The 144,179-nt window shown below is 41.1% G+C and overlaps 1 protein-coding gene across 4 annotated transcripts; it reads left to right on the top strand.

The window, feature by feature from the left end:
• The first annotated feature begins 71,485 nt into the window (after positions 1-71,485).
• LOC129701843 (protocadherin-10-like) lies at positions 71,486-142,991 on the top strand. 4 transcript variants are annotated; one of them, XM_055643323.1, is made up of 6 exons: positions 71,491-74,559; positions 75,411-75,469; positions 75,581-75,687; positions 94,869-95,168; positions 98,632-99,609; positions 141,314-142,991. In XM_055643323.1, the coding sequence occupies exons 1-5, from the start codon at positions 72,079-72,081 to the stop codon at positions 98,706-98,708; spliced, it is 3,024 nt and encodes a 1,007-aa protein (XP_055499298.1). In that variant the 5' UTR covers positions 71,491-72,078; the 3' UTR covers positions 98,709-99,609; positions 141,314-142,991. The 4 variants fall into 4 exon arrangements, with proteins under 4 accessions (XP_055499314.1, XP_055499322.1, XP_055499298.1 ...); XM_055643339.1 differs by lacking the exons at positions 98,632-99,609; positions 141,314-142,991 and adding an exon at positions 86,884-87,008 and having other exon boundaries at positions 71,486-74,559; positions 94,869-95,001; XM_055643331.1 differs by lacking the exon at positions 98,632-99,609 and having other exon boundaries at positions 71,493-74,559.
• The last annotated feature ends 1,188 nt before the right edge of the window (positions 142,992-144,179 follow it).

Here is a 144,179-nt window from a genome sequence, read left to right as displayed (position 1 = left end):
AGAGCGCGGGGCCGGTTTTGATCATGTTGAAACAATCGAAGCAACCTAGAAGAAGCCTCGACCACGCAGAAACCACTTTCGATCATTAGGGAGAGTGAGCAAAACTTCCGGCGACCTCATGGAAACCTTGGGTCGCGGGCAAGGTCACAAGAGGTTCCCGTTCAGGTTCCTAAGTGGGACAGGAACTTTCAGACCTCCTGGCGACCCACCTACGGCTTGAGAATTCTCCATGACGGCTTCATTCTAGTCGCCGCTAATTTTTCAACATGTTGAAAAATTCATGGCGACCATAATGAGGCCGCGACTAGTTCCCAGAATGCGGGAACTCCTCACAACCATGAAGGGGACTCCCCCGGCAACCACCCGCAAACTTGTGGTGACCATGTGGCGACTGCATAGTCTCCTGCAATCGCCTAAATGGGACAGGCCCAGAAGTATTACAGATAAATGGCATTTGCTATACACAGTGAAAGAGGATATTGGGGATCAGGATTCAGGTGCAGTTCATACTGGAAAGTGGTGCATTTTTTTAAATATATAAAAGCAAAGCTCTACTTAAAAGAAATAAATGTTTTGAATTGGTATTAAAAATAAACATTGTTTTTCCAATATATAAAACTATTCTCGAAACTAACAATGTAATATATTAATGTACATACCATGTAAAGCAGGAGTTATTATTCGGGACGTCAGATGGACAGTATCAATTTGATGAATGAGTTTTTATTTTACAATGATTGCAAGTAACACTAAAGCAGTACTTAGCACTACTTAAAGGCACCTTTTAAATCTTTTTGAAGTCCTGAAATTGACTAGTTTAATAGATGTTCTCCTTTATTGCTTTGTTATGAAGTTCTAAAATGAAACAGTAGCCGTTTGGAGTACAACACAATATTCAACTTAATACAGATAGGATTTGTAATGGTCAAATTTCTATTTCTAATTTGCCTTAAATTGTACTTGCTATATTCACTGATTTTAACCAAAAATTGCTATAGATCTGGAGAAGTGCGGCATGGTGGCGCAGTGGTAGAGTTGCTGCCTTACAGCTCTTACAGCATCGGAGACTCCGGTTCGATCCTGACTATGGGTGCTGTCTGTATCGAGTTTGTACGTTCTCCCCGTGACCGCATGGATTTTCTCCGAGATCTTCGGTTTCCTCCCACATTCCAAAGATGTACAGGTATGTAGGTTAATTGGATTGATATAATTATAAATTGTCCCTAGTGTGTATGTGCGGGGATCGCTGATTAGTGTGGACTTGGTGGGTAGAAGGGTCTGTTTCCTCGCTGTATTTCTAAAACTAAAACTAAAGGCAGGTGGCTGTGCATCAGACCTCTCCCTCTGCCATTAGACTTGGCATTTGAATGAGGTTGCCTGTGTGGACGGCATGTAGAAGTATATCTCTCTTTTTCTCTTTAATTTAATATTAAAGTTTTTTAATTTGCCTCAGTTAAATCTGTTTTTAAATTTTAATAATTCAATTGAATCTTTCAGTTATTTGGATATCTCTACTTCAGAAACAATTAAATTTATCTCTGACTTCAAGTAACCCTTGCATCCCCTCTCTCTCAGTCCCTCCCCCATCCTAGTCATACCATTTTCATTGTCATCCTGTTGAGTTTCATTGTCTGTATGACTCGTTATCAACTAGCACACAGCCAACAGTGGACCATTGTGGGCTCCATCTTTCCTTGATCATCGCTACGTTTTTTGCATATCTTTCATTCATTTGATCTACATCTCTCTATATCACTTTCTATATCTCTTGTTTCCCTTTCCCCTGACTCTCAATCTGAAGAAGGGTCTCAATTCGAAATGGTATCTATTTCTTTTTTCCAGAGATGCTGCCTGACCCGCTGAGTTACTCCAGCTTTTAGTGTCTATCTTCAGTTTAAACTAGATCTGCAGCTCCTTCCTAAAACAATATTTTGTCAGCTTATGCTCTCAAGGTCATCACAACAATCCAGGGCAGGCATCATTTTCAGTTTCCTGGGATCCAGTACCATTTTGTGGTCCACTCCACTCCACTCCACTTCACTGGACAGGTGTGCAACAAATCCTCAAAATGGATTATGTGTGGGAAGGAACTGCAGACGCTGGTTTAAACCAAATTAGGCACAAAAAGCTGGAGTAACTCAGCAGGTCAGACAGTATCTCTGGAGAAAAGGAATAGGTGACGTTTCGAGTCAAGACCCTACAGTCCTGCATAGCATTACTGTTGCTGCAGTAGGAGAATGATGTGTGGGCAGCCCAGTATTTGGAGCATTGTGAAAAATTATGGTCTTCATACACGAGAAGAGATATATGTGACTTGGAGTAAGTGCAGTTATAGATTTTCTTCATAAATCCCAGCGATGATGATGCCTTAGAAACATAGAAAATAGATGCAGGAGGCCATTCGGCCCTTCGAGCTAGCACCGCCATTCATTGTGATCATGGTTGATCGTACCTTATCAATAACCCGTGCCTGCCTTCTCCCCATATCCCTTGACTCCACTAGCCCCTAGAGCTCTATCTAACTTTCTCTTAAATCCATCCAGTTACTTGGCCTCCACTGCCCTCTGTGGCAGGGAATTCCATAAATTTACAACTCTCCAGGAAAAAAAGTGTTTTCGCACCTCAGTCTTAAATGACTCCCCTTTATTCTAAGACTGTGGCCCCTGGTTCTGGACTCGCCCAACATAGGGAACATTTTTCCTGTATCTAGCTTGTCCAGGGCATTTATAATTTTATATGTTTCTATAAGATCCCCCTCATCCTTCTAAACTCTAGTGAACGCAAGCCTAGTCTTTTCAATCTTTCCTCATATGAGTCCCGCCATCCCAGGGATCAATCTCTTGAACCTACGTTGCACTGCCTCAATCACAAGGATGTCCTTCCTCAAATTAGGAGACCAAATTTATACACAATACTCCAGATGTGGTCTCACCAGCTGCCTATACAACTGCAGAAGAACCTCTCCACTCCTATAATAATCTTGTTCTGTACCTATGTCATTGGTACATATAGGTACCAAAGACATAGGTAAAAAACGGGAAGAGGTCCTGAAGGGAGGATTTAGGGAGTTGGGAGGAGAGTTAAGGAAAAGGACCAAAAAGGTAACAATCTCAGGATTACTGCCTGTGCCACGCGACAATGAGGGTAGGAATGGAGCGAGGTGGAGGATAAATGCATGGCTGAAAGGCTGGTGCAGAGGGCAGGGATTCAAGTTTCTAGGTCATTGGGACTTCTTTTGGGGAAGGTGGGACCTGTACAGAATGGATGGGTTGCACTTGAACCCGAGGGGGACCAATATCCTGGCGGGGAAATTTGCAAAGTCTACTGGGGAGACTTTAAACTAGAATGGTTGGGACGAGGGACTCAAATAGAGAAAGCTAGTAGACAGAATGGGAGGCAGGAAGCAGAAAAGGGAAGCACTCGGACACAAGGGGAGAAAGAAGAAAAAGGAAATAAACAGAGAATAAGAGTGGGGGGGGTTCTTAAATGTACATATTTTAATGCTAGGAGCATTGTAAGAAAGGTGGATGAGCTTAGAGTCTGGATAGACATCTGGAAGTATGATGTTGTGGCGATCAGTGAAACATGGTTGCAGGCGGGCTGCGATTGGAACTAAATATTCCAGGATTTCGTTGCTTCAGGTGTGATAGAATTGGAGGGGCAAGAGGTGGAGGTGTTGCATTGCTTGTCAGGGAAGATATTACAGCAGTGCTTTGGCAGGATAGATTGGAGGGCTCATCTAGGGAGGCTATTTGGGTGAAACTGAGAAGTGGGAAAGGTGTAGCAACACTTATAGGGGTTTATTATAGACCGCCAAATGGGGATCGAGAATTGGAAGTGTAAATATGTAAGGAGATAGCAGATATTAGTAGTAAGCACAAGGTAGTGATTGTGGGAGATTTCAACTTTCCACACATAGACTGGGAAACACATTCTGTAAATGGGCTGGATGGTTTTGAGTTTGTAAAATGTGTGCAGGATAGTTTTTTGCAGCAATACATAGAGGTACCTACTAGAGGAGGGGCAGTGCTGGACCTCCTGTTAGGAAATGAGACGGGACAGGTGGCGGAGGTATGCGTTGGGTAGCAGTTCGGGTCCAGTGATCACAATACCATTAGTTTCAATATAATTATAGAGCGGGTCAGAACTGGACCTAGGGTTGAGATTTTTGATTGGAGAAAGGCTAACTTTGATGAGATGCGAAATGATTTAAAAGGAGTGAACTGGGACATGTTGTTTTATGGGAAGGATGTAGAAGAGAAATGGAGGATATTTAAAGGGGAAATTTTAAGAGTACAGAATCTTTATGTTCCTGTTCGGTTGAAAGGAAACAGTAAAACTTGGAAAGAGCCCTGGTTTTCAATTGAAATTGGACATCTTGTTTGGAAAAAGAGGGAGATCTACGATAATTATAGGCAGCATGAAGTAAATGAGGTGCTTGAGGAGTATAAGGAATGTAAAAAGAATTTAAAGAAATAAATTTGAAAAGCTAAAAGAAGATATGAGGTTGCTTTGGCAAGTAAGGTGAAAGTAAATCCAAAGGGTTTCTACAGCTATATTAATAGCAAAAGGATAACGAGGGATAAAATTGGTCCATTGGAGATACAGAGTGGACAGCTATCTGCAGAGCCAAAAGAGATAAGGGAGATATTGAACAAGTTCTTTTCTTCAGTATTCACCAAGGAGAAGGATATTGAATTATGTGAGGTAAGGGAAACTAGTAGAGTAGCTATGCATACTATGAGTTTCAAAGTAAAAGAAGTACTGACACTTTTGAAAAATATAAAAGTGGATAAGTCTCCAGGTCCTGACAGGATCTTCCCGAGGACATTGAGGGAAGTTAGTGTAGAAATAGCAGGGGCTATGACAGAAATATTTCAAATGTCATTAGAAACGGGAATAGTCCCTGAGGTTTGGTGTACTGCGCATGTTGTTCCATTGTTTAAAAAAGGTTCTAAGAGTAAACCTAGCAATTATAGGCCTGTTAGTTTGACTTCAGTGGTGGGCAAATTAATGGAAAAGATACTTAGAGATAATATATATAAATCTGGATAAATGGGTGAATCTGAAATAAAAACATAAAATGCTGGAAACGGGCATTTCCATCGGATCGGGCAGAATCTGTGGAAAGAGAAGCAGAGTTCTCTTTGATTAAGAACAGTCAACATGGATTTGTGCCTGGAAGGTCATGTTTGACCAATCTTCATGAATTTTTTGAAGATGTTACTAGGGAAATTGACGAGTGTAAAGCAGTGGATGTTGGCTATATGGACTTTAGTAAGGCCTTTGACAAGGTTCCTCATGGAAGGTTGGTTAAGAAGGTTCAACTGTTGGGTATAAATGCAGGAGTAGCAAGAAGGATTCAACAGTGGCTGAATGGGAGATGCCAGAGGGTAATGGTGGATGGCTGTTTGTCGGGTTGGAGGCAGGTGACTAGTGGGGTGCCTCAGGGATCTGTGTTGGGTCCTTTGTTGTTTGTCATGTACATCAATGATCTGGATGAAGGTGTGGTAAATTGGATTAGTAAGTATGCAGATGAATGGGCTGAAAGATGACAGATGGAGTTTAATGCTGATAAATGTGAGGTGTTACACCTTGGCAGGACAAATCAAAATAGGACGTACATGGTAAATGGTAGGGAATTGAAGAATACAGTTGAACAGAGGGATCTGGGAATAACCGTGCATAATTCCTTGAAGGTGGAATCTCATATAGATAGGGTGGTAAAGAAAGCTTTTGGTATGCTAGCCTTTATAAATCAGAGCATTGAGTATAGAAGCTGGGATGTAATGTTAAAATTGTACAAGGCATTGGTGAGACTGGAGTATGGTGTACGGTGTATGGAGTATGGTGTACAATTTTGGTCGCCCTATTATGGGAAGGATGTCAACAAAATAGAGAGAGTACAGAGGAGATTTACTAGAATGTTGCCTGGGTTTCAACAACTAAGTTACAGAGAAAGGCTGAATAAGTTAGGTCTTTATTCTCTGGAGCGCAAAAGGTTAAGAGGGGACTTGATAGAGGTCTTTAAAATGATGAAAGGGATAGACAGAGTTGATGTGTACAAGCTTTTCCCTTTGAGAATAGGGAAGATTCAAACAAGAGGACATATAACCATATAATATAACCATATAACAATTACAGCACGGAAACAGGCCATCTCGACCCTTCTAGTCCGTGCCGAACACATAATCTCCCCTAGTCCCATATACCTGCGCTCAGACCATAACCCTCCATTCCCTTCCCGTCCATATATCTATCCAATTTATTTTTAAATGATAAAAACGAACCTTCCTCCACCACCTTCACTGGAAGCTCATTCCACACAGCTACCACTCTCTGAGTAAATGACTTCAGTAAACATGACTTCAGAATTAAGGGACAGAAGTTTAGGAGTAACATGAGGGGGGACTTCTTTTCTCAGTGGTAGTGGTGTGGAATGAGCTTCCAGTGGAAGTGGTGGAGGCAGGTTTGATGGTATCATTTAAAAATAAATTGGACAGTCATATGGATGAGAAGGGAATGGAGGGTTATGGTATGAGTGCAGGCAGGTGGGACTAAGGGAAAATAATTGCACGGACTTGTAGGGCCGAGATGGCATGTTTCCGTGCTGTAATTGTTATATGGTTACATGGTTATATGGTTATGAAGGCCAACATTCCACTAGCTTTCTTCACTGCCAACTGTACCTGCACGCCAACTTTCAGTGACCGGTGTACAAGGACACCCAGGTCTCGCTGTACCTCCCCCTTACCTAACCTTACACCGTTGAGATAATAATCTGCCCCCTTGTTTTTGTCGACAATGTGGATAACCTCACATTTATCTATATTATACTGCATCTGCCAGGCATCTGCCCACTCATTCAACCTGTCCAGGTCACCCTGAAACCACTTAACATCTTCTTCACAGTTCACCCTGTCACCCAGCTTTGTGTCATCCATAAACTTGCTATTGTTGCTCCTAATTCCCTCTTCCAAATCATTAATATATATGGTAAACATTTGCGGCCCCAACACCGAGCTTTGCGGCACTCCACTCGCCACTGCCTGTCATTCTGAAATGGAACCGTTCACTCCTACTCTTTGCTTCCGGCCTGCCAACCAATTTTCTATCCATGTCAACACCCTACCTCCAATACCATGTGCTCTAATTTTGGTCACCCGTGCGGGACCTTATCAAAGGCTTTCTGAAAGTCTAGATACACTACATCCACTGGCACCCCCTCATCCATTTTACTTGTCACATCCTCAAAAAGTTCCAGAAGATTAGTCAAGCATGATTTCCCTTTCATAAATCCATGTTGACTTGGACTAATCCTTTTACTGTTATCCAAATGCCTCATTATTACTGCTTTAATAATTGACTACAGCAGGGGGAGGGGCGGAGCAACAAGCTGGAGTAGTCGCACTTTTTCTACGCTCCCAATCTGTTAACCTTCAACTGTTATTACAGCTCAACCTAAGTTTTAAAACTACCATAAATATTTAACACCATCGACAGCACTCCTCCACATCGCAAGGATGGCAGGCAGAAGAAAGAAAGAGGAGCAAAATTTTGAAGACTCGACGACCAGCACCATCATGGCTACGCTATCAGCTTTGTTAACAGAGCACAAGGCATCGCTACTGGCAGAATTCAACGCAGCGTTCACCAAACTGGAAACAAAGCTGGACAATATCCAGACCACTATTCCAGATCAACAACAGCGTCTTTCATCATTAGAGACATTTGCCGATACCACCAGCCAAGACATGCGAGCTATGGAGACAATGCTAACCACGGTCATCGAAGAGAACGCCAAGCTAAAGTCTAAGCTTATCGACCTGGAAGGCAGGAGTCGCCGAAATAACGTAAGGATAGTCGGCCTCCCCGAGAACATCGAAGGCCCCCAAACAACAGCTTTTTTCTCTCAACTCCTGCTAGAGACACTTGGTGAATGCACACTGGAATCAGCCCCGGAGCTAGACCGAACCTACCGCACGCTAGCAGCCAAGCCAAGCCCTGGTGAGAAACCCAGAGCAGTTGTGATTTGTTTCCATAGATTCCAGACCCGCGAGTTGGTAGTGTGTGAGGCTCGGAGGCAGAGGGGTAAGCTGAAGTATAAAGATATCCCGATCCACATTTTTGAAGATTTCTGTCCCGAGATAGTTGAACAACGCTCTGCATATCGAGACGTTATGAAGGAGCTGTACAACCTGGGTCTCAAACCCTCCCTCCATTATCCGGCCAAGCTGTTCATCATGGCTGGGGAAGGAAAGAGGCGACGGTTAACATCTCCCGAGGACGCTCAGGATTTCATTTCATCTTACCATCGACGCAGACCGGGACCCACAGATGACTGACTCTGCTCGGTACGTTTACATCCGAATGGCACAGGGATCCAGTTAATCTACGGTTACATTATGGGCTAACTTTAGCTTGACTGCCCTTAGCAATTAGCCACTGCTAGCGCTCGGCCTTGCTGTTATACTAGACCCCTGTCTTGAAACGTATGAGGCTGGTAAGAAATCACCATGTTCATGACTATGTCTTACCAACTTTTCCTTTTAATGTTTATGTATAATCATACTTGAAAGGCTCTTCCCCTGCACATGCTATAAAATAGGGCTCAAGGGACACACATTGTGGTTCGTGATTTGATCTCTGCCTTCTTGCTTTTAGCAGCTGGCCAGCATTTGTATGGTTTGTTTACACTAGTCTTCATAGCGGACTGTCTGGGGTTGATAAGAACTCATTATAGTCAAGGCTGCGTTAGACCAATTAGCTCTTACAGCGTTTTTGTTTAACAATACTTAATTGATGTTCTTCTGCCCTGCGCCTTAATCCAAGAATCCAGTTTGAAATTTGCTAATCTCTCTAATGCTAACTCTTTCTTTATACCTTACCAACTTTAAGTTATACTATGTTATACCAAAGGAAGCTATTCCTGTTTCATTTATACGTTGGCTTACTTATTTAGTATCACCATTTTGTTAATTTGTCTTGTTGTATTATTATTATCATCACTACTATTATTACCATTAGTGTTAGCAATGTCATTGGTAGTACAACTACCAAGGCTATTATTTTACTTTGTATCTATTCATTTAGGTTCCCTTCACTTTATTTCTATTTTCTATTTTCTATTTCTCATATTATTATTATCATTGTTATCATTACTATATTTATTTCATTTTATGTTACTTTACTGATATTGAGCGACTTTGCTGCTTTGGGATGTGGAAATATTGGGAGTTAAGATCGGACTACTCCATGCGGATGCGAGGACAACGTACCTTGGTGCAATGGGCACACAAGGTTCGGTTGGGACATTGGAGATCTCGGGTCCAGGGACTCAGGTTTGAAAGATGGTTAAGTGATATGTGTCACGACTGTTTGTTGTGTGTATACGTATATATGTATCTTTTTTTTTTTTAATTATTATTTTTATTTATTTATTTATTTATTTTTGCCTTTTGCCACCCACACCCCCACTCTCAGCAGTTGGCTTCAATGCGCTCTTCCATCTCAATTTGCATTACTACAGCGCTCTGCCCACTCGTTTGGATATAGCTAAATATGGCCAACACAAACGACACTCTTAGACTTGTCTCGTGGAACGTGAGGGGAGTTGGGGGGTCCTACTAAGACTGATAAGATCTTGGCCCACTTGCAATACCTTAAGGGCGATATATTTTTTATTCAAGAGACACACCTTCGCAACAGAAAGGTAACACGTCTTAAGAGAGGCTGGATTAGCTACTTATTTCATTCAAAATGTAATTATAGGGCTAGGGGTACCGCTATCCTGATTCGTAAAAACGTTATGCTCGAACCACAGAAAACTGTGGAGGCCCTGCTGGCCGCTTTGTCATGGTTTCTGGCAAACTGCAAGACACACCTGTCATATTGGCCAGTATTTACAGTCCCAACTGGGATGACAGCTCATTTGTAACCACATTTTTTACATCTCTCCCAAACATTGAAAATTACCACATCATTGTGGGTGGAGATTTTAATCTGGTCCAAGACCCTATACTGGACAGATCTTCAAACAAAGCCTCCACTTTAACTAAATCAGGTAGGACTTTGCATGCTTTTATCAAACAACTTGGGCTTACTGACCCATGGAGACATACACTTCCCACGACTAAATTATTTTCATTTTTTTCCCACGTGCACCGTACCTATACCCGTATAGACGTCTTCCTCTTAGATAACAGACTGCTCTCCAAAATCAAATCCAGCGAGTATCATAGTATCGTGATATCAGATCACGCTGCGACTTCCCTCGATCTTCACTTTCGTAAACGAACTAACCCCTTTAAACAGTGGAGGTTCAACTCCGCATTACTAGCAGAGGTTCACTACAAGCAATTCCTGCACCCTCAAATAATTTTATATCTTGAGCTGAATGACTTGCCAGACATAGGAAGAGGTATACTCTGGGAAGCTTCAAAAGCTTATATTAGGGGCCAACATTTCTTTTGTCTCCAACCTGAAAAGAGCCGAGACGTCCCAAACGGCAGACCTGTTACGAAAAATAAAGGACATTGATGAAAAATACGCATCTGACCCAGACCCTAATTTTTATAAAGGACGCCTTAGGTTACAAACAGACTTTGACCACATGTCTACTAATAAAGCCAAGCTATGACTGCTTAAATCTAGGCAACACTTTTTTGAATCTGGGGATAAAGCTGGGAAGCTTTTGGCCCATCAGGCCAGAACCGAGGCGACTTCACAGCTAATTCCAGCCATTAGATCCAGCTTAGGGGAGATTCATACCGATCATCTTAGAATTAATGAAGCATTTGCTAAATTTTACGCTGAGCTGTACGCTTCTGATTGTCCTCGCACTGCAGATGACATGTTTCGTGGTATGACGTTTCCCCGAATTGACGATGAAGCCACGAGAGTCTTGGGTGGTCCCATAACTGTCACTGAGGTCCAAGCAGCCATCACATCGCTGCAAAGCGGAAAGTCGCCCGGTCCTGGCGGCTTCACTGTAGAATATTACAAAGCTTTCTCTGCTCTCCTCGCACCATTCCTGAGAGATATGTATAATGAGGCGTTTTTACATCGTCGCCGACCGCCCACCTTGTCGTGGGCTACTATCTCCCTAATTCTGAAAAAGGAGAAAGATCCCCTGCTTTGTAGTAGCTATAGACCAATTTCACTCTTGAATGTGGACCTCATAATCCTTTCTAAAGTTCTTGCGCTCCGCCTTCAACAAGTGATGCCCTTTATTATCTCGTTAGATCAAACGGGGTTTATGCCAGGCCGACAGTCCTCCCACAATACTAGGCATCTCCTTAACATCATCCATTCACCAAGTAGTGAGACCCCGGAGATAGTGGTCTCCCTCGACGCCGAAAAAGCTTTCGACAGGGTCGAGTGAAAGTACTTATACGAGGCGATGGACAGGTTTGGCCTCGGCAATAGTTTCATTCATTGGGTCAGTGGCCTCGGCATAGTTTCATTCATTGGGTCAGTGTATTATACTCGTCCCCGGTGGCCTCAGTACAAACAAACGACACACTGTCGCCCCATTTCCCCCTTCGGAGAGGTACCAAGCAGGGTTGCCCGTTATCACCACTTCTGTTTGCTGTTGCGATAGAGCCCTTGGCGGTTTGGTTACGCTCCGAGAAGGGCATTAAAGGTATCACGGTTGGACACAATTCATAAAGTTTCATTGTATGCGGATGACCTGCTCCTGTACATCTCGAATCCAGTCAGCTCTCTCCCTGTGATTACGAATATTTTAGAACGATTCAGTGCGTACTCTGGTTATAAACTTAACTACCAAAAAAGTGAACTGTTACTGATTAACTCATCGGCTAAGCAGCTCCCTCGCTCTTTAACCTAATTTAAATGGGCGGAGGACGGATTTCGCTACTTCGGCGTTTTTATCACAATACCTATATCTGATTTGTTCCGCACAAACTTCCTGCCTCTGGTTGAGATAGCTGAAAGAGACTTTGACCGCTGGTCAGTTTTACCGTTATCCCTCGCGGCCCGGATAAATCTGGTCAAGATGGTCGTCCTACCCAACTTCCTGTATCTTTTCCAGCATGTTCCTATATTTATCACTAAATCTTTTTTTGATAAATTAGAAAGGAGAATATCTAAATTTTTATGGGGTAGCAAACTGGCCAGAATTCGAAAGACAGTACTACAGTCTCCTAAGAGTGACAGCGGTTTGGCACTTCCTGACTTTAGGCGATACTACTGGGCTGCTAACTTGCAAAAAATCCTGTACTGGAAGAATGATGATTGCGACCACCTACCGATCTGGTACACATGGAAAAAGCGAGTTCACATCTCCCGTTGCGGTCTGTCCTATGCCCTCAACTCCCCCTTTCTATAACATCTGCGGGGGCAGGCCCAATTGCGTCCCTCTCGCTCAAGATATGGAGTCAACTTTGGAAAAACTTTGGTTTACAAGGCCCTTCCATCTTGACCCCACTGCTTAAAAATCACATTTTTAAAACCTTCAAGTACAGACTCCGCATTCAAAACCTGGCATAGTAATGGCATCAGTAGTATCAAAAACCTGTACAAGGATGGCATTTTTTCGTCTTTTGCAGAGCTTTCATTCAACTATAGCCTCCCAAACTCCCACCTTTTTCGTTTTTTCCAGATTAGGGATTTTGTGAAGAAGATATTCCCCCATTTCCCAAATCGTCCCCCTGAAACCCTGACCGATTCCATCCTAGCTCTAGATCCCAACCGGAAGAAATGCATCTCTTTTTTGTACAACTTGTTAGGGTTGGTTATATTGAAACCTCATACCTCATTAAAAGCTGTATGGGAGGGCGAGCTGAATACGAAACTAACAGACAAGCAATGGGACTCTGCCTTGGATTTGATCCATTCTTCCTCCATATGTGCCCGTCATGGCCTAATCCAATGCAAAGTCCTTCACAAAGTCCACTACACAAATGCAAGATTATCTAGAATATACCCCGCTGTTAAAGGCACCTGCAACAGATGCAATCAATCCCCTGCCAACCATAGTCATATGTTTTGGTCTTGCCCTAAGCTAGCAACCTTTTGGAGGAGTGCTTTCGACGTGCTAAGCAGAGCCTATGGCCAGGCTATTCCTCCAAACCCACTGTCAGCTATTTTTGGTATTCCTCCCAACACTAACCTCCCTGTCCCCCGACACCAACCCGTTGGATCAAGGAGGTGCTCTACAATTTAAAGCTTGAAAAACTTAGGTTCTCTCTCAAAGGCTCTACCAAGACATTCCTAGATACATGGAACTCTTTCCTGGAACTTGTTAACTCTCTTAACTTGTTTCCGGATTCGGAAGAGGACTGAGTGCCCTCTATCACTGCTCTGTCTTATTGCAGCTGCTATCCCCTCAACCACCCCTCCCCCCCTCCCCCCCCCCTCCCTCCCCCACACCCCTTTTTAAATGTTTTTAATATAATTTTCATTTGGTTTATCTTATCGTATCTGTGTGGATGTGCACGTATGTGAGTGTTGTTTGTCCCCGGGTGGCGAGGGTGGGTAAGGGTAAGGGTAAGGATTTTGAGGGTCGTTTACATACTGTTGTACAATTATGTCCTGACTATGTCTGTTATCATTGTATGTATGCAAATTGCTGTCAAATTCAAAATTCAAATAAAAAGATTTAAATTAATAATTGACTACAGCATGTTTCCCACCACCAAAGTCAGGCTAACTGGTCTGTAATTCCCCGTTTTCGCTCTCGCTCATTTCTTGAAAGTGGAATAACATTAGCTATCCTCCAATCCACAGGGACTGATCCTGAATCTAATGAACATTGGAAAATAATCACCAATGCATCCACTATTTCTAGGGGCACCTCCCTGAGGACCATGGGATGTAGACCCATCTGTCCCAGGGGATTTATCATCCTTCAGTCCCATTAGCCTACCCAATACTATTTCTCGCCTAATGAAAATTTATTTCTGTTCCTCTACCCCCTTAGATCCTCTGTCCTCCAGTACTTCTGGGAGATTGTTTGTGTCTTCCTTAGTGAAGACAGATCCGAAGTACCTATTCAACTCTTCTGCCATTTCCTTGTTGCCCAAAATAATTTCACCCGTGTCTGCCTTCAAGGGACCCACATTTGACTTTGCTACTCTTTTTCCCTTAACATATCTAAAGAAGCTTTTACTGTCCTTCTTTATATTCCTGGCCAACTTCCCCTCGTACTTCATCTTTTCAGCCCGTATTGCCTGTTTTGTTTCCTTCTGTTGTCCTATGAAATTTTCCAAATCTTCCGGCTACTCTTTGCTGTGTTATACATCTTTTTTTTTTAGTATTATTCTATCCCTAACTTCTCTTGTCAGCCACGGTTGCCTCCCATATTCCTTTTAGGAATGAAATGATCCTGCGTCTTCCGGATTATGCCCAGAAATACCTGCCATTGCTGTTCCACCGTCATTCCTGCTGGGATCCTTTTTCAGTCTACCTTGGCCAGCTCCCCTCTCATGCCTACATAGTCCCCTTTGTTCAACTGCATCACTGCCACTTCCGATTTAACATTCTCCTTCTCATATAGCAGATAAAAACTAATCATATTATGATCACTACCTCCAAGTGGTTCCTTTACCTCGTGAGCCTTGTGAGGATAGCTCGATTAAAATTGACTCGTTATTAAAATAAAAATTGCTGGAGGAATTTAGAGGGTCAGCCAGCATCTGTGCAGGGAAACGGGTCTGACAAAGCTTCAGCCTGGGACCCTTCCCCAGATTCTGCTGCCTGACACGGTGTGTTCCTCCAGCAGATTTTTTTTTTTTTTTAACTCGATTCCCACATCTATATTTTCTTGTCTTCATTATTTTTGCTGAAGTTTGGAAGAAAGTGAGGTTATCTCATTGAAATATATAAATGCTGACAGGGATTGACTAGATCAGCACTGAAATTCTTTCCTCTCACTAAATAATCTAGAACAGGGAACATAGCCAATGAAGAAGTCATAATCAAAATAGAATTTTGATGAGGAGAAATATCATTCTCTATGGTTTTCAAACCTTTGTAGTTGTCCATCATGAATGTTATGGATGTTCATTTAATGTGAATATTCAAGGTTTGGATTGATAAATATTTATACAGTAAGGGAACCAATGGATGTGAAGGTCAAGAATGAAGGTGGACTATTGGCATAGGGTTGTAATGTGCAGCATCCCTGCTTCTGTTTCTAGGTTCTTAAGAATGTGATTTGCTGCCATTTTGCATGCAAACAGGGCCTGGCAATATCTGTTGGCATTGCTGGCAAAACACATATCCTCAGAATCATTTTAGTTTAACAGCATGTGTTGGAAATTTGGATTTAGAGGTCAGTTGGACTTAATTCATACAGTTTTTACAATTGACATCTAACATTTTACAATTGATACAAATATAATTTAGATAAGCTAATTATTTGTTGCATATTTTAGATGTAAAAGTGAATCTCTATAAAATGTTCAGTCAAACAAAAATTATGCATATGGATTTGTCATTTTCTATCATCGGGTTCAGATATGAAAATGTTAAGCAAAACCGGCCAATTTATTAAATATGAAACGTTCCAATATACTTTATGTTTGATATTTATGTTCTCTTTTTTTCTTCAAACAATAACAACAAATTGTGATTGTGTAGCTTGTAATCACAAAATGCTGCCCAAAGGCATAGTTGAGGAATCTTGGATGCTAATCCAATTTATATATATATTTTTTTTTAATTGATCAGAAGCTTGGTCAAAGCAGTGAGTTGAAAAGGTGACGATAAAAGAGAAGGGGCTAGAGATTTAACAACGGAATTTGACAGCATAGGTCATGGGCAGCTACAGATGGGTGAGCAAAGGTGACTAGACAAGAGGCAATGGTTGATGGAACAAAGGAACCAAGATTAACATTCATTATTGGTGGAAAGTTGGCAATAGCAGATTTCTATTCATTAAACACAACCCAACATTGCTTTGAAATCTGAATCTTACTGGCAGTAGCAGATGGCTCTGGGAGCTGCCAATATTCAGCCATTCAGAAGGAAGTAAATCAGTCCAGGAGACAAAAGGACCCACAAGTCTTTGACTAGCTGAGTGACAAATGTTTCTACATTCGTCACTACGCTCCGTTGCTGATCTCCACATGGCGTTCGGTGATGGAACTCAATTTTACTGAGGTTTACCCCTCTGTTCCTCTGCCAGAAAACATCATCCATTTCAGTGGAGATCCCTGATCTGTGAAATGGGGAAGATGAGTAGTTTTTAAAATTGTTTTACTTAATTTAATGTTTTCCAGGTATATCAAATTTTAAATACACATTTATTTTGTTAAAACAAACACCAAAGACTAAAACATCAATAACGATAAGACTTGAAGATTTAAAGATTGCAATATATTAACATGCTGTTTGACAAATAAAAAGCATTGCACCCAAAAACCTGAACTGGCAACGTGGCAGTTATACACTTAACCTGCATATTGAGCATTAAAATATGAGATAGTAGAAAATCCCTTATTTAATATCTAAGAATTTCTTAATGTGCATTTGCATTGACAATTTTACAAATTGTCATATCTTGAAGTAAATGTAAAGCAAAATCAATTTTCAACAGTTTTTTTATTGTCAAGTGCACACTCTTGCTAAAAATGGCACTATGTTTATGTCATTAATATTTTTAAAGTGTAAAAAGAGAAGACTTTCAGAAAATGTGCAAGAGAAACAGAACATTTGCATGGCAATAGACAATAGGTGCAGGAGTAGGCCGTTTGACCCTTCGAGTCAGCACCGCCATTCAATGTGATCATGGCTGATCATCCACAATCAGTATCCCATTCCTGCCTTCAACTCATATCCCTTGACTCCGCTATCTTTAAGAGCTCTATCTAACTCTCTCTTGAAATAAATTCTTAGATATTGGATAGCAGTACCAGGATCGGTCTGAATCAGCATGGATTTAGGAAGGGGAAATCATGCTTGACTAATCTTCTGAAAATTTTTGACGATGTAACTAGGAAAATGGACAAGGGAGAGACAGTGGATGTAGTGTACCTGGACTTTCAGAAAGCATTTGATAAGATCCCGCATAGGAGATTAGTGGGCAAAATTAGGGCACATGGTATTGGGGGTGGAGTGCTGACATGGATAGAAAATTGGTTGGCAGACAGGAAACAGAGAGTGGGGATTAACAGGTCCCTTTCAGAATGGCAGGAAGTGACTAGTGGGGTGCCGCAAGGCTCGGTGCTGGGACCGCAGCTATTTACAATATATATCAATGATTTGGATGAAGGGATTCAAAGTAACATTAGCAAATTTGCAGATGACACAAAGCTGGGTGGCAGTGTGAACTGTGAGGAGGTTGTTATGAAAATGCAGGGTGACTTGGAGTTGGGGGAGTGGGCAGATGCAGGGCAGATGATGTTTAATGTGGAGAAATGTGAGGTTATCCACTTTGGTAGCAAAAACAGGAAGGCAGATTACTATCTAAATGGCATAAAGTTGGGGAAAAGGGGAAGTACAGCGGGATCTGGGGGTCCATGAACATCAGTCTATGAAAGTAAGCATGCAGGTACAGCAGGCAGTGGAGAAAGCAAATGGCATGTTGGCCTTTATAACAAGAGGAGTCGAGTATCGGAGCAAAGAGGTCCTTCTGCAGTTGTACAGAGCCCTAGTGAGACCACACCTGGAGTATTGTGTGCAGTTTTGGTCCCCTAATTTGAGGAAGGACATTCTTGCTATTGAGGGAGTGCAGCGTAGGTTTACAAGGTTAATTCCTGGGATGGCGGGACTGTCATATGCTGAGAGAATGAAGCAGCTGGGCTTGTACACTCTGGAATTTAGAAGGATGAGAGGCGATCTTATTAAAACATATAAGATTGTTATGGGTTTGGACACGCTGGAGGCAGGAAACATGTTCCCGATGTTGGGGGAGTCCAGAACCAAGGGCCACAGTTTAAGAATAATGGGTAAGCCATTTAGAACGGAGACGAGGAAACACTTTTTTCTCACAGAGAGTTGTGAGTGTGTGGAATTCTCTGCCTCAGAGGGCAGTGGAGGCAGGTTCTCTGGATGCTTTCAAGAGAGAGCTGGATAGGACTCTTAAAGATAGCAGAGTCAAGGGATATGGGGAAAAGACAGGAACGGGGTACCGATTGGGGATGATCAGCCATGATCACATTGAATGGCAGTGCTGACTGGAAGGGTTGAATGTCCTACTCCTGCACCTATTGTCTATTGTCTATTGTCCATTGAAAGCATTACACTTAAAAGGACACAAAGTGTTGGTGTAATTAGCGGATCAGGCAGCATCCTGGAGAACATGGATAGGTGTTGTTTCACCTATAGGAGAAATATCAGCTATCTATGATTAAATGAAAAGATAGGTGATGAAATGAATATGAAGGTTGATTTGCAAAACAAGCTGTATTTTGAGGATTAGTGTGATGCAATGGATACTAGGCTGGTGGACATTTCGGAAGGAATTTGGAATGAGGTCGAAAAATAAATTAAAAATTAAAGAGAAATGTTGATTTAAATATATAGAAACATGCTGAGCCGATAAAGGTTAACAAACACAGATGTTGGCTAAACAAGGCCAGTTGCAGGATTAAATTGTCTGAGCTACATTTGAGACAGGTATAATAAACTAATTCCTCTTAATTTTAAACAAATGTGTCACCTTTTTATGTTCACGGATTCAAAATATTGGCTAGCAAACTACAATCCTATTGAGTGATTTCTTCATAATACAATAATCAAAAGAGATAAGAAATTGACACTGAGTTAGAAAATGAACAATGACATTAAAGAATGGGGAAGCAAGCTTAAAGGGGACAAATGGCCTGCTCATGATTCTATTTGTTATGTTTTGAGTATGTGTTCTGTGGAGAACATCATCTATTTGTACCTTAAGAAAAAATCTTTTGTTTCTGATTCTTTATGGCAAGACCCATCTCATAAAGTCATGCAGCATGGAAACAGGCCCTTCGGCCCAATGGCCACGCCAACCAACATGTCCTACCTACACTAGTCCCACCTGCCTGCATTTGACCCATATCCCTCTAAACCTGTCCTATCCATGCACCTATCTAACTGTTTATTATACATTGCATTAGTCCCTGTCTCAACTACCTCCTCTGGCAGCTCATTACATGCACCCACCACCCTCAGATTTTTATTACATCTTCCCCCCCCCCCCTCATCTTAAACCTTTGACCTCTGGTTCTCAATTCCCCTGCTCTGGGCAAGAGAAACTGTGCATCTACCTGATCTATTCCTTTCAAGATTTTATACAACTCTATAGTTTAGTTTAGAGGTACAGCGTGGAAACAGGCTCTTCGGCCTACCGAGTCCGCTCCAACCAGTGATCCCCCACACTTACATTATTCTACACACACTGGGGACAATTTTACAATTATACCAAGCCTATTAGCCTACAAACCTGTAAGTCTTCGGAATGTGGGAGGAAACCGGAAATCCCATAGAAAACATACAACTCCGTACAGACAAATGCCCATAGTCAGAATCAAACCCGGGTCTCTGGCTCTGTAAGACAGCAATTCTATCATTGTGTCACTGTTCTGCCCACTATACGATCACCCCTTATCCTCCTGTGCGAGGATTAGAGTCCCTGCTTCTGCTTTGCATGACATGCTATTTTAATGTCTCATTCACTGTATGCACAGATCACTTGGCTTCTCTGAAACTGCAGAATATGTATCACAAAGATGATTGTGAGTTCTGAGTTATATTAAAGTGTTTCTCGTGGCAACTCATGACCCCGTATACTTAACTAAATCCACTGAATCACTTCCACGTTTGGAGAAATTATTTGGCAGATTATGCCTTTGTTCGCTTAGTGCTTTCAAATCTATTTATTTATTTTTTATTTTATTTTTTTATTTCTAATTTTTTTAATTTAATTTTTTTTTTTTTAAATTAGAAGTACAGTAAATTACAGTAATACATATCACATATATCTTATTACATTTGTTGTACCACTTCATTTTTTGAGCTTTAAAAAGGTAGAAATAAAAGAAGTAAGGAAAGTGTGCAAGAGTCGTGAAGGTGCAGGAAAGTGTTGGGAAAAGAAAGCCCCTTAGAGAAGAAGTTAGAGAAGGAAGTAAAGAAAGGAAATAGACCCTGGAAAGAAAAGAAAAAAAAGGAGAAACAATTGCTCTATTATAACACAAAACTCTGCAAAAAAGGATATACCAACCGTGTTTTTTTTTACCCCCCGTTACCAGATCCTGGTACCATTTATTTTTTAAATTACTATTGCACCGTATGCTCGTAATAGTTCCATAAATGCAGACCACGTCTTTTGGAAGTGGTCTGCTTTGCCTGCTAGGAGGAGTCTCATCTCTTCCAGGTGTAATGTTTCGAACATGTTTGAAATCCACATTTTTATTGTTGGTATTGGAGCGTTTTTCCAGAATTTGAGTATAAGCTTTTTTCCCATTATTAGCCCGTAATTAAGTAAGTTCTTTTGAAACACGTTTAGTTCGGGGTTACCTTCCGATATTCCAAAAATGATCCATTCTGCTTTTGGTACAAGTTTTATTTTAATTAATTTTGTGAAGATTTCAAATATTTCGTTCCAGAATTTTTGGATTTTTATACAAAAAACAAAAGAGTGCGCTATGGTAGCTTCTTGAGACTGACATTTATCACAAATGGGTGAGACATTGGGGAAAAGTTTATTTATTTTGGTTTTTGAATAATATAGTCTATGTAATGTTTTGAATTGAATTAGAGTATGTCGTACGTTGATCGAGCATTTATGCACATATAGTAAGTGTTTATCCCAGCTCTCTTTTGAAATTTTTATAGCTAGTTCTTGTTCCCAGTCTCTTCTAATACCATCAGTTGTAGGTATTTCTATATTTATCTATAATAATAATAATATAATCTATATTAGATTTGCAGATTCAGCCTTTGTCTTCATTGCTTCATCCAGTAAGTCTGGAGGCATGTTATGATAGTCTTTTGTGTATTTTTTCAGATAGTCACGGATTTGAAGATATTTAAAATATTGATTATTTTTCAAATTATATTTCAGTTGTAATTGTTGAAATGATAATAATTTTCCCAATTCATACAAGTCTCCGAGCGTTTTGATTCCCATTCTTTCCCATTGTGTAAATGATTTATCTATAATTGAAGGTTTAAACGACGGATTATTGACTATTGGCATTAAAAGAGATAGATTTCTTAATTTTAGATTCTGTTTTATTTGTTTCCAAGTTCTAATTGTGCTATGTATCATTGGATTTTTATTGTAATTTTTGTTATTCAGATTCATTGGTGAGAGGAGAGTCGCTCCTGTATTACACGGAGAGCAGTCCTCTCTCTCCATTACAATCCAGTCCACCTGCTGGGCAGAGTTGTCCAGCAGGTGAATAATATTTTTAATATTTACTGCTCAATTATAGTACATAAAGTTAGGGAGCGCTAGACCACCCTTCTCTTTTGGTTTACTAAGGTGTGCTCTTTGTATTCTGTGGGATTTATAATCCCATATAAAATTTGTGTTGTCCGAGTCCAATTTTTTATAAAACTTTTTTGGAAGATATATAGGTATTGATTGAAATAAATTTAAGATTTTTGTAAAAAAGATCATTTTTATAGCATTTATTCCACCTATTAAAGACATCGGGAGTGTTTTCCAGAATTTGATTAGATTATTTCGTTTCTTAAGTAAGGGGCTATAATTGGCATTAAACATAGCGTGATAGTTTCTAGTAATTTCAATTCCCAAATATTTGAATTTTTCTGTGGCTATTTTAAAGGGGAATTTCCGGAGGTGTGTTGAGTCTTTCGGTTTTATCGACATAATTTCACTTTTGTTCCAGTTTATTCTGTATCCTGAGAAAGATCCAAAGTCCTCAATTAGATTTAATATGTTTGGTATACTGATTTGGGGTTTTGTGATATACAGTAGTACATCATCTGCATGTAAAGATATTATGTTATTTGAATATTTTGTATTATAACCGTAAATATCCGGGTGTGTTCTGATTTTTTCAGCTAAAGGTTCAATTACCAGAGCAAATAACAGCGGTGATAATTAACATCCTTGTCTATTGTCCCTTGATAATTGGAATTTCATAGATAGTATATTAGTACTTAATATTCTAGTCGTGGGTTTGATATATAATAATTTTATCCATGCAATGAAGTTCTCTCCCATTTGAAATTGTTGCAATACTTTAATCATATAATCCCATTCTACTTGATCAAACACTTTTTCTGCGTCCAATGAAATGATAGATAACTCTTGTTCTTGAGGTTTGTGAGAATTCATTATGTTAAGCAGACGTCTCAGGTTATTAAATTAATGTCTCTTAGGTATAAATCCCGTTTGATCCTCATTTATTAATTTACTAACATATTTACTTGGTCTTCTAGCTAGTGTTTTCCCTAATATTTTTTGATCTGTATTTAACAAAGCAATAGCTCTATATGAGCCTGGTTCTTCTCTATCTTTATCTTTTTTTAAGTATTAATGTGATCGTTGATTCTGCTAGTGTTTCAGGTAAGATTTGTTCTTTAAAAGTGTATGTATACATTTTCTGTAGACGTGGTGTAACTATGTCATAAAAACATTTATAAAATTCATTACTGAATCCGTCTGGTCCTGGTGTTTTTCCATTCTTAAGTGTGTTTATTGTGTCTTCTATTTCCTTAGATGTAATTTGTGCTCCCAGTTTGTCTTGTTCCTTCAGTTCTAGTTTTGGAAGGTTACAATTGTCCAGAAATTCTGAAACTTTATTATTGTCTATTAGCATTTTCGATGTGTATAGATTCTTATAAAATTGAGCAAATATTTTATTGATATAATTAGGTAGTGTTAATAATTTCCCTCTATCTGATTTAATCTTTAAAATTGCATGAACTTGTTCCCGTTTTTTCAGTTGGCGTGCCAAAGGTTTATGGGGTTTATCCCCAAATTCGAAATGTTCTTGTTTTGTAATTTGGAATAGTCTTATAACTTTTTCTGACAATAATTTATTTAGCTTAAATTTCAGTATTAAAATTTTATTATGTTTATCCATAGTTGGATCTTTAGCATTATCTACATCTAGTTGTCTGATTTGTTCTTCTAATTGTCTTTGTTCATTCTTATTCTTTTTGTTTTGAAAAGCTTGATACGAGATAATGACTCCTCTAATAAATGCTTTGAAGGATTCCCATAGTAAAGTGGGCGATATATCTGGTGTATCGTTTGTCTCAAAAAATTGGTCCATCTGTTTTTTTTAGATATATACTCCCTTGTAGTTCTTTCAGAATTTGTGAGTTAAACCTCCAGAATGATTTGTTCGTAGACATTCCTTCTAATTTTAAAACGAAAGTTAGCGGGGAGTGATCTGAAATCGTATTGGTGTGATATTTAGGGTTCATAGTATAAGGGATTAGTTTTGTATCCACTAGGAAATAATCTATACGTGAGTATGTTTTGTGTACCATTGAATAAAACGAGTATTCCCTTCCAGTCGGATTCGCGATCCTCCAAACGTCTGCTATATTTGTATTTTTTATATATGTATTTAAGAGTTCACTAGTTTTAGATTTCATATTACCTCTTTGTTTTTGCATCGATTTATCTAAGTACGGATCTAAAACACTGTTGAAGTCTCCTCCAATTATAACATTTTGGTAGTTAAATTCTGTGATTGTATTCATGATTTTATTGAAAAATTGAGGATTATCAAAATTGGGCGCATATATATTTACCAAAGTGATTGGCGTAGCATGGATCTCTCCTGTAACTATAAGATATCTCCATTCCTTATCTGATATAATGTTCTTTGATTTAAATGGTATTCCTTTGTGGATCATAATTGCGGTGCCTCTGGATTTCGAAGTATGTGAGGAGTGAAATGTTTGGCCTATCCAATTCACCCTCAACCTCATCTGATCTTGATGTTTAAGATGCGTTTCTTGTAGAAAAGTAATGTCTGTGTTGTATTATTTCAACTGAGCTAGTATCTTGCCCCTTTTAATTGGTTCATTAATAACCCTTATATTCCAGCTACACAGTGTGATTCCTCCCATTTTCTTTTGTTTATCATTTTGCATTTTCGCTGATTTTAATACCCTTATTTATTACGGTGCATCCATACCTCAGGACTGGATATTTGGGGGGCGTTTATATTACTGACTTCCTTGGTAGATCCCTTTTGCGATTTTCCTTGAAAAAAAACCACATAGTTGTGACATATTGTGATTTAAAAAAAAATTGAACAAGTAAAATTACTGTCTGGAGTATTCGACACTGTAGTGAGTGTCCCACTCGTCTGTGGGATTCGAAATCTATTCGACTTCCGAAGTTGATGTTGTACAATTAGCTCCGCTCCCTTTATTACTCTAAACCTAGGAGGGCAGTACCATTTCAAAATCAGTTATATTTCACCCAATTACACTATATATTATATATATATATATTCAGACTTATCAGATCTTGTGTTCAGCTACTGTGAAATTTATATATCTAACACTTTTATTTACTAATTATTTATAATTAGTTATACCTTTGATAATAGTAAGCTGTTGGCTGAAACCAGAATCAGGCTCCTGGAATTATGCCAGGTGCCTGAGTCTCCTCCCTTCCCCACACAAACTACATAGCACTTAAACTTTCAGTATTATCTACGTTAGTTCTAAAATTTGTTATTTATTATTTCTTTATCCCTGCTTAACTGTCTCGCTCTATATACAAGCTAGTCAGTCTTTTTAACACATTATTACATTTTGCCCATTATATAGTTCAAGTTAGTTTCCATTTCTATTTCTATATTAGTATTGCTAATTATTGTTAATTCTCTATTTTGTAAAGCTATTTTAAGATCTTAAACCGCCAATTGTCCTTGTGATGTTTTCCACATTCGGCTCTGCTGTTCGTCTCTGCGTTGTTTATCAGTCTTTCCTTCATTTTGAACAAAGAATGTCCTTGAGTTGAATTCCAAAGTGTCCAAAGGAGATAAGGTGTCTAGACCAGCGCATGTGGAAATGCTCTTCCATTTTAAACTTTTAGAAAATGGTGTTTCTTCCCTTATCTTCAGGTGTTCTCTGTGAAGTAATAAAAGGAAAGAATTTGGCCATATCGTCCCGCTGCCTTGATTAATCTTCTGTTTCTGCCACAATCTCTTGGGCATATTTATAAGATGCGTCCGAATTACTGAAAGTTTTCGCTTTTCCCTTGAAAGTAATGCGTATCCTGGCCGGATAAAAAAAACGCCACATCTGACATCTTTAACTCCATGGAGAATCTGTCTTGTCTGTGAGAAGTTTCTTCTCTTTTGCACGATCTCATAGGGATAATCCCGGAGGAGTTTGATAGAGTCGTTTCCAAACATCATCTTCACTCCGTATTTGATTTTTTTTCATCTGCTCTTCAAGTGCTGAAATGTCCCGAAGTTTGACTATGATCTGTCGTGGGTGGGCTGGATCTGCTTGTGATCTTGGCTTAAATCTGGGTATTCGATGTGCCACTTCAATTTCCGGTTCCACAGGTAAATTGAGTACATGTTTGATTAAGTTAGCGGTGAACTCGCGGGCGTTGTTTCCCTCTGCCCCTTCTGTTACTCCCAGTATTCGTAAATGTTGGCGTTTTGAGCGAGCTTCGAGATCAAGACATTTATCTGAGACTTTCGCCAGTTGACTCTTGAGGCTGTCTAGTTCTAGCTTCATTCCCTGCATATCTTCAGCCATTTGTTGAACAACTGTTTCCATGTCTTTCATTGCAGTTACTTGTGAAGAAACAATTACATGCACAGCCTCAAACTTCCTCGTAGACTCTTCTTCCCCTTTATTAATTCTCCCCGTTAGCTCTTCTTGCACATCCTCAATTCGTTTTTGTATAATGCCAATGCACTCAATGACTTTTTGATTACCAGCATTGATGTTCGACATATTTTCCATCAATTTAACATTAATATTTTCCATCATTTTTGAGTTTCCAGCCTTAATATCCTTTCTCAGTTCTCTTACCGAGTTCTTTATCTCCTCCATTTCATTTTTCTCCTTAGTAGCCATCTCAGTCTTGGATCTTGTAGCCATTCAAAAATCCACTTCAGAGGTCTGTTCTTCAGGTTTTTGGGTTTTCAGCAGTTGTTTTGAGATTGTTCTCTGAGGGCTCTGAGCTCGAGACGTTTTTTTCATTTAAAAGCCTTTATCCTCCGTTTAAATCACAGCGCTTACTGATGACGTCATCAGCGCGACGTCCCGGGGCTCCGGTAAGTTTTTTGAATCGGTCCCGACCTCCAGACCCGATTTTAACGCAAAAAATCGCGAATTTACAGCAGCGGAGCTAAAAGTTGCGACTGCTAGTCCAGCATGGCGCCACCGGAAGTCAGTGCTTTCAAATCTGATCTAAGTTATTTTGTTGCCTATGCATAGAAACATAGAAAATAGGTGCAGGAGGAGGTCATTCAGCCCTTCGAGCCAGCACCACCATTCATTGTGATCATGGCTGATCGTCCCCGATCAAAAACCCGTGCCTGCCTTCTCCCCATATCCCTTGACTCCACTAGCCCCTAGAGCTCTATCTAACTCTCTCTTAAATCCATCCAATGATTTGGCCTCCACTGCACTCTGTGGCATGGAATTCCATAAATTCACAACTCTCTGGGCGAAAAAGTGTTTTCTCACCTCAGTCTTAAATGACCTCCCTTTTATTCTAAGACTGTGGCCCCTGGTTCTGGACTCGCCCGACATTGGGAACATTTTTCCTGCATCTAGCTTGTCCAGTCCTTTTATAAGTTAATATGTTTCTATAAGATCCCCCTCATCCTTCTAAACTCCAGTGAATACAATCCTAGTCTTTTCAATCTTTCCTCATATGACAGTCCCACCATCCCAGGGATCAATCTCTTGAACCTACGCTGCACTGCCTCAATCACAAGGATGTCCTTCCTCAAATGAGGAGACCAAAACTGTACACAATACTCCAGATGTGTTCTCAACAGAACCCTATACAACTGCAGAAGAACCTCTTTACTCCTATACTGAAATCCTCTTGTTATGAAGGCCAACATTCCATTAGCTTTCTTCACTGCCTGCAGTACCTGTAAGCCAACTTTCAGTGACCGATGTACAAGGACGCCCAGGTCTCGCTGCACCTCCCCCTTACCTAACCTAACCCCCTTTGAGATAATAAACTGCCCCCTTGTTTTTGCCACCAAAGTGGATAACCTCACATTTGTCTGTATTATACTGCAGCTGCCACGCATCTGCCCACTCACTCAACCTGTCCTGGTCACCCTGCAACCTCCTAACATCCTCTTCACAGTTCACACTACCACCCAGACTTGTGTCATCCGCAAACTTGCTAGTGTTGCTCCCAAGTCCCTCTTCCAAATCATTACAATATATTTTAAACAGTTGCGGCCCCAACACCGAGCCTTGCGGCACTCCACTCGCCACTGCCTGCCATTCTGAAAAGGACCCGTTCACTCCTACTCTTCGCTTCCGTTCTGCCAACCAATTTTCTATCCATGTCAACACCCTATCCCCAATACCATGTGCTCTAATTTTAGTCACCAGTCTCTCGTGCGGGACCTTATCAAAGGCTTTCTGAAAGTCTAGATATGCTACATCCACTGGCACTCCTTCATCCATTTTACTTGTCACATCCTCAAAAAATTCCACAAGATTAATCAAGCATGATTTCCCTTTCACAAATCCATGTTGACTTGGACTAATCCTTTTACTGCTATCCAAATGCCCCATTATTACCTCTTTAATAATTGACTACAGCATATTTCCCACCACTGAAGTCAGGCTATCTGGTCTGGACAGTAATTCCCTGTTTTCTCTCTCGCTCCTTTCTTGAAAAATGGGATAACATTAGCTATCCTCCAATCCACAGGAACTGATCCTAAATCTATTGAACATTGGAAAATGATCACCAATGCGTCTGCTATTTCTAGAGCCACCTCCCTGAGGATCCTGGGATGCAGACCATTAGGCCCAGGGGATTTATCATCCTTCAGTCCCATTAGCCTACCCAATACTATATCTTGCCTAATGCCAATTTCTTTTAGTTCCTCTATCCCCTTTGCCCTCCAGTACATCTGGGAGATTGGTTGTGTCTTCCTTAGTGAAGACAGATCCAAAGTACCTATTCAACTCTTTTGCCATTTCCTTGTTGCCCATAATAATTTCACCCGTGTCTGCCTTCAAGGGACCCACATTTGACTTTGCTACTCTTTTTCCCTTAACATATCTAAAGAAGCTTTTACTGTCCTTCTTTATATTCCTGGCCAGCTTCCCTTCGTACTTCATCTTTTCAGCCCGTATTGCCCGTTTTGTTTCCTTCTGTTGTCCTATGAAGGTTTCCCAATCCTCTGTCTTCTGGCTACTCTTTGCTGTGTTATACATCTTTTATTTTAGTTTTATTCTATCCCTAACTTCTCTTGTCAGCCACGGTTGCCTCCTACTCCCCTTAGAATCTCTCTTCCTTTTTGTCATAGATAGAATCATAGTCTTACAGCTTGGAAGCAGGCCCTTCAGCCGAACTTGCCCACGCGGACAAACACGCCCCATTTACCTACCTGCTTTTGGCCCATATTTCCCTCTTAGCCTGCCCTATCCATGTACCTGTCCAATGTTTCTTAAACGTTGAGATAGTACATGCCTCAACTACCTTCTCCTGCAGCTCTTTCCATACATCCACCACCCTTTCTGTGAAAATGTTATCCCTCGGGTTCCTATTCAGTCTTTCCCCTCTCACCTTAAAGCATGTCCTCTGGTTCTCGATTTCCCTATAGGCAAGAGACACTACGTCTACCTGATCTATTCCAATCTTTGATCTTTAAACCATTTGCTCCGATCTTTGAGTATCATAACTGTGGCCCGTTTGCTGCTATCCTAATTTGAAGACAATTTGTAATGATGTCGGTGATGGCAAGGCTTTATATTTTTATCCAAATGTCTGAAACAGTCCAGCCAATCACTGTATATGATGTACTAGTTTTAATATTCGATCTGTCCGTGCATATTTTGTTTCCACAACTGTTACAGGAAAATAATCTCTGCTGCATGTAAAATATATTCTGTTTGCACCAACATCCCCTTAGGATAATCTTGATGATGCATTCACTGACATTCTGTTTGGTTGAACAAGTTAGGGATTTATTCTTTGGAGCGCAGAAGGTTAAGGAGGGACTTGATAGAGGTCTTTAAAATGATGAGAGGGATAGACAGAGTTGACGTGGATAAGCTTTTCCCACTGAGAGGAGGGAAGATGCAAACAAGGGGACATGACTTGAGAATTAAGGGACAGAAGTTTAGGGGTAACATGAGGGGGAACTTCTTTACTCAGAGAGTGGTGGCTGTGTGGAATGAGCTTCCAGTGAAGGTGGTAGAGGCAGGTTCGTTTTTATCATTTAAAAATAAATTGGATAGCTATATGGACGAGAAAGGAATGGAGGGTTATGGTCTGAGCGCAGGTATATGGGACTAGGGGAGAATACGTGTTCGGCACGGACTAGAAGGGTCGAGATGGCCTGTTTCCGTGCTGTAAATTGTTATATATGGTTATTATATATATGGTTATTATATATATGGTTATATTATATATGGATACCCAATAAACAATGTCATAATCATACTTTTGAGGCTGTTGATGAAGGAATCGCAGGTATGTACCCAAGAATGGTCAAACATGGTTTTGCAGGTGGTGACCTAAATGAATGATCTGCCTAACAAGACTTGGTGTAACTTTGTGATCCAAAATATGATTCCCAATGCCTTCTTTTCTGTTCTCCCACTCTTTGTCAGTGTGTGCCATGTAAAAATAATTGGCTTTTCCTGGACATTGTCCAAAATATGGTAAATGTGCCTTAATTCCATAACTGCAGGTAGCACAAGTGAGCTTTGGCATGTTATTGGTATTATCTTTTTCCACAAGGGACGTAAAATTAATATTGCACCTTCTGTTGTTCCATTACCCATTGCTTTGTTTGATGATTCTTTGGCAGTTGACTCTGTGCTGTTTAAAACTGTTGTGAAATCTGACAAAAGGCTGGCATAATATTGGACCATGCCTAGAAAAAAAATCAAAATTCTGTGACATTCTCAGATTTTCTGCACTAAGCTATGGCCTTATATGGCCAGAGTCCTCAGCAACCACTGATCACCCTGGTGATACATTGGTATCCCTCATTCTCATCCCCTCCCCTCCAACAAACCTGCACATCTTTAGAAAGTGGCAGGAAACCTGGGCACCTGGAGAAAACACACACAGTCACAGGGAAAACATGAAAACTCCACATAGACAGCACCCGAGGCCAGGATTGAACCCGGGTCTCTGGTGCTGTGAGAGAGCAGCTCTAACTGCTGGACAACTATGCTGCCTTACTTTTACTGTTTGTCTATTGTGAGAAACTCCACATCTCCAACCCAGGACTTGAGATTCATTTGAAATGATCTTTGTCAAACATCTTGCATAGAATAGTCTTAGCATAGTCTTCAGCTCAGAATGTCCATGCTGAACATGATGCCAAGACCAACCCTGCACATAATCCATATCCCTCCAGTCCCAGCATATCTATGTGCTTATCCAAATGTCTCTTCAAAGCTGCTATCCTATCTGCCTCCACCACCACCCCAGCAGTGCATTCCAACCACTCGCCACATCTTGTGTAAAACAGAACACAAATAAAAAATTGCCCTGCACACCTCCTTTAAACTTTGTCATTCTCACCTTAATGCCCTCCAGTATTTGACATTTCCATCCTGGGAAATGGGTTCTGAATGTCTACCCTACCTATGCCTCTCATCATTTTATATACTTCTATCAGGTCTGCCTGCAACCTTTGGCATTCCAGTGAAAAAATTCCTATCTGTCCAACCCCTCCATGCAACTAATACCTTGTAATCCAGGCATTATTTCTGGTAAACCTCTGAACCCTTTCCAATGCCGCCACATCCTTCCCATAACGGCACAACCAGAACTGCATGCAATACTCCAAAGTGCATGGAATGCTCCAAATCATGTCTGGCTGCGTGCATCTCTGCTCATAATCAACCAGTCATCTGCTGTATCGATGTTTTTATTGATATCAATTCATATTCTTATTGATTATTAAATTTTAATTTTAAATCTATGCTTTCCATTATTGCTGCTAGCACCATATACACCGTTTAAGCTTCACTCTTCAGTTTTGGCATTAGTTTTAGCACTGCACAAGCTTTTGCTTTGAGGCTTTTTGTCATATCTGTTACCCGTGTATTGATAAAGCACTTTGCTGACATTATTCTGGCTTACAATCCTGGCTCTAGCCTTTCATACTGAGGCTCTATCACTTTTCTTTTTGCAGTTGAAGTGTTTCATTTCATCTGAAACTTGATGTCCATTACATCAGTGACAATTCTTAACACTCGTCTCTTTTGTGCCAAGCTCACTCAAATAACTGAGGCATTGTCATGGAGTTACAGTCATCTGGTACTGAGACCCTTCAGCCAACTGTCCATGCTGTCCATTGTCTGGACCTACACTTATCTCATGTACCCACATTAGGTCCTTGGACTTCAATGCCTTCAGATTTCAAGTATTTGTCTAGATGCTACTTAAATGTTGTGAGAGTATTTGCCTCCACTGTTCACACTTCATGTATAGAGCATTCCACACTCTAATCTCCCTGTGTGGAATAAACTCCCCCTCGGATCCTTTTAAAACATTTGTATCTCTCACCTTAAACCTACACCCCTGTATCGGGGTAAAAATAATTTTACTATCTATCCATTCTGCCCTCCTCATAATTTTACCAGATTACCCTCCACTTCCTCTGCTCCAGGGAAGACAGAGACACAAGGAACAGCAGATGCTTGTTTACAAAAAAAACTCAAATTGCTGGAATAACACAATGGGTCAAGTGGCATCTCTGGAAGACAAAAATAGATGATGTTTCAGGTCTGGACCCTTCTTTCACGCCTATCCATTGTCCTTCAGAGATGCTGCCTGGCCTGCTGATTTACTCCAGCACTTTGTGTCTTTTTTTTTCCCCTAAGGATAGCAACCAAGCTTATCCAGTCTTTCCTTATAACCATAATGTTCCAATCCAGGAAGTATCCAGGTGAATTTCCTTTGCACCCTCTCCAACACAATTGCATCCTTCTTATATATTGCAGTGACCTGAACTACACATGATATCCCAGTGTTACAACATCCACTTTACTTCATTAGTGGCCACAGATGCCAGCTCCATCAATCTGGCAATATTACTTGTCCACTCAGACATTACATCATGCGCATTTAATAGTTTGGACTGATTTTGCCTGCTTTTTGAACTGCAAATGAACTTATCCAGCAGCACAATCTACAAAGGTGCCAATAATAATATTCAAAATCTTAAACACAACTATATGATCAGTAATAATTTCATTCGACCTTTGGTTTCTGGTTTTGAATTTTAACTTAAACAATCTTTAAAGGTGCGTGATTAAAGTAATTCTTCATTCTCTTTCATCACTTTATTGCATTACACACATATTCCAGCCATTTTCTAGGAGAAAGATAGCTTCATTTCCCTCTCAAATTACGTTATTTTCAGCAGGACGACTTTTAATGTCAATGATATTGCTTCCCTGAAGAACATATCTCCATCTGTTCTACATAAAAACTAAAGAGCTATGCATCTTATTGTAAATGCCAATATCATCAGATTGGGCATCTTGCACTACTACCACTTTAACAGTTATATGGCTTATGCTCAACAATCACCATGCACTAATCCTTTAAGTCCCTTTGCTCTCCCGTTGAAGTTAATCATGCAGTTTCAGACTCATTAGACCATGAATGTGTGGTTATTTTGTGGCTTGGTTATTTTTGCCCAGAAAATGCAGAGCAATATGGGCAGCGCCATCAGTTAGCTGATTGCTGCCCATCAACACTGTTGGGAGATAGGACATCACCCGTGGTGCCAGAGAGGAGGAAGCGACCAACTGTTCACTCTGCACCGAGACTGGGACAAGAATACAAAATCATTGCACTGCGATGACCACTGTGTATATGGTGTAGGAACGGACTACAGATGGTGGTTTAAACCGAAGATAGACACAAAAAGCTGGAGTAACTCAGCGGGACAGGTTGTACCTCTGGAGAGAAGGAATGGATGACGTTTCGGGTCAAGACCCTTCTTCAGACCCGAATGGGTGACGTTTCTGGTCGGGTCTGAAGAAGGGTCTCGACCCGAAACGTCATCCATTCCTTCTCCCCAGAGATGCTGCTTGACCCGCTGAGTTACTCTAGCATGCTGTGTCTATCTACTGTGCATATGGTGACGGTTTGCAGTATTGCGATTACTTCAAATGTCTTCAAAGTAGCTATTTTTTTTTTATCGAGAAATGGTTAAAAACCCATAAGGACCGAAAATGCTGCTGATACTCGGCAGGTCAGGCAAAATGCGTGGAAGGAAAAATGGAACACACGCAAAAAACAGTTCGACGATCTTCGATCGGAGCTTATCGTGATTCTAACTGACCGCATGAGGCTTGTTTAAAATTTAACACACATGTTTGCGTGAATTGCGTGCTAAGATTTAGGGTAAGAGTGAAGCCAACAGTAATGGCAATCCTCTCGGATGAAAGCTGAAACATCGACTCTGTTTCTGTCCCGCACTTGCAACCTGACTTACCGAGCGTTTTCTGGGCAAGTTAAGAGGCCCAGTTTTAAATGACTATACACTAATTACTGAGTGCGGACAGGGGCTCAACTGGAGACTATTTTAATTGCTGCTGCGCCCCCCCACGTATGCGGCCACCTTTCAGTGCTGGCCGCACACTAACCTTCCCTGGGTGGCTGCATTGCTCGCCGGATCAGCCCGCCGGAGCTGTTCCAATTATTAGGAGCGCCCGGCTGCTCTCTGGATAATGCAAACGCAGAGATTTCTTATCGATCAATTGCACGTGTTTGTCTTTATTTATTTCACCGCAGCCAACTGGAGCTTTCAGACACAGCAGCTCGCTTCCTCACCAAGACTGGAGCCATTCAATCCAGCCAAGAGACTCGGCACCTTAAAGCGGTGCACAGGGAGAGTCTGCGTCGCTGAGACCTGTGCAGCGTTGACACGTGACTTTATTTTAATTAACATTTTCGCCTTGGGGAAGGGGTAGGGTTGCTGGCGATAAAACATTTCTCCTATTGGATCGTACCAGCGAGCACCAGACGCAGCTGAACGCTAGCAGTTTTTATTAAGACCGCTGAGTGGCGCAATTGATCCATTTCTGACAAATCGGCTCCGCCGATGCAACCTGTCAATATGTTTTTGGAAAGACCTGTGCAACACCTGTGTGTGAAGGTCTTGGTGCCTATTTTAATCTCATGTGCCTATGTTTCTTCGATTTACATTTCGCTCACAGTCCCTATTGCGCGATATGCAACATCTTTGCAGAATATGTCATTTCCAATCATAAGATTTCACAACTGCTTGAAAAATAATCGAAACCTATTTTGGAGGCAAGGCTTAAAAGACCACCGCTGCCCTCAAAACAAATCGGTGTATCGTTCAAAGATTGATTTATCAGTCTGTGCAGGACGCCGTTGCGCTTTTTAATTACAGGCGTCGTGCCTCTCAAATAAAGTCTCAGTACTGGAGGTAGTGTCAATGTAGAGTTCAATAGCAACAGGCGCAAAACTCACACTCACTGGGTCACGGCGGTGTGTACCCGGTGAAACCTAGCAATTGTGGAAAACATTGAGACTGTTGATTTGAATGTTTTATTTTTACCTTTAATCTTTAAGATTGCCTTTCGAAGCTGAGAGATGGCTAGCCAGCACGGCCACAAGGCTACAGGTTGTTAAACAGTGTTATATTAACCTGTATTATTTATCTTCCTTTCGCCGTGACATCTCGCATTCTGACCGCTGTCATTAACGCGTAAGACGATTGACTAATGGGAGAGATGGTTCGGGTTGCTGTTTGAGTTACTCCAGTTATTTTGTGCCTATCTGCTGTTTATTATAGTCTGGCTACAGCTCTTAAGGGAAGGGTTACAAAATGGGTCTCGTAGAGCCTTCCATTGATGGTGCAGGTTTTGTATTAACGGCGTGTGCTGCCAGGATGCAGTCGGCTCTCGACCTGACTAGAATCAAGAACAACTTCGGTTTGCAAAAGAAAACATCGTCCCCATGGTTTACTTCATATTGACCGCTGATATCTAGGGAAATTCATGCAAACATATGTCAAATGGCGTCTTGGAATCATTCGCACTCCCATCTGATCATTTGAATGCGCCCGATAAATATAAGTTACTAAACCAAGTGCAGACCCGTTGGGTCTGTTCCCCCAACGTGCGGTTGTGGGTGTGGGGGGGGGGGGGGGGAGGAGGCGGCATGCAGCGTCACACACACTAACTATCTATCCCCCCCCCCCCCCCCCCCCCCCCTCACGCTAATTAACCCCCTTGACATTATATTAATAGTATTAATTCGCTCCTTTTACTTCATAACCACCCTATCTACTGACGCATAACCCCCAACTTGCAGTCACATCTAGAGGGGGGGGGGGGGGGGGGGGGGTAGAGAGTTCGGGCAGATAGAGAAGGTGCAGAGACAGAGAGAGAGAGACAGAAACACAGAGAGAGGGGGGAGAGGGAGGTGGAGAGGAGAAGAAGAGGACGGGTGGGTGAGGGAGGGGAGGAGGAGAGAGGGTGAAAGTGAGGGGGGAGAGAGAGGGGGGTGGGGCAGGCAGGGAGGAGGAGGGAGGGTGGAGGGAAGAGGGTAGGGGGTTTTTTTAGGGGAGGGGGATGGTGGGGAGGAGGAGAGAGAGAGACAGGGAGAGAGAGAGAGAGGGGGGAGAGGGGGGGGGGGGAGAGGGGAGAGAGAGAGAAAGGGTGGGGGGGGAGAGAGAGGGGAGGGGTGGATGGAAGAGGGGTAGGGTGTGGAGGGGATTTAGGGAGGGAGGGAGGGGAGGGGAGGAGGGAGGAGAGAGAGGGGGGGGGGAGGGGAGGGGGGAGGAGGGGAGGGGGGGGAGGGGGGGGGGAGGAGAGGGTGGGGGGGGAGAGGGGAGAGGGTGGGTGTGCTGAGAGGAGGTGAGGGGAGTGGGGAGAGCAGAGAGGGGGAGGGAGGGTGGAGGGATGGTGGGGAGGGAGGGAGGAGGGGGGGGAAGGGGGGAGAAAAGAGGGGGGAGGGGGAGAGAGGGGGAGGGGGAGGGAGGGGGAGGGAGGAGGGAGGGGGGGGGGAGGGAGGGAGGAGGGAGGGGGGGGGAGGGGGAGAGGGGGGAGGGGCAGAAAGAGAGGGGGGGGGGGAGGGCAGGGGGGGAGGGGGTGCAGGGAGAGAGGGGGGGTGAGGGTGTGCTGAGGGGGGTGAGGTGAGGGGAGGGGGAGAGAGGTGGGGAGCAGGAAGGGTGGAGGGAAGGGGGGGTAGGGGTGTGTGGAGGGGAGGGCGGTTTCAGGGGAGGGACGGTGGGGAGGGGGGAGGAGGGGGGGAAAAAGAGGGGAGAGAGAGGGGGGGGAGGAGAGGGGGAGGAGAGGAGAGGAGGGGGAGGAGAGGAGAGGAGTGGGGGGATGCGAAGAGAGGAGGGGAGAGAGAGAGAGAAAGGGAAAGAGACGGGGAGAGAGAGAGAGAGAAAGAGAGAGGGATAGGGAGAGAGAGGTGGGGAGAGGGAGGAACCCAAACCACCATTTGCAGGCAGTGCTTTTTTTTATTTCAAACTAACCATATTTTATTTTCAAACCACATTAAGGGTACTTACTCACAGGTGTGAAGAAATGTGTTCAGTGTCATTCAGAGCTCAGAGTGCCCTCCATGTTACAGAGTGATTGAGGCACACCACTTGCAGAGACTGATTGAGGCACACCACTTGCAGAGACTGATTGAGGCACACCACGTCCTGGTTTTATAGTCTCTCCATCTCCCTCCAGCAGGGGCAGCAGAGAGAATGGGGAATGTTGTAAAAACATTAATATCTCTGTCAATTTTCATCGACAGGAAAAATCCTAGGCACACACGCGGCGGAGGGGGGCTCTGAGCGAGGTGGCCAAAAATGACGGCCGTAGGTGGCGGCGTACTCTCGGACACCACAGCACAGAAAGCCGAAACCGGTCAAGAACAGAGTTTTAGTAATATAGATTTCCTAGTATTTACGCTTGTACATTGCGGAACAGACTCGCCGATTCCGCGCCGACAGCCAAGCTCTCATTTTGTGCTACCCGTACACGATACCGTTTTAGATTCTCGCTAGTCGCATAACTTCCCGTGATTTTGTTGTTCACACAAACATTAGGTTCAATATATTATTAGAATATACTGTGCAATATACAGCGGTAAGTTGCACAACCCATGTATCTTTATGATGTGTGTGTGGGCAGGGGGGAGACATGGTCACAGGGTGGTCGTGTAAACGCCCCACAACCCAGACCTTGTGGTCGGTATTAAACCCTGCTCGCTGGTACGGTGATGTTGTAAGCAAAGATTATAGAGGAGCTCCTCTATAATCTTTGGTCGTAAGTATTAGTCTTCTATGACTTGAAGTGTCTAATGTGAACAGTACAATGACATTCTTTGAGAATCGCATCCATTTATTTCCTGTTTGCAAAATCTGATGGAGACGCGAGAAAGTGGATTTGCTGGAAACTTGAACAACACACAAAGTGCTAGAGAAACTCAAAGGAACTCAGTCTGAAGTGGGCTCCTACCCGAAACGTCGCCTGTCAATTCCCTCCACAGATGCTGCCTGACCTGCTGAGTTTGTGTTTTGCTATATCTGATGGTTTACCTCTGTTACTTTTCATTCCACAGAATGTATATGTCATGTTAACTTCAAAGAAGTTAGAATTAAAAAAAAATGAGATCCCCTAACCATGTGGTTCTCTTAATTTGCTTTACAGAGAAAATCAAAGGATTTGTCATCCCCTTTAGGTTATTATTCCTGTCAGTAATCTGGACGTTGAATAACAGTGAAATAAATAATTTCAAAAAAATCAGAAACAGCTGGAAATATTCTGCAAGTCCTGCAACATCTGTGGAGAAGAAATGTTAATCTTTTAGGTTCATGAAAGATTAGCTCCTCTCCACCTGACCTGCTGGGTATTTCCAGCATTGCTTTACTACAAACATCTTACATTTGCTTTTTTTTGCTTCTGTAATCAATAATAATTATAGAAAAAATGACACAAAAGCAACATTAACTCGTATTCTCTCTCCACAAATGGTACCAGTCCTGCTGAACATTTCTAACATGTTCTGCTTTTATTGAAACATTCCAAAACAAAGATCATGTGTAAAACAAAACATTTGAACTGTTGAATGAATGAATCTCTTTATTGTGATTGCACATGGTACAACAAAATTTAAAAGTCAATCCCACAGTGCGATTCACAAGAGCAATTTTAAATATATGAGAAAAGGTAAAAATATATAAATATTAAAAAAAAATTACAGATACATAACAATAGCAGCTGAGGTAGAACCATTCAGTTGAATGTGAGTGTTATTTCTTATTTTGCATTGTTAAGTTCACGTATGGCTATGGGGTAGAAGCTATCTCTGAGTCTGTTTGTGCGAGTTTTGAAAGACCTGTACCGTCTGCCAGAGGGCAGCAGGTGGAACAGGTTGTGTCCAGGGTGGGAAGGGTCCTTTAGGATGTTGGCTGCCCTGCCAAGGCAGCGAGAGCTGAAGATGTCCTTCAGGGAAGGCAGTGGGCAGCCCGTGATTTTTTGTGCGGTGTTGATGACCCTTTGAAGGGCTCTCCTGTCCGCTGCAGAGCAGCTGGCATACCATGTGGTTATACAGTACGCCAGCACACTCTCGATGGAGCAGCGGTAGAAGGACACCAGCAGCTTCTCCAGGTTGTTTTTCCTGAGGATCCTCAGAAAGTAGAGTCGCTGCTGGGCCTTCTTGACTGCTGTGGTGGTGTTTGTAGTCCAGGAGAGATCCTCCGTAATTTGTGTGCCCAGGAATCTGAAGTCTGAGACCCTTTCCACACAGTCCCCATTGATGAATAGGGGTTTGGGGGCTGCACTGTTCTTACGGAAGTCTATGATAATTTCCTTTGTTTTTGTGGTGTTTAGGATGAGGTTGTTGTCTGAACACCACGCTGCCAGTCTTTGGACTTCCTCCCTGTAGGCTGTCTCATCTCCTCCTGAGATACGTCCAACCACAGTCGTGTCGACCGCAAACTTGACAATGGTGTTGGTGCAGTGGGCGGGGGCACAATCGTGGGTGTAGAGGGCGTAGAGGAGGGGGCTCAACACACAGCCCTGTGGGAAGCCGGTGCTGAGTGTGATGGGGGTGGAGAGGTGATGGCCCAGTCTGACGGTCTGGGGGCGGTTAGACAGAAAGTCCTTGATCCAAAGGCAGATGGGTTGGGAGAGTTCTAAATCCATGAGTTTGGTGACCAGTCTGCTGGGGATGATGGTATTAAAGGCAGAGCTAAAGTCAATGAAAAGCATCCTCACATAGCTCCCCTGGTGTTCGAGGTGGGTCAGTGCAGTGTGAAGAGCAGTGGCGATGGCATCCTCAGTGGACCTATTTGCTCTGTAGGCAAACTGGTGTGGTTCAGTTTGCAAAGCACTTGAGATGAGGGCACAAATGTGCGTTTTTGCTTTGATGATTTACATTTTCACACACATACAATTCTACAAATCACTTAGGGATAGCCAGTACTCCAGTGAATGGTCCAACTAATGTTACAGTGTAGCGACACTTGGTGGTGGCTTTGGTTAGTCAAACCCTCGGATTGGCTGCACCAATTATGTGGGTGCGGGGGGCTAGTTTCGCGTGCTTTTTACCGAGTTGTATCAGTCTAGCGCCACACTTGTGGAAGTAGCATCGCGTTTCTGGCTGTCTTACCGGCCAGAGTTAATTCGTTGTTTTACCGTTGCAAAATAAACAATTTAAATTCACTCACTGTCTTGACTCACCAAAATAGCCCAATATTGCAAGTTGCTGTTCAGAATTCTGGTGGAATTGACAGAATCAGGTCAGCATCTCTTTCCAATGTTGTACACCAATCCTCACAAAACTCCAACAATTATTTCCCTCCGGCAATCCAAATATCCCAAGGTTTATTGCATGGTTAAAAAAAAGGTTTATTGCATAAGAGGTAGAAAGAATTGAGAAGCAAGTAAATGGTCATACAAGGAACTACAGATGCTGGAATCTTGAATCAAACACAAATGTCAGTGCGCCTGCTCCAATTTATTTTCAAGGAGGTTTTGAGAAGGTGTTTGAACCTTGTCCGCTGCCCTCCTGGTATTCAGTTCCAATGACAAGACTTGGAAGAAAGCATTCATTTTGAAGGCTGGTATTGGGTTTACTGTTGATAAGGCTGGCCCAACAATGTCAACTGTGTACTATTAAGCACTCAATGCTTAATGGTTCCCTGGAAGAGGCTGCTGACTTTGGTTTACTCATATGCATTGTGCATAATTGACGATGCTATCAAGCTTGAAACTGCTTTGGTCAGACTACACCTTGACTGTTGTATTGAGCCCTGGTTACCTAGAAACAAAAGTACCTTCAGGCAGATCCCTCATGTCGATACTCTTAAGTTGTGATGAAAGACTGCAGACTGACATCTGTAATATAACTGGAGTCAATGTAATCCAGTTGCACAATCCACAATTGCAGAAAGGAGGCATCAGAGAGTAAATTTATGAAGTTGCATAATTTGGAAAGTTACAAGAGAATTTATTTGGAATATTACTTTAATTTAAACTATAAGAACAGTACAAGGAGACATAAATTCTGATTCATAAAAGGCAATATTTGATGCATGTTGTGAAATTATTTTTTTACAATACGAGTGAATACTTTTTCCAATAGAGTGATGGAGATAAAATTCATGGAATCACTTAAAGAGTTGAATAGTACAGTTGGGATGGTTGTGGACATTAACACTTTTAGACGGAGAAATTAAGATGGAGTGAATTGCATTCATGTTGTTTCATTAACTAAAAATCAATGATTTTGATGCAAGAGTTGCAGTTTAAGTTTAAAGTCAGATTTGTTGTATGTACACATGGATTTTAATAGTTTACTAGACTAAGTGGGACCCGTTCCACCTCTCCACCAATTCCAATATTGATGGCCAGTGGGGGTGGGGGGGATTTTCTGGAGCGCTACTATGGACATTGTGGGCCAAATGGATTCTTGGGGTGGCAGCTCAGTCACTCAAGCCTAATGTGCTGGCAGCTCACACGGCTGGTGGGCTAGCAGTTGACTCACGGCTATTCCTTGAAATTCCATTCCAAGGCAACCAAATTCAAATGCAGTTTCCTACCATTTCAAGCAGGGTGCAAGGCCACAAAATTCAAATGCAGTTTCATGCCCCCAAGCAGGGTGCAAGGCCACCAAATTCAAGTGCAGTTTCATACCACTTCAAGCAGGGTGCAGGGCCACCAAACTCAAGTGCAGTTTCATGCCATTTCAAGCAGGGTGCAAGGCCACCAAATTCAAGTGTGGGTTCATGCCAAGGCCACCAAATTCAAGTGCACTTTCATGCCATTTCAAGCAGGGTGCAAGGCCACCAAATTCAAGTGCAGTTTCATACCACTTCAAGCAGGGTGCAAAGACAACCAAATTGAAGTGCAGTTTCATACCATTTCAAGTAGGGTACAAAGCCACCAAAATCAAATGCAGTCTCATACCATTTCATGCAGGGTGCCAGGCCACCACATTCAAATGCAGTTTCATACCATTTCATGCAAGGTGAAACCACCATAAAACCACACAAAACACCACATAAACGCCACACTCACAGTTCAGTAGAATTTCAGTGTGTTCAGTTGATTCACAGCTCAGACAGTTGTGACCTCTCCCTCCCCCATCTTGCAGAGACTGAGCCACACCCACACTTCTGGGTTTTATAATCCCTCCCCCATCCAACCAGAAGGGGTGTGGCTTTCATGGCATGATTGACAGGAGATAGATTCTCAACACTAAAACACTTTTATTTTTAATTGATGGGAAGAATCCTCTGCACCTGATGGGGACTGAGTAAGATGGCCAAAAATCACAGTCGTAAGTGGTAGCATTTTATCTAAAATCAATATACAGTGCAAACAGGAAGTTGTCAAGTTACCACCACCAACAACAACCATTTTTGTAGTGCAGCATTTCAAAGCAGTTACCACCACCAACAACAACCCTTTTTGCAGTGCAGCATTTCAAAGCAGTTACCACCACCAACACCCATTTGCAGTGCAGCATTTCATTGCAGTTTCCACCACCAACAACAACCATTTTTGCAGTGCAGCATTTCAAAGCAGTTACCACCACCAACAACAATCATTTGCAGTGCAGCATTTCAAAGCAACCACATTTTCATTTTCAAACCACATTAAGGGCAGTCACAGTTGAGTAGACATGTGTTCAGTGTTATTCACAGCTCAGAAAGACGTGACACTCTCGCTTCCTCCATCTTGCAGAGACTGAGGCACAACACTTCCGGGGTTTATAGTCCCTCCCCCTCCCAACAGCAGGGGCAGCAGAATGAATGTCAACATGTTTTAAACATTAATAACTCTTTGATTTTTCATCAATGGCAAAAATCCTCTTGACCTGCGCAGCAGAGGAGGATTCTGAGTAAGATGGATAAAATTCATAGCCGTAAGTGGCAGCGTTTTTTCAAAAATCAAGAAACAGAATATAGTAAGTGGTCAAGATTTTACTTTAAGTAATGCTAGACTAAGTGGGACCCGTTGGGTCCCATGTTCACACGGGAGGGGTGGTCCCCCGACGCAATATTCCACCTCTCCACCAATTCCATATTGGTGGCCACTGGGGGGGGGGGGGGGGGGGGGGGGGGGGGGGGGGGGGGGCATTTTTTGACTTCAACCCAAACAACCATTTGCAGTGCATTTTTACTTCAACCCAAACAACCATTTGCGGTGCATTTTTACTTCAACCCAAACAACCATTTGCAGTGCATTTTTACTTCAACCCAAACAACCATTAGCATTGCATTTTTACTTCAACCCAAACAACCATTTGCAGTGCAATTTTTATTTCAACCCAAACATCCATTTCCATTTTTACTTCAAACCAACCATATTTTCATTTGACCCTCTGGCTTCCTCCATCTTGCAGAGGCTGAGTGAGGCACACCACTTCCTGGTTTTATAGTCCATCCACCTCCCTCCAGCGAGGCAGCAGAGAGAATGGCAATTTAAAAAAAAACATTAATATATTTCTGATTTTTCATCGATGAGAAAATTCCTCTGGTCCGGGAAGGTGGAGGGGGGCTCTGAGCGAGGTGGCCAAAAATGACGGCCGTAGGTGGCAGCGTTCTCTCAGAAATCACAGCACAGTGGGCCAAAAGCGGTCAAGATCAGACTTTTAGTAATATAGATAGATATGCTAAGACCAACACGTAATATTCCTGGAAAGCAAAAAATGTTGGAGTAACTCAGTGGGTTAGGCAGCAACCCTGGTGAACACAGATAGGGACGTTGCAGGTTGGGACCATTCTTCATTCTTGCAAACCTGCCTTTTTGAGCTACTCCTTTTGATGAGGTTGCTATTGGGCAGGATTTTGGCTCAGTAAGAGTCAAAGAACTGTGGTATATTACCAAGACAAATGGCATTTAACCTGGTGGGGAACCTACAGATGAAACCATTTCCACCCACCCACTATTAATGTCCAGTTGGAGGCCACATGTTTGACAAAGCAGCCATGGCAAGTTTCTGCAGTGTGTTTTGAAGATGATATACTCTATGGCCACAGTGCTAAAGTGATGGAAGGAATGAATACTCAACCTGGAGGATTAAATCCGAACTAAGAATTATGGAGTCGAGGTTCTGCAATGTTTTTGAATCTGCTCTCTTCCAGGCAAGTCAACAATATTCCATCAGTAAAGTAATGCCTGAGCACTGAGAAGGATTATGCTACTGATTTCAACTTCTGTTTATTGTTAATTCCAGGTCCATAGTTCTCTGAAAGAGGCAACACAAGCATGTCAAATAAGGCATATGGTGTGCTCACCTTCATTGACAGGTGCAGATTATAAGGGTCAGGAACTCATGATGCAACTCTACAGATTTTGGTTAGACCGCATTTGGAATACTGTGCGCCGTTCAGATAGCTGCATTACAAGCAAGATATGGAGAGGGTGCTGAAGATGTTTACCAGAGAGCTGACTGGATTAGGGAGTGTTAGTTACAAGAAGTAGTTGAACAAACTTGGATTGTTTTCTCTAGAATGCCGGAGGTTGAGAAAGACAGTCAGAACCTTTATCCCAGGTTGGAAATGTCAACAACTAGCAGGCATTGCTTAAAGGTTAAGGACAAAGACAAAGGATAAAATACATTTATTGACACATACACCAATTGGTGCAGTGAAATTTGAGTTACCATGCAGAACACAAATAAGATAATCACAACACTGTAGAATTTAACATTAAACATAAAAAAAACATCCCTCCCACAGCGGAATCAACGTTTCCCACTGTGAGGGAAGGCAACAAAGTTCAGTCCACTTACTCTATGTTCACCCGTAGTCGGGGCTTATTGAGGCCTCCGCAGTTGCCGCAAACAGCAGCCCAATCTTTCAGGGCCTCTCACCGGAATGATGGAACTCCGGCGTCAGAAGAACACTCTCAGCGGCTTGGAGTTCTGAATCGGCCGCTTCCGATTAGAGGGGAAAATCTAAAGGAGACCTGCAGAGAAGGTGGTGGAGGCCTGCAATGTGTTTCCAGGAGTAGAGGTAGAGTCAATATGATAGCGATGATTAAGAGGCTTTTAAGAGGCTTTTAGATAGGCACATTGGTATGAGGGTATGGAGGGATATGGATCATGTGCAGGCAGATGAGATTAGTTTATCTTTACATCATGTTTGGCATGGACATTGTGGGCTGAATGATCTGTTCCTCTGCTGAACTATTTAATGTTTACATTCTATGAAAATGAAAATGCATTAATTAATATAATTTTGTAATGTCAGAAAAGGTGTGAAATGCCAGACCTACCCTTATAATTTTATCCATGAAAGTAAGTTCAGCATGTACACATATGAAGAATTCCTTTGTCAACATGGTAGCTCTTCAGGGAGGTCTTCAACAATCGACTATAATATAAATTGCAGTGATTTAAAATAAAACTGGCTAAAGAAAATATATTGCCATGAATACCATCGATACTCTTAAAATAATAATTGTTCTCAAAGGCACTCTTGAGTTTATGGAAGATGTAGCTTTATTAACAATGAGGACTGCCATGTATCCAGAGTTTGATTCTAATTATAGTAGTGCAATGACTGTAGTGTTCTCGTTAAAAAAAATGAAAAGTGGTAGTAACACATGATATTTCATGTGCTAAGTAAAAATCTAAGTACAGAAACGAGCATAAATATACTTTCCGATATTACAAGAAGAAAATAAAGAGAATGTACCAGAATACGAGCTCGAAGCTATGGTATTTGATATTTATTATTTTAAACTAGTACTGGTCCGGACATCCCGTAACATGTCAGTTTAAGTTGTGGCACTCACAATAAACAGAATAGGAGGACTAAATATCTGCAGCTAATGCAATAATGTACTTAATCTGTTTTTTTTTTCATGAGCAAACTCTATTAATGAAAACATGGGTTTAAAGAGTTTCATCATTATATTCTTTTTTCTGATGCAGTTATTCTGCACATCCATTTAAAATTAGTATGATATGGAAATTACTATGAATTGGAAGGCTGGAACTATGATACTAGATTGGTAATCCAGGTGTATTGACTAATGTGAAGGGGACACATACAGGAACTAGGTCCAGTTGTATTTTTAAGCGCAGTCAATTAAACGGGCGGCACATTGATGCAGCGGTAGATTTGCTGCCTTACAGCGACAGAGACGTGGATTCAATCCTGACTGCGGGTGCTGTCTGTATGGAATTTGTGTTTTCTCCGGGTGCTCCAGTTTCCACCCACACTCCAAAGACGTATAGGTTTGTAGATTAATTGGCTTCGGTAAAATTGTAAATTGTCCCTAGTGTGTAGGATAGTGCAAATGTGGTCGGCATGGACCCAGTGAGCTGAAAGGCCCATTTCCTTGCTGTACCTCTGAACTAATAAACTACACTAAAATAAATGAATCTTGAATTAATAGTTATTAACATTAATAGTGAATATGAAACTACCAGGTTACTTTAAGGAACAATCTGCTTTTGTATAGATGTAGAAATCCGTCAGTCTTGCTCGGTTGAACTTCCATGTAACTCCAACTTCTGAGCATTGGGCTTGATTCTGAACTGCCCTCTTAAATGATGCAGCTTCACCAGAAAGAATATGAAAACCTATTACAAAATACCTGGCAGACAATCTAGGAATTATGTGACAAATGCGTATTCTGTCCAGGTAACAAAACCCCCTCACTAACATTTTGTCCTGCTCTGTGCACCAACACTGGAAGATCAGTCCCAGGTACTAATCAAGTAACAGCTAATGTCCACAACTCCTACATCACTATTACAGCAGTATATTCTATCTTGCTTCCAGGTTCAGTGGTAGTGTTGGTGGAATCATATGCAATCTGAAGGACCATTGAATGCAGATCCCATGAATAGAATCAAATCAAGTGTGGGCAAAGAAACAACCTTGAAAGTGTTATCTTCCACTCTCCTTCATCTAAAGAATTGGCACTTCTGTTGAATGCCACTTAAGAGATGCACAAAGAACAGTGAAGGTAAATACACTGAAAAAGTGACTTCAACCTTCATCTTAAAGGTCTTGCAATACGAGAGAACCAACACAAACTGTTGAAACAAACTGTTGGAGGAATTCAGCAGGTCAGACAGCAGCTGTGGAAGGACATAGACAGACATTCTTTCGGGTTGGGACCCATTTTCAGATGCGAAACATGTCTGTCGATTTCCTTCCACAGATACTGCCTGAGTGCTTCCAGAAGTTTGTTTTTTTGCTCTAGATTCCAGATCTGCAGTCTCTTTTGTCTCCAAAATAACCTGTATTTTAACTTCAGACATCAATCGATTCCAGTTGTATCTGGCAGATGTAGCATTGAGTGACAAGTGCAAGTAGAGACAAAGTTCTCTATTCACACTAAAGACACTCATCATTGTCATGAGTACCTAAATAGTATAGATTCAAAAAATAAATGCAGTTTAAATTGAGGCAACAATAAAATGTTACTGGCTGCAGAGTTCAATTCCATTATCATCTGGAACTTTTGGCTTGTCATTTTTCTCACACTGCCATGTTTAACATCAGACTGGAAGTCAACCCTAATTTAGGAACACATAAGACTCAGATGAATTACCAGTAGATTATAACCTGTTTACAGTAGAGCACAACATAACAGATTTGGACCATAGGGCAGCACAATAGTGCACTTTGTAGAACAGCTGTCTCAAAGCATCACAAACCAGGGGTTCGATCGTGAATGGGTGCTGTCTGTGTGAAGATTGAACATTTTCTCTGTGACTGTAGGCTTCCACTGGGTGCTTCATTTACTCTGACATCTCAAAGCTATGCGGATTTGTGTTGTTTAATTGGCCTCTGTAAATTGCCCCTGGTGTAGATAGAGTGAATATGAAAGTGGGATAACAATGTATAAACAATGATCGATGGTCAGCGCTGACTCAGTGTGCCAAAGGATCTGTTTTCAGCTGCATCTTTCAATCAATATTGAAGTTCAGCCTCATGCAAAATGTCTCAGGTGCTATCTTAAAGGACTTTTCAGTGGCAGAAGCAAATGTTGTCATAATTAAGCAATTATTTTAGCAATTGGTCCAGATCAGAGCTCTGCATTGGATAATAGAAAAGCTCGGCATTGGATAATAGAACAACTAACATGGTGAGAAAGCTCCAAAGGTATCTCTATGCTTGATGATTGCAAAGTCCAACATGTAATTGCAAAAGCCAATGCTGAAGTGGTTATTGCCATCAATACTTACAGTATATGTGTCTGATGCTCAGGGGAGACGAGATAGCCCAGCTGCTGGTGGTTGTGCAGCAGTAAGCAGAAGCAGAAGAAATGTGAATGTGAATAAAATGATGGGGAAAAGTTCAAAATGCAAATGGAATTCTTGTATAATATAAGGATTTTATGTTTCCACCAATTATTCAGTTGATATTCTTTTTTGCCACCCTTCAAATATTTCTGCAATTACTGTTGCCATTTATTAATTCACTCCACATTAAATCAAATGGTGTTTTTTTTGGAATTAATTTTATTAGAAGCGATTGTACAAGGATAAGGCAATCGACATAACAGTTATACAATTATTGTACAGCTTCATTTTTAACGTTAGAACCTAAATCAATTTTTTTTTAAAAAGGGGAAAAAAGAAGAGAATGAAGAAAGAGAAGTAAAATAAGAAAAGAAAAAAAGACCCCTAAGTTAAAGAATTGCAAGAGAAAGCAAAAAAAAAAAAAAAAGAGATATACCTAAGCCCCCTACCAAAGAATTGCAAGTGGAGTCGGGAAGAAAAGTGGTGCCAAAAAAAAGAAAAGAGTGGAAGATGGAGATACACACCTCCCCCACCCTTTCCCCTACCCCTCCTCCACCCCCCCCTGCCCCCCCCCCCCCTCCCCTCATCCTCCCCACACAACACCCCTCCCCCATACCCCCCCTTTACCCCTTCCCCCTCCCCTACCCCCCCCCCACAAACTCCTCCCCCTACTCCCCCCTCCACTCTATTATGAGTCTGCTTTTGTAGTTACCCCACTAGCTTTTCAGTAATCACTGCTTGCTTGATGTCCCCCAGTGTAAGTGAAACATGCAAGTGTGAAGTCTTGCTTGCTATGTAGTTAATGAAGTCTTTGGATCTTTACCATGGTGGAAGGCTTCTGTTATTATATGATCATCACTCAACACCCTCCCCTGCACCCTCCCTGCCCTCCCCCTCCCCTACACACACCCCCTCCCCTACACCCCCCTCCTCCCCCTTCCCCCCCTACACCCCCCTTCCCCTACACCCCTCCTCCCCTGCACCCCCTCCCTCCCCCTGCACCCCTCCTCCCCTACAACCCCTCCTCCCCTGCACCCCCTTCTCCCCTGCACCCCCCTCCCTCCCCCCACCCCTCCTCCCCTGCACCCCCTCCCTCCCCCTGCACCCCCCCCTGCCCCCCTGCACCCCCTCCCTCCCCCTGCCCCCTCCCCTCCCCTGCCCCCCTCCCTCCCCCTGCACCCCCCCTCCCCCTACACCCCTCCTCTCCTGCACCCCCTTCTCCCCTGCACCCCCCCCGTCCCCCCTGCACCCCTTCCACCCTCCCCCTGCACCCCTCCTCCCCTACAACTCCTCCTCCGCTGCACCCCCTCCCTCCCCCCACCCCCTCCCCCCTGCCCCCCTCCCTCCCCTGCAACCCCCACATCCCCCTCCCGCCACCACCTCCTCCCCACCACCCCCCTCCCCCCCGTTCCCCCCACCATCCCCCCGCTCCCCCCTCCCCCCACCATCCCATCCCCCCCACCACCACCATCCCCGCCCTCCCCCCACTAAACCAAGACCCTCCCCCCCACATAAAACATACGGAAGAATATTAAAACAAAGTTTTAACGCACTAAACAATAACAAAAAGAACGAAAAAAACAAATAGACTGCCGACAGGGCTGCCATGTCACCGGCGCCCCTGGTGATCAGAAATCTTTCTATTATTGTGAGGCATTCTATTATTGATTAATTGTGGATATGCACGATTTATGCATATTTGAACTAAAAATTCATGGCTGATTTGTTTAAATTATCAGATAATTCAATTTTAAGATTAGACTTCAACATATCTGTGGTTATATATATATATTGGTTCATTTAAGTTATTGAACTTTTAAATGAAACTAAATCTAATTTATCAAGAGGAGACAACATTATTACATTCACAATGCTAGATAGCACCAATGAATACAAACAAGTACCATATTGGCACCACGATAATCTTGATGCACTATTGTTTTATGCTCCATATAGACTATAGTACTATTCTTTGTATTGGAAACTGCTTTAAAAGTTTTTACAGAACATAAAAGGCCAAGTTTTGTCTACAATAACGATAAACAAACTTGCAATTATATAGTACTTTCCGCTTAGGTTATAGTTATAGCATTGAAACAGACTTTATTGGCCCACTGCATGTGTACAAATGGATCCAGTTAATTGCCATCACAGATATTCATTGGTGGTAAAATAATCAGATGGATTTTTGGAGTATTTTTGGATCCTAGTGCTTAAAGCAGAAATATACGCGCCCTAAAATTGGGTTATAAGTCAAAATGTGTCCTAACGCTTACCTAGAAAATATTCAGGGTGTTCCTTAGATTCCTTAGACAGATGTGGATATTACCAATATTATGTACTGAGTATATTGACATTCTCATTCATTGTCACCTGTATTCTTTATAAACAGTTAGGTCTGGGTGGCCAGAAGCAAGGCTCTCTGAATGTACATAAGGTAAAGTGGTACATAGGAAGTAAAAATAATTTGAAGACTGGTTTTCAAGATATTTAAAGATTGTTAGCATTGATTGTTGAACCATTAATAAGGGAATTTACTCAGGATTATCACCAACAGAGTGATTTGGTTCAATGGACTACTGCATTGTATTTTTCCCCCAACATTTACCAGCTGATGCAGAAACTCTTAACGATAAGTGTTACGGGTTACTTATTAGATAAATGTTAATATGTAAATAATAGGAAAGAATGCTGAAAAATGGCAAGAAATCAAATTGGTCCTGTTGACTTGGAACAAGCAGTGGTACTGGTGTTTAGTTTAGTGATATAGTGCAGCAACAGACCCTTAAGCCCGCGCTGACCAGTGATCCCTGTACATTAGCATTATTCCCACACTAGGGACAATTTACAATTTTTACCGAAGACAATTAACCTGTACGTCTTTGGAGTGTGGGAGGAAACCCATGTGGAAAACCTATGTGGTCAAGGGGAGAACATAAAATTCTGTACAGACAACACCCGTAAACAGGTTAAAACCCAAGTCTCTAGCGTGTAAGGCAGCAACTCTACTACTGCACCACCCTGCCACCCTGAATGGTGTGCTGGACAAAGTAACTGAACAACTGTAATGTCTTTGTTTTTTGCACAGATGGGTTGATTCTAAAAGGAGCCAATTCATAAAAACAAAATGACGAATGCAAACATTCATCAGGGCAAGCAGCATCCATGTCGAGCAAACCAGAGAAATAATTTCAGGCCAAAACCTAGTTGAAAACTGTACTGTAGCCATTACAACAGATGATATGTATTTGCAAAAACAACACATTTTATAACTATAGGTTAATTCAATAGTTTCATAATAAACTCATTAAATCTGATGGTAATGTGCAAAAGTCTACGGTGACATGAGATAATGACAACATTTGCTCTTTAAGGGAGTTGGCTGGTGGATACATTGTTTACTTTTATTTGGATAGTTTAGCAAGCTTTTACAACTACTTACAAAGTTAGAATTGGCCTCAGTTTCTACAACAAGTAAAGGACGACATCTCTACTCGTGCATCATTATTGTGCAAGATTAACATTAGGTTCACAGTTGTTGCATTGAATCTGGAGTCCACAATATTCCAACACTCAAAGTTACAATCCCATATGTTAAGGAATGACAATATATTCACTTCAGAGATTGGATCTTCTGTGACTGCACAAGATATTATAGTATTACATATCTTCATTTATCTCAACTAAATATGCATAACTTGCTTTGTGCTTTTAACTGAGCATTTATCATGGGTCCATCCCAAGTACTCATCTGTTTCAGCCTGTTTTGGAAACTCAAGTCCTATGATGGAGATTATAGAGATTGGTAGACACTGCCCAGTCTATCCAGCACACCACTGACCTCCCCACCATTGAAGGAATCTATAGGCGGCAATACCTCTGAAAAGGCAATCAATATCATCAAAGACCCACACCATCCTGGCCACACTATCATCTCACTCTTATCACTGGGAAGAAGGCTGAAAGTCTGAAAACTGTGGTTCAAGAATGGCTTCTTCTCAACAACCACCAGGCTCTTGAACACTACACAACACGAACATCAGCAACTATGAACTTCAATGGACTGTGTCTTTGGTTGGACGAAGATAGACACAAAGTGCTGGAGTAACTCAGCAGGTTAGGCAGCATCTCTGGAAAAAAAGGAGTTGGTAACGTTTCAGGTCGGGAGACTTGGTTGCATTACCAACAGATGTGGTTGCAGTACCAACTGATTTTTTTATTATATAGTATCTGCGTGTATTGTGTTTCCAGACCTGTTAATGCTGCAAGTAAGAATGTAATTATTCCGTTGCCAGTACAAATAACAATTAAACACTCTTGACACTCGAGGTATCAAGCACATTGTGAAAAAAATAAAGTTATTTTTATTTTCCTGCTACTATTCTGAACATTCCTTCAAAATCAAATCAAATAAATCAATTCTAAATCTCAATAAATAATGCTTTTGTCCAAACATGAAAGAGCATCTAAATGTCTTGACTTCAAGCTTAATTGTGGGAAAGAGAATAATTGAAGGATAGCAACATGAGAGTAATCTTACCAATCAACCTGTTTCATTGTAATCAAATTTAGTTTTAGCTGTATCATTCAACACATCCCCCCATTTTATGTTTGTCGAGCCAGTTGATTTCTCGCCCTCTGCATTGTTCCATATGGACCCCACCCTCCATTGCATCGTTTTCACTTTATTATTTCAATCCACCAGTTGCTATGAGAATTGAAGCTTTCCAGGGCGGCCGTGGAAATCTTGAAGATGTGATCTGATTTACAACCTTTGCACCGTTCTTCATTAAGAGTGCACAGGAGAGATTGACAGTCTGTGATTGCTCATAAAGGTGTCAAAACACAGATTATGTCCACAGCAACAGTGGTGGTGATTGTGGCATTTGTCGGGGCGGCGGACATACTCTAGATCAGACGCATGGAGTAACTTTAAACCCGTCCGCGCTGTAGTCGCTAGTTTTTTCCCCCCTTTAAATTGCCATCCTGTGCAGTTTTCACATAACCAATGCCTTCCCTTATGAAACATTTGCTTTAACAGTGACACAGTCAATATAAATCAAATGCAATTAATAGATTTTGTTTCTCTCTGACGGCTGGCTGGTGATATCTTGAGTAATTGGATATGGCCTCGTAAATTCTATCATAAGCACGTCTAGTGTGGGCTTGCCGACCTTATCTATGGCTAAATTTCTATCGCAATTTAAAACAAACGCGATAAAACATGCAATTGTAAACCAACATCTGCAGTTCCTTCCTGCACAAATTCCGAAGTAGTGACTGATTCCATCGTTATCTGGTCTCTAAGTGGTGTCTGGGCATTCACGTCCTATTGCCTATATAGCCTCTCTCTCTCTCTCTCTCTCTCTCTCTCTCTCCCTCTCTCTCCTTTTCCGTGTACAGTATTTAAATTAGAGGTCGAAAACTGATCAGAATAGTAGAGTCGGATTAGGCACTTCCTACTGGCAATGCGTTCTGTTCGATGGTTTCTTCCCCCGCCTCGACAGCGCGTTTACTGCTGAATTTATTCACTGATTTAAAAGATATCTATGAACTGTCTATCGTAAACGTACACAGACGCAGTAATTTCCTGTCTTTGAAAATGGAATAGAAATCATGTCTCTGTCATCGCACGGAACTGACCGGGATCTTTGGACCGGAATCAGTGCAGGCAGGATCTAACTGTTCAGTTGTTTGTAACATTTACCATTGTTCACGGAGATCTATGTTCCAAGCTCCTTGCAGTAATTTATTTTGAAAGTGTCCTAATTTTAAATCATCTTGAGAGTATGCACCCGGCGCTGTGTAGAACCAATCTCCAATACACTAAACTGCACAAATGTAACGTCTTTGCAATTCACCTCACGTTCCCTCGTGTCAATTTTGGGGGGGGTTTGACTGCTCTAACAATTAGTTTTTTTGACTTTCCCTTTAAATACAACTTAGAAGGGGGAGGAATGAATAAATAAACGTGGCAGTAAAAAGCTTCCTATTAGACTGTCTCCCTTCCCAGTTGCCAAACACATGCCAAAATGGACCTCCGCAGTGTAAGATTTCACTTGGATGTGGCATTGTGGAAAAGTCAGATTGCAAATTAAACTTGGAAATTCAGCCATTGGATAAAGACTCGCTTGGGCCTTTAAAGCGAGTATCTGAATCCAGGCTAAACACGATTTAAGTTATTTTTGTTGAATAAGAGCTATCATTAATAAGGCAACATGGAGCAAAATCCACTGTGAGTGAGTTTAAAAAAAAGAGAGAATTTCTGCTTCAATGCACTCCCAAAACGTAAACACGGAAGAGCTGTTTAGTTCAGTCAATTCTAAATATCCCAGACAATCGGGATGAGAGAAAAAACCCACCAGAAGATAGACACAAAAAGCCGTGGAAAACGTGGATAGGCGACGTTCCAGGTGGGGACCTTTTTTCAAAATGATTGTGGGGGGGGGGGGGAGAAATCTGGAGGGGAGGTATTCCCCGGAAATACTAGGGAACCGGGGATCTAGTGGGAGGGATGAACTGAAGGGAATCCACATCAGTCAGGAAATAGTGTTAGGTAAATTGTTGGGACTGAAGGCAGATAGATCCCCAGGGCCTGATGGTCTGCATCCCACGGTACTCAAGGAGGTGGCCCTAGAAATCGTGGCTGCAATGGTGATCATTTTCCAATGTTCACTCGAATCTGGATCAGTTCCTGTGGACTGGAGGGTAGCCAATGTAACCCCGCTTTTTAAGAAAGGAGGGAGAGAGAAAACGGGGAATTATAGACCAGTTAGTCTTACATCTGGTTTACACAAGCCTGTCAAACCCCCTCAGAATTTGCACATTTAAATAAAATCACTTTTTATTCTTCAAAACCCCCGAGAATTAGTTGAATAAATGTAATTTCCCTCATAAGGCAACCGACTATTTAATCCAATGAATCTTTTCTGTATTCTATCTAATGTATCTTTCCTTAAATAAATGGACCAAAAATGTATACAATTCATGGTGAGGTATCACTGAAGCCTAATATAGGTCTAGCAAGAGTTGCCCACTATAGAATAAAGTACACTTTTTATTTTCCTGATTCATTACTTGTAACTACAGGATAACTTTCTGCATTGAATATACAAGTCAGGAAGTCACGGTGCAGCTTTGTAGGCCTTTGGTTAGGCCTTATTTGGATTATTGTGCACATTTCTTGCCATCCCATCACAAGAAGGATGTGGAGACTTTGCAGAGGGTGCAGTGAAATTTTTACAAAGTGCTGCCTGGATGTAAGGATATTAGCTATAGGGAGAGGCTGAACAAACTTGGAATGTTTTCTGTGGAGCTTCGGAGACCGAGGGGAGACCTGATAAAATATATAAAATTATGAAAGGCATATGAATAGCTTGTTTTTAACCCACGATGGAAGTTTCAAAGCTTAGAGGCCAAAGCTGAATATGGAAGCATATAAAATGAAAGGGGTAATGTTTGGAGAAGATAGGCGCTGTAAGTTTTTTATACAAATGGTGATGGCTGTCAGCAATACACTTCATGCGTGGTGGTGGTGTGAGATATGATAGTGGCATTTAAGAGGCTTTTAGATGGCCACATGGATGTGTAAGGAATGGAGTGGAATGGATCATGTGCAGGCAGATGAGATTTGTTTATTTTGGCATCATGTTCGACACAGACACTGTGGGATGAAGGGCCTGTCCCTGTGCTGTACATTTCTGTTCAATATGCTATTTCCCCTACAAGATTGCCCAAATATTGCAGTGTATCGAGATTCAATAGCTGCCCTGCATTTAAGAATTGTGTTTTTATATTCTTCCTACCAAAATGGATAACCTCACAAGACACCATATTGTACTCAATTCCCCATTGTTTCATCCAAAGTAAGTAAAGTAAAGTAAAGTAAGTAAGTTTATTGTCCAAGTATTCACATACAAGGAATTTGCCTTGGTGCTCCGCCCACAAGTAACAACATGACACACAGTGACAGTTACGAATGACTCAGAAAACACAAAACATTAATAATAATAAAACATTCATGGTAAAACACCATTGATCAAGCATGTGAACCAACAAAATACCAGATTAAAGGGAGGCTACAGATTTTTGGCTGTTGAGTAGAGCAAATACTCGTGGATAAAAACTGTTTTTATGTCTGGCTGTGGCAGCTTTGACAATTCGGAGTCGCCTTCGAGAGGGAAGTGATTCAAAGAGTTTGTGGCCAGGGTGAGAGGGGTCAGAGATGATCTTGCCCACTCGCTTCCTGGCCCTTGCAGTGTACAGTTCATCAATGGAGGGAAGGTTGCAGCCAATAATCTTCTCTGCTGATTGGACGATTCGCTGCAGCCTCCAGGTGTCGTGCTTGATGGTTGAGCCAAACCAGACCATGATGGAAAAGGTGAGAACAGACACTATGATGGCCGTGTAGAATTGGACCATCATTGCCTGTGGCAGATTGTGCTTCCTCAGCTGCCGCAGGAAGTACATCCTCTGTTGTGCCTTTTTGACTGTGGAGTCGATGGTAGCCCCCCACTTAAGGTCCTTGGAGAAGATGGTTCCCAGGAACTTAAAAGACTCCACAGATGTGACTGTGCTGTTGTTGATGGTGAGTGGGGTGAGGGGAGGGGGGGCTCTACTAAAGTCTACAATCAGTTCCACTGTCCTAAGAGTATTGAGCTCTAGGTTGTTGCTATGGCACCAGGACACCAGCTGTGACACTTCCTGTCTGTATGCAGATTCCTTCCCATCCTGGATCAGTCCAATCAGGGTTGTGTCATCCACAAACATGAGAAGCTTGACAGAGGTGTCTGTGGAGGTGCAATCGTTGGTGTAGAGAGAGTAGAGGAGAGGAGAGAGTACGCAGCCTTGCGGTGCTCCTATGCTGAGTGTTTGCGGGTCCGAGATGTGCTTTCCCAGCCTCACATGCTGCTTCCTGTCTGTCAGGAAGTTGGTGATCCACTGACAAAGGGGAAGTTGGTGATCCACTCACTTAATCTGATTTTATTCCCAAAAGACTCATTGAGTTCTAATAACAATCCATATTTATTCATTATATTCATTATTACATTATTCATTATTATATTTATTCATAATGACATATAAATACAAGTCCGTTCATCTGAGTCAATATAAAATATAAATTGGCATTGGTCCCCGGCATCCCGTTGCTTGCATTTTGTCAATCTCAAAATGGACTCTTTATTCCTATTCTATGATTTTTGCTGAATAACCATTAATTTACCCATAATGGAAGGAGAATTGGCTAACTAGCAGAAGCAAGAATTATATTATCATCCAGACTATGGTATTTATGTTGTGGAGCATTTTTTTTCAAATTACACCTTTTCAAATGTCATTTGGCAATCCAAATACATTACATCCATTAGCTTTATTTTATCCACCTTAGTGATAACATCTACAATTAAATAGTGTCTAATACATTTTTCAAATATTATTTCCATTTCATAGATCCATGTTGACTGTCCAATCGTGTTAGGGTTTTCTAAGCATCTTGTTATTACTTCCTGAAGATGGATTCCATAATTTTCCCATTAGCAAGTGATAGGCTGACAACCTATAGTTCCCTTCTTTCCCTCTTTAACCCTATACTTTAGATATTTTGATTCATCAGGAAAAAACACTTTCCCATATTGGCTAAAATACCAAGGAATATGAGGGTCTAACCTAAGAATTAATGTTTCTTAGGTTAGCATACTGGGCATAGGCCATTGACAAATCTCCTCCACCTCACTCGGATGTTGGCAGTTCTTTTGAGATCTCCCCAGTTAAGCCCACTCTCAGACATTTCTGGCTGGACACCTCTTCTCCAGCTGTTCCTGGGGCGACCTCTTTTCCTTTTTCCTTGGCTTTTCCATTTCAGGGCTTGCCGGGTGATGTTTGTGGCAGGTTACCTGAGGGTGTGTCCTTCGTAATCATGATGGCCACTCCCTCTGAATGCTTCGCTCCCTCCTCTTCCTGTCCGGAGTAGATAATGGACCAATTTGATCTCCCCTGATCTCCCCTGACTGTGTCCATCTTGTTTCAGCCAAGCCCAGGACTAAGAGGTTGTAGCGCACCAATTTGTTGGCAATTGTGGCAGCCTTGCTAGCCTGGAACATGTTTCGGATGTTCCATGTCCCCACAAGGATGGATTTCTTTGGCGTCAGTAGGTGTGTCTGCTTCCCAGTGCCCTTGCGGGTTTGGCTGGGTAGCGTCATGCTCCCCATCGCTGGGGCACCTTCTTCAACCAAGTGTGTAATTTGGCTTTCATTCAGCAATGTTTCTGTAACTCACACATTTTTCCAGGGTGGGGTAGTTAACCCCATGCCCAATCCCCAACCTGGAGGACCAGGAACTGCTTTCTCTGCTTCCTCATCTCGAGACCTGTTTGGCTTGCTTGAACCTGCCAGGGATATGACATAGCTCTCAGGATCACTGGAGTACACAAGCCTCTCCTCCACGTCAAGGTTGCAGTCAAGGAGTGGTGCAACGAATGATATAGCCTGGTAATGTAGCAATGTTTTACTTTATCAAATCTGATATTATCAAATGTTCAGCGTCACGGTTGGACAACGGAATATCAGAAATCTGTGGTATAGCCATTAAGAAAGAATGAATTGGAAGTGTCACTTTTGCCATGAAAAAGGAAATCAGAGAAACAATCAGACTGTAGTCTTTTAGATTCTGACAGCTTTTCACATAGTGGACTTGAGGGAAAGCACAAAACTATATGCCAACTTCAGTCTGAAGAAGTCCCAATCTGAAAGCTCATCCATCCATTTCCCTCCACAGAGACTGCCTGGCCTGTTGAGTTAATAGTGGTATTTTTTTTGCAACATTATGTCGTAAATAACAAGAAATCATATGGGTGATATATTTATTCAGACACTGAGAGAAATTTTAGCATAATAAGAGTAGTTAAAGGGAAACATTGTAATGGAAAGTTAAATAGTAAACAGATGTGGGAGAGGAGAGTGGATGGATTCACAAATAAAATGAGTTGATGAAGGGTGGGAAGATTTGCAAGGACATTAATCTAGGCATGAACTAGATGGCCTAACTGATACTGTGTCAAATATTCTGTTTTACTGTTTATTGGTAAGGTTTGAAGATGGCTAGCAAGAGCAAACTTTACTGACTGTCCCCAGTTGTCATTGAGAAGAGGGTGGTGAGCTAAATTCTTGAATCACTGTCATTTCCATAGTGAATGTGTTTCCCTGGCACTGTTGGTGAGGCAGTTCAAGTATCTAGACCCAAGGACAGTGAAATATATCCAGGTTAAAATAGTATATGACTTATTGGGGGCATTTATAGGTGTTGGTCTGTTTTATGCCAATTCGATTGCAGTTCCAAGTGAAAGCAGAGGCTTGGTGGAATTATTTTTGCTTTCCTTCAACAGCATCGATACTTACATGATCCATCTTAAAACCTGCATCAAAATAAATTATCCTTGTCAAGCTGGACGGAGATCAATTTGACATGGAGGCATCCGATTAAAGTCACTCTTCATATGAACTCAAGCAAACTTTGATTTCATGGTTTTTGATCTGGCGTCTTGTCATGCTACTGAAAAGGTGTTGGCCATATTACCAATTTCATCAGCTACCTGGGATTGTCAATTCCCTCGTAGATTGAAATGAGGTAAGGAAGACCACGTTTGGTTGTAACTTTGCGTGGGAATGGTACTCGGATGGAACGCAGTGGCGGGTGCCTTGGAAATAATGGTGCTATATATATAACAATATATATACACACACAGAATAACAAATACCAAGCTGTAACCGGTTGCCGTTGAATGATACCAAGCGGTCGTCGCAAGTATTGTTCAAACGTCTCGCCAAATCCACTACTGGTAAAATATAAATTGAACAGTTCTACCCAGCTGAGGAGCTGCGATTATTTTAGTCAAGCTGCAGTTTAACTTCGAGGTACATAATTGGAAAGGTGGTGAAAGCGAATCAATTAAGGGGACAAGATTTACAAAATGAAAACTCCCACAGAATGCATGGAAGCCCCAACTGATTTGATGGCCTGGTTGTGCTCCCGGGGATGAAGTGGAAGGGAGGGGAAGGGAGGGGAGGGGAGGGGAGGGGACAAGCGCTATATAAACACAAAGCCTATTATTACGTGCAATGAATGTACAGAGTTCAGGAATTAAATATGTGTGTAAGGAGGGAGAGGTGAAATTCTTAATGCACTGGCAATTCTCCATGATAATGGTTGTGCTCTCTCCTGGCAGCGCGAATAAACGGTTAGAACATTTGCTGGGTATATTCTGACCTTGCGTTCCTTTGGTAATTAAGTTAAACGGCGCATTACACTTGTGAGTGATGAATGGTGCACTTGTTTGTTGTTATTCCTGTTGCAATCATTCTGCCACATCCCAAGTGCATTACCAGTTGCTGTTCTGCGGAGTGCGTGCGAGTATAGAACATTGCGCAGCTGGTTCGTGTCCCAATTGCTCTTAAAGGGCCCGAGGTGAGTTCAGATCGCCCGTTTCCTGAGACTAGTGTTAGACTGGATTAGAGGCAGGCAAAACAAGGGTCCCGACCCGAAACATCACCTTTTCTTGTTCTCCAGTGATGCTGCATGACCCCCAGTGTTTTTATTTCAGCATTTGTCTTTTTATTTTGCAAACTAGCATCTGCAGTTCTTTGTATCTACGTTAGACAGGAGGTGTCGGGACAGGCGCTGGCGGGAACTGAATCACTATGTGAAATGCTAGTTTAGATTACTTTATTCTCACGTGTACTGAGGAACGGTGAAAAGCTTTCGTTGCGTGCTAAATAGACAGTGGAAAGACTATACATAATTACAATCGAGCCATCCACAGTGTACAGATACATAATAAAGGGAAAATTAGTGCAAGATAATGTCCAGTAAAGTCCGATTAAAGAGAGTTGGGGGGTATCCAGTGAGGTAGATAGTAGCTCAGCACTGCTCTTTAGTTGTTGGTACGATGGTTCAGTTGCCTGATAACAGCAGGGAAGAAACTGTCCCTGGATATGGAGGTGTGCCTTTCCACATTTCTGTAACTTTGCTTGATGGGACATGGGAGAAGAAGGGGTGTGACTTACCTTTGATTATGCTGACAGCCTTGTGGAAGCAGTGTGACGTGTAAATGAAGTCATCTTCTTTCCATTGCACCAATGACAGATGTTCATTCAAGGACAGGTGTTGTAGAATAACAGCTTTAATGATAAAACACCATTGATCAAGCACGTGCACCAACAAAATACCAGATCAAAGGGAGGCTACAGATTTTTGGCTGTTGAGTAGAGCAACTACTCGTGGATAAAAACTGTTTTTATGTCTGGCTGTGGAAGCTTTGACAATCCGGAGTCACCTTCCAGTGGGAAGTGATTCAAAGAGTTTGTGGCCAGGGTGAGAGGGGCCAGAGATGATCTTGCCCGCTCACTTCCTGGCCCTTGCAGTGTACAGTTCATCAATGGAGGGAAGGCTGCAGCCAATAACCTTCTCAGCTGATCGGATGATTCGCTGCAGCCTCCAGGTGTCGTGCTTCGTGGCTGAGCCAAACCAGACCATGATGGAGAACTGGGATTCTCTAAAGTTATAGGCGTTTAAACTAATTCCAACCCAATTCCAGGGTGTACCTTGAGAGTCCCTGCTTCAAAGCGACAGAAACAACCACGGTTGACTTGGACTTTCCTCATCCTCCCTGTAACCCCCTGGTTTTCCTCCTGTTGCTCCAGTTTCCTCCAACATCCTAAAGTCGTGTGGACTGGTTGGCACGGACTCAGTGGGTCAAAGGGCGATGTATCTCAAAAGTCTAAAGTAAAGTCTACCAATATGTTACAAAAACAGACAATTTTGGAAACAACAGGTTAGGCAGCATATGTGCAAAGCAATGGTATTAGATCTTGATCCTTCAGCAGAATTGGGAAAGGAGAAAAGATATGCTCTATTTTTATGAAGGATCTCAGAATGTGATTGTGAGTTTCCTCTAAATACATTTTTAATACCCTGTTTAATTTTAGATAAGATATAGGGACAGAATTCGGCCATTCAGCCCATCGAATCTGCTCCACCATAATGTTCAAGATGTCCAGCGGATTTGATGCTGAATTGGACTGTACTTCACACTGAGCAAAACGAAAGTAGATTATGATGGTTCACCAGGTAAAGGTTCAAACCTCCAAGGCTTGACAGCCATCAGATCTTAAAGATAATAGTTTTGCTCTGCAACACTGGCATTGAAAGAGCAATAGCAGTTTACTTAAACTGTCTTCACGCATTGCATTGATTAACATTGTCAAGTTATTTTAAACCTTTCAGCTATAGTTATTCTAGGTTTTCTCAATATTGAGTGAAATTATTGCACAGTTGAAGCAATTTCTAACCGACCTGTTTGGCCATAAAGTGCCTCCATTAGCAGAGGAATTCCCACTGACTTAATTGGGTGACATGTATTATCTTGTGGGCAATTCTGCTTAATGAGAATTGATTGATTTCTTGTGACAGAATAAAATGCCACTTATGAAAAGTTATACAAACCATGTCTTATCACGTACAGGACTTCAATTAAAAACAAAGTAATAAATCGCCAGTTTTCCTACATTCATGCATTTGTGCATTAGAGATATCCAGAAATCCAGTGGGTGACATTTAACTGTACATCATTCTTTGCAGATTCATGATTCCTTAGTAAAAATAATCACTGCAACATCGTCTTTGAGGTTAGAATAATGTGAAAAGGAGTTTGATATCATTCGCTTCAGCATATTTAAAACTATTGAATCTGGACTGCATGCTACACATTTGTGCATCATTTGGGGATTAAGATTACCGTAGCAATTTGGAGATATGCATTTATGTTTGTGAATGATCTTCCCCAAATTACTGACCACTCTGTTTTAAACAGTGCCAGCCCAGCAATGGCTCCGTTTAAAATTCTCAACCACATTTCCTATTCTCTTCAAGATATTGCCTCTTCCCTGTGATCAGCATTCTCATCCTTTCCAAATCTTCAGATATCCAATTTTGACCTCTTGTGCATTGCTGTAAGCTCCAACCTTTCAGCCACCTGGGCAACAGGCTTTGGTGTTTCCTCTCTAATGTTTTCATTCCTCCTTCAGAAAGCTCCTTAGTCGGGCTTTTAGTCACCTGTCACAATATCTCTTTGGACTGAATGCCAAATATTGTTTGATAAGCTCCTGTGAAGGCCGTCAAACATATCATTATGTTAAAAGTGTTATATAAAGGAAACTTATTTTCATTGCTAATGGTAATACCATTTTCACTTTCTATACTCCGTGTTTGTGTCAAACAAACTTCAAAATGCCATCTATGCATGAATACTAAAATATGAACTATATGTATGTTTGCATGTGTGTGTAATAGAGAGAGTGTGAGGTAGATATTTGCATGAGATCATTGTTGCTGATATATTATAAAGGTTAATAAAAACAGAGGATGGGAATGATGATTTATAGGGTACTAACTATTGTATAACACTTTGTCTGTGAATGTGGATTATGCAGTATAAGCATTAACAAGAATGTGTTTTGTTTGATTAGTTCATACAATTTAACAGAGAGGTTGAAAAATAAATGATTCACAGGTTGCTTTGTCTGGGCTATTCTCACTATTTTACTCTACAGTCCTGTAAAAGGCCCAGTGAAATTGATACTGCATCGGATCATCCATTGAAGACATATAATTCAGAAATAATCCTCCACCATTTTGAAATTATAGTAAGATACTTACCTCAAACAAAGACTTTCCTAAATTGTACATAAAGTGAGTTTGTGCAGCTGAATCAGGAACCAGATCATGTTAAGCATCCAGCTTAGTTATACTCTTAGTTTGTTTCAAACTCAGCATTGACGCTCTTTTCATCTTATTTTGATGGCATGTTTAAATGCATTCATAAATTAATTTCAATTAAATTAAAATAATTTCTGCAATTTGCCTTAAAAATATCCAAAAAGTACCAATTTTTAATTACATTGGCGATAAATATATTTAAAACATTTTTTTTTAAATGGTTCTGTAATTAAAGTTGCAACAGAGTGGTGCAGCTGATAGAGCTGCTGCCTCACAGCGACAGAGGCCTGGGTTCAATCCTGATCTCAGGCAGTGTGGGTCTGTGGAGTTTGCACATTCTCCCTGTGACCATGTAGATTTCCTTCGGGTTCTCCAGTTTCCTCTCACATCCCCAAAACTTGCAGGTTAGTACGCCAGTGGATCTCTGTAATATTCCACCTAATATGTAGGGAGTGAATTAAAAAGCTGGATAACATAAAACTACTCTGAAGGGGTGATCAATTTCAAGTTCAAGAGATCATGTTCAAGAAAGTTTATTGTCATGTGTCCCATATAGGACAATGAAATTCTTCCTTTGCTTCAGCACAACAGAATATTGTAGGCATAAATAAATACAGAACAGATCAGTGTGTCCATATACCATTGAATATACATATACACACATAAATAAGCATATAAAGTGCAATAGGCTATTAAAGTTCAATTTTTTTGTTTGAGTTGAAGTTTAGTAGTCTGATGGCTGAGGGGAAGTAGCTGTTCCTGAACCTGGATGTTGCAGATTTCAGGCTCCTGTACCTTCTACCTGAAGGCAGCGGAGAGATGAGTGTGTGGCCAGGATGGTGTGGGTCCTTAATGATGCTGCCAGCCTTTTTGGGGCAGCGACTGTGTAATACCATCCCTCGATGGTAGGGAGGTCAGAGGCGATGATGGACTGGGCAGTGTTGATCGATGGTCAGTGTGGAGAAGGGCCTGTTTCCATCCTTATAACCAATTAACTTTTGGGGTTATATGACACCATAGCTCCTGAGTTAGATTATTACTTGACTCAGTTATGTATGGTAATGTGAATAGTTAAATAAATAGTGTGCTGGATAATTTTGGAAGTGAATTTAAGGGCATCCGCATTCAGACGACATTATCAATTATAAGATTGATTTAAACAGATTACATCAAACCTATAAAATACATGAGGTGTTATAATTCTTTTTAATTTCCTCTATCATATTTGCATTTGGTGAAACAGATAAATGGGCCTTAATTATTTAACTTTCTTATTATTTAAACAGCATTCAAAAATGATTTTCAACTTTCTTGAGAAGTTTGTGAAGAAACATGACATTCTTCAGTGATGTGACTGCAAACATAAATTAAACCATGTACCATTCACAAAAGACTAAAGGCTCAAGATATCCAAAATGATGATGGGAAAAAGTAATACATATCTGTAATATATCTGGCTAGAAAGCTTGCAATACTGTGACTTTAATTGAATGGGTGAATGGCATCATGGATTACAGTATGAAATGCAAACATTAATAAGAGAAGAGAAAAATGTATTGACATTGCCTATTTCCCATTCCTATCAAGATGACTGAAGTCTCTTTGCAGCTCATGTAACATAGGAAGCACAGCTATTAATTTGCACACAGCAAACATTCACAATCAGAAATGTGATAATGGACATATATATATTTTTTACTGGTGATGTTTGTGAGGAATAATGATAGTCCACAATACCTTCTCACAAGTTTAGGCAAAGCCCTGGGACAAAAGCATATGTTGAAAAATAGAGTCATACTGCTATAAAGATACAGCAGGGAAACAGGCCCTATGGCCCATTGAGTTTGCGCCAACCGTTGCCTGCCCATTTACAATCGTTTTGCATTAACCCCATTTTTAATTCTCCTGACATTCTCATCTACCCCCCCCCCCCAGATTCTAAACTCATCAATATATGGGAGACAGTTTTATGGTGGCCAATTAACCCATAAATTGAATACCTTTGGTTTTGTCTGGGTTGAAACCAAGTACCCAGAGGAAGCATCAGAGTCGTAGGGGAAAATACAAACTCCACATAGGTAGCATCTAAGGTCAGGACTGAACATAAATCTCCAGTATTGTCAAGCAGCAGCTCTGCTAGCTGTCACCAAGAATAGTTTTTCTAAGATGAGTTTTAACTGGCCTCAAATTGAAAGAAGTGTGACTGAGGAGGTAATGTGGTTTGTAAGTTTGGAGTGGTACATGAATTTCAAAAGTAAGGAGCAAAAACTCTCAAGGAGTAAAAAAATTAGATCACCCATGATTGTATTGGTCCCTGGATTAGCATATTGGATTTAAATTGTCTCCAAGAATTTGTTATTCTGTATTTGAAATTAAAATGATTATTTTTCAGAGTTGACGTTACTGTAGTCATTATAAATCTGAAATGTCAAAGTACTTAAAAGGATAGTAGTTTTAAAAAGATTCTCTTTAACTTTGAGATATTTTCCCAGCTGGTGGTCTGCTGATTCATTATGGTTTTCAGTAAAGTTAGTTACTTGTGCTGATTCTGAATCCATTTATACTGCTTTTTATGTTGATACAGAATAGTTTCATGTATGCATCAGTGTGGTAATGGTCATGCACAATAGTCGTATTGATGCAGCATCAGATCTCCAATTGTTTTGATATTTTTCTCCTTGTTGCAAAATGATGTAGGATCTACGGAATGAGTGGAGATAGTGACACCTGACATTGTAGCCTGCCCGATGGCACAAGCTCACAAATCTCTACACCACGTGGAAATATGGTAAATAATGGATAGGGGGGAATAACCATAGTGCCATACATTAATCATGGAGTTTTTGTCAACTGAACTCTTGACTAGTTAACAGTATTGAAATTTCTGCTGCGCTTAGTTACTTAAAATGTACATGATGTTCATTTTGTGGGGTGCTATTATCTTGTCTCAGTTTTGCTTTTCAGACTTTTATCGTCGATGCTGTCAGCATCTACTCTCCTGTTCCATGTAAATGCTGCACAATAATATTCACACCAAATAACTCCAGATTGCTGCATAGAACTCAAAATGTTTGCTTTTATTTGAAAATTCGGTGTGGTTATACATACGCAGGTTTACCACTGGCCAGGGCATTTTTCATGAGTTTCCTTTCTGTCTGTTTGGTGATAATTTATTTCTCATACCACTAGACTGTCAGAGATTAACACGCCATTCTCACAGTTAAATTTATTCCATCTCATCTTCTTAGCACTGTCATTAAAACTATTTATTGTTGTTCCTTATTGCCTAAAATTACTATTTTGCTATTTCTTGTAGCTGGTAGGAGAGGGACCTCCAGTGCCTTCAAGTGTTGGCTGCAGGAGGTGTCCCCCCAGGACACACAGGTGGTCGGGCAAGGAATGGGACGTTGGGTCATGGGCCTGCACTGGCCTGGTCTTACCGGTATCGGAGATGCTCCAGATTTAAGAGAGAGTTAGATAGAGCTCTAGAGGCTAGCGGAGTCAAGGGATATGGGGAGAAGGTAGGCACGGGTTATTGATAGGGGACGATCAGCCATGATCACAGTGAACGGCGGTGCTGGCTCGAAGGACCGAATGGCCTCCTCCTGCACCTATTTTCTATGTTTCTATGTTTCTATGCCAACATGTGGACCAGATTTGAACGTTAGACTTTTTCTTTGTAAATGGTGCAAACATATAGCGACTGTGCATTTGAATCTTGTCATGCTCTTTGCTACTTACTATATTCTACAACTTTTCAGAATTATAGAGAATATTTTTGCATACTCATCAACTCCCTTCACATTTAACTTATCTGCTTACAACCAAAAACCCAATTGGTTTACTTATTAAAGATGGATAGTGTGATAAAATAAAACACATTAAATCACCAGTGTGGAGTGCGTGGTTCTGTTTTTCACAGCAGTCTTCCTTGCGAGCTTATCTTAATTTTAAAATGTAAAGTTACGGCTAGGGTTAATTTTGTGTGATAGACAATGCCCATTCAGAAACACTTGAAACTGTTCAAATGTTAATTGTTTCAAGCCGGCGATCTTTCATCAATAGCAGATCATCTGACCAAATGTTTACCTCCCTTTAGATGCTGCCTGACCTGCTAAATATTTCCATTGTTTTCTTTCTAGTTCACATTTCCAGAATTATGCATTTGAATCAAGATTTTAATTATTCAGATTATGTTATAAACTGAGAAAAAGAAGAAAGCTTTCATTCAACTTATTTGTAATAGACTTGAAGATGTTTTTCAAGTCTAAAACAGAATCTAATCTTGTTGATGGTGAAAGATTCCTTCACATTGTGTAGTAAGAAATCATATGGATCTGCACCAGAAAACTGCACATAAATCAATTTCAACATATGTACGTGTCTTCGCTACATTTTTATGAAATATTAGCAAAGGAACTCTAAATTTGAAGTTTTTTTTTTACAGAATCCAAGGAAATGTGCCAGCATGTGAACACTACATTTCCACGTGAAAATCAATTCCAGTCCAAAAAGGTTGCCAGTTGCTACCTGATAAATGTGATGGCCATAACTTCAGACTATCAGACTAATGTTGCAAGATAAGGAATTCCCATCTGCAAAATAATTGAATTTGATCAAAACCTGTACCACCATGTGAGTGTAAGAGAAAAGCCTGATGTATTCACAATGACGTTCAGCAAGTAGAGCCAAGTAAATGATGTACCTTGGCTTCCTCATGAGATCTCCATCATAAGTGTAGTTAGTCTCCAGCGAATTTGAACCATTCCACGTGATATCAAGAAATGGGTAGGAATGCTGAATACAGCAAAGTCTATGGGATTGGACAAGATTCCCACTGCATCCCAAAACTAGCTGCACATCCAGCCAATATGTTGCAGTAAAATTTCATGCTATATCCCCATAACCCCTTACACCCTTAAATGAAGAAATATGCAAATCTCTGCCTTAAAGATATTCACTTACTCATCCATGAATTCGACAGATTCACCACCCTCTGACTAAAGAAATTCTTCCACAAATCCCTTCTAAAGGTACGTCCTTTAGTCGGAGGCTATGGGCTCTGGTCCTAGACTCTCCCACTAGGGAGACATCCTCTCCACATCCACTCTATCCAGGCCTTTCACTATTCCGTAATCATATGATAACCCAAAATCCTGGAATCATTTTCATGAACCTCCCCGGAACCTCTCCAACACCAACGCATCCTTGCTCAGATATGGGGCCCAAACTGCACACAATGCTTCAAATGCCGCCTGACCAGTGTCATACAAAGCCTTAGCATGACATCCTTGTTTTTATATTCTAGTCCTCTCGAAACAAAAAAATAAAAGGTATCGACTTCGCCAACAAGAGGGCAGCACAGTGGCGCAGCTTGTAGAGCAGCTCCATCATGGCGCCAGAGACCCGGGTTCGATCCCGATCTCGCGTGCTGTCTGCGTGGAGTTTGCATGTTCTCCTTGCGACCGAGCGGGTTTTCTTCGATTTCGTCCCACATCCTAAAAATTTGCGGGTTGTTGGGTTAATTGGCCTCTGTAAAACTATCCCTAGCGTGGATGGAGTGGAAGGGAACGTGGGATTAATACAGAACAAATGCCAACGTGTGATCTCTGGTCTCTGTGGACCAAAGGGCTGGTTTCCCCGTTGAATCTTTAAACTAAAACTAAATCGGTAATACCTTCTGAACCTTCTGAATTTGTAGTCGGCAGCATCGCATATCGCCAACTTGATAGCGGCATCGAATATAATATTTCGGCACCGGCAGTACTTTGAATGACTATGCCTGTTTACCGACTATTAGGAAAGGTTAGTCCATTGTATATGTGTAGCGTGTTCCTCCGTGGTCTCCTATTACATGCTTGCACGATTGAGAAAATGCTATTATGGAAACGGCAGATAGGAGGCATGTATACCCAGCAGATCTCGCCACATGCAGAAATTTAGCCGACACTGAGGACATACTGATTCCTGCACTATCTTTACCAATGTACGGTTTCAGCTCATTCTACAAAAGGCAGTTGATACGACCTCATTAAACGAGGGGCTTTGATGTGACTCCGAGAATAAAGGTCAATTAGTGCATATTCATTCAGAAAGAATTCCAGCTAAAGAGCTGTTCTAGCCGCCTTTATACACACACGAATAATGGAAGATTCATTCCTGGATCAAGATGTCCAGACTCTATTTCCGACTGTGAATGTAAAAGGAACCATGAAGCACGTATTGATTAGACGGGCGCATTAATATTCCGATAGACTATAATCTACTTTTTATTGATTAGCCCATTATTTTATAAACTGTCCCGGCACCCTGCATCTCGTACGTGCAACTGAAATGAAATTAGCTTTTAGAGTCCATTCCTCCTTCTCCTCGCAATCACTACCGTTGCCCGTGAGATTGAACAACCCCCCCCCCCCCCCCCCCGCAAAAATAAGGTTTTATCTTCTACAGAAACAACGCAAATGCATCGTCTGTGAAAAACCCGGAGGATATTTTTCTACCTAATTTTCTTTCAATCTATCCATATCTATCATCTGCCCGTCGACAGCATCATTTATTGCGTGCAGGGCGCTACCCGGGTCCTCTCAGCGAGGAACCCACGCTCTCCCTTGCTGGTATTTACCCCTCGGGTCACCTCCCAGAGATGGGTAATGTTTATTCTGCTGACATCGGGATCGACTTGAAGCATTTTTTTTTCTGACTGCGGCGATACGCGTCCCAACACCGCGTGCAATTTTGGAACGCTTTTTATAAACCGTATTGCCTTTAGAGGAATTTATATTTGTTCGCACTAAAACAAACACGCGCATATGTGTCCTGTCAGACGTACAAATCTGATGCAAACGGCACTTCTGGTTACACAATGGAACATATCTCAGAACTATCCCACCTTTGATTTTTACTTAATGGATTTTCGATGTCACTGTTAAAGCATCTTCTTCGTCTAACATGCAGCGCATGGTTACAGAGGCGACGAGCTACATAAGATTGGGGAAAATGGATAAAATCCACCACAGCCCGCCAGCAAACCCCCTTCCTCAACCACAATCGTCTCCACGCTCACATACACCCCCAATAAGTAAACCGCCAGCAACGCCCAAAGCCTTAACTCGGTTTATACGATCCCTGCGGTAACATCACGAACACCCTGCTCGCACCAAGACAATCAGTCAGTTTCCACAGCGGCCGCCCGTCAGCGACGCCCCCACAACATGCGGCACGTGTCACGGGACCCTGACATACAACTAGATACTCCACAACATGCCGCTTCGGTTAGCGGTGTGCCGCATATTCAAGCTAAAAAGTGCATCGTTTTGCGGAAATGATCGGTATGGCGTTGTAATGAACAACGTCTAGTAGCTTGCACTGACTAACTGTCGGCACTGGCGCTGTTGGATTTGTCTTTCACATTTCCTTCACGATGAAGCAAATCGGTAACTAAATACACTGCTGCTATGATTTGTTATGATTACATATATGGCAATGGCTTGCGTGTCTGCGGAAACTCTGCTGAAAGATGCAATTAGAATAAAGCAATATTGTTATGGAGAGGAGGGAGAATGTGAGATGAGTTCAGAAAGCCTTAAATTCACAGTGGCTGGACTATCCCTTTGTTGGTTTGGTGTGATCTGATTATAACAAGCACCTGTGCGAGTGCATTGCACTAACTCAGAGCAAGTCCGGGGATTGTAACGTTATTTGCTCGGCTCGGAGAGTGAAACCGAACCGATCCGACCCGCCCGCTCTGCCGCTTACTGGCTCCGCGCTGCCTGACGCACGACAGCTAGGTGCCCCGTTGCCAGCCAGTTACAGCGCAGCTCCGGCTGGCCACTGTGACCATTGGTTGGCCCAATGTAGGCGCTACGCAAAAGCAGAGCGCTGAGCCCAGAGAGCTGCAATCTGTCAGTAGAGGCAAGAGCACAGGAACCAGGGACTGCAGCCGCGGGGAGCAGGGAAAGCTAACGGCAGCAGGCAGGAACACACGCACAAACAAAAGGACGAAAAGGAATATATATATATATGTCTATCTATATATGTGTATATATATATAAAACACTCGTGAAGTTCGGATTAGCGAGCAGAACTCTAGAAAGTGTTAGACGATAAACTCCAGACCCAGTTGTTCGCGTTTTGCACCGAGGATATGACCGGCCGCTGTGTGAAAGGGTTCGCTGTTAAACCAATGCCCGCGGGATTCGCTTCTTCCAGGCCACTACTGAGCAGTGGGAGATCAAACGACTATTTCACTCATTAAAAAGGCAAAATAAGTTCACGCTTCGGATGCGACGAGTCGGCTTCACGTAGCTGGCGTTTGCGGAGAAATGTGATGGAGAAGAAAATCAAGACGGAGCGCGAAGTCGAGTATAATTCGTGATATTTGTTGTTTTTTCTCCTCCCGAACAAAAGGAAACATCGTTATTCAACCTAATAAGGGACGCCGATCGGTTTGGGCTTTGGACATGACCTTCCTATTATTTTTGCTTTGCATCCTGATCGATCGCGTTGCCTGTCAGATCCGCTATTCCGTTCCCGAGGAGCAGGAACATGGCACGTTCGTGGGGAATATCGCCGAGGATTTGGGCTTGGACGTGACCAAGCTGGCGGCCCGCAGGTTCCAGACGGTGCCGAGCTCCCGGACCCCGCACCTGGAGGTGAACCTGGAGAACGGGGTGCTCTTCGTCAACGAGAAGATCGACCGCGAGCAGATCTGTAAGCAGAGCCCCAGCTGCATGCTGCACATCGAGGTCTTCCTGGAGAACCCGCTGGAACTTTTCCGTGTGGAGATCGAGATCGTGGATATTAACGACAACCCGCCGAGTTTCCCGGAGGCGGACATCACGGTGGAGATATCGGAGAACGCCGGTGCTGGCACTCGGCTGCCGCTGGAGAGCGCTTTCGACCCGGACGTGGGCACCAACTCGCTCCGCACCTACGAGATCACCCCCAATAGCTACTTTTACCTCGACGTGCAGACCCAAGGAGACGGCAACAAGTTCGCCGAGCTGGTGTTGGAGAAGAATCTGGACCGGGAGCAGCAGGCTCTCCACCGCTATGTGCTGACGGCAGTGGACGGGGGGATGCCCCAGCGCACCGGCACCGCACTGCTCAGCATCAAGGTACTGGACTCCAATGACAACGTGCCCGTCTTCGAACAGTCCGTCTACACGGTGAGCCTGTCCGAAAACGCGCCCGTCGGCACCCTAGTCATTCAGCTCAACGCCACCGACCGCGACGAAGGCAAAAACGGCGAGGTAGTGTACTCGTTCAGCAACCACGTCTCGCCCAGGGTGAAGGAGCTGTTCAGCATCGAGCCCAGGACTGGCTGGATCGAGGTGAAGGGGACCATCGATTACGAGGAGAGCAGCCTGTACCAGCTGTTCGTCCAAGCGAAGGACCTGGGACCCAACGCGGTGCCGGCTCACTGCAAAGTGCTGGTGAAAGTTACCGACGCGAACGACAACGCGCCTGAGATCAGTTTCAGCACTGTTTCCGACTCTGTGAACGAGAGCGCAACCTTGGGCACCGTGGTCGCCTTGCTGAGTGTCACCGACCGCGACTCGGGTGACAACGGGCAGCTCCAGTGCGAGATCTTGGGGCAGGTGCCTTTCAAATTGAAGCCCTCGTTCAAGAATTACTACACCATCGTGACTGACGGGCCGCTGGACCGAGAGATCACCGACTCATACACTGTGACCATCATGGCGAAGGACCGAGGGTCGCCCCCTCTGGCGTCCAGCAAGTCCATCAAGGTGCAAGTGGCGGACGAGAACGATAATGCACCCCGCTTCTCCCGATCTTCCTACGACGTGCACGTTTCAGAGAATAATGTTCCAGGGGCTTATATTTACGCAGTGACTGCCGTAGACCCCGACTTGGGGCAGAACGCGTACATCTCTTACTCCATATTAGAGTGCGATATACAGGGTATGTCGGTCTTCACTTACGTTTCCATAAACTCCGAGAATGGCTATCTGTACGCCTTGCGCTCTTTCGACTACGAGCAGCTGAAGGAGTTCAGTTTCACGGTGCAGGCCAGGGACGCAGGAAACCCTCCTCTAATCAGTAACACCACCATCAACATCATCATAGTGGACCAGAACGACAACGCGCCGTCTATCGTATCGCCCGTGTCGAGGAACGGCAGCGCCAAAGAGATGGTGCCCCGCTCGGCTGAGCCGGGCTACCTGGTAGCCAGACTGGTGGCAGTGGACGCGGACGATGGTGACAACGCTCGGCTTACCTATTACATTGCCAAGGGTAACGAGCTGGGTCTCTTCAGGATGGACTGGAGAAGTGGAGAGCTCAAGACCGTCAGGAGGTTACCCGCCAACAAGAAGGCCCCCAGCGCCCCGTACGAGCTCCTGATCGAGGTCAGGGACCATGGACAACCGCCCCTGTCAGCTACGGCCACCATCCTTGTGATTGTAGTGGACAGTCCCGTGGACCGACAGGGTGAACGGGGCAACCGAGCTGGTAGCCCGAAGGAAAACTCGCTGGATTTGACCCTGATCTTGATTATCGCCCTGGGCTCGGTGTCCTTCGTATTCCTGCTAGCTATGATCGTGCTGGCCATCCGCTGCCAGAAGGACAAAAAGGTGAACATCTACAGCTGCCTGGCCAGCGAGTGTTGCGCCTGCTGCCGCCAGGCGAGGAACAGGAAGAAGAAGCTCAGCAAGTCGGACATCATGCTAGTGCAGACCACCAACACCAACGCGGCTCAAGTGGCGGTGGAGGAAGGGGGCTTTGGACACCATAGTCAGAATTACTGTTACCAAGTTTGCCTGACTCCAGAATCGGCCAAAACAGATCTCATGTTCTTGAAACCGTGTAGCCCGGTCAGGAGTACAGACGCTGAACACAACCCCTGCGGGGCCATTATTACAGGGTACACCGACCAGCAGCCTGACATCATTTCCAATGGGAGTATATTATCAAACGAGGTAAGGCGTCTATCGCATCTACTCTACATCGCTAGATAACCCCCTCCCCCCACTCCACCCCCACTCCCCCCCCCCCCCCCCCCCCCCACACACACTTGTGGCCATCTCACCCCTTCCCATCCTACTTTTCACTCCTAAACTGTATTTCCTCCCCCAAGCTCATAAATCTAGATCTGCTAACTTAGTTTTTCTCAGCTGAAAGCCGTGTGCGGTTATTTTCGGATGCTGCGCTGTCTTTAGAGCAAGGACGGGCGTCATAATGTGAAATGTTGTAAATGCAGCCAAACGGCACCAATTGTCTACTGTGATTTGATTAAATAATCCGTGACTTCCGGCGCCAGATTAGAGAGTAAAAAAGGAATGACTGTTTTTTATGTAATATGTCGCCCAGTAAACTAGATACATTATCTAGTTATTAACTGTCGGAGAATTGAAACGTTTTATTTTTACATTCTTGTCCATTCTTAACACCTCTGGATATCAATACTTTCAGACGTACTGTACCAGATGAAACGACAGAGGCACAAGAAATCACTAAGCATTTTCAGGGGCCACAGGTCTAAAATACTGTTTTAATGTTCAGTTTATTTAAATTACCATGTGGTTTGAACTTGATTCATTCAGCCTCGTTCCTTCGCTACTTGGAGCTGAGAACTATTTTCAGCTCTGAAATTGCATGGTCATTATGAGCTCCAATGTTATATGAGCAATGGTAATTAACGTTTTGAATCTCTGAGACATCTGCAACTAAAACTCTGGTCCGATTCCTTCCTAATATTTGCCCACAGAATGGTACATTTATCTGCATGTTCTGTCACGAATGTTGACTCAATGTTTTATCCCACCTTCAGACAAAACACCAGCGGACCGAACTCAATTTTCTTGTGGACAGACCCCGCCGAGTTAACAGGTAAGAAACTCACTAATCCAAAACGCTCGCCAATTTTCATTATTGCCAAGACAGCACAGTTCTATTGATGTTCGGCGTCAGGTGATAATGCTGGCATGCTTTTTTTTTCAGTTCTGCTTTCCAGGAAGCGGATATCGTGAGTTCAAAGGACAGTGGTCACGGTGACAGCGAACAAGGCGACAGTGACCACGATGCTACCAACCGAGCTCACAACACTGGTAAGCCTGCTAAAATAATGTTCCAATTTGTTTTTTTCCCTTACCGTGTTTGAGAGAGTGGGGGGAAGCGAAAGAAATGCATACCTTTTGCACACTGAATAGAAAATGTAATACGATACGGACGCCTTCGGTTTACTGTTTTATTTAAGTTGCGAGCTATAGTGTTTCATTCACGCTTCCTTTTGTCTATGTTGGGTGTCTCAGTAATTCACCAAACTGTTCAAATACGTGAACAAATGGGCTTGTCAGCGCAGAATGCACATGTGGTAGGATTCAATTAAGAATACAGTGCAGTTAACTCGGGGACTCGAATTTCACCTCATGGTGTGGTGTTTCATGCAAATTATTGTTGAGTCATGGGCTTTGAACGAATTGTGTGATGTGCTGTTGAGTTAGATGGTACAAGGGGCGTGACATTATTAAGCGCTCAAAGTGTTACGATGAATCCTGTTTCTTTTAATGTATCCCGTGTACAAGCTGCCCTCGAACAAAGTTGAATTCCCCCTCTTCTTTCTGGTCATGGATTGGTTTCATCCGACCCATGCGCTACTGTTCATTATGGAAAACACGTTTGACACTAGCAGTCGATCAATGACTCCTTTATTTATCCTGTTGTTGATGAATATGCCTTCATAAACGAGACCTAGCACTGGCATTTATGTCCATCATTGTTGGATTTGTTGGAATTTGGAAAGAAATTATATAAGTGTCAAGGAATTTATAAGTGAACAAAGCAGAAGGCTTTGTCAGATGTTTGAGCATCTGTTATTGCCGAAGGGATTAAATAACCCTTGTTCCACTTCATATAGTTCTCAACCTCCTGATTGAAAGACTGACAAACTTTGTGGTCTGAATAGTTTGATCGTGTTGTTGGTGAATGTGTTTTTCTTCTGTACATCATCCTATTTCTCTTTCAAAATGGAGGGTTATTAAATACACCTACACCACAGAAGATGGCAGTAATGCAAAGCTTTACAGCATTCATGCTCTTTGTAGTAAGGAAATTACAATTCTAAGGTTAACATAACTCTCAACTATACAGAGTATCATCTAGAATTAGGAATAAAAACGGTTGCAGAAGAAAAAGAGGTACAAATAATGTGACCCGGTGAGTGAGTCAGATACCAATGTCCATCAGCGACCAAAATTTAAACCCAGCAGTAATAAAAATGACAAAACTTTGAAATACTTAAGTGACCTTCATTAGATTGGCAAGTGTTTCTGGAAATCAGATCAACGTTAACTGCAACCGGATTAAGGGGGTTGAAAACTGTTTTATTTAGCAGGAGACATTTTGGATCATATACGTTTATTTCGCAACAATTTCAAATCTGCCTTGTGTCTTATTGTGTAAATGTCGAAACGTTGAATATCTGGAACAGATTTACACCATCGCCCCTTCAGATGGATAGACGACCTTAATGGCACTGGGATGTTGGACTCGTGTCTATAGCTAGCTTGCTTGAAAACATGGGATCTTCTGCTTTACACGTCCCAATCTATGTCCCAGTATCTTCCAATGAGGAAGTGCTTAGGGACAAACATTTCCATCTAATGCAATGCAAATATTTTGGAAAAGTGTATATATTCTTGGTGTTATTGCGATTATCTGATGCGATATATGGTATTTCTTTCTTAAGTTTCTTTCATAGTCCTCATTTCACCATTATATTGATCCTTAGTACTGCTATAAGAATTTACTGAAACACATTCTATCAAGTGACCTTGGATATTTAAATGTTGGTGCCAAACCATCCACTGAAATGCAACGTTGTGCATTTGCATTTGAGAAAGACCTATGCAAGCCACCATCAGGCAAAATGGGAAGATTAGACTAGTTGATCAATAGATTTGTTAAATATATGAGCTTTACTTTGATGCAAAGTGAAAAAAACTGGAAAGGTCCATTGCAGAATTATTATTATTTTTTTTTTTAGATTTCCAGCGTCTGTACATTTTTGACAGTTTTATTGAGTGTCGGTAAAGTATTTGAGATGAGAAATCTAGTGTGTTGGAACTTCGAATAACCCATCGCCAAAGATGAGGCAAAATACAGGGTAGGGATGGGTGGATGCAGGAGCCAAGAAACGCAATGGGTATTGGTTACGACAGTACGTGCAACAGAAGTGGGTCAACTACAGCACACCAAGATATAGAACATACCCAGCGTAGTTAATACGAATTTAAAAATACAACTTTTGCAGTGGAATGAAAATAGTTTTATTTGCTAGGTTCACAGAAGCCAAATTCCCAATTACCGTCTGAACTAATTCTCATGCATTTGATTACTTATTCATAGTAACTTTTCAATTTTTGTTGCCAAACAAAGGAAATGTATCATTGCTAATGGAAGTGATTATGGAAGGCGTAGACAGTGAGAACCTCTTCTCGGGGTGGAATTGTTCATTAAACCAAGTGAGAGTGACAACGTTTAAAGAAGATGTGCGGTGTGAGTTTGTTCAGGGGGTGGCGATGGAGATAGCGAAGGCAAATAAGGCAGTGGCGTTTAAAATGCTTTTAGATGGGTACATGGATATGCAGGGAACGGGGGAACGGGGGGGGGGGGGGGAGTCATGTGCCGACAAAGAGGATATTAATTTAACCTGCATCATATTCAGCACTGACCTCGTGGGCCGAAGGTCGTGCTATATTTTTCTGCTCTAGAAGTGCTGGGGATCATTGCCACCCGAGGCAGAGGTAAGGAAGCTGGGTTACAAATTGAAAATGCCCACCCTCCGTTCATAATATTCCGTAAATTATACACAGCAACGTTACAAGCCCTCGTCTCGTCATTATTTAATTCATTTTTTGTTAATGGCGTGGCCGATAAAAGCTCGAAATCTCCTGGTTTAGCACACTACAGTCGCGATTTTATGCATTTAAAGCGATAACCCTTAGATCTAGAACAGTGCGATTAAATAGGGATAAACATCGATAGGGATAAATGGGAAAAGTCCAAGCAAAGAATCATTTTTTTCTCAAGACCGGGCATGTGTGCTTGATCTAGGTGGAGATGGCAGCTGGAGATACAATAAATAAATCGTACTTCTCATCTACAATAGCTTTTATGTTCTCACAAACAAGTAATACAAGGGGGAAAAAATAGGTATTTGCTACATGTGTCCATAAAGAACACTTACACATTGTTTAGGAAAGACGACACAGAATGCTGGTGTAACTCGGCGGGACAGGAAGCATCTCTGGAGAGAATGAATGGGTGACGTTTCAGGACGAGACCCTTCTTCAGACTATGGTGCCTGAACAGAAGGGTCTCGACCCGAAACGTCACCCATTCCTTCGCTCCAGAGATGCTGTTTTTCCCCGCCGAGTTACTCCAGCATTTTGTGTCTACTCACAAATCGTCTACTGTGGGATTCCTCGAGATTAGTCTTCAGTATTGAAGTTCACCAAAATGGCAGAGTAAACAAGAAACATTATTTCCACTCATTGGAGAATTTGGTATCAGAAAAAGTTTGGAAGCATCGCACGACACGTAATTATGTTTCTATTGTATACTGCCTAAATGCCTAAATGCAAGGGGGGGGGGGAGGAAAGGGGGGAGGAGGGGGGGGGGGGGGGCGACGTCGACGACGGTGGCATTTGGGTAAAATGGATGAGAAAGCTTACTGAAATCCTGAACCCTGAAAGAAAGGTGCGTTAAATCTTTACGCACGTCTTTGCTTTGATGCCTGTCAACATTCAAAGGTTTCATAAACTATCATTGCTGGATTATTGACCTGTGAAGGGCAAATCCTAATATATCGAGATCATTAAATGTATTATTAATTTAAATATATAAAGATATCAGGATATATATCGCATGTCGACTTTGAAATAAAGATGATATAAACGAGCCCTAAATGTAATTGGGTCCGAAAGCAAGAACCGATGTCAAATGGGGCATAAAATTATGGTTAACCAACCCGGAAGTGACAAGACTTGATCTATTGGTTAATTTATGTGAATGTTCTGAGCTAGTTAAACAAATCTGGAAGGCAAAACACGAAAAAATACAAAGCCCACTGGACAACAGTGAACAAAAAAAAAAGGTTTGAGGAACCAGGCAACAGAACAGAATGCACTCCTTTCAAAGCTATTCAGAGGCACACTCACATATAGTACAGACAGTGCTGAGCAGACTAGAGAGTGCACCCAACCCCCAACGCCACCCCCGCCGACTGCAATTGCCTTTCAGAGCAGAAAATTGTGTTTATTTATTTTAGAAGTCAGTAGGCATTTGTCCACTTTACAAATTGCAGCGAAAAGAGGCCAGGATTGCAAAAAGACCGCGTCGCAGCGATTGACTAGCAGTCGGCTTTTGCAGGGTAAATATAGGTCAACTTGGCCCGAAACGTCGCCTATTTCCTTCGCTCCATAGATGCTGCTGCACCCGCTGAGTTTCTCCAGCATTTTTGTGTACCTTCGATCTCTCAGCATCTGCAGTTCCTTCTTGAATACATGTCAACTTGGAACAGTTTTAGTAAATGTCACCGTGCCTGAGCGTTGCATTTTAAATAGCAGCCCGACGTCGACTTGCTTTACATTGTTTGACGAGCTCCTAAATAAAATTCAAAATCAAATGACCGGAGATTCCCCAGTCCCTGCCAAAACCGTGCACGTCGACAGTCTTTTCATTTCCCATTAAAGGATTCGCTCCTGGCGATCCGGTTTCCAGTTCACGTCCGCAGTCTGCAACAGTCCACTGATCAGTAATTTGCTTTCAGACCTCTGCATAGCAATTACTGATGTGGGGCTGTGATCGAAGCGCTGCATTTGCATCGCACGAGCTTCTTTAATTTAACATATATAAAAAGTCATTTTGAACCAAGATTAATCTACGATAAGAGCCCCAACGGTTCCTTTCCTCGGCGCGTTACGACCTCACACTAGTTAGTTAACTGGCGCAACGCCGGCAAAGATGAAAAGAATCGGGTCTCGTGATGTTCTCTGCTGGTTTAACATGCTGGTGCATTGCAAATAGTGTGTGAATTCTCCTATATTCTTCTATACTCGGTTTCTTCCTTCAGAACTTCTGAGTCCCAGTATTGCCACTGATCTGGTTCGTACTCCACTAAACAACCGCATCAGTGCAAAGGCATTTGGCCACGCAGACATTTGAAGGCTTTGTATGTCAATTTGGTATAAATGATGTGCTTTCTGACCTTTGCTGTCTTGTTGTTTTCTGCTACACCATGAAATTGATTGGCATCTTGTACAGATCCCCATTTCAAGTTAAACTATGCCATGTGTACCAGTGTGGGTGTAATCCACATATGCATGTACATGTGTGACATACTAAAGTGAAAAGGCGTGAATGCTCTTTCAGCTTTCACTTTATCCAAATGGATTAGGCTCTGCAAATATTGGCAAGCCATTGTCTCTGGGTTGGCCACCAAAACCAGACGCACAAAGACGGCCTTCAAGAGCAAGTCAGAACCTGGATGATTTGGTTACTCGCCCAAAACACAGGGATAGCAGGAGCGTGACAGAATGCCCTTCATTTACTCCAAGAAAACATGCAATTCGGAAAAAAAAAGTAGCTTAGTAACATTCAAGCACATGATTGCGACTCCATCTACCGCAATACGCATTAAGTCCCTCTGCCGCTATTCATCAAGACTATCATGTGTACTATGTACAAATTGGGACCAGTGTAGGTTACTTTGTAACAGCTCCAAAACTAGGACTTCTACCACCAATAAAGGAAGCAGCTGCACAGGAAAATCACCAACTCTGGGTTCACCTCTAAGTCACACTCTTTCCTGACTTGGTAATATATGTGTAAAAAGGAACTGCAGATGCGTGTTTAAACCGAAGATAGACACAACAAGCTGGAGTAACTCAGCAGGACAGACAGCATCTTTTGAGAGAAGGAATGGGTGACTTTTCGGGTTGAGACCCTTCTTCAGACTGGTTAGGGAAACAAGAGATATAGAAGATGATGTAAGATAAAGATCAATGAATGAAAGATATGCAAATAAGTACCGATGATAAAGGAAACAGACCATTGAAAAGGAGATGCTAGTGTGGGTGGGGAGGGATATAGAGAGAGGGAATGCTGGGGCATCCCGAAGTGAGATAAATCAATATTTATACCACTGGGCTACTATATAAGCTGTGAACCAACCTGATCTCCCAGTTGCTGGGCATTTTAATTCTCCTTCCCATTTCTGCACAGACCATTCTGTCCTTGGTCTCCTCTATTGTCAGAGTGAGATTAAATGCAAATTGGAGGAACAGCATCTTATATTCCGCTTGGGCAGATTACAGCCCAGTGGTATGAGTATTCGTAATATATGTTACCGCTACTTTGTTCTTGGGTCTACGTCCTGGAACTCCCAGCAGAATGATTGCAGCAGTTTGGAGGGAGATCTCCACAAGGTCAATGGAGGGGAGGGGAGGGCAATAAATGCTCATCTTATCATTGACACATACATCATGAAAAATGAATGAATCAAAATATCACTGCCAATCGCTCTCTTTATGGAAGACCTCTTGGATTACAACTCGCTGTAAGAAACCAATATGTATATTCATAGACGACCAAATAGAGCATGCAGTAGCAAGTGCACATTGGTCCCACTATCTCCCCCCCCCCCCATTCCCCCCCTTCCCCATTCCCACTCCCCCCTCCCCCTTCCCCCTCCTTCCTCCTCCTTTCCTCCCTCCTTTTCTCCCTCCCCCTCCCCTCCATTTCCCCTCTCCCCCTTTCCCCTCTCCCCCTTTCCCCTCTCCCCTTTCCCTCTTCCCCCATCCACCTATACCCCCCTCTCTGCTTTTAGATTGCACTCTTCTCTCTTTATCTGACACGCTTTTACTTCTTCTACCCTTTGTCACGAAACATCCATCTGTCAATCAAACCCTCCTCACCTGTATCAGCCTTTCACTTGCCAGGCTTTGTCCTGCCCCCACCACTCTCTTCCAGCTTTGTTCATATTACAAAGGGTTCCAATCTGAAACATTGCCCATACATTCCCTACACAGACCGCTCCCTGACCCATGTGGTTACTCCAGCATTATGTATTTTGCTGATGATTCTAGTGTCTGCATTTCCCTGTGTCTCAATGGCACCTGTCTCTGTATCAAACAGAAATGTAGAGAATTTATACTTAAATATGTTTTGCTGAAAATAATTGTAATTATTAATGATGATAACAGCTTGTGGTTTTGAGTCGGTCAGTCAGATTTAAGTTTCTCATTAAAAATGCTATACAGTATGTAGTGATGTTTATAAATACAGAGTGGTACAATAGACAGAGTACCTTAAAAGAAAACAACATCACCCAGTGATATCATATATGTGCATAAACCCAAAGGGATGGGGAATACTCCAATGAATTATGATTTATTTTTCCATAAATTCTCCAGTCTCTATCTGTGGCTTAAACATAGCATGTTGGGTGATTCTTAGAGTTTATTTAAGTCTTTTTTAAATGCACAAAATACTTTGTTCTGTGGAGATCACCTAGAAGAAAGGTCTCGATCCAAAATGTCACACATTCCTACTCTCTGGAGATGCTGCCTGATCCACTGAGCTACTCCAGCTTTTTGTGCCTATCTTTGGTTTAATCCAGCATCTGCAGTTCCTTCTTACACCCCTACAGAGGGCAGTTCCCTGTCCTAGAAGACAATGGTAATGAGTTGCATTCAAACATTGACTTTAATATGGCAGCAGTTAAAAATAGATTGCAATATGAAGACGTAATGATAATTTAAAAGAAATGGAACTTATGAAAATATTCAACAGTAAATCAATTTAAGGACATTGCTGCATAAAATCATAGTTTGTGCCTTTTTTGACACACCATACATTCTGGGTTTCTGGATTGAATTCTGCAAAATAATTATCACTAATTAACATGCAATATAAAGTAATACAGTTTGAAAAAGTTAGCTAAAAATATTTATTTTTAAGAATGATAAGAATTTCAAGAATTTCTTTCTAAACTGTTCTTAAATGTGGTATTTTATAATTGGAAAAGTACACTTAATTTTACTTTAAAGATTTTATATATTAAATTTAAAACCTCAATGCTTTGTTACTGGGCTGCAGATTTATATGTTTTTTTCATTAAAGCAAATGTCCCTTATTACATCCTTAGATCCAACAGGGCTTCACTGATATTAACAGCCAGGGGGAGCTTAGCATCAATGAAAACAAATAGCAGAGCTGGTTTTGCTTTTTTATCCCACAAGGGTGCTTTCATTCTCCTTTTATTTTCCTTTTTCTCCTGATTTATTTATTTTTCTTCTGCAGCGGAGGTACTATGTTATATACGGTGGACATTGTGAACAACTACACTTTGAATATAAACATGCCATAACATGTTGAAGTGTGGAATAATGTCCACTTGCTGGTACAAATTGTGGGACAATCTCATCCAGTATTGCTAAAGTGATAAAAAATCACACCAGTTTATTCCATGTAGCTAAATAAATGTTCTAATCGGCCAGTCCATTTTGTTGAGCTAATGATGCTATTCTGGATTTTCTTTGAATTTTCTTTGATTGCTGTGCTGACTGAATCCAAACAGCTTCTTTGTTAACTTTCCTTGAATGAGAAAGGAAGGAGTGATAAAGAAATAGTGATAATTTTTGTTGAATTTTGAGCATAAAGTTGTCAGTCTGTAAATGTAATATTATGTTAACCAAGAAGAGTAGATGGAAGAATTGTGTACAGCATTATATACTGATCAATACATTTCAGACAGAATGTCACAGATATAACATAATCACTATCTTTCTATTGGGAATGCATGTTCTTAAAAGTTCATGTTGATTTGGGTATTGAATGTTTCTGGTTCAGATGGTATTGTGGAATGATGCAGCCCCAATGTTCACTGTTATTTTGAGCTGCATTCATTGGATAAAACAGAACTGTATATATTAACCACTATCAGAAACTAAATAGCATAGCTCTCTCCAAGACAAAGTCTACTGCTCGCTCATTAATTTCACAGACTTTAGGCTACATTCATACTTCTACCATCAGATTACTTTACATATATTTTTGCCACGGGCAAACAGCAGTCATAGACTTGCTATCCACCTGTTGAATATGCAAATTGTTTGAAATGAAAAATGAGTAAAGAGAATAATCCCCCCCCCCCCCCAATAATCCCCCCCCCCCCCCCCACATTGGCAATGGTATATTTCCAAAAATGACACTCAAATTCTATTCATTTTTGTACTTGGTTTGTATTTGGCCCTCCATAATTGTTTTCCCACAGGAATTTCAGGTATACCTATTCTTTAATCAGTGACTTTTAGCATTATTCTTGGTGATTTTTTTTGTTTTTTTAATTTGATTCATGTGGGTTAGTTTCACATGCAGATCTCTCCAAAAATAAATCTGCTCCAGGTAATGAATTTTGTCTACAATATTTAACTCCACAATTATATTCTATGAAATTTGGTAACTTACAAGCTATGTAGTATCACTTTTACTACCTGCCTTTCAGATTATACTTTAGCTATTTTCCCAGACAACTTCCCTTTGTATAGTACAGATATTTGACCTCTATGCCTCCATATGATGAACAACTTATTAGGCACTAAGAAAGTGTAAATTTTATAATTGAAAGGATGCATTCCAGTAACAAAACTCTTCGATCTGCAGAGTTGCCTGCTGTCATCTATTTTCCTTGCACCCGTAAGCCATATGGTAGCATGGCTCAGTTTTCATGGCTTCATTTCTTCATCAAGCCTTTTTCCTGGTGCCACTGTCCTTGTTTTTGGTAACACATCTGTGATATCTGAAACAAGGTTGTAAGCGGAGTAAGTGCTTCACCTGCTTCTGTAGGCATGGAGTTTATTTTTTATTGTGCTTGATAAATCTCTTCAGCAGATGTCCCCAAGGAGAGAAGAGGCAGGTTGTAAATAGAGAGCTCGGCTTAATTACATGGCTCTAGGCGCTTCAGTTGCATGAGCACTGGTGGTTTGGTGACAGAACCACTTTAGTTGGTGTGAAATTATATTACATACATCTGTTCATTTCCTATACTTGTATTAAACTCATAATTTGGCAGGAAAAATGGATCAATGTTATGATCACCCTAGGTGTGATCACTTTTGTTTGACGGCAAACCTTTCTGTAGGTATTGAATCTTAATCATAATTTTCATTTCTCATTGTCAGGAGATACATGATATAGTCAAATTGTGCTTTGTTATTATTTTAAAATATTCCTGAATGGCAATTGCCTGACCATGTCAGTAATCAGAAGTGCTTTTTGACAAGATTTTTCATGTTTTAAAATATAGTTTTTGTTATGACACATTTTTTATTCATTTGGCAAATGAGTTAAATTTAATGTGGAAGTGAGGGATTCCAGTCTTTGGGAGGGTAAGTGGAGGGCAGTGAAAGAGGGAGAGGTGTCATTGTGATTAAAGTGGTTTAATGGTTAGTGGTTAAACTTTCATGGTCAAAGTCATTAAATGGTTAAATTGCTTCATAGTAGTTCTTATTAAGACATGACTTGATAATTATATCAAGTTCTGTTTCTTGTAGCTCCAAACTGCTGGAGATCTATTTGACAAAGATCTGCCATAACAATGGAAATATACAGTGGGATACACAAAATGGTGGAATACCTGTATGGATGTATATTTTATATCACTGTATTCATTTGCTGTCACTTTGTAAATAGATTGTCTATTATTAAAAATGAACTAAGCATGATTCTAACACTTGGAAAGTACACAAAACATCTTTATTAGGTCTTTGTACTCTTGGAGTAAATTTCACACAGTGAATTACAGCTGAATAACATCAGCATGTTAGAACATTCTGTCACAGCAACTGCATGCATGTCATTACAATTTCCTTACGTTGTCAGGAAACATCAGTCCCTCCTGTGAAGTCTGTCAATGATACAGTCACCACCAATTTTTAAAATCTTAATAAACAAAAACAAATCAAAATGCACCAATAAAGCCACAGAAACACTTACATTGTCTCAAATTGTCTACTTCCATCGTTTTCTCGAAATGCCTTAAAAGTAAACAATCGTCAATTCCGATCTACCAGTGAGCATATCCGTCTTCTTTGGTTGTGCCTCTGAAGACTTAACTTTAATGAGCATTGATTAGTGAATTCCACTGTGATTTAAAACAATTAAATTGATCCCAATAATAAGGTGCCCCCAGTTATTTAAAATGTTCTTTCCATCTTTTTCCTGTCTTTCTCCCCTTGTAGGCCGTTCACCGAGATGCATCCTCCTCCATCTGGGGGAGAGCAGGACGGTCCAGGATGCAGACTTCTCCATGACTGCCATCAATGCAGCTCTGTGAGCGGCTGGCAGGAGGTGCGATTTGAGAAGGGTGCGTTGGACAATGACACTTCTCCCTCATTCCCCTCCCTCCACACACCCTCCCAGAGAATGGAAACCCTCACTTCCACATTGCTCTTCCTCTAGGGGTCTGGTCAAGAACTGAGGAAGCTTAACCAACTGAGGCAACTGATTTCGAGTGACAGGCTGTCCTGGGACTCGGGACAAGTGAAACTTTGGTTGGGGATGAAGCGTGAAAGCTGCTTGAGCTCTCATTGGTATCTATAAAGGACAGCATCACCCTATTTAAACTGAAAGGTTCCTTACAATGGAGTCCTCTTAAGGTTATTTATATCGTCCAATGGAACAAATATTATCAAAGGAGTGATTACCCCAACCAAGAGATGCAGAAGAACCTCTCACAAGACGATCATATTTCTAGCATATAAAATGAAACATTGGTGACTTACAATTCAGGTTGTACACACAGTATTATTAGTGAGACAGTGATATAATTTGCCAACTACTGGATCTTTTTTTCATCCTTTTTATATTTTTTGCTTGTTCTCTTCAAAATCTCCAATTCCTGCCTATGAATTGAACTACTCTCAGACGCTGAAGTGGAATTAACTGCTACTGGTGTCTCACCATGCTTGTTACTCTGTGTGTGAGCCTTGACTGCAAATAACAGGAGAGAGACTGTTTGAGCATGGGAGGATATCAGACCTGAGACCGATAATGCCCTTTCCTAAAGTTCCCACAACATACCTTATTACTGTTATGGGATAACAATCAATTGAGGAATGCTATCTGATGTAGTTAACCTTTGAAGCTCAGCTTTGCTTATGCCAGTTGGAATGCTCACTTTGGTCTTCTGATTGAGATAATCTCATTCAGCATTTACCACTCACCAAGAGTCAAGGCTGGCATTTTCTTTGTAAGACACTGGGCAACAGCGTTACCAATTTAGGAAGGAGGAAGCCAACCCATGTGTGACTTTTGTCTACAAAGCAAGCACAGCTTATACTTGGGAATAGAACAGTTTGCTTTTGGGCACTCTATTGTGTTATCACAGATCAAGTTCACCATAATGAAAGGCAAGTGATCACCTTCCAGTCATCAACGGCATGCATTAACTTCAACTTTGAAAAGCAATCACTCATCATCAAATCAAAGCTTTTTTTATCTTTTGCATTTCTCTGAATATGATTGCCAAATTAGTACAGTTTTCTTCTGTGGGTTGTTGCTCACTGTGGATTGTTAGAAGTTGCATACAATAATTGTGTGGATTCTTGCAGCCAGAGTAGTTTTTCTCTCTTAATCTGGGTTGGATTGAACCCATGTGTCTGGGGTGAAGTGCCTATATTTTATGGTCCACACAAACATTGCCTCACCCAGTTCTATGTTGCAACAACAAACCAAGGGGAAAAAATGTAATATTAATGGTATCAGATCATTTCATCTCATGAAGATATACTATTGTGGTCGGATGTTTTGAGTGAGTTGTTCCAAAATATGAATATGATCTATTATGTGAAACTCCCAATGATTTTTTTTAAATGTTGATTTGTCAATATCAAATTAAAAAGATGAGAAAAGTCAAGGGAAATCACTATTGATAATTAGTATTAGTCTTATTTAATTAATAAGATATTTGAACACAAACTAGAAAAGTATTGACAATTTTTAGAATTGTATTATTATAGTATTATTAATTATTATGACATTTTGTTGCAGTGTTACAATCTGTCAATAGATGCTGTTAGTTCCTTTAGGAATTACAGTGCAATACAATGGTTTTTAAGGGTGCTACAGATACCGAGTATCAGTTAAAGTTGCTATCAAACTATGAATGTACTGAAGGTCAAAGTCAGAATCCATCTCCAAACCTCTGAAGGATGTGTAGATTAAAAAAAAAAAGGCAACAGTTTTAATCTTCAAGAATCTGGAGCAAGTAAAACAAAAGCCACTGCATACATTTCCATATGTATTGAAATAAATCCTACTCTGGAACAGTTATGTTATTATTCATATTTTTTTGAAATATGGGTAAAGTTTTCCATCTAGAGTCATTTTGTTTAAATAGCAAATTTATGAATTTTCCACCTTTATGTATAAAATGAGTGTACATTTGTAAAATTTGGGTCAAAATGTTTTTGATAGCGAGCAGTGTAATTTGAGAGAAAGCTCCATGTTAGAGCAAACCAGATTTTTTCTGCTGCATTTTCTTCACTTCTGTTGGTCTAAATTTTTGACAAAGCGTAAAGATTTGTTAAGTTCAGGACTGTCAATGTAAAGTACTGGAACATTAGGCTGAATCAATAATATATTAAAGATTTGTTGTCTGTGCAGAATTCTTTTAGATTGCTGTATACCACATTTATATTGGAAATGGCTCTTAGAACATAAAATGTTAAACTACAGAATATTATGAAGTAATGATAGCATTGAAAGTGGTTATTTAAGCTAAAAGGTCTGTGAATGTGCTCACAGTCCACACAAACCCACTTTTTATCACCCATTGAGATTTCCTTATTTTCCCCTTCACATGTTTACTTTGTCTTCTCTTGAATGTATGTATCCTACTTGTTTTCCATTATATCCTATGGTGGTGATAACTGTGTTCTACTAAATCCCAGAGTCAAGAGATTTCTTCTACATTCCCAATTGGATATACTGTAAATTAAATAATTTTCTGGACTTGCTGGCGAGTAGGAACACCCTTTGCAATTCTCCTTTATAAAAACCCCTTCTTATTCTTAAACCTCCAGTGGATCTTCACTCGGTTTTTGAGAGAACAGTTTTCCTATAATATTATCAACTTCTTTGTTTCAAAATAATTCTTGTAGTTGTACCGCTTCCCTTGTGGGTGTAATTAAAGAGTGGTGAGTTTTCGGTCAGTATTTACTGAAAATATATATGTGATAAGGACCAAATGTGCAATTGGAAAATTGGAGCAGGATGTTGTCTCTCCACCCTGGTCCAATTACCAGACGTGTCTAACCCTGCTTCATTGAGAAAATGCAACTGTTCTTGATTTTCCGTATACAAAATGACAGGACTTTCATTGTAAAGTACCTAAAGGGAATAGTAAATAGAGTTAAATGTTATTACTGTAATATAACCAAAGGATATGGTAAATGTTGAGTTAAATAGCCTGTATAAGTTACTATATAGACCAAGGCAGCAAAGGAGGAAGTAACTGTAGGATTACATGTGAGAATTAATGCAAACGGTAATTATAGGTGTGCATACTTTCATTTAAAAACCTGTAATGTGATCTCAATGGCTTGAGATTTGTATTCTGACGCTTTATTTTAAAAATGTCATTCCCTTTCTTCTACTGAAATCCTTTGACAAAGAGTCCTCTTTGGAGCTTGGAAGGATGACATTTCAGTAAAAAGGATGAAGGCAGTAATCTCACTATTGACCATGTCCACAAGCTGCCAATAATTTGAATGTAGCTGGTTTGTTTACAACCAAATCAACACTCTTCATATTATCCTTCACGTTCACACGGTCCTTAGCAACAAAGCAATACTATGGACTGCATTAAAAATGCTTTCACATATTCAGCAAGATCAATTATATTCTGGTTTGCACTGGATAGTTTACATGCCTTCAAAGATCACCACTTGCTGCCTGATGCTGTTCTGAAAGCATACCTTTATTTTTTTTCATTGAACTGGAGAACATATAACCTCAAGAGAAATAATTTATGCCATTGAAAATAGTGACTAAGAAATGAGGTAGGAACCTGGTAAAATCCCAAATGCTCCACAATTAACCTGCAAGGAGCTAATATCCAAATCTAAATCACTGGTTACTATTGTTTGCCTCCCAGTGACTGGATCAAGCATTCAATTGGGAGCTTTTATGGTCCCTTGTCCTTGAAACATGTTGTATGGTGCATGAGAACCTAATGAAAAAAAATGACATTTGAGATAAAAATAGAAATACATAACCTTTCATGTATCCACAGATTTACTTCCTCCCTTTACCACGTTGTTCCTTATATTGTGTGTTTAGTGGAAATCCACTCCAATAATTGAGACTAATCTTGCACTGTTTCTATGCTTTTTTGTCAAGTCAAAGCTGTTAAGCTAATAAAGTTACTTTGTACTTTTAAAGCTTACTGTGCTGTGTTCTGAGAGATGTATTTAAAGAAAGGAGGTTCCCAAATTTTCAGGACATCAATGTCTTAAATGCATAATAGATGTAATACAGGTTAGAAGTCATAATTCGAATCACAATGTAGATGCATCATGTGATTCAGAATTAATTTATAAAAACCTAATTCATCCCAAGTCTAATGGTGTGTGTACTGAGCTGGGTCGAGATCTCAGCCTAAGCAGGAGTTTGGATTCTGCAGCTCACTTTCCTGTTGATGATTATGCATCCCATTTGGTACAGAGCTGTGAACCGCCTGAACACACCAACCATCAAAACCAAAACAATAGAACATCAAATTTTCGAGCATGGATTAGCTGATCTCAGCTGGTGTGTTTGAAATAGTTCTTCAATTTCTATAGTCTCAGTGCTTCTGGGCTAAAGATAAAGCTTTAATTTAAGTAACACTTTTTACCTCCTCATTAGAATATTCAAAAATGCTTCATTGCAAAGATGCACTTTTTAATTTTAGAGGTCTAGGACTCACAGCACCCATTCTGTGTACAGTAAATTCCTGCAAAGAGGTGAAAAGTCAGGCAAAGATTTTCAATTTTGATCACTGACTACTGTGTACACACATGCAGACTTTAGCGATGGATAACTCCATAATCATAAGATGTGTGTTTTTTTTTTTAACGCATAGAGAAGGAATGCTCAAATAAATAAGGGGTGATCTTTGATTCCAATTTACATACATTTCAACATGTTTGAGTAAGGAGGGCCAAGTATAGGCTGGATTTGAGTCATTGAGCGAATTTGTGGAGAACTGTCAGTACCTGAGATAATACTCTTCTGTGAATTGCCAACTTTTTTGCTAGATGGATAAAACTGAAGAGGATGTAGGGGAACACTGAAATGTGGTTACAATTCCTATTGGACACTGGGAAAAGTATTGGCTTATTCTAGATTGACTTTGTGATGTATTGGCTAACTAAATGTTTTGGTTCACATTTAAAGAACAGAATTATCCAGTTAAAACTTCACTTTATCTAATGTAAACATGCAAAAAAACTGTAAGCATAACTGGATAGTAACTAAAACTGGCATTCTGGCTGATCTTTACTCTTTGTAGTCCAAGGCCTTGTAGTATCCAGTGCCAGGTTGAATGAATGAATTAGCTACAAAGGTAGGAACATATATAGAAACAAAGAACTGCAGTTGCTAGTTTATATCAAAGATAGACACAAAGTGCTGGAGAAACTCAGCGGGTCAGACAGCATCTCTTGAGCAAAAGGATGGGTGATGTTTCTGTCCCAAGAAGGGTCTCGACCCAAAACGTCAACCATCCTTTTTCTCCAGAGATGCTGCCTGACCCGCTGAATTTTTCCAGGTATTTTACTACTTATCTTTTCTTCACACATCTGTGAGATATAGTGATGTGTGGTTTTATATGTGTAACATATATAAATGTAAATTGTTAAGGTCAACAAAATGATCATATAACTTGTTCATTATCCAATTCAGTTCAAACTACCTGAAGATTTAAGTGTAATAGAAACATAGAAAATAGGCGCAGGAGTAGGCCATTCGGGCCTTTGATGTTTTATATTTAAACCATTTGTGATCTTGTGGTAGATATTGATCATAACTTACTAATGCAACTGGTCAGATTTGATGTCGCCAACAGTGGTCAAAAAAGGGCTTGAATTTTCATTTCAATTATACTGCACATTTTTTTAGTGCTTTTAGTGTTTTTATATTCTGTTGGAGAAAAAGTGTTCAAATATTAGTCACAAAATGGAAAGAAGGGAGCCATTTGTGCTTTAGAAATAATGTTAGTTCAAAATAAGAGCAATCTAGCCATTCTCACTCCTCTTGTTTATCCTTAGAACCCTGTAAATCCTTGGTACATTTTTGAAGGAGGAGGTTTAGTGATTATAGAGGGAAGAACTATCACTGCACAATTTATCAAAGTTGGTGCAGATTACACTGCATTATTGTTTTATTTCGCTATTGGAACAGACAACCTAAATTGTGGCAATGCCTTTGAGTCTATTGTCAACTTGTTCCTCATGTAAATAATGTTTTCCCCAACGATTGCTAAAATAATTTAGTCTTCTTTGGGAAGTAACATAAAACAATTTCAACCCAGCCATTTTAAATTGGCACATACTCGTAGTTATCTTGCTACTGTTGTAGTAAAACCTTTCAGGTTCAAAGCGATGCATAAATTCTGCTCAACCAATTACTATAATGAGTTACTTATTTTGCTTCTTAATTCTTTGGCCATTTTAAATATTAAAAGCTGAAACTAATTTGGATATTCTTAATGCAGTTTATCTCAATGCAATCTGCTCAGCTATTTTTGGTGGAGTTGTACTTTGAAGTAGGCAATACATGAAACGAAGTATGGATACAAAATTTAGTAGCAAATTAGTAACATCCTAGATTATGAAGCAATCCATGTGTACTGCAGTTCAGCAGAAAATGACAAGTCAACCACAGGTCCATTCAACATTGGTCCCTGAACACCACAGTAGTCTCCATAGCATCTTAAACTTTGTTGGAAATTACAAAGGCACCTGGAGTAATATTCATATATGACAGAACACAGAAATGGGTGAAAACAAATTGTCTGGTTATTATACACTACAATAGAAGATGAAATTGAACAGCATGCACACTATTCAACTGGTCTGTTGCAATATAATCACACTGAAAGTTGAATTTCAGCTCCATAAAGCCATAACATGTTTGACTATTGGTGTATGGTAACTGTATTTCATTAAAAAATGTTGACATAACGTGCATAAGAACAAATATCAGTCTGACGCTTTTCAGTAAAAATAGTTCAGAAACATTTTATAGAATTGATGCGGTTCTACACAGTTAGAGTAGAAAACATTTCTGCTATTGACATCAATCAACACGGTGAGAATAATAATTATTTTCAAACTAAAAATAATTAATTAAAGGTTAAGTGTTATGTACACGTGTGGTTGCATTTGAAGGAGGGCAAATCTGTGTCCAAAGTGACTTTGGAATCTGTCTTTCATGGTTTCTTTCAGCTTGTCTTCAAACAGATAAGCTAACAAGACAGTTATATACTACTGCTTGATGTCATCTCATGAGCGTTATATAACTTAAAGCTGTAAGCAGCCATTCCGGTAATTAGAAATGATCCTGCATCTGTGCTTTACAATGTTTGCCTGCAATATCTGTATCACAAAAACTGCAAAACCATAATTGCGCACACACGAGAAATGTAGTGAAACACTTATTCCAAAAGTGTTGCCAATGAACTGGATACAGATGTGACCTTTCTGTCAATTTACCTCGACAAGCATAATAGACGTACCCTTTAAAAATGTATGTTTAAGTTTTGCAAAGATTCACAATAGCAATGTCTGAGTGGCGTTATTGAGAGGAAGGATTCATTAGAATGTTAAAATGCCCCGGGTCCATCACTTCGGAGTGGAGTGCTGCATTTGGGAGACTTTTGTTCATTGTACCATGGGAAGAAAGATTAAGCTGGATGAAAAATCACTTTGTGGACCCTTCCATTCAGTGTTTCTGTGTCGCCATACTGAATTCAAGACAAGTTGTGGATGTTTGCCCCAAGGTCTGAAGGAGTGAATTGAGGTGTGTGCAGATATGTAGAAATTCCAGTGAAATATTGACAGGCATCCTAGGACCTGGCATAAACCCAAACAATTCATAAATGACTTCCTACAATCCAAGCTGAAAGGTAATGTTTTTTATAACATAATATAATGCATTTTATTCTGATTTATTTCTGTAGGAGCTGACCTCTTTTCCAATTGCACAGAAGAGTGTAAAGCACTGGGACACTCGGACCGCTGCTGGATGCCGAGCTTTGTACCCACAGATAACCGCCAAGGTCCGGATTATCGTAGTAATTTGCATGTCCCTGGCATGGACTCAGTGCCTGACACTGAGGTCTATGAAGCTCCAGAACAGCCTGGAGAGAAGTCCTTCTCTACATTTGGAAAAGATAAAATGCATCCAGCAAATTTGGAAAAGAAAGAATATGATGCACTTCTGCCCAACACACGTGCGCCTTACAAGCCACCATATTTAAGTGAGTTTCCTATAAAATTATTGCTGACAAATCCATTTATCTTGCTTGTTAGGTGAAAGTAAAACATCTTTTGTGAATTTGACAGGTTTAGTGTATATAAATTTGGGAAATAATGTCTTAGAACTTATATATTTCTTCCTGCAAATTATTTGTGTTTCTTTAAATAGGATGTAGATTAATAGTTTTAATTGAGCCTAATAGTATTGTTGATCATCGAGACTAAAATGTACAGAAAGTAAAATCACCTATATTTAAATTGGTTCGGGTTAAGTCAAACTAGCAAATGGATCAGGTGCAGGTAGCTGTTCAAAACATTTGTGTTCATTCTGACTACATTTAAAATTACTCAATTGCTGCAAAGGACATTGGAAGTTGCAAATATGATGTGACTTGCCAATGAAAATGTGTTATCAGAGTTAAACAGATTGTGATTTCTTCCTTGTAGTGTTCTCCTGATTCTGTGCCTTAGAGTCATAAAGAGCCTCTCTCTGGAGTTGTACTGCAGCTGTAGCGGTTTGCTTCACAATTGGTTTTTGTTTGTGCTGATTAGAATGAGCTTTGTATACAGTTCCAAAATAAAACAGGTATTATCAGAATGAGAAGCTCAATTTTGAACTTAACATATGCAAGTCCCTGAGATTCATTGTGAATTTTGCAGGCATAAATCAACAATGTCATTGTGTTGTGATTCCCTGTAGAATTTCTGCAGATGTGAAAACTGATCGCCATTTTATTGATCTGAAATCAAGTTGAACCCTGAATTAGACGTGCATTTATAATAGCAATTATTGATGTCCAAGTACCATTGCTGATGTTTGTTATGAGCTGACTGTGCTCCTGAGTCTTTATCAGCATTAAAACTGGGCTTTGGGAATGAGTCTGCCTGCAAAGACGGAGGTAGCTGAATTTTATGCTTTTGGCCACACTGAGGCATGCCCAAGATTGAGTTTCTGGATTGCGCAGATATTACTGACCTAAATTGAGAAGCTATAATCGCTATTATGCTCCTAATGAGAATGTCTGGATTTTCACCCCCATACTCTTCCCAGCAATTCCTGAAAGATGTGTGCTTGCAGATATCTGAGTAAAGAATTGTGCATGGTTGCTATGCTTTATGGCCTAATGCCGGCTGATATTACTTATCAAGGCTCATTCAGGAAGCATGCCTCCCAAGGCAAGATATCACCTGGAGCCTGTGAAGCCAGACTGAGATAGGAATTAATGCCACCAAGAGGAACATGATGTATGAAGTTTTAGAAATAGGTTAAAAATTGGTTAGTGGTGAATTATTTTAATGTAACTACGAAAATCTGGAAAGTCTCCTTAATAGCTTGGGTGAAGTCTACTTAATACTGCAACTTGGGTGAAGCTGAAGTGGTGTGAATTTATATTTTGTAGATGGTTTGATGGTTAAGCCTACAGTACATGGTGTGGCAAAGTTTTAAGTCCAAACTACTCTATTAAAAATGCACACCATCACGATAATCCCCCACTAATAGAACACTTTTCATCTGCATTGGTATTGGCTTTGTGTGTCATGCGCACATAGCAAGGAATGAAGAAGAAAATTAAAAAACAACCAGTGACACCAATTTATCCTTTTGTTGATATGGCAGGTATGAACAGTCAAAGTTATGCAATTTTCACCAGGAGTCATCACATGCAAGTGAAGCACTGGAATGTTTGGATAAAGATTGCATTGCCATTTTGTAGTGTATGGTCAATAAGGTGCAGATGTAAATATGCACCTAAAGCTCCCCCCCCCCCCCTTAGTCTAGTACAGTAAACAAATACTGACTCAAGCATTGGAGCAACTAAACTTTATTTTTAGAACGAACAGCAAATTCCCCTCTACGATACCTAAACCACAGTGGGTTTGATCCTTGTCTACGCCTGGCCAAGCCCTTCAGCCTTGTGCAAGCAGACACTGCCCAAAAGGTCACACAGTCCCAAGCGCCCTTCCAGAAGATCGACACCAATCCAAAATGGGGCTACCTTTTATAGGTCCACGAACATTGAGGGGCTGAACTACATAGGGGTGGTCCCCATATAATCCAATCAAACATATCAATTACATCAATACATTATTGACAGTTCCCCAATCCAATTACAGAGAGTCTAAAACAATGTTTCTTATAGAAGCTTCTGGAAGGAAGCTAGTTCACTGAATAATGCACCATTTACATTGGAACTCAAAACAATTCTGCCAAGGCATAGCTCTTTGGCCAATCAACAAACAGCAGGGTAACTATCTTGCAAGACTATTTACATTATTTACAAATCCTTTGCAGCAATCCAATCAAACTCGTGCATTTACAAAACCTTGGAGGACCTCTGCAAGATTCTCATACATACTGACAATTGAAGAGATACTTATACCTTTCTTATCTGAAGCACTGATCTGGGACCTAGACTTCCCGGCACCAGCCTGTGGCTTCTTATACAAAAATACAGAATCTTGTAATGCATGAATCCTCTGCTTTATTTTGGCTCTATTCTGATTATTTTGGCCAGGATTTACACAGACATCTAAGAGATTTCTATATTCATGTTATTAGGGCCCATTTATATGTTTGTTATTTGGTGTTCAAGGCTACGTGTTTGCACTATTGGTTGAAAACATCAGCAGAGCAGTTTCCTGAAATGTTGCATATGGTGTTTAGCAGTTTGAAAGTTGATGTGCCGTTCAATTTGTGAAACCTGCAGTTTGCATTGTGCATTATTGAGGATGCTCAGTACATGGTGACCTCCCTGTGGATTCAGTGCCTTCTTCACTAATGAGCTTTGTATTCCTGTTGAATTGTGGATCCCATAATCTTGCAAATGGTTTCTTTGAAGTTAATCATATTAAAATTAATATCCTCCTGTTTACAGATATTATAAAATGCTTTGTAATTTACGTTTGTTAAGTTAATTTTAAATTGTGTACTCAAATGGCAATAGTACATATTTCAATCAGATGGATTAATCTTTTGTATTATGTGTTTTTGATTTTGGTGGCCACTTCTTTAATCCATTTAGCAAATAATGCTCCATGTTAGTGGTAGTAATATTTTGCACGGCCATGGCTCTGTAGCTACCAGAAAGCAGTCATGATAAATCAATCTTTTGGATTTGAAATCATTAATTAGTGGGTTGCTTGGGATCATTGCTGGGGCCTTAATATTTACCATCAATCTTGATAACTTGGATAAGGGAATCAAGTTTACTGCTGAAACATTTGTCAGTAATATAAAAATCGAGTGTGAGGAGAACATAGAGACTGAAAAGGTAAAAATAGGTTGAATGAATGTGAGCAAAACTATAAAATCTTGCTTCACAAAGGAATATCGGGATCCTAATGGATGAAACATGTTATTGAGAAGCCGAGTGGAATATTGGCCATTATTGCAAGGCTAGAGCAGGGAGGCGCTGGTGATGTTGCACCAAGAATTCTGCATGTATTTTTGTCTCTGTATTTAAGGAAGAATGTGCTTGCGTTGGAGGCATGCAGAGAAGCTTCACCAGATTGATTCCCGGGACGAAGAGGCCAACGTATGAAGAAAGGTTGAGCCGGATCTCGGTTGAAGAATTATAGGTGATCTTATTGCAAGATAAATACTGTGGAGAAATGGCAAAATGGATTCTGAGAAGACATTTCCTCTGGAGGGACTATCAAGAAGGACACATAGTTTCAGGTGGTGATGATGAGGAATTTCTTCTGAGACATGAATATTTGGAATTCCTTGTTCTACCTCTGAAATCTATGGAAGCAGTCATTGAATATATTTCAATGAATTGAAGAAGTATACATATTTGAAACTAAACATTTAAAATGAAAGTTTAATCATCAGACAAACCTAGTACTGTTGTAAGTACATCAGTTTACATTGATTGTTATTAATATAACATGAAATTGGAGAAAACATTGTGAAACACTTTTATTTTATGGATCCGAAGTAAAATCCAGATTAGATTATCAATTTTCAATTGGTCCAATGTATTCTGTCTATAAGGATTCCATATGATTGTGTATTGTATCACCAACATGAAACACTGCTTTATTTGGCAAAGAATCATTTCTCAAAATGGTCGTTATGTGAAATTAAAATGGCACAAAGCTAATGCCCTTTTGAGAGTCAACCTGGAATTGATGAATAAATGGGGCAGAGTAGATATAGAGATGTTTAATGTAGATTTTAGGAAGCTATTTACCCACAATAAAATATCAATTTTGATCAGGACAGTTTAGACATTATCAGATAAAATCCGCTAATGAGTACAAGAAAAAAACAGCTGTGGGGAAGCAGAGAATCGAAATGCATTAAAAAACCACAAGGAAATGTGTCAAAATACACATCTGGAGAAGCAGATATGAGAAGAATTTGAAGACGTTGACAAATGAAAACTTGTAATGAACAGAAAAACACACGGAGCTTGAAATTGTGTACATGCACCCAAAGTGAGTATTGCTGTTTGGATTGCAATTTTTAGTGGTTATGTGTAAGCACAGAAGAGTAGAATCTGACATATTTGGTGACTGTAAACTATTTATGCAAATGTTTTACTTATGATACACTTAAGCACGAAGCTTGGGGAATCATCCAATTCTATTCCTTCTATTCAATTACCTGCTGTATGGCATAAAGAATGACAAGCTATTTGTCGATTCACAGGGTCATTAATTTATTGTCTGAAAACAAGAACAGATTGAGCAATTATTGGGAGAAAAACTGACAAAAACAGACAAATGGTATCCCTGTTTCAGTGCAGAGAACTTGGAATGAAAGGAACTATTAAAAATGACATCCTTTGGATATTACCACTTGTTCTTCCTTTGATGATAAGCATCTGCACTGGGAGTAATTAAGTCTAAATTATAAAGGGAGAGTGGAAGTTGTTGAGCTTGTTATAGTCTAAGAATTATAAAGCAATCTGTATATTGGTCACCATGGTTTTCCCAGTGGGATAGAACCAGTGCTTCACTGGTTAACTTGTTATTCTGAGGTAGTAATGTAATATTAAAGTGTTTTTGTCATTGTGTAAAGCATTTGTTCTAATTCTTGTATCGTTTTGAAGGCATTAAATTCCAGTGAATGAGAAATCTGTTACTAAAGAAAACATTGCTTACGAAAGAAACAACTCTTTAATGTTCTAAAATATAGACAGGTTGTCAGTCATATTTATGATCACAAATTCACATGTGCTTAACCCTGAGATCCAAATTGATGTCAGGCAGACAGCAGTTACATCTTAACATTCACTCCAATACAAGCAATCTTCCCTCGCAGTTAGAAGCAATGTTTGACTAAATATGTTTAAACCACCTATGAATAGCTGCCCCAATGTTTTTGCCTGAAAACATCTTGTATGAAAGAACATTTAAATATTGTTGTCTACATTAAAGTGACTGGATTGTTAAATAGATTACAGGAATTCTTTGGGTTGCTCCACAATCCCAAACTCCAAATTGTCCAAGGTTTTTATACCTTTCAAAACAGTACAGTTTGATTTTTTACAAGGAATCTGGCCATTTTCAACCATTGTACATAATGTTGCTGAAGCCAATATCGAGAAATATCAGAATATTTGTTGAAGTCCTGAGATCAAGGCCAGGGAGCTCAATTTGCCCCTTTACACTGATTAATGCCATGTACCATATTGATTATGGTTAGCAGATGAGGAGGCAATACTATCCAGGACTGTGCAGGGCAGGCATGTTGTGACAACAATCAGTGATTGGAGGAAAGCACATGACAAATACACTGTATTGAGTTTTGCATTACTGTTCCCTTTATGTTAAAATTCTAGTGATAAAAACTAGTGACTGATTTTGAGTGTCGCTTAACTTGAAAGTATGCTCATCAACATGATCAGATTCATCAGACCTTTAGCTCGCTGCCCCTCATCCCATTAACACAGCACTATTTAAATGATCATCAATTATCAAATAGATTAAGTTATACAACCTGTTGTATATCTATGCAAGAGCATGGATATTACAGGTATTTTAAAAACAAGTCTACAGGGTGTGATATCCAGTTGTTAATGAATTTGAAGACACAATAATCTGCAGATGCTGGAATCTTGAGTAAAAACAAAATGTTGGTGGTCAGGCTGCATTTATGGAGGGAATGGACAGATAATGTTTCTGATCAGTCATTCCAAAGAAGGATCTCAGCCTGAAAAGTCATCTGTCCATTCCCTCCACATATCGGTCTGACCCTCTGATTGCCAGCACTTTGTCTTTTGTTAAAGGATTTGGTGTTTTTCTCCAAGCCTTTGCAAAAATACATTGTGTCTAGTCATGAGGGCCAATAGTTGCTAGTCTCTCAGTGCCATGTGACTCAGGAGAAGAAAGCATAGAATATAGAGCAGTATAGTGTAGGAAAGAACTGCAGATACTGATTTACACCGAAGATAGACTGGAGTAATTCAGGGGGTCAGACAGCATCTCTGGAGAAAAAGAATAGGTGACATTTTGGGTTGAGACTCTTCTTCAGACTGAGTCAGGGGAGAAGGAAATTAGTCTCTCAAGTACAGAACAAATCAGAGCTGGCATCGATGACCCAGTAAAGGTGGAGCCCACAGTGGTCCATTGTTGACTGTGGAGGAGGTGATAATGAAGGGATATGAATAGTGAAACTAGTAGGAAGACTGGACTGGGGAAGGCAGGGAGTGAGGTAATGCAAGGGTTACTTGAATTTAGAGAAATCAATATTCACACTGCTGGGTTGTAAGCTGACCAAGCAAAATATGAGGTGTATAGTATAGCACAGGAACAGCCCTTTTCCACCATGCACGTGCCGAACATGATGCCAATTTAATCTTACCCTTTCTGTCTAGACCTGATCCATATACTCCGTCCCTGCCTATTCATGTGCCTGTCTAAAGCCTCTTAAATGCCACTAAGTATCTGCTTAAACCACTCCCCTGGCTGGCAGTGTGTTTCAGGTGCGTACCAATGAGTAAAAAAACCCACACATCTCCTTGAACCGTTACTCCTCACATTTAAAGCTATGCAGTCTAGTATTTGACATTTCCACTCTGGGGATCGGGTTCTGACTGTCTACTCAATCATTGCCTCTCATAATTTTATATAATTTTAGCGGGTCTCCCCTCAGCTTCAACGCTCAAGAGAAATTAATCCACATTTGTCTAACCTCTAAGATAGACACAAAATGCTGGAGTAACTCAGGCAGCATGTCTGGATAGAAGAAATGTGTGATGTTTTGGGTCGAAACCCTTCATCAGACTGAGCATCAGGGCGAGGGAGTTCTACCTTTCCTTACATGGGTCCATTGCAAGTAAATAGGATCTGCTTGGAAGGCACCTTGGTCGGCATGGACGAGTTAGGCGTTGGGCCTGTCTCCATGCTGTGTAACTCTGACTGATATTCAGAGCTCTTTGTACCATGGTCAGTTTGGGACATTTCCAGAGCATGCTCTGCACGATTCCTTTGCAATGATCCTCACAGACAAAGATATTCAGACAGGGTGCCTTCATTTGTGTGATTTTGAAAATAGTTGCAGAAAAGATCGCAGTGAATTTGGAGTTAAGGGGCTCTGGTCCTCACAGTGTGTATGTGTACACATACACATACACATTGTATGTGTATGGCAGAAAGTACAATAAATATTTGGTGGGAAATCCCATGGTCATGAGCTTCGAACAAAGAAGACATGAACTGGGAACAGCCAAGATTTGGCCCAACGCAGGTGACTATTTGTGTGCCAGCCTCAGATACAGATCTGCAAACTCACATTACAATCGCTCCACACTCTTAACTCTGTACACTGTAAATGAATTAATTGAAATCATGTATTGTCTTTCTGCTGACTGGTTAACACGCAACAAAAAGCCTTTCACTGTACCTCGGTACACCTGACAATAAACTGAACTGAACGAGAATAATACAGCAAAGAACAGGCTATTTGGCCCACAATGTACATGCCAAATGTAATGCCAAAACCATCACTTATCTACCTGCGCATAATTCATATTGTTCCATTCCTTGCATATTCTTATTCCTACACAAAAATCTTTTGAATGCCACTATCGTATTTGTCCCAACCACCAACTCTGGCAGCATGTTCCAGGCACTCATCACCGTCTGTGTAAAAAAAAAAATGTCTATCTCACCTTAAAGCTATGTCCTGTAGTATTTTACTTTTTTCTTCCTGGGAAATAGGTTGCAACTGTCTGCACAACCAATGCCTCTCATAACTTTATATACTTCTATCAAGTTTCCCTACAACCTCCGGCATTCCAGAGAAAACAATCCAAGTCTGAATGCCTTGTTCTTTGCAGTTACCTCCAGAATAATGTGCTCTGTCAAAACTGGAACACATTGTGCTGTTCAAGAAGAGCAGGCAGGGTTTTCAAAATATGGATACATACCAGGAATATTCCTAAGGCAGGAAGGTAAACTTGTGCTCCAATTATGCAGAGACTTGCCATCAACTCCAAGATGACCTATCTACCAATCGTCGCCAACTGAGACAAATCAGAAAGAACCATCAATTCAACTTGGTGAAACAGCCTTGGAAAATGTGGATCACTTTCCGTACTTTGGAAGTCGCCTCTCCCCCAATGTCGACCTTGACGACGAGATCCAACATCATCTTAAGTGTGCTGGAACAGCTTTTAGATGTCTTCGAACGATAGTCTTTTAAAATCGTGACATCCGAACAGACACCAAAATGTTAGTGTACAAGGCAGTGGTGATTCCAACGCTTCTGTATGCATCAGAAACCTGGACAACATACCAACGCCATCTGAAAACACTTGAAAAGTTCCATCAACGATATCTTCGAAGCAGCTTAAATATCAGCTGGGAAGACAGAAGAACCAACGTCAGCATGCTGAATGAAGCAAAAACATCTAGCATCGAAGCCTTTGTCATCAAGAACCAACTAAGGTGGGTCAGTCCATGTTGTTCGGATGGAAGACGAGCGTCTACCAAAGCAAACCTTCTTCTCCCAGCTTAAAGAAGGCAAACGTAAAAGAGACGGACAAAAGAAGAGATTCAAAGATGCTTTAAAAGCCAGCATGAAGAAATGTGAAATTGACATCGACAATTGGGAAACCAATGCCAAGGACAGGAAGCTCTGGCAAACCATTATCCAAGAAGGAACATTCGAAGCCAACAGATGCGCAGAATTAGAAGAAAAGAGAAGAAAACGGAAAAAGAGGCAGCAACAACCAAATCGAGCGATCTACCATCTGGAATTGTCTGCCGAGAACTTTCAAAGCTAGGATTGGACTCATAAGCTACCTAAGAGTCCATAAAAAAAATGGAACGTAGACCATCATCCTCGATCTCGATGGATAGCCATGACAATGATGATACTCTTAATATGCTAGTGATGAACCAGGACCATGAAGCTTGTATGCTCAATGGAATCAATTCAGTTTTAGCACAGTGATCTTGAGACTACTGTTGTGCTCAATGATCATGAATTGGAGATGGGCATTGATACAGCAGCAGGTTACTCAGAGAGACCTGAACTATAGAGACAACCATTATTGAACAGCGGAAACCACAAACACTTGGGGATCACTGAAGATTCCCCCTAAGATGAAGGGGGAATGATTTAATAGGAATCTGAGAGATAACTTTTTACAAAGGTTGGTGGGTATATGGAACGAGCTGCCAGAAGAGGTAGTTGAGCCAGTGACTATTGCAATTTTTAAGAAACAAATAGACAAGTAAGTGAATAGGACAGGTTTAGAGGGATATGGGCCAAACGCAAGCAGGTGTGACTAGTGTAGATGGGATGTGGGCAAGTTGGACCGAAGGGCCTGTTTCCACGCCATATGACTCTACAACTCTTGGAGAAATAATGTGTATGATTTGCACCAAAAGCAATGAGAATTAGCTACCAATGATTGTGGCAAATTATATGCACGGTTAGAGAAAAACAAGCCATTATTTCTTGTGTTATCCACATTTACAGATTTAATTGTGAGAATACTTCACCTTGGTCATAATTCAAAATCCTCTGCAGGCCCTCTTTGATGCAGAAGCATTCATTCAAATCCTGCTGTTCAGATATGCTAAACAAAGCCCCTGACCTGAAACTTCACCTATAACCATATAACATATAACCATATAACAATTACAGCACGGAAACAGGCCATCTCGGCCCTACAAGTCCGTGCCGAACATCTTTTTTCCCTTAGTCCCACATATAACCATATAACAATTACAGCACGGAAACAGGATTTTCAGGATCACCTATCCATGATCATTAGAGCTGCTGCCTGACCCGCTCAGTTACTCCAGTACTTTGTGTCTTAGGATGTTGAGAATTTGGTCAAAAGAATGAGATGGTCAGCTCAAGTGTTTCAGTTGGTGCATATTGATTTTTTTCAAGTAGGGTCTGATTATCTCTCATTGTGGTACACAGTCATTTAAAGTGACTTGAGGCACCAATTTTCCTGTCATGGGCCAAACAGTTGTGGATCATGGGGTACTATTTGCAATTAGTGGGCTTCTGGTTCTGGACAATAGCTTCGGTTCCAAATGGATCAGTTAGATGCACCCTAACTGTACACATTGTAATCATCTAGCTTCCATAAAGGAAGGAAGCTGTTCACATTAGGAAAGATAAATTTGTCAAACCAACTTGGTGTATCACCAACAGTTTTCAGGGTCCCTCCTTCTGTAGTGAATGACATCTTATTCTGGCACAAGAGAAGCTGACAGAAAGCAATATCTTTTGAGCAATAGTAACTTGTAAGGAAGGGAAGAGGAGCACAGGGGGATTGCTGCCAGTTTGCAAGCAGGGAAAAATTCAAAATGAGTTATGTAGTGTGGGTGTCGGGATCTTCTGGGCAGGTGCAACACCTGCAATGAGACAGTGGACCCATGACAGAAGTTCCTGATGCTCAGAATTATGTCACATGAGTCAATGTCAGATGCAGAAAAGTTCATTCTGGCCATTTGCTATTGCCAGAGAAGATTGAACTGATGTTTAAGAAGGAACTGCAGAAGCTGGAAAATCGAAGGTACACAAAAATGCTGGAGAAACTCAGCGGGTGCAGCTGCTGCACCCGCTGAGTTTCTCCAGCATTTTTGTGTACCTAAGATTGAACTGATGATGAACAGAAGCACAATTAGACTTTACTTTTAGTCTTTAGAGATGCAGTGCCCATCGAGGCCACACAGACCAGTGATCACACTGTACACTGGCACTATCCTACCCACTGGGAACAATTTTTACCGAAGCCAATTAACCTACAGACTAGTATGTCTTTGTAATATGGAAGAAAACCCACGCAGTCACGGGGAGAATGTGCAAACTCCATACAGACAGCACAGGATCAAACCCGGGTCTCTGGCGCTGTATGGTCGCAACTCTACATTTGCGCCATTGTGCCGTGCCTGCACAATTCTGCAGATGTGGTCATTGTGGAACAGAAGGAAGTAAAAAAAATAGCTAAGTTACAGAGCTAATGAGATATTATATAGCATCTGGGAAAATGACTCACAAGTATCCAGAGCAGATGTTAAAGTACCAAGCGACAAGCCATTATTACTTGAGAAGACATATTCTCACTTAAAATTTCCACCTGAACCACTCACAACCCCAGGCACTGTGTAGCATGAGAGATGATTTGGCAACATCTTTCAAAATTACTTTTGTCTCAAGTTTTTATAAGATGGATTTTCTTCCAATGTACCTGGATATATCTACAGTATTTTGCAATTTACCATCATTGATTTACCAATCACGAACAGATTATTTTCCAAGTGAACTAAGTGTATCAGGACAATAGAAATAAAGATGATATATGCGATTTAGACCCATAGCTTCATTCTCCATTGTGCAGGATGGTTTTGATTACTATTTTGTGGATGCTACCTGTTAGTCTAATCGTGCAGCAATCATAAAGTGATTCCATTCTTTTAATATCTTAGCTGTAGTGTAGGCATGCAGAGACCACTGGCTACATCCTTGCACTGGTCAAGATACTTGTGTTTTGCATCAATCTATTGTGCTACCTGCATCAATCACAGCTACATGGGAAAGCAACGGTTGGCAAACGAGGTAAAACGTTATAGGTGGATGAAACATCATTTTATGCTGTGTAATACATTTGTGCATTACAATTGTACGTACAGTGAAAGGAATGGTGATTCATGAAATGCAATAGAACAGGTGTTCTCCATGGAGCCAATGCCACTTCATGGGGCAAAGCCTTGGCAATCTGAGTTAGAAGATATTTGTTATATGGTTATATATGAGTTATATGGTTATATATTGCTGAATTTCATGACACTATTTGAATACTGATGCTGCAGCCCCAATAATATGGTAGGAAGTTGAGCTTCCACAGTTTGGAAGCTGTATTTTTTGGACATAATTCCACATTTCCATAGCAGCACCCAGAGTTTGGGTGAATTCTGCCTGTGCTCTAAAATACAATGGCATTAGTTGTTGTATGTTGGTTTGATCCAGGAATCTGCCAATGGAAATACAGTGCTGGAGTAATTCAGGGGGTCAGGCAGCATCCCTGGAGACAAAGAAAATGTGACATTTTGCATCAGAACCCTTCTTCAGACTCAGTCCTGACCTAAAACATCAGCTATCCAACCCGAAGAAGGGTTCCCCATCCCAAAAAATCACCGATACATATTGTGAGTTACTGCCACACTTTGTGCCTTTTTTTTGTAAACCACATCTGCATTTCCTTTTTTCTACGATGTGCTAATGGAATTGCTCACCATATCCTAGTTTGAAAAGATGAGCAACAAACTATCTGCAAGACCCTAGGAAAGGATCGTGCTGGACATTCATGTTCTTTCATATTGCACGCATGTTTTCTGGATGGCATGCCGATATTTCATTGTTCTTATACATGAGCAACCTATTGTGATTTCCCATCAAAAAACTCGCTTGAGTCCTCTGCAGTATAACCCATAGCAGAACTCACCCCGTGGTGAGCTGGCACGTGCACTTTTCCTTCCCACTGTCCAGCTGCAGTCCACCTGGCTCCAGCGTCTCACATTATTCATCCACATTGAAAATCCATGAATTGTTTGAAGTTTCGATATTTGAGCTGATGGCAAGAATGTTAAATCAACCCAAATTTTTTTTTAAACCTAGCAAGGAAATTGCAGAGTTTGCAACCTGTCTGTAACGTTTAAATTCTTCCTGTCTACAGGTGTGGTGCCAGAAACGTGGACGACTACTGATATATTACTATTTAAAAGGGAAGAAGGGATAAACCAAGTAATTACTGACGACTTACATTAACTTCAGTGGTGAACAAATTATTGGAATCCATTTTGAAGGTATAAGCCTTTGTTTAGGAAGGCTCAAATTAATCAGGGGAAGCATGGATTTGTTGACGGAAAGTCGTGTCTAACTAACCTAATTGAATTTTTTTTGAGGAGGTAACAAGGAGGGTCAACGAGAGCAGTACATTAGTTGTAGATTTCATGGATTTTAGCGAGGCTTTTGACAAAATGTTACATGGCAGGCTGGTCAAAAATTAAAAGTGCATGGGATCCAAGGGAGACTAGCAAATTTGATCCCAAATTAACTTAGTGGCAGGAAGCAAGGAGTAAAGTCTAATGCATGTTTTTGTCCGTAAGGTTGTAACAAATGGGGTACCACTGGCTTCAGGCTCAGGCTTTTGCCCTTTGCCAGAATTCCACCTAAATTTCAATTTTCCTGGGCTAATCTCATCTCCTTAGATTTCTGCGATTAAGGGAACCTAATGCTTTTCTGCGATTAAGTGAACCAAAAACCATTACTGAACCCTTGAAGTCATTACCTGAAGAGAATTCTACAGATTTCATTCCTTGGGATAATGACATTTCTTCTCTGCCACTGAATGGCCAATCCCTAGTTTGGGACTGTGATATCTGGTCCCAGGCACCTTACCCTAGGAAAATATCGACTCCACATTTGCCCTGAAAAGCTTCTTAAGAATTTTGTCCATTTCAACGCAGTTAACTCTCAATCCTCTGAACTCAAAATGATAGGCCGGGTTCGGTTAACTTTTCTTTGTGTGACAAACCTGCTCTTCCAAGATTCAATCTGGTGAACCTTTGCTGCACTATCTATGTCACAAATACATTCTTCCATTGGGAGGATTACCTAACCGGTCCAACATTTTCAGATGCATTCTCACTGGGCCTCTACATAATTGGAACAAGATGTCTCTGCCCCTGTACTAAATACTTTTCAATAAAGGCCACATCTTTGTTCCCCTCCGCCCCCACTTCAACTAGTTCTGGGTCAGCCACGATGTAGAGCTATTCTTCCTCCGCCTCCATGCCTTTTTCTATGGGAAGGAGTCCTCACCACCCTTCTCCCGTCTCCACATAACCCCCTACTCTCGCCTGACCTTCTACTTTCTTTAGACCTTATCATTTCCAACTGTCGGCGGGACAGCAAAACCGCCTAAACCTTTCCACTCCCCTTACTTACTCTAACCTCTTCCTGCCTGAACATACAGCCCTCCGCTCACTCTGCTGCAACTTGATAATCAAACCCGCCGACAAGAGAGGTGCTGTGGTAGTCTGGCGCGCTGACCTCTACTGAGCTGGGGCCAGGCAACAACTCTCAGACACCTCCAACTTATACTTGGACCATGACCTGACAGATGAGCACCAGACCTGACATATCACACACCATTTCTGATTTTATTACTTCTGGCTCACTGCCCTCTAAGGCCTCCACCATTATTGTTTCCCAGCCCTGCACGGCCCGATTTTATCTTCTCCCCAAAATCCACAAACAGAATTGTCCTGGCAGACCCATTGTTTCTGCTTGATTATGTCTCACCAAATTAATTTCCACATACCCCGACTGCATTCTATCCTCCCTGGTCCAATCCCTCGTTAACTATGTCTAAGACACCTCACACCTCTTTGTCTCTTCAACAACTTCCGTTTTCCAGGCACCCACTCCCTCACCTTTACCATGGATGTCCAGTCACTCTAAACCTCCATCCCCACCAAGAAGGTCTTAAGGCCCTCCGTTTCTTCCTCGACCGCAGAACCAACCAATTTTTGTCTACTAATACTCTCCTCTGCCTAGCAGAGCTAGTCCATACTGTCAACAACTTCTCCTTTGACTTCTCCCACTTCCTTTCTGACTGCAAGGGACCTACATTTGTTTTAACTAATCTCTTTCTTTTCACATATCTATAAAAACTTTTGCAGTCAGTTTTTATGTTCCCTGCCAGTTTTCTTTCATAATCCATTTTTCCTTTCCTAATTAAGCCCTTTGTCCTCGTCTGCTGGTCTCTGAATTTCTCCCAGTCCTCCGGTATGCTGCTTTTCTGGCTAATTTGTACGCATCATCTTTCGCTTTGATACTATCCCTGATTTCCCTTCTTATCCACAGATGCACTACCTTCCCCTGATTTATTCTTTTGCCAAACTGGGATGAACAAATTTTGTAGTTCATCCATGCAGTCTTTAAATGTCTTCCATTGCATATCCACCGTCAACCCTTTTAGAATTAATTGCCAGTCAATCTTGGCCAATTCACGTCTCATACCCTCAAAGTTACCTTTCTTTAAGTTCAGAACCATTGTTTCTGAATTAACAATGTCACTCTCCATCCTAATGAAGAACTCAACCATATTATGGTCACTCTTGCGCAAGGGGGCACGTACAACAAGACTGCTAACTAACCCTTCCTCATTACTCAATACCCAGTCTAAAATAGCCTGCTCTCTCGTTGGTTCCTCTACATGTTGATTTAGATAACTATCCCGCACACATTCCAAGAAATCCTCTTCCTCAGCACCCCTGCCAATTTGATTCACCCAATCTATATGTAGACTGAAGTCACCCATTATAACTGCTTTGCCTTTGTTGCACGCATTTCTAATTTCCTGTTTGATACCATCTCTAACTTCACTACTACTGTTGGGTAAATTGAATGGATTAAAGGCCGATAAATCCCCAGGGCCAGATAGGCTGCATCCCAGAGTAGCTCCAGAAATAGTGGATGCATTAGTAATAATCTTTCAAAACTCTTTAGATTCTGGAGTAGTTCCAGAGGATTGGCGGGTAGCAAACGACCCTACTTTTTAAGAAGGGAGGGAGAGAGAAAACGGGGAATTACAGACCAGTTAGTCTAACATCGGTAGTGCGGAAACTGCTAGAGTCAGTTATTACAGATGGGATAGTAGCACATTTGGAAAGTGGTGAAATCATTGGACAAAGTCAGCATGGATTTACGAAAGGTAAATCATGTCTGACAAATATTATAGAATTTTTCGAGGATATAACTAGTAGCGTGGATAGGGGAGAACCAGTGGATGTGGTGTGTCTGGACTTCCAGAAGGCTTTCGACAAGGTCCCACATAAGAGATTAGTATTATTCAAACTTAAAGCACACAGCATTGGGGGTTCAGTATTGATGTGGATAGAGAACTGGCTGGCAAACAGGAAGCAAAGAGTAGGAGTAAACAAGTCCTTTTCACAATCGCAGGCAGTGACTAGTGGGGTACCACAAGGCTCAGTGCTGGGACCCCAGCTATTTACAATATATATTAATTATCTGGATGAGGGAATTGAAGGCAATATCTCCAAGTTTGCGGATGACACTAAGCTGGGGGGCAGTGTTAGCTGTGAGGAGGATGCTAGGAGACTGCAAGGTGACTTGGATAGGCTGGGTGAGTGGGCAAATATTTGGCAGATGCAGTATAATGTAGATAAATGTGAGGTTATCCATTTTGGTGGCAAAAACAAGAAAACAGACTATTATCTAAATGGTTGCCGATTAGGAAAAGGGGAGATGCAGCGAGACCTGGGTGTCATGGTACACCAGTCATTGAAAGTAGGCATGCAGGTGCAGCAGGCAGTGAAGAAAGCGTCAACTTCTGTACGTCGGCGAGACCAAGCGCAAGCTCGGCGAGCATTTCGCTGAACACCTCCACACAGTCCGCCTTGATCAACCCGATCTCCCGGTTGCTCAGCACTTTAACTCTCCCTCACATTCCCAATCTGACATTTCTGTCCTGGGCCTCCTCCATTGTCAGAGTGAGGCCCAGTGCAAATTGGAGGAAGAACACCTCATATTTCGCATGGGTAGCTTACACCCCAGCGGTATGAACATTGACTTCTCCAAATAGCTCTTGCTTTTCCCTCTCTCCATCCCCTCCCCTTCCCAGTTTTCCCAGCAGTGTTACTGTCTCCGACTGCATTCTAGCTCTGTCCTGCCCAATCCCGTGAATGAGCCTGAAGAAAGGTTTTGACCCAAAATGTCACCCATTCCTTCTCTCCAGAGATGTTGCAGAGTTACTCCAGTATTTTGTGTCTACCTTTGATTTAAACCAGCATCTGCAGTTCTTTCCTACTCATAATTAATGTGTGCCTTGGCCCCAGCGATTAGAATACAGAGTTGAAAGAAGCATTGCTTCATTTGTATAGACCTTTGGTCAATTATCATCCAGTGCACTGCATTTAATTTCAGCTGTCATGAATCATCAACGGTATATTGGCATTGGAAGAGGTTCCATACAGATCTATTCAATTGCACTGAGGGTGAAATAATCAAATTTGAGGACATATTGTGTGAACCTATTTCATATTCTCTAGAGTTGCAAGTGGTCAAGGGTGCCCAAGACTGCAAGAAATTGTGGAGAGTTGTGAATGTAGCCCAATCCATCACACAAATGTACCTCACTGACAACATCAACCCTTCATGCTGCCTCAGGAAAGCAGCCAACACAATCAAGGAATACTCATACCCTCACCATTCTCTCTTCCCTTTCCCGTTAGGCAGAAGGTACAAACGTGTGAAAGCACATACCATCAAATACAGGAACAGCTTCTTCCCTACTGTAATCAGACTCTGGAACAAACATTTTATATGCTGGGGATGAATTGCCCTATCTTCCAATCTAACTTTGTATCTACTCACTTTCTTTTATTTGGACTCTCTGTAACTGTAACACTATATATACACTCTTGATTATGTTCTCCCTTGCATTAACTGATGTACTCATTTATGATATGATTTGCCAGGATCACACAAAAAATAGCTTTTCACTGTCAGTGTATGTGACAATAATAAACCTATGCCAATAGCAAAAATTAAGTTTCTTAAAATAATATAAGGATTTCAGAGGACGGATAAAAATATCTTATTTTCTCTCCTGGCAAATCCAGTGAGCCTAATCTTAAAAATATACTGGGCCATCATGTATTAGTGTAAAGGACTGCATTTTCACACTAAGTGTAGGGAAACCTGGAATGTTGAACTGAAAATGGCTATGAATGCTGAGTCAACTAAAGTTTTCATTTCTGAGTTTGCTACATTTTTGTTAAGTAGGCTTTTAAAAGGATCACCTAACAAAGGCAGTTAGCTACAATCCAGTTTAATGGCATAACTTGCACATAGCTGATGCTGCCTACCTTGCTGAGTTACACCAGCATTTTGTGTCTACCTTCCACATTTTCCACGTAAACTTGCCTTCTTCTAATCAATCAGCAGTAATTGTGATAAAACAAATATCCTGACTATTTCCTGTATACGCACCTTTCCACCCCCCCCCCCCCCCCCTCATTTTGGGATAAATGTAAGCATCCACTTCTTCCTCGATGGGCCGAATGGCCTACTCCTGCACCTATTTTCTATGTTTCTATGTTTCCTTGATGAAAATGGCACAGGTTGAGTAAAGTTTAGTTTAGAGATACAGAATGGAAACAGGTCCTTCGGACCACCGAACCGACCAGCGATCCTCATACACTAGGACTATCCTACACACTAGGGACAATTTACAATTTTTAATAAAACCAATTAATTATAAACGTGTACGTCTTTTAGAGTGCGGCAGCTAATGGCATGTTGGCCTTCATAACAAGAGGTTGTGAGTATAGGAGTAAAGAGGTCCTTCTGCAGTTGTACGGGGCCCTGGTGAGACCACATCTGGAGTATTGTGTGCAGTTTTGGTCTCCGCATTTGAGGAAGGACATCCTTGCTATTGACGGAGTGCAGCGTAGGTTCACAAGGTTAATCCCCGAGTTGGCAGGACTGTCATATGAGGAAAGATTGGAAAGACTGGGCTTGTTTCCACTGGAGTTTAGAAGGAGAAGAGGGGATCTTATAGAAACATTTAAAACTATAAAAGGACTGGACAAGCTAGATGCAGGAAATGTTTTCCCAATGTTGGGGGAGCCCAGAACCAGGAGCCCACAGTCTAAGAAGAAAAGGGAGGCCATTTAAAACTGAGATGAGAACGAAAAAATTCACCCAGCGAATGTGAATTTGTGGAATTCACTGCCACAGAATGCAGTGGAGGCCAATTCACTGGATGAATTTAAAAGAGAGTTAGACAGAGCTCTTGGGGTTAGCGGAATCAAGGGTTATGGGGAGAAGGCAGGCACGGGTTACTGATTGTGGATGAGTAATGGCGGAGCTGGCTCGAAGGGGCGAATGCCCTCATCCTGCACCTATTTTCTATGTTTCTATGTTTAAATCAAAGCACATAGAGAAAACCCACGCGTTCATGGGGAGAACGTACAAACTCCTTACAGACAGCACCTGTAGTCAGGAAGCTTTTCACTGTGCCTTGGTACATGTGACAATAAACTAAACTGATTGTAAGGCAGCATATCTACCACTGCACCACCATGTCATAGGTTGAGTAAAGATATTTCCTTAATGGTAATCAAATACTTTCCTAAAATTCAACTTTAAAGAAAACACCAAGGAGCATTAATGCTTACAAAAGAATAGCCATACAAATTATCAGTAGGAGTAGATCACAATATCCACTCTAATAATATTGTGATTGGTCATTGTAATCTTAACTTTGCATGCCTATCTTCCTCTGGTAACATTTCACCCACATGTTTATCAAGAATTTATTTATCTCTATAAAAGTGTTTAAAGATTTGCTATACTCTCCTGTGAGAAAAGGAGTTCCAACGACTCACTACTTTCTCAAAGAAAAGAAACTCATTTTTTTCTTCAGTAGTTTGATCTCTTATTTTTAAACAGTTCTAACTCTAGATTATTTCGCAAAAGAAAACATCTTCTCCACATTCACACTGTAAAAACTCCCTTGTGTTCCTTCCTTTCAATGGAGTCTCATTTCACTTCGCTAAATTCCTGTCCTTTCCTCTTAAGAGACCTCATTCATAAGGACATATGGAATAAGAGTAGAATTAGGCCATTCGGCCCAAGTCTACTCTGCCATTCAATCATGGCTGATCTATCTCTCCCTCCTAACCCCATTCTTCTGCCTTCTCCCATAACTGCTGACACCTGTAAGAACCTAATCAAGAATCTATCCATCTCTGCCTTAAAAATATCCACTGACTTGGCCTCCGCAGCCTTCTGTGGCAAATAATTCCACAGATTCACCACCCTCTGACTAAAGACATTTCTCCTCATCTCCTTCCAAAAGGAATGTACTTTAATTCTGAGCCTGACCTCTAGTTTTAGACACTCCCACTAGTGGAAACATCCTTGCCACATCCACTCTATCCAAGCCTTAACTATTCTGTATGTTTCAATGAGGTGCCCCCTCATTCATCATTCTCGGTGTTATCCTACTTAGCCTTTCAACATGCTTCCAATACAAATGCTTCCAATACAAGCATCTAATATGTATTTAATCATCATATGTACTAACAACAAAATAATGAAATTCTTACTTGTAGCAGCATACCAGGCCTGTAAACACAATATACATAGATCATATATAATAAACAAAATTGCAATACATTAACACCCTTCTGTAAATAGCTCCTTGTGGTGACAGCACCAGTAGACTGGATGGTAAATAAGGTGTATGGTATGCTTGCCTTCATTGATGGAGGCATTGAATATAAGAGTCAGGCAATCATGATGCAGCTCTATAGGACTTTGATTAAACTGTATTTGGAGTATTGCATGCAGTTCTAGATGCCCTATTACAAGAAAGGTGTGGCTTTTGAGAGGGTGCAGAGGAGATCTACCAGAATGCTGCCTAGATTAGTGTTTCAGCTACAGGGACTTTGATGGACTTGTTTTCTTTTCTCTGGAATTTCTGGAGGTTGAGGGGAGACGATAGAAGTAAATAAAATGATGAGAGGCATGAGATGTGCGGAGCAAGTTTTTTTCATAGACAGTGGTGGGGACCTGGAATGCATTGTCAGGTGTGGTTTGGGAGGCAGATATGATAGTGCCATTTAGATATGCACATAGAAACACACAGAATGGAGATATTTGGATCATGTACCGGCAGATGAGATCAGTTTAATTAGGCATCATGTTTGGCGAAAACATTATTGGCCGAAGGACCTGTTTCTGTGCTATACTGTTCTATGTTCTGTAAATAAGAAAACCAATACTATGCTCAAAACTCCAGATGTGGTCTTATACAACTGAAGCATAATATCCCAAACTCTGCATTTAATTCCCCTTACAATAAAGAATACCATTTTGTTAGCACAGCTGATTACCCGTACCCTCTGAATAATAGAACTTTGTGAATCATACACTGGAACACCTAGATCCCCCTGCATCTCTGAGCTTTGCTTACTGTCATCAGTTTGTTGTTTTGCTGACTCTTGTTCCTCTTGTCAAAATGGATAATTTTAATTTTTTCCACATCATACACCATTTGCCAGTTCTTTGCGCATTCACTTAACCAACCTATACTCCTTAGAGGTCTTCTTACATTAGTGTCACAACCTACTTTTCTGAGCTATTTTTTGTCATTAGCAAATTTCTCAACCATAACTTCAATGTCTTCATCCACACATATATGCCAATTTAAAAGTGCTGGTGCCTAGTATCAATCGCAGTGCAAATCTCTTGTTACATCTTGCCAACAAGAAAACTAATTTATGCTTATGGTTTCTGATAGCCACCCAGTCTTTTTTTTCACAGACATTTGTTACCCCTTTGTGTGATAAACGTTTATTTTCACTATGGCCTCTGTGTCGCTGTAACACATGTCATCTAGAAATCTTTGTACATGAAATAATTCTTCTTTATCTACAGCACCTTACTTCAAAGAACACCATTAAATTGTTCATTAAATTATTTGCTTTTCACCAAACCATATTGACTGAGCCTGCTATTTTTGAAATTTTAAAAGTGACCAATTTAAAGTCATTGATAATAGCTTTTGATATTTGTAATGACAAATGCTTATCTAACTGGCCTATAGTTATGTGCTCAATCTCCTTCTCTATCCTTTGAATATAGTTTGTAAGTTTTCCCTGTGACACCATGAGTTTCTTCTGGGTGCTCTGACCTTCTCCAACATTCCAGAGACATCCTGGTTTGTAGGTTAATTGGCTATGGAAAGTTTAAAATTGTCTATTTTGTCTGTAGGATAGTGTTAGTGCACAGAGTGATCACTGGTTAGCATGTTCAAAAGTCTGGCTTTACCAGCAGCAAACTGTCAAAAATGATATAGGAGTATTTGAAGGGCAGGGACTCTGGTTCCACCACTTGAGGTCGTCTCTCTGTATATGGAATGCTGCTGTTTGTGAGGTGGTTCAATTTTCCACACATAGACTGGGAAACACATTCTGTAAAAGGGCTGGATGGTTTGGAGTTTGTAAAATGTGTGCAGGATAGATTTTTGCAGCAATACATAGAGGTACCTACTAGAGAAGGGGCAGGGCTGGACCCCCTGTTAGGAAATGAGATGGGTTAGGTGGCGGAGGTATGTGTTGGGGAGCACTTCGGGCCCAGTGATCACAATACCATTAGTTTCAAGATAATTATGGAGAAGGTCAGTACTGGACCAAAGGTTGAGATGTTTGATTGGAGAAAGGCTAACTTTGAGGAGATGCGAAAGGATTTAAAAGGAGTGAATTGGGACATTTTGTTTTATGGGAAGAATGTAGAAGAGAAATGGAGGACATTTAAAGGTGAAATTTTAAGAGTGCAGAATCTTTATGTCCCTGTTCGGTTGAAAGGAAAGAGTAATAATTGGAAAGAGCCATGGTTTTCAAGGGATATTGGACACTTGGTTCAGAAAAAGAGAGAGACCTACAATAATTTTAGGCAGCATAGAGTAAATGAGGTGCTTGATGAGTATAAAGAATGTAAAAAGAATCTTAAGAAAGAAATTAGAAAAACTAAAAGAAGATATGAGGCTGCTTTTGCAAGTAAGGTAAAAGTAAATCCAAAGGTTTTCTACAGCTATATTAATAGCAAAAGGATAACGAGGGATAAAATTGGCGAGTCAGAGTGGACAGGTATCTGCAGAGCCAAAAGAGATGGGGGAGATATTGAACAATTTCTTTTCTTCGGTATTCACCAAGGAGAAGGATATTGATGTATGTGAGGTAAGGGAAACAGTAGATTCAAAGAAGAGGAAGTACTGACACTTTTGAAAAATATAAAAGTGGATAAGTCTCCAGGTCCTGACAGGATACTCCCTAGGACATTGAGGGAAGTTAGTGTAGAAATAGCAGGGGCTATAACAGAAATATTTCAAATGTCATTAGAAACGGGAATGGTGCCGGAGGATTGATGTACTGTGCATGTTTAAAAATGGTTCTAAGAGTAAACCTTTATAGACCTGTTAGTTTGACGTCAGTGGTGGACAAATTAATGGAAAGGATACTTAGAGATAATATATATAAGCATCTGGATAAACAGGGTCTGATTAGGAACAGTCAACATGGATTTGTGCTTGGAAGGTCATGTTTGACTAATCTTCTTGAATTTTTTGAAGAGGTTACTAGGGAAATTGATGAGGGTAAAGTGGTGGATGTTGTCTATATGGACTTCAGTAAGGCCTTTGACAAGGTTCCTCGTGGAAGGTTGGTTAAGAAGGTTCAATTGTTGGGTATAAATGCATGAGTAGCAAGATGGATTCATCAGTGGCTGAATGGGAGATGCCAGAGAGTAATGGTGGATGGCTGTGGTTGGAGGCTGGTGACTAGTGGGGTGCCTCAGGGTTCTGTGTCGGGTCCACTGTTGTTTGTCATGTACATCAATGGTCTGGATGATGTGTGGTAAATTGGATTGGTAAGTATGCAGATGATACTAAGATAGGTGGTGTTATGGATAATGAAGTAGGTTTTCAATGTCTACAGAGAGATTTAGGCCATTTGGAAGAATGGGTTGAAAGATGGCAGATGGAGTTTAATGCTGATAAGTGTGAGGTGCTACATCTTGGCAGGTCAAATCAAAATAGGATGTACGTGGTAAATGGTAGCGAATTGAGGAATGCAGTTGAACAGAGGGATCTAGGAATAACTGTGCATAGTTCCCTGAAGGTGGAATCTCATGTAGATAGGGTGGTAAAGAAAGTTTCTGGTGTGGTGGCCTTTATAAATCAGAGCATTGAATATAGAAGTTGGGATGTAATGTTAAAATTGTATAAGGCATTGGTGAGGCCAATTCTGGAGTATGGTGTACAATTTGGGTCGCCAAATTATAGGAAATATGTCAACAAAATAGAGAGAGTACAGAGGAGATTTACTAGAATGTTGCCTGGGTTTCAGCATCTAAGTTACGGTGAAAGATTGAGCAAGTTAGGTCTTTATTCTTTGGAACGCAGAAGGTCAAGGGGGGACTTGATAGAGGTCTTTAAAATGATGAGAGGGATAGAGAGAGTTGACGTGGATAAGCTTTTACCATTGAGAATAGGGAAGATTCAAACAAGAGGACATGATTTGAGAATTAAGGGACAGAAGTTTAGGGGTATCATGAGGGGGAACTTCTTTACTCAGAGAGTGGTAGCTGTGTGGAATGAGCTTCCAGTGGAAGTGGTGGAGGCAGGTTCGATTTTATCATTTAAAAATAAATTGGATAGGTATATGGACGGGAAAGGAATGGAGGGTTATGGTGTGAGTGCAGGTAGATGGGACTAGGTGAGAGTAAGTGTTCGGCATGGACTAGAATGGCCGAGATGGCCTGTTGACGTGCTGTAATTGTTATATGGTTATATGGTTGCACTTGGAACCATGGAACACTCAAAAATAAGTGTGGCTGAAAGAAAAGCAAATGGGTTATCAGGCATAGAGGGCAGAATTAAACACAAAATGGCTCGGTGTAGCTTGATATTCCTTTGCATTATAATTATGGCTGTTGCTGGCATCAAACAAGTGGGACTGTAGTTTTGATTTACAATGTAAATTGAAATTAGTCGAGGAATGTAACAACAGGTAGCTGAATCGACATCATCAATTTCAAAATGTAAAATTCCTCCTGAAACATACAAGAAATAAATGGAATGTGAAATATGCATTCACCACCTTAATCCTGTCACTCCACAGAATGAGTAGGATTTGCTCTGATTGAAATTTGCACACCCACTCTGTCTCCTGGGGAAGACAATCAAGGTTTGACATTTCTCTCAGTTCTAAATGATAAATCAAATCAAACACCAAGATATTAATCCATTCTTACAATTTGCTCTGTACTACACTGAGCAATTGCTTCTCATAGATGACTCAGACACAGCACAATTGTGTTCTACAAAGTATTTATTGATGTATTCTTTTATGCATTTCTTTAACCTTTGATTCCATTGTTCACCAGGCCCCAGTCACCTTTCTCGAAGGGTTAATAAATTGCCGTATTAATGGCATTTGGCAAGCTTCTATTCCAGATATCTTTTAGTGATAAGTACCTTCAAACTTCAGGTCTTCTTTAAAGCTTGGCAACATTGTAAAAATATCCTCTATTAGTGTGAATATAGCCAACGTAATCGGCCCAAATTAATTTAAATGTAATTTTCAATAACATTATTTACTTAATGTAATTTTCCCCAATGAAAGCATTTTCACATGTCCTTGCTGGTCATTAATTCTCAAATTATGCTGTGTTCTCTTGAAGTTATGCTGCCCAGACATTATAGATCTTGGTTTTAGATGGTCAGATACACATTTAGATGGTCACTCAAAGGGTGATGGGTATATGGAACAAGCTGCCAGATGAGGAAGTTGAGGCTGGAACTATCCCAATGTTTAAGAAACAGTTAGACAGGTACATGGATAGGACAGGTTTGGAGAGATATGGACCAAGCACAGGCAAGTGGGACTAGTGCAGCTGGGACATGTTGGCCGAAGGGTCTGTTTCCAAACTCTATATATTTTACTTGAACTTAAATATCTTCCAGATGTATCCAGTACTAATTGGCAGCAATATTACACAGAATAAATATCCAGTGAATCACAATAAAATGCAATTCCTATCCACCCAGTAATTTTTCTCTTATTGATGTTACTTTACATGTTTATTTGCTAACTGTTTTTAGTTTCCCTTTGCTGAAAGATGCATACCATATTCTAAACTTGGTCCTTCAGATTTAATCATTTTTTTGAATGGTGTTGGAAAGGAACTTTTTAAAATGCCTTTACTACATTCAACGAACATAAGATGTGGTTAGGGATTGGTATTGTGGAGATGTTTGTTGGGGGAAGGGGGATGGGGTTGTAGAAGATTAAGTAAAGAATAAATAGAGAATATGCATAAATTGAGGCCCCAGCGAGGTAAGTTCCTGCACAGAGATCTCTCTAAATTCTGCAGGAGCAGTCTTTACAAGCATTGTGGGGAAAACATCTACAGGAATGAATTGTGGATTGCATAGTTTATTCCAAATAAAAAATCCCAGAAGCGAAGTCCAAATTTTTACTATATATTGATACGATATATATATGATAGAACTTTATTTATCCCAATGTTAATTCTGGTCAAATTGGAGATGCCAGGACACTAAAATTGAGTAAAGGCTTCTGTGCTATTTGGCCATTTGGTCAATTTAAGTGTGCCTTTGCAGAAATGGGACAAGCTGCAAAATGGTGCCAGCATGTCTGGAGCCTAGATAAGAGCTGCAGGAAAAGAACGGAACATCTGCAGATTCTTACAATTAGGTGTAAATTGCATGAAACGGATTGGGTGAATGCAAACCAGCCATAGACATTGTAAATACACAGACCACAGTCTGTTCGTATTGGTGGAAATGTGTCAGCCTCGATAACAATCAGCTCGGGAGCACCTCAAGGCTGCGTGCTCAGCCCCCTGCTGTACTCACTCTATACTCATGACTGCGTAGCCAGTCACAGTGCGAACTCCATCATCACATTCGCTGACAACACCACTGTTGTGGGACGTACCACTGATGGGGATGAGTCAGAGTATAGAAGAGTGATCGAGCAACTGTCCATATGGTGCCAGCGCAATAACCTGGCCCTCAACTCCAGCAACACCAGCAAAACCAAGGAACTGATTGTGGACTTTGGAAGTTGTAGGAGGGGGACCCACAGACCCATTTATATAAATGGGTCGATGGTTGAAAGGGTCAAGAGCTTGAAATTCCTGGGCGTGCACATCTCTGAAGTCCTTTCCTGGTCCGAGAACACTAATGCAATTATCAAGAAAGCTCATCAGCGCCTCTACTTCCTGAGAAGATTACGGAGAGTCGGTTTGTCAAGGAGGACTCTCTCTAACTTCTACAGATGCACAGTAGAGAGCATGCTGACCGGTTGCATCATGGCTTGGTTTAGCAATTTGAGTGCCCTGGAGAGGAAAAGACTACAAAAAGTAGTAAACACTGCCCAGTCCATCATCGGCTTTGACCTTCCTTCCATCGAGGGGATTTATCACAGTCGCTGCCTCAAAAAGGCTGGCAAAATGTTTATCATTATATATACAAATCTGGAGAAATATATATGTGTGCGTTATATGATTATATACATCTATATCACATTCATATATGTGTGCAGACAAAAGTGCTGGAGAAACTCAGCGGGTGCGGGTTAGATTTTCCAGTATCTTTAGTTCCTTCTTAAACGTACGTGTGTGTGTGTGTGTGTGTGTGTGTGTGTGTGTGTGTGTGTGTGTGTGGTGTGGTGTGTGTGTGTGTGTGTGTGTGTGTGTGTGTGTGTGTGTGTGTGTGTGTGTGTGTGTGTGTGTGTGTGTGTGTGTGTGTGTGTGTGTGTGTGTGTGTGTGTGTGTGTGTGTGTGTGTGTGTGTGTTCTTTCCTACTCCTAATCTAATCAGTTGCATGGTCACCGAATAAAACCATCATTAAGTTATACATCAATTTTTAATCTAGCTCAAAAACAAATGTTATTTTGTTAAGTACTTCATTTAGATAACCCCACCATTACAGACAGATCTCATTCCACTCTCTGGCAATTGGGAAGACCAGACCCATTACAGTATGGAATATTAAGGAACATTCCATGATTCCAAGAGCAGAGCAACTGGAATCTACATATTGCTATTATTTTCGAAATACCCCAGTTGTGAACAGTGTGATTAAATGAATTACAGAGTGCAAGAGTAATGCAAAATCAACTCAAACTCAAACACAGCACATGAGCCATTTAAAAAGAAAATGGCTTAAAAACATTAAAAAAAGACAATTAACAGAATCATAATTTGTTAACATATTAATCTTTAACAAAATTTAACAGAATTATGATTGAACAGAATTATGAATCTAACCCTATAATCACACACGCAAACTGTTACCCCGCAATGCTGATTACACTGCGAGAGGGATATACAAAGTCGGGTCGGGTTACTGAAATGGACGAAGAAATGGCCCACGTTCAGCTCCGTTGCGTACTACACGTCAGCCCATTGCATTTAGTAGGCGTGGACTATCTTGCTCGCTATAGGATCATTGCTAGAAACTTCGTCAGATACATTGTATTAGTTACTGTATTATTGGCTTAGGGAACTGTCTATCATGTACTGTATTAATCAATATCTGTTATTGGACTGTAAAGAGACCACCCCCATATGGTTCGACCCCACAAGGTTCAGGGACCTATAAAAGGCCGCTGCCACAAGGCCCTGTGTCGATCTTCTGGGAGAAAGCTTAGGACAGTGTGACCGTTTGGAGTGTATCTGCTTGCTCAAGGCTAAAAGGGCTTGGCGAAGCAGATACAAGGATCAAACCCACGGTGGTTCGGTATAGTAGAGGGAAACTGTTATTGTGTTTTTCCAAAATAAATTATAGATGCGCAAGTGCTTGACTCAGTATTTTATTGACTGAAACTTGACTGGGGGAGGGGGGGGGAAGCTTAGAACGAGTAATTTACACCTGGAGGGCAATTCGTATCATGTTGTGAATCACACCGTGAGTCGTTGATTTTCATTTACTATTTTCCCGATAAATTGGATCACAAAGTGCCCACAAATGTGGAAATCTAATTTCTAGGCAAGACTAATTTTGGTGAATTCAAGAGGACACCAGAACACAGGCAATTTGGTATACCCGGGAATGATGATATTGCATATGGAAAGGAGATAAAATCTAAGGAATTAAAATGAAAAGAGGAGACACCTTTCACACAAAGTTTTGAGACTATAGAATATACGACCAAAGTTAATGACTGAATCAGGGGTTATGTCAAATGTACCAGTTTTAGTATAGTGGAATAATCGACTGGTTTGGACCATTTAAAGTCTGCCTGCACCTGATAGACCAAAACTATCAGCTCCATTGCACTGCATGAAAAGTTTAGGAAGTGTTTGAAGCATTGGCCATCCATGTGCGCTTGTGAAGTGACTTGAAAGTTCCTTAAATCATCTGGACCAGCTTGAAAGTCTTCATTCATGGATTAATATGCTTCAATGAGGCAGTGATATCTCTGTAACAAGACTTTGAAACTTCCTTGCATTTTCTCTCTCCTCGTGGCAATGATCTGTTGTCATGGTGTTCAGAACAGTGTGCTCACTTCAGGAATGTGGCATCACGCGTGTAGAATATGTGTCCTGCCCATTGGTGCTTGTTGAATATGATCGCCACATCCATAAGATAAGATAAGATAAGATACATTTATTGTCATTTGGACCCCTTGAGGTCCAAACGAAATGCCGTTTCTGCAGCCATACATACAAACACATAGACCCAAGACACAACATAATTTACATAAACATCCATCACATCGCTGTGATGGAAGGCCAAATAAACTTATCTCTCCCACTGCACACCCCCCCCCCCCCATGTCCCCCCCCCCATGTCAGAGTCAAAGTCAAAGTCAAAGCCCCCGGCTGGCGATGGCGATTGTCCCGCGGCCATTAAAGCCACGCCGGGTGGTGCGAGGTCGCACACTGGGCCTTGGTGTTAGAGCCCCCGGCGTGCGCTCGCAGAGTCCCGTGGCCATTCCAAGCCGCGCGGGGCGGTGATGTCAGGCCCCGCTCCAGGAGCTCTTCAACCCCGCAACTAGGGGAGGGGGAAGTCGCCGTTGCGAGAGCCCTGAAAAGCGGTCCCCCTCCAGGGACCCGCGGGCTGCCGGTGCCGCCGTCCACAGACCTGCCGTTGGAGCCTCCGACTCTCCGGTCGGGCCGCAGCAGCAGCAGCAGCAGCAGCAGCAGCAGCGCGCTCCTCTACCGCTCCACCCGCTCCGGACTCGGCCAGCCCCGCGACGGCGACGGTGAGTCGTAGCACCAGAGTCCCCGGCTTCTTCCTGTTGGAGGCCGCTCCTCCTTTCGGCCCCAACGACAACGGAAACCCGACGAGAAAAGGTCGGGTCTCCAGTGCAGGGAGAGATTTTAAAAGTTCCACCCCCCCCCTCCCATCCCACCCCCACCCCACCCCCACCCCCCCCACACACACACCCCAACAAAAAATAACAAAAACTACATTAAAACACAGACCGAAAAATAATAAATCGCGGACAAATGCTGGAGTGTTGCTCTGGGAAAGGATGCAGACTGAGCAGTTTGTCTATTTTACCAGTGGATGACGATATATCCTGGTAATAAAGTGCTTTGAAGTTTCTGATGCCCACAGTCTATTTATACATCGGAATTACTGGCCCATAAGGTGGGTGGTAAACCGTGAGATTGGTGCAAAATTTGGTGTCTTGGGCTCCACACAGTCATCTTTACAGTCAGTGAAATACTGTAATGGATATTGGTATTGATGTCTGGTATAATGAGAGGAGACGCATAAGATTATAAGTGATAGGATCAGAATTAGGCCATTTGGACCATCTATAAATTTCTCCCTCTGAACCCCATTCCCCTGCCTTCTCCCCTTAACCTCTGGCACCTGTGCTAATCAAGAATCTATCTATCTCTGCCTAAAATATATCCACTGACAGCTTCCACAGCCTTCTGTGGCAAAGAATTCCATAGATTTGCCACCCTCTGACTAAAGAATTCACCACTCTCTGATTAACGAAATTCCTCCTCATCTCCTTCTTAAATGAACAACCTTTAATTCAGAGGCTATGATCTCAAGTCCTAGACTCTCCCACTAGTGGAAGCATCCTCTCCACATCCAGTCTATCCAACCCTTTCACTATTTTGCATATTTCATTGAGGTCCCCCGTCATTCTTCTAAACTCCAGCGAGTACAGGCCCAGTGCTGTCAAATGTTTGACCTTTAATGCTCATCCTGAGATTTAGGAAGAATTTCACACAGGGGACCATGCAAATATGAGAAGGATGCTCCATATGTTTTCAACACTGTTGGAGTGTAGACTGCAGAATCCATACAGTAGTGATTTCTCCAAGGTTAAAAAAGTCATGTAATGTGTTTGGAGCTGCTCCCTGCTCCCTGTTTGGATTTGCCTACATTGCTGTACCAGGTCAAGCTCTTTGCCACTGATGGAAACCGAATATATGTGATTCTTGCTTAGAGTTTCCTATCGTCAAACTTCAGCGAGGTTCCACACTAATAACCACTATCAGAAATCTCCTACCCTGACGTTGCTCATGATTAAGGTGTTCCAGAGATTCCCTGGCGTTCTCTGCTCCTCCCAGATGAGGGAGTTGTAGTCAAGAATTAAAGCCAGCCAACTTCCTACCATGTTCCAAGTGTACATGCCAAATATAATTAACGAGGATTTTTCAAAAGCAATAAAAATGCAACCGGGTATTTTTAAAAAAACCCAACGCAAGTAAGGGCTTGCAAGCTTTTGGGTTTGACCTTTACTGTACCGAATTTCATTAAAGTTGTAGCACTGAAAGAGGCAATTCAAATAAAATCAAAACTACAACCCCGGAAATGTCTCACAGACTACCAGGCTACAGTGATCCCTGCCTTCCTCTACATTGCTGAGATGGGTACACACCTCCAGGCACTGAAGTAATAGTAATAAGGCTGTCTCATCAAAATTTCCAAATCCACTAACTGGATAAGCGAAATGTTGTCTGCATCCACTTCCAAGCTAACACCTCCAGCATTGTGCTCTAATTGGACTCAGTCAACATTAATGGTAGCTTGCGTTCATCAGATTCCCAACTTCACAATACCAAAGCTGATGCTTCGGAGTTTCATCAAAGTAAGGGAGCTCATCACCTCCCAATCTACTTGTTTACCTGTCTTGCCAAGCAACTTTCGCTTCACCTGTGAGGCATAACATTGGCCTCATTAGCCAGGTTAGAGCTAGAGCACAAAGAAGACAACCCCCAGCCCAAGGAGGCATAAGAAGAAGTGTAGGAAGCAGTGTAAACATGCAAGAAGAAAACAAATCTATATGACCTTTTGGATGAATTTTCTGTGCTGCAAGTTAAATGTGAACTTATGAAAATAATTAAGTTAATGCCAGTTTGTTGGATCACCTTTCCTTCAGCTGCAGTAAGAGCATAGCCTAATGGACATTATTATTTTCACTTTCAGAAAATTCAGATATATTTTATCTTGCTGCCAACCATCGTCCATTGGAATTTAGATTCATCACCTGTCCTCCACTATCACCCTGAGTACCGGCACACCACAGGGCTGTGTACTAAGCCCCATGCTCTACTCCCTCTTCACTCATGACTGTGTTCCTGCATTCGACACCAACACCATCGTGAAGTTTGCAGACGACACAACAGTGATTGGGCTGATCACCAATGGTGATGAAACAAAATACAGAGCGGTGGTGCAGAACCTGGCGGACTGGTGCGCACATAATAACTTGTCACTAAACACCTCCAAGACCAAGGAGCTGATTATTGACTTCAGGAGGTCCCATAATGGAGAATAGGCCCCAATCTCCATTTACGGGGAAAGTGTGGAGAGAGTGTCCAGCTTTAAGTTTCTGCGCACTCACATTTCAGAGGACCTCACATGGTCCACCAACACAGCAACGCTTAAAAAAAAGACTGGTCTGCCCTCACAGCTGCTGATAACCTTCTACCGCTGCACCACAGAGAGCATATTAACGTATGGCATCTGTGTGTGGTATCTCAGCTGCATGGAGGCGGAGAGGAGAGCTCTTCAGCACGTCGTCCACAGAGTGCAGAGGATTATTGGGACACAGCTATCAGCCTTGGAGGGCATTTATCACACACGGTGCCTCAGGAAGGCCGTCAGCATCCATAAAGACTCCTCACACCCTTGTAACGGACTGTTCGAACTACTTCCCTCCAGCAGACGTTACAAGGCCTTCTACACCCGAACCTCCAGACTCAGAAACAGCTTTATTCCCAGAGCTATAGCGGCTCTGAACCGGCCCTGCTGAGTGCCCCCCATCCCCCCTGGACTGTCTCCCTTGGATGGTCACGTCACACAGCTTATTTATTTATTTTCTTTTTCTTTTACATCGGTTGGAAGCTGCATACTAAATCTCGTTGCACTGATGTGCAATGACAATAAAATATATTATTATTATTATTATTATTATTATTATTATTATTATTATTATTATTATTATTATTATTATTATTATTATGATGTCTAAATTGACTGCTGCTTATAGCCAATAAATTAGTCCACTGTTCATCAAGTTTGTGTGTGAAATTTAAAAATGATGCAGATATACATATTTAAAAAATGGGAAAGTTTGTGGATGACAGAATTTGTAACCTTGGGCTAGGCTAAAGTAAATTTAAAATGAGTAAGTTTAGCCACAAAAAAAAGCAGTATGGATAGAACAGGTTTGGAGGGATATGGGCCAAATGCAGGCAGGTGGGACATGTTGGGCTGAAGAGCCTATTTCCACACTGTGGAGCAGAAGGTGTGAAATGCTCTTTTGATCCCATGACAGCTAAGAGGACAATGCAAAAGAGAGAATACAAGTTCAAGGCTAAAGTCACAGTTCATTAATAATTCAAAGTTAATAAGCATAATAAATGGAATTCTGCAAGCTTTTGAATTTATTTGTTACAGAATGTAGGAACAAAGTAACAAGATAAAGTCTTAAATTACACTGCCATGCAGCATCTCTTTTACATTATGTCACAGATCCAGCGACAGATCCAGATCCAGTTCAATCCTGATTTTATTTGTTGTCCAAGTGGAGTTTAGACATTCTCCTTGTGATTGCATGGCATTCCCTGGTTGCTCCAGTTTCCTCCCATATTCCAAAGATGTGATGTTTGGTAGGTTTAATTGGTCACTGAAGATTACCCCCAGTTTGGTGGGTCAGAGAAGAATCAGTGGGTTCATAGGCTTGTGGTGGAGAATAGGTCACAGGGAACGTATGGGATATGGGGTCGATGGGAATGTTTTAAGAGATTGATTTAACTGAATGCCTTCTTCCTATATTGTAAGAAACTATGAGAGAAGTGATGGTGTACTATTTAAAAGGAATTACAATAAATAGTTTTATGGCCAACATTAAACACATGTTATGTCCCATATTTGCATTAGAACTGAAAGTGAAATAAAACAGAATTCCTAGATGGTATCAAAAACAATTTTGTTTATTCACACAATTAAAATGAACAATTGTAAGTGTATTAACACTTCCTTCAGCCCACCGTGTCCAAGCTCACCAGTGATCACCTATACACTAATTTTACACTGCCACTTGGGACAATTTACGGAAGCCACTTGACCTACAAACCCACACATCTTTGGAAATATGAGCACCTGGAGAATACCCAGGTGGTCACAGGGAGAACATGTAAACTCCACACATAGGCAGCACCGTCGTACAAAAGCAAATCTGGATCTCTGAGCAAGATAGCACACATTTTATATTACTACCAAAGGTTTAGTGTCCAAAATGTTCAAATACTTGTGGATCAGAGGAGTAGATAATTTAGCTTTGTGATGGAATAACCAAGTGTGACAATTATCTCATGGGATGCTTGGGAATATTTAACATGCTAAGAAAAAGCATGTAGGAAGAAAGGAAAAGTCATACTGGTCAATTGAATCACCATTCAGCATGGTCTTCATAATAAGAAAGCAAATAGAATAAATAATCAGGCTCAAATAGAAGCAAACTCAAAATAAACTTATAAAAGCAGATGACTGTGGTGCCCAATAGGCAGCCACTTTCTTGATATTGTGAAGAAGCAACAAAATATTTACATTGATGAAGAAACTGCGCATCCAGGTTTAACCATATAACCATATAACAATTACAGCACGGAAACAGGCCATCTCGGCCCTACAAGTCCATGCCGAACAAATTTTTTTTTCCCCTTAGTCCCACCTGCCTGCAATCGTACCATAACCCTCCATTCCCTTCTCATCCATATGCCTATCCAAATCCAAATCATTTAAGTGAAGTGCTGCATCAGGCACTGTTTTTCCAACTTTGGACCTATGTTATTACATGGATATAGATTGAGCTGTTGGAGAAAATTGAGGCAGTTACAATAATAACATTTGATAAAGAATTGGACAGGAACATGGATATCATAGGGTTAATGGGGAAAACAAGACAAAGTGCTGGAGTACCCCAGCCGGTCAGGCAGCATATCTGGAGAACATAGATAGGTGACGTGATTATGTCGGGTCCCTTCTATGCTCTCCAGAGATGCTGCCTGACCCTCTGAGTTACTCAGATGGGGCATGTTGCTTAGCATGGACAGGTTGGGCCGATTAGTCTATTTCCTTGCTTTTTGATTATATGATTCCATCACAGAGAATTTCCAAATGACAAAGTTTGTTGAAAATTTGAAAATTTGAACTTAGCAGGTGGTGTTTTCGAATTTCTAATCATTACAGATTCAGCTGTTTAATGGTTGGAGAGTCAGGTGCAACATTCACCTGAATTCCCAGTCTACACCATCAACAACCAAGTTTCTGAGCTGACAGTAAATTTATTTAAAAATTAGAAACCATGCTGATCAGTAGCAAAGAAACTAGTGCAAATAAATAATGCATATTGGGAAGATGGACTTCTGCTTGACCAGAAAAATACATTGGATTCGATGTCCTTAATGTTCCAATCACAGTAAAACAGTTATTAACAAGGAGAGCAGAATAGTGGGATTCACGATCAAATCTACATAATTCCTGCTGGGTTGTGCATTGCATTGATAAAGTCCGAAGCTCAATATGAAATAGTTCTTGTTGATGTCAGTTAATAGGACCAGCCAGATGCTGAGACCTCTGTACAGAAGAAAAATTGTTTTGAAATTAGCCCTGCTAATCTTATTATTTTGTCTATCTAACATCAAGGATACATCCGAGTCATTGTAAGTCATTGTAAAGAACAATGGAGTATACAAATAATATGTTCTGATGCAGGAGTTGAAAAGGTCATTCATTCAAAGTTGTGAGGTCAATGGTAGGGTTAACATGATTTAAAAGATAATTAATATTAAGTACTTTAATAGGAAAATTATGAAGGAATAACAAGAGGCAGGAAAAGAGAATTTGAAAATAGACCTAGTACTTTAGGGCTAGGAGGTATGCTGGTGAATTGATCTGAATGGACTTTCCGGCTGAATTGTACAGCAGGACGCAGAAAAATTAAGAATAATGTTTGTATCATCAGAAAACGGACATTGATATAGTGTATATGGCCAAACTTGGAGATCACAAATTAACCTTGAAATTATACAAGAACACATGGTTAAGAAGGTTCAACTGTTGTGTATAAATGCAGGAATAGCAAGATGGATTCAACAGTGGCTGAATGGGAGAAGCCAGAGGGTAATGGTGGATGGCTGTTTATCGGGTTGGAGGCAGGTGACTAGTGGGGTGCCTCAGGGATCTGTGTTGGGTCCTTTGTTGTTTGTCATGTACATCAATGATCTGGATGAAGGTGTGGCAAATTGGATTAGTAAGTATGCAGATGATACCAAGATAGGGGGTGTTGTGGATAATGAAGAGGATTTCCAAATTCTACAAAGTGATTTAGGCCATTTGGAAAAATGGGCTGAAAGATGGCAGATGGAGTTTAATGCTGATAAATGTGAAGTGCTACACCTTGGCAGGACAAATCAAAATAGGACGTGCATGGTAAATGGTAGGGAATTGAAGAATACAGTTGAACAGAAGGATCTGGGAATAACCGTGCATAGTTCCTTGAAGGTGGAATCTCATATAGATAGGGTGGTAAAGAAAGCTTTTGGTATGCTAGTCTTTATAAATCAGAGCATTGAGTATAGAAGCTGGGATGTAATGTTAAAATTGTACAAGGCATTGGCGAGACCAAATCTGGAGTATGGTGTACAATTTTGGTCGCCCAATTATAGGAAGGATGTCAACAAAATAGAGAGAGTACAGAGGAGATTTACCAGAATGTTGCCTGGGTTTCAACAACTAAGTTACAGAGATAGGTTGAATAAGTTAGGTCTTTATTCTCTGGAGCGCAGAAGGTTAAGGGGGGACTTGATAGAGGTCTTTAAAATGATGAGAGGGATAGACAGAGTTGATGTGGACAAGCTTTTCCCTTTGAGAATAGGGAAGATTCAAACAAGAGGACATGACTTCAGACTTAAGGGACAGAAGTTTAGGGGTAACATGAGGGGGAACTTCTTTACTCAGAGAGTGGTAGCGGTGTGTAATGAGGTTCCAGTGGAAGTGGTGGGGGCAGGTTCGTTGGTATCATTTAAAAATAAATTGGATAGTTATATGGATGAGAAGGGAATGGAGGGTTATGGTATGAGTGCAGGCAGGTGGGACTAAGGGAAAAAAAGTTGTGTCGGCACGGACTTGTAGGGCCGAGATGGCCTGTTTCCGTGCTGTAATTGTTATATGGTTATATGGTTGTTATATGGTTAAATGTGACTTGTTTGGCCAATGGCTCAGTCCTTCGTTTCCTGTTTCTTCTACTAATTTGATGGTCTATATCGAAATCTGTATTTATGATCTTATGCAAACAGTTCTGTCTACAGTTGTACAATCTGTGGTATATTGTTTTCTTTCTTTACCTTTTTATTATATGGGTTTGCTTTATCTCTTTACAGTTTCCTACATCCCATCTCTATTTTGTCAGTACTTGCTCTTTCTATTCTTTTCTCCAGTGCCCAGCACCTAATTTTGCATTCCAATCTCCCATTGCAAAAATAAATTAAGTTGGTGCACTCAGCACCAAAAATAGATTAATGCCATCCTGAGTGATTGATCTCATACTTTGTTTTGCTCCTTCTCTCTTACACATTTAAGTGAGGCATCAGCTGCAGAAACAAAAAAGGAAAACATTTTCCCACTGGTGTGACAGAAGCCAGGCAATGACGTAACCACGCAGAAGGCTTTCATAGCTTGCAAGTGTTCTCAACAAAATAAAAAATTCTTCCCCTCTTCTTTAACTCCTGAAATGTTCAAAGACCTCTCATGACAAAAAAAAAAACACATTATCTGGCACTTTTTATGATCCTTTCAGAATATGTCCTGGCACAATATAGCACATCAAGGGTAAATCTAAGTATTGAAGAAAGCTGTTGTCAGGTAGAAACGGAATACCTGTAATATGAAAATAATATTTGGTCATGTTGAAGACCTTGGATTGGCAGTGTGACACAAAGACATTGTGTGTTTTTGATAAGTGGCAAATGTACCGTGTTCTGTGACAGTTGGAGATTCACTGGGATAGTGGGCAGGTCAACCCGCTTGCTCAAGGAAATCGACGGCTGGAGGCCCCCAGCAGCATGGGACTTGCCTGGAATGGGCACCACTCAGAATACCTAGAGCGTGGTCTGGACTTAGAAAATGCGGGCTCAGTAGGCTATTTCTGTACAATCAGCTAATCAGGGATGTGCTTGGGTATGGCAATACTCTGCTGGACTGTTTGTAAGAAAATGATTTCACCGTGCGTTTGCACTTCGCACATGTGACAATAAAAACACCATTGAACATTGCCTGGACTGGAGCATTTCAGTTCACAGGAGAGATTGGATAGTCTGGATTTATTTTTCTGGAGCGAAGGAAGCTGAGGTATGCCAACTTTTGAGTGGGTGTGTGGAGGAGGTGGGGTAGATAGTAAGAATCTTTGTTTTCCATGGTGTGAGTGTCTAAAATGTGGTAAAACTATTCAGGTGAGAAATAGGAGGGTTAGAGAGGATCTGATGGAATTTTATAAATACAGAGTAGTTCAAACTTGAAATGTGCGTTGGAGACAGATATTCTCACAACACTTAAAAAACATCAAGACAAGCATGACGTTATTCCCAACGTTATTCCCTTATCATGTTTCTATATGCTGTAAATGGCTCGATTGTAATCATGTATTGTCTTTCCGTTGACTGGACAGCATGCAACAAAAGCTTTTCACTGTACCTCGGTACACATGACAATAAACTAAATTGTAACTGGCTTCCTAAGGCATATGAACCAAATGTGTGTGAATGGGTTTAATGTTGATGGTGGTGCCAAAGGGCATGTTTTTGTGCAGAATGACTATGATTCAATGACTGTGATCAAAGACACAGGATAACCTCTAGAAGGGTGAAACAGGAATTTTGTGGTAAATGCAAGATATTAAGAGGACGAGATGGCAGATTAATCTGAATGGTTAGGGTCTCAGAGTCCATAGGGACTCGAAGGGCCGAATGGCCTACTCCTGCACCTATTTTCTTTGTTTCTATAGCGTGGGGCCAGAGAGGAGATAATTGAATATGGTTCAGAATTGGGATCAGAGCCTTGGGTGTGGGCCAGACCTCAGTGACAGGAACAGTGTTGTGATTGGGGTCAGATGTATAATCATGAGTTGTGTAAATGTAATGTTTGGAACTCAGGATGGCTGGGAGTTGATCAACCATCAGCAGTTTTGTGATTGAGTCTTGGGGGTTGGGTGATAATTAGAAGTCAAGAGTTTATGACTGGAGTCAGAGCAAATTACCAGAAGTCCTGGTTCATCAAGAGATGGAATCATAAAATTACACAGCATGGAAACAGGCCCTTTGGCCCTATTTTTCCATGCCGACCAAAATGCTCCATCTACACTAGTCCCACCTGCCTGCATTTGGCTCTGCCTTATCTGTACCTGTCTAAACGTATCTTAAATGTGGCGATAGTACCTGCATCAATTTCCTCTGCTGGCAGCTTGTTCCATACACCCACCAACCTTTTTGTAAATAAAAGTTACCCCTCAGGTTCCTAATAAATCTCCCCCCCCCCCCCGCTCACCTTAAACAATAGACAATAGACAGTAGGTGCAGGAGTAGGCCATTCGGCCCTTCGAGCAGCACCACCATTCAATGTGATCATGGCTGAACATCCACAATCAGTACCTCGTTCCTGCCTTCTCTCCATATCCCTTAACTCTACCATCCCTAAGAGCTCTATCTAACTCTCTCTTGAATGCATCCAGAGAACCAGCCTCTGAGGCAGAGAATTCCACACACTTACAACTCTCTGTGTGAAAAAGTATTTCCTTATCTCCGTTCTAAATGGTTTACCACTTATTCTTAAACTGTGGTCCCTGGTTCTGGACTCCCCCAACATTGGGAATATGATTCCTGCCTCTAGCGTGTCCAAACCCTTAATAATCGTATATGTTTCAATAAGATCCCCTCTCATCCTTTTAAATTCCAGAGTATACAAGCCCGGCCGCTCCAATCTATCAATATATGACACTCCCGCCATCCCGGGAATTAACCTGGTGAACCTATGCTGCACTCCTTCAATCCCAAGAATGTCCTTCCTCAAATTTGGAGACGAAAACTGCACACAATACTCCAGGTGTGGTCTCACTAGGGCCCTGATGTCCTCCAGTTTTATGTCCTCCAGTTCTTGATATTCTGGGCAAAAGACTCAGTGTATTTACCTGACCTATTTCTCTCACGATTTTATACACCTCTATAAGATCACCCCTCATCTACTGTGCTCCAAGGAATAAAGTTGCTGCCTACTCAACCTCTCCCTATAACTCAAGCCTCCGAGTCCTGTCAACATCCTCGTAAATCTTCTCTGCACCCTTTCCAGCTTGACTTCTTTCCTATAACATGGTGACCAAAACAGAACACAATACTTTAAATGTGCCCTCACCAATGTCTTATACTCAGTTTCCATACTCAGTAGTCTGACTGATGAAGGGCAATTTTCCAAAATCCTATTTGATCACCCTATAATTCTATGATGCCACTTTCAAGGAACTATGTAACTGCACTTCTATATCCTTCTGCTCTACAACACTCCTCAGAGCCCGACCATTCACCATGTAGTTCCTGCCTTTCTTTGATTTACCAAAAGACAACACCTCACATTTCTCTGTATTAAATACCATTAACTATTCCTCAGCCTACCTGCCCAACTGATTAAAATCCCGCTGCAATTTTTGGCAACCATCTTCACTGACCACAAGACCACCCATTTTAGTGTCATCTGCAAACTTGCTAATCATGCCTTGTAGTTCTCGTCCAAATCATTGATATAGATGACAAACAGCAATGGGCCCAGCACCGAACCCTGAGGCACACCACTAGTCATAGCCTTCCAGTCCGATAAACAACCTTCCATCATTATGCTCTTTATTTCCATGAAGCCAATTTTCTATCCATTCAGCTATCTCTCCTTGGTTCCAATGTGATCTGACCTTCCAGAGCAGCCTACCATGCCGAACGTTGTCAAATGTCATGCTGATATCCATATACAGTATACAATGTTTACAGCTCAGCCCTCATCAACCATTTGGGTCACATCTTCAAAAACCCCAATCGGATTTGTGAGACAACTGCCATATACAAAACCGCGCTGACAATCAGCCCATGTCCATCTAAATTCATGTACATCATATCCCTCAGAATAGTCACTCGTAGATCTCTGACCACAGATGTTAGGCTCACTGGCCAGTAGTTCTTAGACTTTAACCTACAGCCCTTCTTAAATAGAGGCATAACATTTGCCACCTGCAGTCTTCCGGCACTTCACCCATATTTAATGCTGACTCCAAAATGTCAGCCAGGGCTCTCTATCTTCCCGTAGTGTCCATGGATAAATCTGATCAAGCCCAGGAGACTTGATCTATCCTCATACGCGTTAGGGCCTTCAGTACCTCCTCGACCGTAATATTGATTGCTCTCAAGATGCTACCATTCAATGCCCCAAGTTTTCCAATCCTCATGTCTTTCTCCACGGTAAAAATAGCGAAAAAATATTCATTGAGCACCTTACCCATCTCCTGTGGCTCCACACAGATTTGACCGATTTGATTCCTGAGGGATCTCTCCCAGTTTACACTTTTTCCATCAAGTACTTATAACATCTCTTGGGATTATCCTAATGGTATTTGCCAGAGCCATCTCCTGTCCCTTTTTGCCCTCCTGATTTCTTTTTTTAGCTGACTCCTCAGTACTCAACTCCTCCAGGGATACACTTGATACCAGCTGTTGATACCTGCCCCATGCCATATCCTTAACTGTGACCAGAGCCTCTCAATTTCTCTTGTCATCCAAGCTTCCTTACACCCACCTGCTTTGCCCTTAACTCTGAAAAAGTGCACATGATTATCAGTTAAATTGGTGACTAAGAATTGAGACTAAACCTGGATGCAAAGAAAACTAGGCAGACATGCAGAGCAGTGCAGATTTTTAAAAACATGTTCTGTGAGTTTACATTGACTAGAAAATAAATTGGTGCTTCCCAGAACAGCACGATTCAATTCATTGCATTGTTCCAACATTGCTTTCAAAGTGACAACATTGAAGTTTGATATGATTATGTCAAGAGTGAAACACAATATGAGGTACTTGGCTTCATATTGGCAGAATTTGCGGCACAGCATTGAATACGACAAAACATTGCAGCTGAATCTTTTTGTTTTAACAGTCCATATTGAATCCCATTCCACTGATTAAACAACATGAAGGCATCCAACATCGGGGCTGCAGTTTTCATCCAAGAAACTACATCCATTGTGTACACAGCTGACTCCCCACAAAAATCAACAAATACATTTCATGACACAAGAGCCCACAAATTCCCACGTTCCTTTTTCAATGCTAACTTTCTGAAAGTTGTTTATTTCTGAAGTGGAATGCAATAAAGGCCATCTCTGGATTGAGTTATACCTCTCTGGAATTTCAATCTGGCATTTCTGATTGTGATTTACCTTTAAAGGCCTGAAGTTACTTTTTGCTTGCAATTTGGGGCCTGGACAATTAGATCACTTTGCCTTCAAGACACATTTCACATGATCTCAGAACTATGCTTTGTCGTGCTCTTTGAGGAACCCGATCAGGATCCAGATCCATGATTTTTCCATCGTACCTGCTCTCGTTTTGCTACTTTCCCCAAACTACCTGATGCCACCCTTTATCTAAACGGGCTCTCAGCTGCGACAGCCTCCAATTTCAAACTACTTCCTTCTGTTCTCAAGGCTCAGATCTACATCTTTTTGTTCATTCGTCCCAGTTATGGTCTCCACTCCCAATCTTTCACTGGCTCCGATCTCCAAATGCAGCCACCTCCTCCACCCATCTTACCAAGCTTGTGATATCACATTAGATTTCCCCATTGTTTCCAACCAGGCTCTGCTGGCTTCCTGTCTGACCTCCACTCAAAGTGCTCAAGGGACTGATGGATGTCCGCTGTTGGGAGTTGACATAAAACTTCTATGTTGTGACAAGTAAGAAAATAGGAAACAAATTAGTGTGGTATTCGGTTATTCTCTATTACCATTTTTTATTTTCCAATTTATTCAACATTTATCACAACATATTCTTACCAAAATTTTACCTTCCTCATTCTCTATTTTTTTTCCTTCCATTATCCACAAGTTATTAATAGAACAACTTCCATTCTTGTTGCATTTATAAAATATACTGATGACTTAAGAAAAGATCATTGCTAATCTGTCTTTAATTAAGGAAAAGTGTGTTGGATGTTAATAGTTTAAATTTTGACTGACTAACTGGAGAAGTAGTTTAGGGATAGTATATTTTCTCACAACAGCATAGTTTACAGTGGGAGAGGAAGATCAACCAGCAAGTCTACTACTAATCACTTTCTGTTCATTTTTGTTGAAAATATATATGCATGGCTTTTGTGAAATGAAGGGTTGGGTTTGACTATGAAAACCTAGTATGCGTGATCTAGACACACATAAATAAAGACAAATCAGCTGATGAACTGGAGGATTCAATGTAAAAAGGATTCAGAAGATAGAAAATCCCGAGTTTGCATCCAAATGCAGTAGGACAGTCAGGCATGAAAATATTGCAACGAAAAAGGCTGGTCAAATTGCAAAGCCAGTTTTCAACCAGGTAAATTTGTTCAACCAAAAAAAAAGGAGAGATAAAGATAGCAAAGAAAAATTGGCAAGCAGCATCATTTCACTTAATGTGACCCAGTAGAAATGTGTTAAATAGGAATGAATAGGAAATGATTTGGACATTAAAATTCTTTTAAATGAGCATGAATGGAAATAGTTTGTCATATGCCGGCTTTGTGTAAGAGAATGAAAATAGTTTAGTGCTTTGGATTCCATTGTGAATTGCTTCACTGGCACTTAGTATAAATGTGTGTGCCTATTCACAGCTTATGGAATGCATACATTCATTAAATGATAAAATATTCCACATATATCATTCATGTCCTGACTCTCCAACCATGTGTGTGGTTGCAGAATTTCATGTGTCTGCTTTTCCTGTTGCAGCTCTGATACAAATCTAAATGTAATGAGAGTAAAATACCATGATATGTGATACTTTATTATGTACTTTAAAGAACATTTTCTTTCTTCAACATTGTTCAAAATAGAATACCAACATGCTTAAATTATTTCTGAGAAGTATATTATAATCCAACTAATATAATTCCAACAAAATGCTGATCAGTTCACTTCTTATTTAAAAATGTCTCTGCGTATTGATGTTGGGGAGGGGGTGGAGAGAGGGGAGTGTGGGGGAGGACTGCATACTATTCAAGGATTAATTAGACAGTTTCAGAATGTGCCCTTGTTTTGATTCCTGCTAACCAATACCACACATGGTTCTGCTTTATTGACATTGCTAAATAGAGAAAGGATAACACAGTAGCTTGCTGGCTCAGAACCACATGGAACAGATTACAACAAAGAATCCCACATTCCTAAATCCAAATGTGCTATTCCAGGGTAAGACCTCTTCAGAGGTGCTTTCCTGCAGGAAAAGACATTTGTAGGACAACATAACACACATTTCCTTGCTATATTACTGACTGGTTAATTCAAGAGAATTGTGAGCTATAGGCAACGGACAGATTGGAATGTAGAACAGTACATCATAGAAGCAGGCCCTCGACCCACAATGTCCATGCCAAGCATGATGTCAGGTTAAACTGACATCCACTGCCTGCACATGATCCACACTCTTCCATTCTCTGCATATCCATGTGCTTATTTAAAAGCTTAACTGCTACTAACATAATCTGCCTCCCCCACCACCCCTGGCAGCACATTGCAGGCACCCTTGGTGTAAAAACAACGTGCGTTACACGTCTCTAAGTTTTGCCCCTCTCACTTATGGCTATGCCGACTAGTCTTTGTGGAACTCAGGGGAACTGTCTACCTATCTAGGCCTCATATACTTTGGAGATCATTTTAGCCAAAGATATTTGAGGCAAGGTGGAGAAGTTATGAAACTTCAAGAACGAAGGGATATATTTATGTTGGTCTTCTTCTGAGTGCTTAACTAAGTCTAAGTTTTTTAAGCCTTTTAATGTTGGGAAGGGCCACAGTCACAGTAATGAATAGGTGACTTAAATGTAGGCCACTAAAAATAGAATGGATGAAATGGAGTATTTGCAGTTATTGGGTAAAACAGGAGTACAATTTAAGCTAAAACATGTCTAGATAAGATGCAGAAAAACATTAAGAAATTGGATGACAAATATTTTTTTCTTGGGTGATTCGCTTTAGTCCATACCATCTGGCATTAACAGGAGTGACAGATACATGGAACCTCTGGCAGAGTTGACATAGATTAAAGAGTTCTAATGTAGGTGAAATTCCAGGAAGGTTGAGGTGGGGGTAGTTGACAAAGGTGGGTTGATCCTGAGAATTGCATAAGTAAATGAGAAGAAAGCGATTTGACATCCAAATATTAAATAAACTTCCATGTTATGAATTTAAAATAATGGCATTTATTTTGGCAGTTACAGAAATGATGTTGGCAATTGTCAGCACCAAGGCTAATTTTTTACTTCTGTCTGTTTTTTTTCCACAGCACGGAAGAGAATTTGCTAATCCCTTCTGTTGTTGCAGCATGATTTTGCACAAGCCAACGACTTAAAAAAAACCCCAACTTCTTAGTCTGTCATCCTGGCCATCAAGATGTGCATAATGTCATCGGTTCCTATAATATTGGAGACAATCTTGCTAATGATGGAATCGAAGCTCTCAGCAGGTCTGAGACTGATGCGATTTGGAGACTTTTTGGAAATGACTGGTCTGGTGACAACCATGACCTGTGTGTGCCTGTTTACAGCACTCAATAACTCTTACTGAGCTCGCAGCTCTTTCTTTAATCACCGACCACACAGATCGGCACCAAAAGAAGCCAATTGTACAGAATCAAACAAATGTGCATTACAGATGCATTATCACTGTTTTAGATGTGACTGTTTTTTCTATTTTTTGTGATGGAGTGTTCCCCAGATTGCGCCAACTTTTCAAGACTGTGACTGTGTTCTTTGCGCCCACCACGAGGTCTTTCCAGTGACAAGTCACAGACCTACAATAATCAGAGCTCCTCAGTTCAGCAACATTCAGTAGTTTATACACAGTGTTACTTGCAAATGTGTTTACTGTACTCTTTTGAAACTGCTAAATAAAATGAAATGTACTCCTTTATTTACCTTCCTCCCTGGAAGTGGTGGTATCAGTAAGGGGATGGTTTAACAATCTGGAAGATCAGTAATTCCCAGTATCTATTTATCCGTAGCTTCTTTACTTTCCAAGAATGATTAAAACCACACGCAAAGAAGAATTAAAAAATGGTTCCATGATAACTTGAAGCCATCAGTTAAATAAAATACTTAATTTTTTTATTTTTGTTCCCTCCTGCCAGATAAACCATTTTGAGACATACCAGGTATTTTTTCATCATGAGTAATTGATCTCACTCCCAAGGAGGGACCAAAAATTCTGGCAGAGCCCTTATCTTGTACGTGTAATCTATAGATCCCTCCTTTGTGATGTCTTCTTCACTATTATTCAAGTGAAGAGACAGGTTTTAGGAATAAAGTTACCCCATAAAGGGTACTTAAGGAAATTATGTATGTTTCAACGAACTCCTGGCAAGATTGGAATAAAACCAACCATAAGTGGGAGTGCATTTGATTGCCATAACATATTTGATATGTTCATTGGACATGTGATAGTCCACTAAGCCCCATCGTCTATAGTTCCAGGGTTAATCACCACATTTTAACCCTAAGATCATGCCTTTGAGTGGAGTAATCTACCGTTAGCCAGCTCTTTTATATTATACAAGGGTCACTGCTTTTTGATTTTTGGTCAGATAAATTATTTAAACAAACCCCTATTTTAAGCTACCAAATTTAACTTTTTTAAAATAAAAAAGAGAAAACAGGTCGAGGTGAAAATTGGGAAAAATTGACTTTTTAAAAACAATAAAATATTATGAACAAATGGATGTTGTATTTTTCTCACATTGTTGAAACAGTTTATTGTCAATAAAAAAAACTGTAATACATTATTATTCTATCCACACTGTAGTAGTTTATACGTGCTTAAATAGTCAGCAGAACTTTACAACCAGAAATAAATATAATGCAACATGGCAATCATCTGGGTTAATTCAACAGGCAGTACAGAATAATGGTGCAATTGTTTACAATCATGGATTTAAAGTGCTATTCATTAAAAGTTCAGTGAATGCCAATTTTGTCTCTGTAATAATGTCAGTCGGATGCTGGAATAATTTTGTTATTTGCAGTGAGACATGGAAAAGTCTGTTGGAGCATGTGCTCCTCAGTTATGTTGATAACAGCAGACACACGATTCTCTGCCTGTAGGCCGTAGTTCACACCGTAAACAAGTTAATGTTCCAGGAAATGGTGAGATGAAAAATGTAATCTATGATTTGGCTGTGGGTTAAACTAACCAATTAAGAATCAACAGGATTTTTAGCAAGGACATTTGAACTCTCACTTTCTGAACATACAATGGACACACCTTAAGGGGAACAAAAAAAAACTGTTTCCCAATTCAATATGAAAAAGGTGAGAGAAAGCAGAGAGATCAGCTCATTAAATAAAACAAAAGCAGCCTTAGTTCTGTGATTGACTGAATTCAGCACATGTGACATTAACCTGATTATTGAGCAATCTATGATGTCACCTAGACTGGATTTTGAGTGAACACTATGGTTGAAGTTGGCGTGACAGCAGCAAGGAAGGACTAAGATATTTTTGTGACTTTTTTCAATATTCTTTGATGTTAGTGTTAAATTTGTGAATTTGTGAGTAGCACTTTTAAAGAAAATACAAAATTGGGATGATAAAAATGTAAAAGGTTGCAATTTTTGTTTTTAATTTATTGATCAGTGTAATTGTGATGAGGGTTATAAAATGTAAGATTACCTGCATTGTGGATTGAATTAAATTGTGTTAACCTTGTTTAGGAGTGCGTGGAGTTAGAATGGTAGTTAAGGATTATGTAACAGTGCAGATCACTAAAAGAAGTGTGTATTTTGTCCCATTTCTTTCCCATTTTATCCCTTCTTTGATAAATTTAGCTTAACACCAGCATGTGCTCTGAGAGTATTTGCTCTTGCATTACCATTTAAAATTTTCCTACATGGAGAATAATTATTTGAGTTGAAAAAATTGGTGTGACAGTTTCTGAAGTTGGACGATAAAAATTAATTTAAATCAGATTCAACACCTGACATTTTACCTCCTTCCTTCCCACCATCTAGACATTCAAACGCTCTTTCCAATTGGTGGCACTGCCTGACCTTTAAGAAAATCAAATGCAGATTGGGCTCTGGTTGCAGAATATATCCATTAATTTAACAATTTCAGATAACTTTTTTCCCTCTTAAAGTATTCTCAGAGTTCAATCTC

This window comes from Leucoraja erinacea, chromosome 1 (assembly GCF_028641065.1).
Source record: "Leucoraja erinacea ecotype New England chromosome 1, Leri_hhj_1, whole genome shotgun sequence".
NCBI lineage: Eukaryota > Metazoa > Chordata > Chondrichthyes > Rajiformes > Rajidae > Leucoraja > Leucoraja erinaceus.
Note: the sequence above shows the minus strand (reverse complement) of the source record. Positions and strands in the feature narration are given on the sequence as shown.

Bases quoted from the DNA above. Each gene is read 5' to 3' on its own strand.
- LOC129701843 (XM_055643323.1), top strand. From the start codon at position 72,079: ATGACCTTCCTATTATTTTTGCTTTGCATCCTGATCGATCGCGTTGCC. The intron at 75,688-94,868 runs GTAAGCCTGCTA...TTATTTCTGTAG, and splicing joins CAACCGAGCTCACAACACTG to GAGCTGACCTCTTTTCCAAT. The intron at 95,169-98,631 runs GTGAGTTTCCTA...TCTGTATTTAAG, and splicing joins TTACAAGCCACCATATTTAA to GAAGAATGTGCTTGCGTTGG.